The following is a 137,806-nucleotide window of genomic DNA, read 5'->3' as shown; positions in this document are numbered from 1 at the left end:
CTCTGCTCTTAGGGTGTTCCTTCTTGCTCCCCAACCTCACATGGGGTTTTTGAGGACGCCGTGAGCCACAGGGAGGACAGGTTCCGACAGAAGGAAGGCCCCCTTTGGCCACCCTGTTACTGAGAGCACCAGCTCCCCCTTCGTCGCTGCCCACGTGTGAGCCTGTCCATGGCCGGGACCCTGCACTTCGCCGCCTTGGTTGACAGCCCAGGGGTCTTCCTCTCACCCCTGTGCCCCGCGCCCCCAGTGGTGTTGGGTGCTGCTGATTGTTCTCCTTGCCGCCTGCCTCTCTCCTGGACAGTTTCATAAACAGCTAGCTGAGGGGCCTCCTTCTCTGGGGCTGCCTTCTCCATTTCTCGGCCCCTTCGGAGAGCCTGACACCCCCCACCCCCGGCCCCAGGTGAACCCCATTCAGCAGGCTTCCGGCAGCGGTAACTAAGCCGGGCGCCCAGCCCACCACCTGCTCAGTACTTTATAAAAGTTTAACCTTAATGGTGTAATGAACTCCCATCATAAAGCAGCTGGAGCAGTGCATCCTGGGATGTATAAATTATAGGAGCCCTCTGAAGTTGTAATTGGCAATGGCAGCGACTGCAAGGTTGAAAGGGGCCGGCCTCGCTGGGCTGAGCACAGCTATTCTCTGCTCCCTTTCAAAAGGCACACAGAGCTGAGTCTGGCTGCGAAGAAAGAATGTCCTCAGACCAAACCGAGCTCCTGGTCCCTCCGCCCCAGTTCCCACTTCCTGCCCCCGACTGTGTCTGCAGAGCCTGCAGGCTTAGGAGGCGGGACCCCCACCCAGGCTGGAGGGGAGGGACGCAGCAGACTGGAGAGGGGGCCGATCCGCCGTTTCCGGGGAGCGCTTCAGAGCGCTCTCCTGGTCTGACTCCCCCGGTCTGAAAGCACAGCGCTGGAGGCTTCCTCTGGCGGTGCTTGTGGGGCTTGAACTGCAAACGGCAGGGGCTGTTGTGATTTGGGGTGAGGAGCTCAGGCTCTGAAGCTGGACCGTCCGGCCTCTTGTCACAGCTCGTGTTGGTGGCATTTGCGAGACCTTAACCACGTCATTTAACCTCGCAGCTGCAGAATCTCAGCTGTCAGATCAGGGGAATAGATAAGCAGCCTCTGAGGAGCGTTAGGAGGACCCAGGGTTAGGGACTCAGCTAAATGCTGCTTTGAGGGACGCGCGGATCCCCTGGGGAGCTCGCCAACGCAGTTCCCCGTTGAGGCCCGCTGGGGCCCCAGGTCTGCTCCTTGGGATGTGGCTCACAGGCCACACCTCGAGCAGCCAGGGCACAGATTTGGACTCATGGGAAGTACTCAGTGGGTGGCAGCTGTGATTGCCCCTCCAGGCACAGCGCCCCTCGCTTGCACCTGCCCAGCGCTTGCACGTGGTGCCCACGTGGGTTTAGCTGAGCGCTCCTGAGGGGGGCCCACGAGCCAGCAGCGGCACCTGGAAACAGGTTAGAGAGGCGGGATCTCTGGAGTGGGGCCCAGGACTCTGCCGTGTAACCAGCTCTGAGGTGCTGCCTCTGCTCGCTCGCTCAGCGAGAAGCACCGGTGGGGCTCATTCTCCAGAGCAGGGCTTCGCTGAGTGCACGGAGGTTTGCCCTGGCCTCAGGACCTCCTGGGTTGGCCACGGTGGGGCTTGCTCACTACAGGCTCCTGGGCCCTGCTTCGGACCAGCTGCTTCAGAACGTCTGGCTGGGGCCTGGGAGTCTGCATTTACCCATCTCCTCCCTGCCCGGTCACGTGTCAAGTCACTGGAAAACACTCACTGTCTGAGAGCTGGTGCACAAGGCTTTGTCTCTGCTGGGGAAGAAGAATGAACCCCAGACAGGAGCCAGGAGCCCCAGGCCCCAGCCCCGTCCTGCCTGGGGGCCCGGAGCTGCTCTGACTAGGGCCCAAACGTGGGGTTCTCTCTTCACGGCGAGAATAGGGAAAAAGCCTAACGGCCACCAGTAGAAAACCGGTTGAATAAACTCCCACACCCCGTGTACATAGACTGCTCTGCAGTAACGAGGGAAGATTGGGCTGGAAAAAAAATTTTTTTTTTTGGTCTTTTTTTTTTTTATTTCTTGGGCCACTCCTGCGGCATATGGAGGTTCCCAGGCTAGGGGTTGAATCGGAGCTGTAGCCACCGGCCTACGCCAGAGCCACAGCAACGCTGGATCCGAGCTGCGTCTGCAACCCACACCACAGCTCACGGCAACGCCGGATCGTTAACCCACTGAGCAAGGGTAGGGACCAAACCCGCAACCTCATGGTTCCTAGTCGGATTCATTAACCACTGTGCCACGACGGGAACTCCTGGAAAAATGTTTAATGAAGATACATGTTCACCTTCTCTAGCTCAGTGCAAACGAAAGTGGTAGGTACGGAACGAGCTCATATTTGGACAGAGGAAAAAAAGACTAGACAGATGCTAATAGTTCATCATTTTCCTAGAGGGAGCATGGATGGTTTCTACTTTCTCTTTCTCTCTCTCTTTTCTATGGAGAACATGTGCTTTGTGCTAAGGAAAAAGTAGGCATAGATAAGGACGTCTGGCCCAGGGGCTTCGGGTCGCAGGTGCCAGTGGCAGCCCCAGACTCCCAGGACAGTGCTCGTACTCCAGCAACCTGCTGGGGTGACCTGCACCTTGGTCCTCCTCCCCTCCAGGCTGTGCCCAGGGTTCCCCAGTCCTCCCCACTGTTTCTCCCACTTTTTCACTTCCTCTCTGCTTTGAGCCTTCTCTGGGGCACCTCCTCCGCTTTACACAAGAGGAAAGAGTGAGGAAGGGAGAGCTGAGGGACCCCGGCTTGTAAGCCTCTGGGGCGGAGTTCAGTTTTCATCAGGGCGTCACCTAGGAGCCTGCCCATAAGTTCCAGAGTCTAGGATGTGCTTGGGAAGGAAAGGTTGAATGAATGACGCTTGGAATGCAGCCAATGACAGGACAAGGCACCTAGCTGTGTGACCTCGGATATATCATTGTACCTCTCTGGGCTTAGTCTTCATCTCTCGGATTCAGGGAGCGAGGGAGTCTTGAACTCTGATTCCGTGGGCCCTTTTAGCTCTCATCCCCGGTGAATCACGCACCTTCCCATTCCTGCTCCTGTGCCCAGCTTTCTAAGCAATTTGTGCTGTTCGGGAAGACCCCACCTGTCCATTCTGCTTGCCCCGTGGGAATGTGTGCAGAAGCAGCTGCTCAGGGCAGAGCCCTGCTCAGGCAAGGGCGGAGGGAGGAAGGGAGACCCATGGTGCTGAGAAAGCCACCGACAGCGGAGGGCTCGAGGGCATCCGAGCATTCCTGGGTCTGATGCTGGCCTCCCACCAGCCCTGGGTAGCCTTCACCCTGCCTGTGGTCAGGTGTCACTTTTCATCTTCTCCTGGCCAGAGCTGCCTTTATCCCAGTGCCTCTCGCCTGGCTTTGTGGCTGAGACCTCCTTTCCATCAGGCCCTGGCAGCCCTGAGTCTCTAGCCCTTTGAGCTGCTGTTTTCCGCTGAGTGGCTCAGTGGGGAGAGGGGGTGGGAGCAATCCATTCAGGCCATTTGTTTTAAAGACATTTCAGTAAACCCATGGGATTTGTGGTCACATCGCTTCAGTCTTCTTTCAAAGAAATGGACGGGTTTCTGGGTCTCTCCTACCACCAGCTTCCCCGCCTGGCAGCGACCCAGAGGCAAGAGCTGGGAGCTGACGGTGGTGCTCCGTGCAGAGCCCTTCCAGGGCGGGGTTTGGGAGGCAGCCTCTGTGCCGGCTGGGGTCCAGCCCCTGCTCGAGGTGCCTCGGCCTCAGGGGTTCTGGAGGCTTCTGTGTGCAGGGGGCGGGAGTCCAGGAGTGGAGGCCAGAACGAGGGAGCCTTGCACCCCCCATCTTTCTGCCTGGTGGTGAACTCCTGCTCCGCCGTCAGCACCCGCCAGGAAGCCTTCTCTGTCTGCCTCGGGCTAAGCAGCTGTCCTCGCTGTGGGGTCCCTGGCATCGTAGCTCTGTACTCACTGACCTCTGGGTTTCCTTGTGGTTCTGCACTGTGAGCACCTCGAGGTTCAGGCGTGTCACCTTCACGTTCATGGCCCCAGAGGTTCCGGTTGCTGAGCACATCAGAAGCCTTGGCTGGGTCGCTGGGCGGGTGACTTTCGCGCCTGGTCTTAGAGCCCATCCGAGGCAGTGGATGGGGAGTGCTCAGAACAGCACCCTCCCCTCACCTCTGCCCAGAAGGTGGCCCTACCAGAAGGTGGCCCCCGGTAGGCTGGAAGGGAATGGAGGAAGGGAACAGGTGGCTTCCTGAGGCACCAGCCAGGCAGGGTCTTGCCCACCAGGGGGGCCCCCTGCACCCTCAGGCACCAGTGAAGTGGCTGCTAACACCAACCGCCAACCGGTCGGGCGGGTTTGTGGGGAACCTGGCCGGGTTTCTTGAGGGACACGATGTCCCGCTGGGGGCAGGCTTTGTGCCTGACCTTTCTGTCTTTCCCCTTTCAGGCGTCCAGGCTGCTCCTCTCCTGACCTCGCTCTCCTCTTTACCCTGCCTCCCTCCTCTGGAGCAGAGCCTTGACCCTGCCCCCCCTGGGGTCCAGGGCAGCCTGGGCGAGGAGAGGGTGCAGGCAGGAAACAGGCCAGGGCCCTGCAGGAAGGAGGTAGGCCCCTGAGACCCAGGGAAGAAGGATACCCACTGGCTGGGGTGACAGGCACCAGGCAGGAGCTGGCAGTGGCCGTGGGACGATGCTGCCACCTTTTTCTCCACTGAGGCATCAAGGATAAGGGCCCGGAGCCCTCCGTTGTTGGGCTTCTCCTGCCTGTGTGACTTCTCCCTGCCCCCTGCCGTGCTCCCCTCTCGGGGGAGTAGGAAATGGGGGTGAGGGAGCCCGGGTGTTCCTCTCACCCTCTGGGCGGGAGGGGGCTGGGTGCCCTGCTCTGTAGGTGTCAGCGGAACTGTCACCCAGCAGCGGTGCGAGTGCAGGGATTTCCCTGGCTGACTCACCCGGCCTGGCTGCGCCTCAGCCCAGGCAGGAGCTGTTTGTGAAGGTGTCTGGGTGGCAACAGCGACTCACAGGGAGGGAGTCCCGGGAACTGGGGAGCGGGGGGCCGAGGGGTGCAGCTCCCCCCACAGAGCCCTCAGGCCTGCCTCCTGCCCTCCCCGCCCCCCACCAGCTGCCACCTGCCACGTCTCCATCAAGCATCGCGCCCCCACTTCCCAACACAGGAGGAACTGTGCTGCATCGAGGGTCCCGAGCACAGGCCTGACGGCCCCCTGCCTCCTAAAAGATTCCCCCAAGGGTGATGAAATGCCTTCCCTCCAGGGAACAGAGAAGCCATTGATTCCCTTGGTCTTCAGGCATTTCACGGGCAGGGTGGCCCGGTAGGGGGCCGAGAGGCAGGAAGTGGGGCCAGCACAGTGACCTGGCCAGGGGTCAGGGACCCCCCAGAGAAAGGGTGAAATCTCAAGGCTCCCCGCAAAAGAATTCACACAAGCCTGTGCGCAATTTCCGGGCCCACAGATGCCCCGAGTTCATCTCTGGGCCCTCCCGGCTGCCGGCTGCGGCGGAGGTGTCGCAGTTATGGTGGGCAGGGCACTGGGGGAGGACCGAGCAGACAGAAATGTGGAGCGGGCGCCGGCCTGTGGGGGCGGCAGCAGCAGCAGGGCTGCGTGGGGCGCGCTGGGCTGGGGGCGGGATGGGCCACACAGTGCTGGGTGATTGCCCCAGAAATCCAGCTTGCTGGTTGCCGGAGGAAGGGAGGTCGCCCCCTGACCTCTCCAGGCTGCCCCCATCCACCCGCCCACCCCCGGGGCCCTGGGCTGCCAGGGCTGTGGTCCATAGATGACATTCGGGACCCTGGCATGGTTCCCAGCCCCGTACCCACCCTCCTGGTCTGCTGAGAGATGAAGCGGTTTCTGTTGGCTGAGCGCCTTGGGGCGACTCCAGTGTGTCTATGGGCCCCCCCCACCCCCAAGCGTGTCCAGCCTTGTTGGCCATGTTAATCTTTCTGTGAGCAAGCGCAGGGCAGGGCGGCCTGGGGCAGGAATGTGGCCCATGGGCCCAGCCTCCTGAACAGTGGGGCTGGGGGCACAGCCACGAGGGCAGAGGTCCCCCTCCCCGGCTCTCAGCCCAGCGGACAGCTGTGGTCGGGGGCATGGAGGTTGACTGGCAGCAGCCTGAGCAGGCAGCAGGAGCAGTCAGGGCGCGAGGGAGGCCTGGCCCAACTGGGAATGGGCCCTCCCAGCAGGGCCAGAGCACCTCAGCCCTCCAAGGGCGGCGCCCTTTGGAGGTCAGCGGGCAGCCAGGCGCAGGAGCCTGCCAAGGCCCCCTGGAGGGAGCGGAGTTGCAGGCCTGGCTTCTGTGTTGGCTCCTGACCCGCTCCTGACCTCGCTGTGGCCTGGGGGCAGGTCTCTGCATCCCCCTTTTCTGCCTGAAACAAGTGTGTGTGACTCAGGGCCCAGAAGGTTCCTTCCCACCCAGCTGTTCTCCTGTGGTTCACTGAGCCCCTGGCTTAGAGAATAAGGGAGGCCCTGGGACTTCTGCCGATGGACCTGGTGGCCACGGGCACCTGCGCCGCAGAGCAGGGTGGACATCCCCACTTGGACTCTCCGTTTCTCCTCCCTCCTCCCCGGGGTGATGGCGTGAAGTGAGATAAGGGCCCCCAGCTCCCAGTATAAGGCCTTCTGGCAAGCCGTTGGGCTCTCACTAAACTGTAGTCGGTGTTGCTTCCCTAACTCTCCTTATGTTTGAGGGGTTACCATTCCGGTGCAGTCAGCCCCCCAGAGCCTGCGGGGGGGCTCGGTGGAAGAGGTGTGGTGGCCCGAGTCCTGGGTTGGCATCTGGGTCCCCGGTCTGCTTGAGAAGCAGGAGGTCAGATGGGGGTAGCCAGAGGGTCCAGGCCGGTGGGTGGGGGCCTGGCCGAACCACCGGCTCCCATCTGTAGAGGGGCGGCCCGCCCCCCGTGAGTTGGCTGGAAGACCTCAGAGCTGAGGAGTGCATGTTCTCCAAACATCTTGTTCACGGCAGATGGCAGCCACAACTCCCTTTCCCCCTGCAGTTCCGGATGCACTTCCCTTCCCTGCGCTCACCCTCCTGATAACTTTGCTTTCTGCTTTTGGAGCTGGGGAGATAGCCCGCAGCCCCCGAAGCCACCTCTGACTGTGGAGAAGCTTGGTGCTCAGAGCATGGACAGTGCCCAGGGGAGAGGAGATCTCGAGCCCCTCTCTGCTCCATCAGGGAAGCTGTCTTGCCCAGGTTCCTGCACTCTGTCCAAGTCTCTTTGGCCAAACAGGCCAGCAGCGCGATTGAACAAGGGCCTGGGCCTGGTTTGACATTTCTTGAGCAGCTGTTCGGCAGCAGGCACTGTCTGGGTGCCAAGGACACGGGCAGAAGGTGCAGCCCTGCCCTCTAGCAGCTCCCAGCCTATGGGGAACCCGGTGCCTGGGGCAGGAATGGAAGGGTGTCCATCAGGTCTGCCTCGGGGTTGGCAGGCTTCTGTGGGCTTCTCAGAGGAGGCGGTGTTTAGGCTAAGCCCTGGCAGGCTGAGGAGTGCCCAGGAGAACAGGATTAGAGAAGACATCCTGTGCAACAAGAACAGCCAGTGCAAAGGCGCTGAGGCATGGAGAGCTCTGACCCTGCAGAGCGCTTGACCATGGCGAGTAGTAGAGCCGAAAAAGGCCAAGCTGCCTCATCAGCATGTTCTGTTTAACACTAGGGTGGGGTCTTTGAGGAGGGGTAGATAGCACTCTTCTGGTTGCTTGTGGGGTGGGGCCAGCCTGAAGCAGAAGCCCTGCATGGGGGCCGCATGGGGAGGAAATTCTGGGATCTAACTAATGGCTGCGCTGAGTGTGGAGCCAGCAGGAGCAGCCCCTGCTGATGGAGCATCCCCTGCTGGTGCAGCCATAGGCTAGAAGTCTCCCCTAGAGGATGAGGTGAGGGGACCACAAACGAGCATGCCCTTGAAGGCTGTGGTGCCTCTACTTTCACAGTGCTGCCCCTCGTTCTGTGACCTGCCTCAGCTCCACTCCATATCCATGCGGCGCTGGACAGAGCACCCACGAATCAAGACCCTCGTCTGTGCCAAACTCTGTGCTAAGGGCTCCCACACGGGCCTCCTCCCATTTAAGCTTCACAAGAGCCCTGCACGTGGGCCTCACCCCAAGGTCCTGAGACGTGTTCAGAGTCACCCAGCTAGGATGGGTGGCCAAGCAGAGGCTCCAGGGCCAGGTCAGCCTGACCCTCCCCTGCACACCTCCTGCTGGGTCTCGTACTCTGTTCCCTGGAGAAGGCTCCGTGTGCAGTGGGGGTGGGGGTGGAAAAGTGTTTGCTTTTCCCAGCCCTGCATTTGCTGTGCCGCTAGCACCTGGCTGACTGTTTGCCCAAGGCTTTGCCTTCCAGGAAGATGGGTGGGGCAGGGCAGTGTGGCGGGTAAGTCGTCCGCTGCTTCTGGACTTCCAGCTTCTCTGCCTAACAGGGAAGGGCTGCACCGCCCACAAGCACGCAAGCACCACGCCCTGCAGTCCACAGTGCCCACCCCAGGGGGGCCGGGCCTCGCCAGCGCAGGGCCTGTGACTGCACTGCTGGGCCTGGCATGCCTGGCATGCCAGGGCAGCAGTGGCAGTGGCAGCTGGATGGTCAGCAAGGAGCAAGAGTCATCCCCAGGGCCCTTGTGTCAGGGCCCCAGCCCAGGGTGTGGAGGCGAGGGGTGGCATCAATGGGACTTTTGTGTGGCCAGGGGCAGAGGAGCACATGGCCCAAGCCAGGAGCATCCTGCCAGACACCTCTGCCGCCTCCTGTCCTGGGGCTGCCACGCCTTCCATGCTGCCAACCCCCCCCCACCCCCGGGGGTTCCTCCCAGTGAGGAGAGAGCCTACTTTGGTTCAACCAATCCCTGCCCTGTCCTCATCCCCTTTCAGATAAATCAGGCCCAGTAAGTTGATGACTCCGGCTCGGCCTCCACCCGCCCTCCTGAGAGTGGCCCCGCCCCTCCGCCCGCCCACTTGAGAGCGGCCCCGCCCCTCTCCCCGCCCTCCTGAGAGCGGCCCCGCCCCTCCACCCACCCTCCTGAGTGTGGCCTTCAGCATCCTCTCCCCAGTCTGCCAGAGCTCACCCCTGTGTGGGCAGAAACTGACTGGGGAATGTGCTGGCCGCTTCTTGAGGCCACGGGTCTGGTCCTCGGGGCCAAGGGGGACAGATTAGGTAAACAGGGGCTGGGTGGGCTGGGCGGGGCTGGCGTCCCAGGGAAGAGGAAGCCCTTTCTCCCCTGAGGTGGGACCCCAGGACCAAGCCCACAGAGCTGGGCGGGGAGCCAGCACCTCCCACCCTGCAGTCCTGCCTGTGGCCAGCCTTACCGAGTGGCTCCGCTCCCAGGAGGAGGAGGAATCTCACCCTGCAGCCAGGTGCCCCCCTTGCTTTGCACTGTGGCCTTTAGCAAGTCCGCAGCACCAGCCTGTGCTCGCTCCATCACTTGGTACCTGTCTGACAAGTTTTGAGGACAAGCAGGCTGCCACCAAGAGGCTGTGCCTGACCCACCATGGGCAAAGAACTCGGTACACAGAGGGCAGCTGGAAGAGTGTCCTGGCTCAGGCTTGGGGACAGCCTTTGCAGGAGGTTGTCCAGTCACACCCACACTAGTGCTTGGGGAGCCAGTATATGCTGGGGCCGGGGGTGGGGAGCAGCCTGGTTCCCCCCCTTTTCAGCTGCAGACCAGAACTGACGTGGAAGAGGGGACTGCTAGCCTCCTGAGGTTGCTCAGCCCTCTTTCCCGCTGCTGGTCAGGCCTGAGGACAGACAGAGTTCGCAAGCTTGGTGGCCCTGCAAACAGCCCATTCTCAGGCCTTTCATTCACACCCCTCTTCCCCCAGCAGAAGGATTTTCCCTAATGCATATCGTGTGCACACAGCCCCACACCAAGCACCTGACTGTCACCTTCCCGTAACGCTGTGAGGCTGGTACCCCTGCAGTTCCCACTGGAAGGTTGTACTTTAACCAGAGTCCCTCAGATCTTATTTCCCTCCCCTTTTATAGGCATCTGGGCTCTGAGAGGTTGCAGCTCGCCCCAGTTATTGCGGCTGAGCCCAGTACCAAGCCTGAATTTTCTGCCAGGGAACCCGTGCATCTCCCACTCTGCCCGGGACCTAAACCGAAATGCCACTAAGTGAGCGTATTGATGCATAATTGATCCCACCCGGATCCCTCTGGCCTTTCTTCTAGGAAGCTCTGAGCACTTCCCAGACGGGATCGCCTGTTCTCCCAAGGCCCAGGGGAGCTGAGAGGAGGCCGGGCGCAGAGGGTGGTGGAAGGGCCGCACAGAGCCAGCAACGGGATCTAGAAAGCAGCCGGCACGCTGCCAGGCCCCCTTCGGCCTTCTGCCTCTGCAGAGGAGATGCTGGGGTGGGGGCATGTCTCCTCGGGGCCCTGCCCTCTGCCTCGGTCGCGACCGTGCAGGTTTGAGCTGCAAAGCGGCCGGGGCGGGGGGGGGGGGGGGGGGAGCTGGAAGAATCCTGATGAGGCCCCCGGCGGGGGCGTGGATGTCGAAGCCCTGGGCTCTGTCTAAAAGGGAAGTAATCACATTGTGAGGCTTTTTATAGTGCTTTCCTTCTAAGAAGCCGCCGCTGTGTCTTGTTTGTTCTCCTCACATTCCTAGGAGGTTGGCAGAGATCTGATCAGGGTCACGGGGAGGAGGCCCAGTGGGCAGGCCCTTGACCGAGTCATCTCCGGTCCCCCGGCAGCCAGCGAGGCAGGCACTGTCCTGTCCCCATTGTCTGGAGAGGAATGAGGCATAGAGGCGCTGAGGTCACGGGCAAGTGACTGATGGCTTTGGTTTTGACCTTGGTTCTGACAGACTTAAAGCACTGGGCCTAGACTGGTCAGTCCTGGCCCATCTGCCTCCCAGGGCAGCTGTGAGGTGGTATCACCAGTATTTCTGTGTCCTGGGTGGGATTGTGTTCCTGAGCCTGAGGCTGGAGCCTCCGGTGGTTGAGCATTTGGAGGCATTAAAAAGGCGAGTCCTGGGGAAACGGGAGGTCATCTGGCCAAGCCCTGTGTTCTCAGGTGAAGACACTGAGGCTCTAAGAAGCCATCCCCAGGCGCTCTCCTGCTTGGTGACAGTGGCCCCAGGATCCTGGCGAGCCCCTCTGGCCACCCGGGCTGCAGGCATGTGGGTCCCTCAGCAACCCTGTTGCTGGGAGGGGCTTGTGCATCCGCAAAGCACCACCCTCTCTGTTCCCCCTCCAGGGGCGAGCTTTGCGGACCTGGGTACCACAGGCCACCCTCCCACAGGCAGACGGGACGGGGGGCTGGGGCACTGCTGGGAGGCACAGGGGAGCAGGCTCTTCAATGCAGTGGAGCCCTTCCTGTGGCAGGACCTCCTGGATCCCTGGCCACATCCTGGCTCTGATGCTCCCTGTGTCACCTCAGGCAAATCACTGCCACCCCCTGCCATCAGCTTCTACATCAGCAACACAATGGAGGTGCTGCGTTTCTCCGCCTCACCCACAGCGTGGTTACCACTGGAGCCCATCTATGGTCGCGCTGCAGGAGAGCAGTCCAGGCCCGAGCTGGGATCCCAGGCACTCAGCCAGCAGGTGGTGTGGAAAGAGCCGGGGCTGGGAGTAGGGAGCCTGGCTTCTGGGCTCAGCTCTGCCCAGGCTCCCTCCCTCCCTGCTCAGACGTGGCTCCTGCTACCTGCCAGGCCCTTTGCAGGTGCTGGGGACACAGCAGAGAAGGAGACAGAGGAGGCCCCCTACCTGGGAGCCACATGCTGGTGGGGTGCGTGGGGGTGTGTGTGCAGAGTAAACACATGAACAGGTGAATAAACTGGAGAGGGGTAGATGGAGGAACGTGCTGAGAAGAAAATAAAATAGTCACGTGAAGGATGAGGCCTGGGGTCTACCTGAGGTTGGGCAGGAAGGCCGCAGGAAGGATGTTTGAGCTTGGAAATAAGTGATGGGGGTGGGGGGACCATCCACGCAGAGCTGGGGAGCAGGGAGACAGGCCATACTTGGCTGTTTGAGGGACAGAGAGGGGCCTGAGTCCCGGGGGTGATAAGCACAGGCCACGGGGGAGGTGAGGGCCGGCCGGCCGGCTGCCAGAGGGGCATGTGTTCTAAGTGTGATGAGCTTTGTGGAGTGACTGGCAGTGGTGGCGGGGTGGGTGCTTCACCAGCAGACAGAGACACCCTCTCTCCCAGCCCCCGTCTCCCCTCCTGTTCGTGGTTTGCAGCAGGTCTAAGATCTCCTCCACCAGGTTAAGGCCCCCTCGTCGTGGCCGTGTTCGTGGTCAGAGCCAGTGGCGGGAAGAGTAAGGAGTGGAACGTTCAAGGGGAAAGGCCTCCAACCTCAGGCTCATTGTGGGAGCAGAGCCCGGGGGCCACCCTTGAGTGGGCACCTGCTAGATGGATGCCCAGGTCCGCCACAGTCCTCGGGGGCAGGGCGGGGCCGAGCTGAAACGCTGGGGGTGGGTGTCGCTGCTGAGGGGGGCAGGCTGCCCTGGGCCTTCGTTCTCACATGTTCCTCTGGGCTCAGGAGACCCAGGGCCGAGTCCCCTGTCCCTCCCTGCAGGCAGCGCCCCCGAGCATTGCAGCCCCCTGGAGCTCGACCACTGATGCAGTGCCGGCCCCTCTGCCTGTCCAGTTGCACGGCCGCAGGGCTGGGGCGTCCTCAACAGCGCCCTGTCCCGTCGGTCACCACGGTCTACTGAGTCTCAGTCTGGCCCCTACTTGTCTCCTCCCTCGTGTCTTGGCCCAGAATTTCTCACTGCTTCCGGCAGGAAGCTCAGACCCCGGGGCCTGGCTCGCAAGGCCCCAGCAGCCTCCCCACCCTGGGCCTCCCTCCTGGCTGGTCTGGTCTTGGCCCCGTCCTCCACCGTCCCCACACGGGCCTCTGCCATGGTGTTCCCCGGCTGCCTTCTCTTTGTGGCCTCATTACTCAGATCTCAGCTCCAGCTCCCAGTTCTTAAGGCAGCTGCCCCTCACCTCCCTGCTCAGGCTCTGACTCGTAGAAATTTTCACGGTTGGACGTGACCATCAGCTTGAAGCCTCTCTCTTTCCTTGGGCTGTAGACTCCATGAGTGCTGGCCCCACACAGAGCCTTTATTTACTGCTGTGGCCCCTGGCACGTAGTAGGCACTCTGCTTGTGTGCTGGGCGGGTGGAGAATGGCTGCACGCGTGCATTTAATTTTACTGGGTTTCCCCACCCCTGGAGCTGTCCCCAGCCTTCTCTCCCCTCCAGTCCTGGTGCTGCCTTAAGCCGGGGAGTCTGGAACCAAACTCTGGCCAGATGTGAGGGTGGGTGTCCTCACAGTTGCCAGGGCCAGGGCCACCTTGTGTCCTTGCTTCTTGGTCAGCCAGGCCTGGGATTTTGGGACCCAGGCCTGCCTGGGGTCCCCTGAGGAGGGAAGGGCTCCCTCGCTCACCTGCTTCAGCCTGGAGGACGAGACAGCCACAGTCAGTATGTCTGGGGCCCTGGCAAGACTGGAAGCCAGCTGCGTTCCCGAGGTACCACGAATTGAGGAGCCGGGAGGGGGCCAGGGATCAAATGGCCTTGGAGCCTTTGCCCCTGAGCTGGAGGCTATGGAGGGTGCTCTCAGGCCCAAGTGTCACATCTCCTCTGCAAGCCAGCCAGGCCTTTGTCCTCCAGGGACCTGGCGTCCTGGCCCCTCGCTGCTAAGGGGCTGGAAAGGACGGGCATGGGAGACTCAGGATTGGGCGGCTGCACCGCTTCCCTCAGGGTCAGGGTCTTCCCAGCGCCGGCCGGGGCCCCCCTCGCAGTGGGGGTGGGCTCTCAGGCCGCAAGGACATTCTGGTCAGGCAGCTCCATCTGACACTGGCAGGGAGGGGCCACCCAGGAGGCCCAGAGCCCACAGTTCTAGGTCACCTCCTGCACCATCCAGAGGCAGGAGTGGTATTTATAGCAGCCAGTGGCCACCGAGGGTGGGGCAGTCAGCAGGAGCCGTGACGCAGGCCGCCCCCCTCGGGTCCCCTGGCTTTCTCTGACTCCTTCACTACTGCCCCCCACCCCGCCCCAGCAGTGAAGGGCTGGGCCTGCTGAGGGGAGAGACATTGCTCCCTTCCTCCCCAAGCCCCAGAGGAGACCAGGTGCCACTTTCTGCCTAGCAGGAGCCTTGTCCTCAGCCAGTCTAGCCAGGACCCTGTCTGTCTCCAGGCTCCAGGTGGGCATCCCTTTAGCACTCAGCGCCAGGCCCTGCTGGTCTCTCTCAGTGGCGCCATCAGCTCTTAGCAAAAGGTCCATCCCCTGGAGTCACGGGCAGCTTTGCTGACCTCCCTGGGGCTGGCAGGGGTCGGCGAAAGGCCTGCCTCAGCCCTCCTGGCAGCAGGCAGTGAATGGGGCCGCAGGCACCTGCCCCACATTGCCTGGGAGGAGGCCCCGCCAAATGCCAATTACCTCCCTGCTGTGACCTTGTTAAGTGGTCCTGGAATGCCACTCAGGCTGGAAGGGCAGGCAGCAGTCCAGCCCATGGTCACCAGGGCTGCGCCGGGCATGCGGTCCCAGCTCCACCTCCTGCCACACCCAGGGAGCAGCCCAGGGAGCAGAGGCCACAAAAGTGACAGTGTGATGTGACTGGGGCCGCTGGCCCTCCGGATGAGTCCTCTGGGAAGGAAAGCGACTCCAGAGTCCAAGGTCGGGCTCTGCTCTCCCTGAGCCTTCCCCTACCCAGATACAAAGCTGGCCCTTCCGCCCCGTCCAGGCACCAGGAGGCAGAAGGCTGATATTGACCTGGTAGCTGAGGGGGCTGCCCCCATGATGGAGGCCAGGGCTCCCCCCGTTGCCAGTCTTTGTTGCCCTGAGCCTCCGGACCCATCCCCCAGGCTGGGAGAGGAGCAGAGGGAGGTCAATGTCCCCTCCTCAGGGCTTCCAGTAACAGAAAGTGAGGCCGGACTCTGCAGGAAGCGGGGGCCGTGACTTTGCTGACCAACCCTGGCTGGGGCTTAAGGCCAACTGCGAGGACCGAGCTTCCCCAGGGAGGAACCCCCGAGTGGGCAGTGGCGTCTGAAGAGGAGGAAGCACCAGGCAGGGGGCCGCTCCACTGACCAACAGGAGACGGAGATGGGAGCAGGAAACGGGCTTGTCCACCGGTGGCGGGGGCGGGGGGGGGGCATTGGTGGAGAGCTTTGTAGCTAATGGTTGGGAGTTTTAATCTTACTTAAAGGGCATTTAGAAGCCGTAATGCACTTTTGAGGAGGGGGTTGATTTAATTAAAGCCACAGAAGGGCCTGCATGTAGCCAGTGCACCCAGCTCTCAGCACTTCACAACTTTGAACTCACTTTGTCCTCATAGTAGCCCCTCGAGGGAGGGGCTGTCATCAGCCCCCCACCCCCATTTTACCGAGGAGGAGGAAGCGCTGGTTGATTCATCCTGGGCAGTGGCTCCTGCTCTGTGCTTTAAAGGTCACAGTTCAGTGCACGTCTGAATGGACAGAGGCACTGGGACAAAAACGGGATCCAGCCCTGTCCTCTGTCCAAAGGCAGAGGGCCTTTAGAGCCCCACCCTTCCTGGGGGCCTGTGGTCACGGGGTCCGGTTCAGCTTCGTCATGGCCACAGAGGTGCGAGGGAATGAGGGGCGTGTAGGAGCCTCTCAGCCCCTGGGTCAGTGTTTCTGTGGCCGCTTGTGGCTCAGGCCAGGCAGACACGCATCATGGTTGAATTAGCTTGGGCTCCTGGATGGGACCACCTCCCCCCCCCGCCGCCCCCGCCCCAGGCTCTCTCAGCTGTCCTGCCCCAGCACAGCAAGGAGGACTATAAAAGTCAAGGCCAGGCGTTTGCATTGTGGCTCAGTGGGTTAAGAACCCAACTAATATCCATGAGGATGTGGGTTTGATCCCTGGCCTTGCTCAGTGGGTTAAGGGTTTGGTGCTGCCACAAGCTACAGCATAGGTTGCAGAAGTGGCTTGGATCTGGTATTGTTGTGGCTGTGGCATAGGCTGGCGGCTGTGGCATAGGCTGGCGGCTGTAGCTCCGATTGGACCCCTAGCCCAGGAACTTCCATGTGCCTCAAGTGCAGCCCTAAAAAAGCAAAAAAGTCAAGGCCAGAATGGACCTGCGAGCTCATCCTGTCCAGGGCCTCTCAGACATTTTTAATCACTGAGACCGTGTAGCGCACCCCAAGTTACAAGGAGCCCCAACATGTAAAAGGGCTAAGAGCTGCTCTGACCTGTGCAGCCTGGGGAGGGGGGTTGCCTGGCGAGACCCACGTGGGAGAGCACTGCCATCCGCTCCCTCGGCACAGGGGGAGAGGGGCAGGGCCTGGGCCAAGGCCCGTGTGCCGTGGAAGCAGAACCGGCCACCTCCCTGGTGCTCCGCAGGGCTGGGCGCTGCAGACCGCCTCCCCTGGGAAGGAGTTTGTGTTACGCAGTCACTCGATCCCTGCCTGCCTCTGCGATGCCCAGGGAATGGCTGAAGTGAAACTCAATAGCCCAGGTGCGGGCCTGTGCCCTAGATGGCCGTGCTGCCCGGGGAGGTGGCCCCTCGTGGATCTTCCGTGGCCGCTTGGCCTCCTAGAGTCTGGGGAGCGTGTCCCTGGTGTGGACCCAAGGAGACAGGCGCGGTAGGACCATGGGGGCACAGGGTGTGCTGGGCATGGGGGGCGGAGGTTCCCAGAGGGGGGGTGTCAGGCCTGGTGTGTCACTTAGCATCCTCATTAGCCTCCTCACTAGGGCCCCTCATACATGGGAAGGTGCTAATCTCTCTCAGAGGTGTCGCCAGCACCCTCCTGCCCGCCCGCCTGGGACTGGGAGCCTCTGCTCGAAAGCTCTGGGAAGCCCAGGAGGCGGGTGCCTGGGGGTTCCCAGCCACTGACTCTAGGGAGAGCAGAGGCCCTGGGGAAGGTGAGGGGCTCTGGGGGGGGACTGAAGATGAGCTGGAGCAGTGAGCCTCTGCCCCTCCGGGCCTCCAGCGTCTGAGCAGAAAGGGGGGCACAGTGGGATGCCCGGAAACTCAGAGACGCAGATGGGGCCTCATGGGAGCACAGGTGTGGCCCTGGGCCAGCGCTCCCTGGTCCCAGCTGACCCGCGGGATGTGGGTCCCATCTCCCTGGCTCACTGGGGATTAAGGAGGCAGGGCCAGTGAAGTCTTATCCAGGGCAGATGGGGCTCCTGGGAGGTAGGTTGGTAAGGGTGGGGGCAGGTGTGGGGCAGTGGCCAGGGGCAGAAGGGAAGGCTGTGGTGTGCTCATTGGGTGGGCCACACCCTCTGCATCCTGCATTTCGGGGGGGGGGGTGCGGCAGGGGAGGGGTGAAGATGTTTTATTTTTATTATTTTTTTTGTCTTTTGTCTTTTTGTTGTTGTTGTTGCTATTTCTTTGGGTCGCTCCCGCGGCATATGGAGGTTCCCAGGCTAGGGGTTGAATCGGAGCTGTAGCCACCGGCCTACGCCAGAGCCACAGCAACGCGGGATCTGAGCCGCGTCTGCAACCTACACCACAGCTCACGGCAACGCCGGATCGTTAACCCACTGAGCAAGGGCAGGGACCGAACCCGCAACCTCATGGTTCCTAGTCGGATTCGTTAACCACTGCGCCACGACGGGAACTCCCGGGGTGAAGATGTTTTAGAGCCTGTGGGGATGTGGGAAGACCAGGGCAGGACCGAAAGGAGTTGGCCTGAGTGGATGCAACCCCGGGATGGGTGTCTGCATCCATCCACAGACAGGCAGGAGGAAACGGCCAGGGGCTCTGAGACGCGGGCCCTGGGCAGTGCCCACCAGGAGGCCAGCAGAGCCCCCCTCTCTCTGGGCTGGGCACCAGGGAGAGTGCAGGGAAAAGGTCATTCCTAGTTTCAGGAAAATAAACAGTCTCCAAGGAAGAATTCAGAACAAAGCGTGGCCTGGCCAGAAGGGAACCTCTTCCACCAGCAGAAACAGGTCCATTCTGGCCCAGGAAGTAAAAGCCCTGGCATCAAGCCCCAGGAGGAGAGGACCGGGGAGGGCTGTGGGGTGGGAGGGGGGTCTGGCCCGCCGGCCCGCCTGCCCGGAGCGTCCTGCTGCCTCCCCGCTCCTTCCCCAGTGGCCACCCTCCCAGAACAACTAGCAGGAAACCAAAGGCCTCAATTGATTCCCGGGGAGTTGGCTGGTGTCAGTGACAGGGCCAGTGGCAGATGGCAACTTCGGCTTGTTGTAGACGAGTGGAAAATAATTAGCGTGAGAACGAGGAGCTGGAGCCTCCAATGATAAATGGAGCCCTGATGAGGGCTCATCGGGAGGGGCTGAGAGCACAGACTGGGGCCTCGTGGCCTGGCTCGGCTGCTCACTAGCTGAGTGACCTTGGGCAAGTTACTTAACTTCTCTGGGCCGGTTTTCTCATCCATCAAATAGGGCTAACAAGAGTACTTACCTCGTAGGGTTGCTAAAAGGTTGAAATTAAAGTTAAGTAGGTAATAGCTGTGAACCGCTTGCCACTGTGCCTGGTGTGTAGTAAATGCTGCATAAGGATTTTTTTAAAGTAACAAGTGATGCAACGATTGTCGGAGCTACTTCCAGGTCCAGCCCCGCGTGGTCACAGGCACGGCCCCCACTCCTTTTCATCCTCTTCCCTGAACTCTGTGTCTGGTCTGGATCACTCTTTTGTGGGGAGGGCCTCTGGCCAGCAGGCACGTGGGTGTGGAGAGAACACGGTGGAGACCCCGCTTCCCTCGCTCGCGGGTTCCTTAACCTCGGAGCCTCAGTTTCCCCATCTGGCGCATGAGAACAGCCATACCCACCCACGGGCTTGTCGTGAGGGGCATAGGAGGCGCCTCCCCTGGTCCCTCGGCACCTGGGCAGGGGTGCCTATGAGGCGGAGACTTGGGGGGGGGGAGCAGAGGCAGCGGGGGCCCCCATCAGCCCCAGCCGCACCAGGCACATGGCTTCAGCCCCAGGCCTGGGCGTCTGAGGACCCATCCCTTGCCGAAATCCGGCCTCAGCCCTGGGCAGGCTCGGCGCTGCCTTCTGCTCCGGCACAGCTGACGTGTGAAAAGCAACAGCTTTCAGGCCCCTAACTTGGGTTGTGCGCACCCGGGCACAGGCTGGCGGTGCACGCGGCCCCCAGCCCACGCGCGCGCTCTCTCTCTCTGTCGCCTCCCTCGCCCCACTCCCCCTTGTGCACCTCAGAGACCAGGGGGGGAAGGGGCCTTGGGGCGGGAGGAAGGAACGTGTGGGTCCTGGTGTCTGCGTATGAGAACAAGGAGTCAGATTGATGGGCAGAGAGATTTTTTTCATTTCAAGGAAGTTGCTCCTCAACCCCAGCCCTGCCGTGTCCTTGTCAGGGCACCTTCGGGCAGGCCGATGCTCCTCCATGACCTCCGTTTCCCCATCTGAGCGGAGGTGGTACCCTGACCGCCTCATGAGGCTGGAGTAAGAGGACACACAGAGGAGTTCCCGTTGTGGCTCAGTGGGTTAAGAACCCGACTCGTATCCACGGGGATGCAGATTCAATCCTTGGCCTCGCTCAGCAGGTTAAGAATCCTGTGTTGCTGCAAGCTGCAGCGTAGGTCGCAGATGCGGCTCGGATCCCTTGTTGCTGTGGCTGTGGCGTAGGCTGGCAGCTGTAGCTCCCAGTGGACCCTGGGAACTTCCGTATGCCGCGGGTGCAGCCCTAAAAAGAAAAGAGAACACAAAGGGTTTCTAGCTCTGGGCCCACAGCCCACTCACCTTCAGGCAGCAGGCAGAACTCCCCCAGGCTCAGTTTTCCTCATCTGCAGAGTGGGGCCGATGCCCGCAGTGTCCCCATGGTGGTGTGACCGTGCATCTGGAGCCGGAGGAAGACCCAGAGCGCTCTTTGTGGCCTTGGCGCCTCACTCCGTGGTGGATGTGGGAGGCCTGCTTCTGGGTTCAGAGGTAGGCATTTAGCTGAATGCTGCTCCTCAGAAGCAGCAGTTAAGACGCGGGCTCTGGAACTAGGCTGTGTGACCTGCAGCAAGTCACGACAGCTCATCCGTAAAATATGGTAATAGCAGTGCCTGCTGGACAGAGTTACCATGAGGACTGAGTTACGTTTGCAAAATGCGTAGATAAAGCCCAAGACGTGGTGGGCAACTGACCGACGCCAGAGGGAGCAGAACAACGGGGTCCCCAGCTTAAGGAGGCCTGAGCTCTCCTCCCTCACCCTGGAAGCGCCCCGCAGCTTCGTGAAATGATTCTAGTTCCCCATGCTCATCACCTCCCCCTGCCGGGGCGCCCTCATTTAAGCCTCCCAAGTGACAACAAAAAACAAAACAAAACAGAACCATTTGGAGTTCCCGTCGTGGCCCAGGGGTTAACGAACCCGACTAGCATCCATGAGGCCTCACCCAGTGGGTTAAGGATCCGGTGTTGCCGTGAGCTGGGGTGTAGGTCGCAGATGCGGCTTAGATTCTTCATGGCTGTGGCTGTGGTGTAGGCTGGTTGCTGCAGCTCCAATTGGACCCCTAGCCTGGGAACCTCCATATACCTCAGGTGCGGCCCTAAAAAGACAAAAAAAAAAAAAAAAAAAATTCCTCCTTGGCAAGCAGAAAAGTTACCTAGCTCTCTAGCCACACAGCTCAGGAGTGGAGGAGCCGGGATTTGCTGCCACTGGAGCCCGTGCCCTGGACATGGCTAAAGATGGCAGGAGCCACCTGCCAGCCCACTTAGGCCAGAGGACAGCCCGTTGGTGAGCTGGGACAGAGCCCTGAAGGCTGCCCAGGGCCCTGCATCCCTGCAGTCAGTCCCCCTAGACTAGATAAACTGCAGCAGCAACATAGAAACACTTGGTATCAGACGGACCTACCAGGCAGCAGGTGCCAGTCTCCCTCACTGTTTTTGGAGCATCGTTTCATTTCAAAGCTGTTTCTCATGGGGCATCCCATCCATTATGGGAATGGGGGTCATGGGCCCTCTTCTCACAGCCCCAGGGATCACAACACCTCGCAGAGCTAAGGGGTCCTCATTAACGTCCTGATTTCCCTCTTTACTCTGGCCACCAGGAATCGTGGAGTCAAATGATAGTCTAGCCCTCCTGTGAGGGCCTTTGTCTCTTGCATGTGTGCGGCAATTTCCCTAACCTTCTGATTTAATTTACTTTGTTTTTGTTCTGAGGTTTGTTTTTAAGGTTATATTCTAACTCATTATTTGTGCTTCCTACATGGGCACATGCAGCCTTGGTTGTGGACACCAGTACCTATTAACCAGGACAAAAATACCAGCCTGCCCTAAGTCCAGGCTCCTCATTTTTCAGAAGAGGTAGCTGAGGTCTGGAAGGGAAGGGACTTTCTGCCTGGGGACGCTGCCCTTGGTCTGGCAGCTCTAGCCGTGGCTGGCCATGGCCCGGTCACCAGCCTCGGCAGGCAGGGCTGGACAGGGTCCCGGCAAGGTGGGCTTGGGGCTGAGGTCTCCTCTGTCCACGAGCCAAACCGCAGAGCACTGGGGACCCCACCCGCCGGGAGGTGGCGAGCTAGTCACCCACACCTCTGCTGGAGACTGCACCAGTGATGGATGCCTTCTGGAGGGTTGATCTCCTGCGAGGGGGCTCACGTGGATGTTGCCGGCTTCCAGAAGGGTTATGTATCCAGAGCGTGAAAGGGAGGATCGTGGCCCAGGCTCCCTGGGGTCACACACCGCTCATGGGAGTGTCTCTTGGGCAGTTGGAGCAGGGCGGGCTGAGAGGCAGGAGAAGGGGCGGGCCGGCTCAGGGGACGCTGGGGCTGTGTGTCCAGCACCGGGTGGAATGGATGTACTGGGAAAGCTAGGAGCCTCTGGGGCCTTTCTGAATCTCAGTTTCCTCATCCATGAAAGGAGGCCTGAAGACCTTTTTCCGAGGCCCCTTCTAGCCCTGCCCTTCCTGCATGAGCTGTGGGCTTTGGCTGGCAGCAGGAAGGGCCTGGGTCTCTGCCTGCTCAGCCTCTTGCTCCTCAGAAGGTGTGGGCCAGCGTCTCTGAGCCTCGGCCTCCTGGTTCTTCAGCAGTAATGGTCGTGGAAGAGCCACCACGTTCACTGAGCACCTGCTCTGGACAGGTGCTGGCTTAAGCATATGACTCATTTAATCTTGGTGATAATTCTGAGGTAGCTACTGTTCTTAGCCCCATTTTAGAAATAAGGAACTGAGGCACAGAGAGGTTAAGTAACTTGTCCAAGGTCACGCAGCCAGGAAGTGCACAGCCAGGAGCCAGACACAGCCTGATTTTGGAGTGTGTGGAGTGAGAGGGACGCTGTCGCCCTGCATCACTGCTGAGGGGATGGCAGGTGATTCGTCCAGGACGTGGAACACGGGAGGGGCTCAGCTGATGTCCAGTGTATCCCCATGGCCGGGACCTGGCTGTCACCCCCCCTCTCAGGCTCAACTTTTAGCCCATCCTTGGGCACAGATGCCCAAGGCCACCTCTGCCTGGTGGGAAGTCTCATGGGCTGACCTAGAGGCTGGAGGTGACGCTGGATGGGCCTCCTACAGCACGTCATCCTGTCCCCTGTGGTTCAGCCTGTCTCCAGTGCCCTGGCCCCACTGTGGGCACCAAGGTGACCCTCATCTCCCACCAGCCCGAAGCTGGGATCCTCTGTGCCCACGGCAGCCCATGCCATCCTCCATCCCGGGAGCTCTCAGCACCCCACCAGCTGGACCCACTGCCCAGGGCCAAGCTCAAGGGGACCTTAGGATCAAGGAATGAAGCCCAGCCTGGGGTGCTTTAAATAGTAGCCCCCCCCACCCCAGGCCTGGGGCGGAGTGGATTACCCTGTCAGGGCTTCTGATCAGGGCCAGTCACGGGCAACAGCAACACCTGCCCAAACCGCAGCACCTGTCACGGATCACCCTGCCACAGAGTCCCCAGGAGCCCCTCCGGAGCCCTGCTGAAATGATGGTCCCTGCATACAGAGCCCTGGGCTCTGCCAGGACCCACGCAGACCTCTGACCTCATCCCAGCCATCGCAGCCTTCTTGGGGGTGGGGCGGCAGCGGGATGTCCCTGGCTGCAGCTCAGGAACTGAAGCCAACAGAGTTCAGACAGCCAGGGGAGAGGACGGTCCTCCAGGAGCAGGCAGGGAGGTGCTGGGGAGGGACAGGTCCCCAAAGCAAAGGGTTTGCGCGAAGAGGGGAAGGGGTCGTGTGTCTGGACCTAATGGCAGCTGCTTTGGGGGATGGCGCAGTGGTTTGGAGGGGCCAGGGCTGCTGGGGGAGAGGGGCTGGCTCACACTCCAAGGCGTGGGGGGCATGTGTGGAGGAGGCCAGCGCGGCAAGTCCCCGCCCCCGGGATGGGCAGCAAGGAGTCAGCAAGTCAACTCTAAGACAGTGTGCTGAGGGCCACACTGAGACCATGGGTCCCACGAGGAGGCAGCCTGTTCTGCCTGAGGATGGGTGGGGGGCGCTGTCGGGGAGGGGTTTCGAAGAGAGGGTGGCTTTTGGTCGGCCTGGAAAGATGAGCAGGATTTTGCCTGGCAGAAGAACTGGGGTGAACAAAGCTCAGATTCCAGTGTGGTGTCTTTAGGGAGCAGCAAATTTGGAGGGTTGGGAAGGGAAGGTGCGCAGTGTGAGAAGGGGCTGGACTGCCTCCCCAGCCAGAAAGGGGCCCTGCGCCTGTCCATGCCTGGGATTCCTGGGGCTCGGGAATGTCTTCCTGCTTCAGGACCCAGAGAGGGCAAGGCACCTGCCCACGGCTGCACAGCCCACCTGCCAGTTGCCGAGGCCCCTTCCTGCTGCCTGAGGCTTGGACTTTATCCTGCAGACCCCAGGAGCCTTGGAAGGTTTTTAAAGTCCAGGTCAGCATGTGCCTTTTAGAAAACAGTTTTGCGTTTTTGGAAAGAGGAACTCGGAGAATGGGTTAATACTTAACTCAGGGGCATGAATCCGCATCAAGGAAATGGGGCTTCGAGGGTGGAGGAAGAAAGGGGCCTCGTGGTGCCACCCAAGTCATTCCGTCCACATGTGGGGCCGTGTCCTGGCACCCCACTCACACCTGCCTGGACCCAGCAGGGCCCCTATTCTCTCCAGCCAAAGGGGGGGGGTGCCACACCTCCCCTGGCAGTGTCCCTGGACTGGCTAAGGAGGGGAGGCCGTGTGCCCCTCCACTGAGGTTACTGAAGGGCACGGACGCTGTGCCCTGGGGGAGGAGAGCCAGAGGAGGTGCTTTGTGGCAGCCCCAGACCAGGAAGTGGCCTGTGCCCTCCCCCAGCCTGAGCCATTTCCGCCAGATGAAATCACATCCCCAGCAGGGGAACAGGCCCCCATTGTAAAGGGCTGGGGTCTCAAGAGAAAGGACGCCTTTCAGGCCCTTAAAAACAGCAGCCCTGAGATTTATGAACCCGCATGGGATAGAGCGGCCCATCCTCCCCCAGCAGCAGCACAGACCCTGTCCCCCCCGACCCCACACCATGACCTGGTGGTGACCAGCTGGAGAAGCCACTAGTCCAGGCGGGGGAGGGGCAGCTGGTCCACTGGGTACACAGGCTCTCCGTCGGCCTCACCCGCCTGTGCTGAGGCCATCACTGGCTCTGTCCAGCACCGCTGGGGCTGCTCATATGGTCCACACCAGACCCTCCCAGGTGGGAATAATGGACATTTTACAGATGAGGAAGCTGAGGCACAACCAGTAAGTCACACCATCACACGTCACAGTGGAGCCGGCACTGGAACCCAGGCAGCGCTGGGCCTGGGATTCTGCAGTGATGGACCAGGCCCGGGTGCAGCCCAGAGGGCACAGGGCATGGTTCCCAGGCCTGCGAGGGGGCACCCGGTGGGGTCAGCCCACAGGAGCCCCACCACGTGACCTACTAGGTGGGACTGGCACTGACCACAGCTGTCGGCTGGGGGCTCCCAGAGGCTGCCACTGGCCGTACCACTCCAGGGTCTTGACAGATCTTCGGCCGCCTCTGAAGGGGTGCCAGGCTCGCCCCACTTCTCCCACCAGAGAGCAGGGAGGGTGGGGCCGTGAGTGAGGTGGTTAGGTGTACGTGTGAGCAAGGGTGATTTCGCCATTCTAGACTCCTAGAGGTGCAGGGTGGGGGTGAGGGAGGCGTTTGGGAAGGGCTCGCCATGGTGCATCCCTGCGAACCAGGTATTCCAGCTCCTGGCAGGGCAGCCCTCACCCGCCAGCCCCTCGGGGACGGCCCTCCCCTCCCCCGCGGGGCCTGGCCTGATCGGAGCAGCCGGGGAGCCACGGCACCTGCCAGGACCTCTCAGCCATTTCCTTTGTGTGAGGGCCCCGGGTCCAGCCCCACACTCCCCCTCACCCTCCGCGGGCCACCTGGAGTCCGGGAGGGGCTGCAGAGAGCTGGCGGCTGAAATGCCAGCTGTTGGCAGCTCTGTCCTTCTGCAGCCCCGCTACCACCCACGGAGTCCCAGCCCCTCCCATCCCGTCCGTCCATCCTTTCAAACCGAAGCCGATGCTGTCAGCCACTTGTCACAGGCACACCACTGGAGCCCCAGCCTCCTGCAGTCCCAGACCCCCCCCCCACCCCCGGCCACCCCACCACGCAGCTCCGTGCTCTCCATCCTTCTCCCGCTTCCCAGAATCCGTGCTCCGACTCCTCCTTGGAGAGAGTGGGATGATGTCACTTCCTGAGGGTGGGGGGAGGAGTAGGCACGACCCCGGCAGGCTAGCCCGCCAGCCCGCCCGCCAGGCCACCACCTCGCTGCGAGCAGCCTGGCAGCTGGATGAAGTGGCCGCGCCAGGGAGAGGGCGAAGGAGACGGCCGGGCTGGACGTGCTGGCCGGTCCCCCGGCCCCACACCCCCTCGCCCACCCTGAGGGCCGTGCCCACCAGCTGGGGGAGACTTGGCCACTTCGTGAGTGATGCCGTTCTCCGCAGATACTCTTCTTCCCTGGAGCCGTCACCGGGGAGAGGAGGACTTGCTGCCCACCCCTGGACCAGGTGCTATGTAAGCCTCTGCCAGCCTGGGGGCAGCTGCCCCCAGCGCCCAGCCTCCCGCAGCAGGGGTTCCTCCATACAGTTCGGCGCCGGGCTACCCTGGAGCTCCTTGCCAGTATTCCCCTTGCCAGTATCCCCTGTGGGGAGCCAGTCGGCTCTTGCCACCCCTTCCTTGCTCCTGGGGCTCCGGGGAGTGGGGACTCGGATTCCTGGGCCCTCCTCCCTGAGCTTGCCTGCAGCTGATTTGAATTCAGCTACTTCAGAGAGTTGGGATCTGGGCCGCCAAGGCTGTATGGCCCAGGGTGGGCGAGGAAGCCAAGAGGGTGGGACACCCACAGGGCTCGCCCACTGCCCTGGCAGCAGCGGGGCCGGGCACCCCCGCCAGGCTCCCGATCCCCAGTCTCAACCGTGTCCTTCCCCACCGAGAGGCATGGCTGTGGTTGGGAATTCTGTCTGACGGGGGCAAAATCAAGTCATAGAGCCTGCGCTCAGCCTTCCAGCAAAGCAAGAAATGGAAGGCCTCATTTACCAAGTATTTACTGCGCACCTACTATGCACTGGGCTCCCATCCTCCATATGTGCCAAACCCACGCATGCCCTCTCCCTCACCTGCCCCGAGGCCTTTGACTCTCCCTGGCCAGCTCAGCTCATGCGAGGGCACAGGCTCGGGCTTGGTCCAGGAAGCCCCCCACCCCAAGAACAGCATGCCCTGGGCAGGGGTCTCCCCTGATCCCTTGGAGGGGGAGGCAGGGGTGCACCCAGGTCCTGAATGGAGCTGAGCTCTTCCTGTTGGGGTGACCACAGGCAGAGCTGATCATCCCAAGGGCTCTGTGCCAGCCTTGGGGACAGGAAAGTCCTCTGGGCTAAGGCTGAAGCCACTGTCTTGCTGCTGCACTTTTAAATGCTGGCTCTGGTGGGGGGGGGGGGCTACAACCGGAAGTGGTCCTGCCCAGGGGTGGGCCTGGAAGCCCCTGGGCCTCAGGGCATGCTGCTGGGCATACCTCGCCAGGACTGTGGTGGCCCTGGGTGCCACAGCGGCCTGGGCAGCCTCAGGGTCCTCTGCTGTGTTTCAGGAGGTGAGCGCCAGGCCCGCTGAGCCTCCGCAGAGCTGCCAGCCATGCCCGGGATCGTGGTGTTCCGGCGGCGCTGGTCTGTGGGCAGCGATGACCTCGTCCTGCCGGCCATCTTCCTCTTCCTCCTGCACACCACCTGGTGAGTCTCGGCCTGGAAGGAGGGCCCTGGCCACTTGTCCTGACCCTGTTGTGTTCCCAGCTCCCAGGAGCTGGTGTCGAGAGACATCCGCCCCTTAGGGCGATACCCGGGTAGGACCCAGAGACCCGCCTGGCCATCGGGGGACCTGACCCCAGCACTGGGCTGAACTGCCGTCTGCCCACCCACAGCTGGTGGCTGAGCACCCTGCCCCCGCGTCTCTGCCCCTGGCTGCCCCTGGCTGCCCGTGGCCTAGAGGGACTCCCTGCTGGAGGACCGCAGTTCTGCACCCAGAGCCGAAACGTCATCCATCCGGCCGGAGTCCAGGCTGGGGGGCTACCTGCCAGGGGGCGGCCGCGCGGCGGGGGAGGGGGGCACGCAGGCTGCCCGGCCCCCCTGACATGTGCGTCCCCCCAGGTTTGTGATCCTGTCCGTGGTGCTCTTCGGCCTGGTCTACAACCCGAACGAGGCCTGCTCCCTGAACCTGGTGGACCACGGCCGCGGCTACCTGGGCATTTTGCTGAGCTGCATGATCGCCGAGATGGCCATCATCTGGCTGAGCATGCGCGGCGGCATCCTCTACACTGAGCCCCGCGAATCCATGCAGTACGTGCTCTACGTGCGCCTGGGTAAGGGCCACCCGCCGTGGGTGGGGGCTGCTCCGGCCCACTCCCACCCCACCCCCGTCCTGGGGCCCAGCATTCATTCAGCCACATGCCAAGGGCCCGGCCCTGTGCCAGCACCAGGGTCCAGCGGCGAACAGGCAGACTTACTGGGCTCACCTCTGGCCCGGGGCGGGGGGTGGGCAGGCTGAGGCCTGAGGGCCAAGTCCAGCCCACCATCTGTTTTTGAAAATAAAGTTTTATTGGAACCCAGGCATTCACTTACGTACTTGCTGTCTCCGGCGGCTTTTGCACGGCCCCGGCCGAGCTGCATGGTTGTGACAGAGAGTGTGACCCACGACGTCTCATCTGTTTACTCTCCGGCCCTTTGCAGAGAGACCTGGCCAAGCCCTGCTCTGGGCTGTGCACGTCCCATCAGCTGCTTTGCAGTCCTTTCCCAAGCGGTCCCCTACCGTCCTGGGGAAGCCCCCCAGGGTCTGCTTGGGTGCTCTTCCTGGGTTCCAGCCCCTCCTCCCAGTCACCGCTGGTGAATTCTCTCCCGCGCTAAGCTCCTTTCCCGTGTTAACTCAGGGAGGAGCCAGTGCTGGTCTTGTTCTGCAGATGAGGTGTCTGGGCTCAGGGAGGTTAATTAGCTCCTTTCCGGTCACACAGCAGTAAGTGCACCAGTGTCTGGGCTGAGAGTTGAACCCAGGTTGTCTGGCTCCAAAGCCTGGACTCTTAGCTGCCACCCTGGGCTGCCTGTGGATCCAGATGTCTCATGCTGCCCCCCCCGGGGGGGGGGGGCTGTTGATTCTCCCCCCCTGCCTCCCCCATCCCCGTCTCAGCCCTGGGCCCAGTGCTCTGGGCTGAGCAGGGGGCCTTCCTCCTCCTGGAAATAGCAGTTTCCACGAAATGAAGACTGTCACCCGGTTCTCACGGCCCTGCACTCCGGCCCTTGCACCCCCATTTTGCAGATGAGGAAACAGAGGCTCGGAGCGATTAGTAGCTTGCCTCAGAAACATCTTATCCCCGAACTCGTGGATCTAATTCTGATGCTGAAGGGACAGAGAAATGCCTCTTCGTCACCCGCCTTCGCAGTCACCTTCTGGGGTGGGGGTGGGGGCGGGAGGGGCGGGCATCGGGGCCTGAGGACCATGAGCTAGAGCAGGTGGTAGAATGGCCGTATGCTCCCTGGGGCTCCCAGTGCCACGAGGCTTGTGTGGAGGGGCGGCGGGAGGGCCGGCGCCCCTGCTCCCAGCTGGCTGGGTGCCCTATGGCAGGAGGAGCTGGGCCCAGGTTCCAGGGCCTCCCTGTCCTTCAGTCGGGCCCTGCTGTCCCCGCAGCCATCCTGGTGATCGAGTTCATCTACGCCATAGTGGGCATCGTCTGGCTCACTCAGTACTACACCTCCTGCAACGACCTCACTGCCAAGAACGTCACTCTCGGTACGTGGGCAGCCCCGGTGCAGGGTCGGGGTCCGGGTACAGAGGGCAGCCCCGGTGCAGGGTTGGGGTCAGGGTACAGAGGGCAGCCCCGGTGGAGGGTCGGGGTCAAGGTATAGAGGGCAGCCCCGATGCAGGGTTGGGGTATATAGAGGGCAGCCCCGGTGCAGGGTTGGGGTCAGGGTACAGAGGGCAGCCCCGGTGCAGGGTTGGGGTCTGAGTACAGAGGGCAGCCCCGGTGCAGGGTTGGGGTCAGGGTACAGAGGGCAGCCCCGGTGCAGGGTTGGGGTCAGGGTACAGAGGGCAGCCCCGGTGCAGGGTTGGGGTCAGGGTACAGAGGGCAGCCCCGGTGCAGGGTTGGGGTCAGGGTACAGAGGGCAGCCCCGGTGCAGGGTTGGGGTCAGGGTATAGAGGGCAGCCCCGGTGCAGGGTTGGGGTCAGGGTACAGAGGGCAGCCCTGGTACAGGGTTCAGGGGCACAGAGGGCAGCCCCGGTGCAGGGTTGGGGTCAGGGTACAGAGGGCAGCCCCGGTGCAGGGTTGGGGTCAGGGTACAGAGGGCAGCCCTGGTGCAGGGTTGGGGTCAGGGTACAGAGGGCAGCCCTGGTACAGGGTTCGGGGGTACAGAGGGCAGCCCTGGTTCAGGGTTGGGGTCAGGGTACAGAGGACAGCCCTGGTACAGGGTTCGGGGGTACAGAGGGCAGCCCTGCTGCAGGGTTGGGGTGAGGGTAGAGGAGAGCAAGCTCAGGCACCACGAGCGGCCGCTGGCAGGCTGCTGGGGAGGCTGCAGCCTTCAGCCCGCACCCGCCGTCTTCCCTCAGGGACCCTGGTCTCGGGGCCACAGGAGGCACAGAGGCGCCTGGGGCTCTGGAAACCCACAGAGCATGTGCCCTGTGTAAGGATGGGCCTTGGGGTCCCTGCTCAGTCGGGGGACGGCCGCGTGGCCAGAGGCTGGGGCCGTGTCATCGGGCCCCAGAAGCAGCTGGGGGTAGGGAGGCCCCGGCGCCCCTTCTGAAGAGCCAGCGAGGCGTCCCCAGCACCGTGACCCTCTGGCTCCCGCCGCCGCCGCCTCCCCAGGGATGGTCGTCTGCAACTGGGTGGTCATCCTGAGCGTCTGCATCACCGTCCTCTGCGTCTTCGACCCCACGGGCCGCACCTTCGTCAAGCTGAGGGCCACCAAGCGGAGGCAGCGCAACCTGCGCACCTACAACCTGCGGTCAGTCGGCCGGGCGGGTGGCGGGCCGTCCCCGAGCGCCACAACTCAGCGTGAGCCACGGGCTCCCCTCGGCTCCCTGGTCTGTACAGCGGGAACCACGACCGTTCCTGGGATTTCACAGCGTGCCTGACACAGGAAGGTCGTGCTTAGTCAGTGGCAGCCATTTGTCCCTGTCATCAACCAGTAACCATAGGAAGGAAGCACGTGTACAGCCAGCCAAGAATGGCATGTATTAACTCACGGTAGCTCCCCGAGGGAGCTGTTAGCATCCGTGCTATAATACAGATGAAGAAACTAGGGCACCGAGAGGTTATGTGACTTGCCTGAGGTGACACAGCTGGCAAGAGCTGTGGCAGGGATCAAGCCTGGGCACTCTGGCTTTAGAGCCCCTGCTCTTAGCCGCCAGGAGAGTCCACCTCTAGGATTAAGGAGGCTGGGGGAGGTTAATCAAGGAAGGCTTCCTGGAGGAGGGGAGGTTTTGCCCAGAGTTTTGGTAAAGGGGGAAGGCTGTGCCATGGCAGAGAGAATGAGGGAGGGAGTCCAGGCGTGATCAGAGGGTCCCTGTTTATTGAAAGAAAAGGGGGGTGGGTGCTGCTTCCAGGCTGGGTCTCAGTGACTCCTTTTAATTGAGCATCTGAGCCCTTCCCACCATCCGCCTGTGTAATCCTCTTGTCAACCCTGGTGCAGCTGGGAGACCCATTCCCAAGGGGAGCAGTCTGGGTCTCAGGGAGGGCAGGTCACTTGGCCCAGGTCAGGTTGTTGGGGAGGGGACCTGGCAGCAGGGTTGGGAGCCCTCAACCAGGGGACTAGGTCGCCCAGGCCCCATCCCACCCTCCCATTCCTCCACATCTGGCTCCCCTGGGCGCTCCACGTCAGCTGCGGCCAGAGCCACACCTGCACCCGGGCCGGCCACCTCCCAGCCCCAAATGCCAGGTTTTGGAGCCAAGGCCCCAGAGCCCGTCATTTCTCCCGGTGCAGCTGCTGGCCACCACCCGTCCCATTTTGCTCACTCTGAGCACATGCCCCTGCCTGACCTGGTTTCTGGGCTCCTGGGGCCCCAGGAAAAAAAAAATCTACCCACCGCCTCGACTCTGCGTAATTGCCTTTGGGGCCCAGGGCAGAAGCTCCTTTGCAGCTGAAAGTTGGCGGTGGCTGTCATCTGAATTAGAAAGTTTTCCAGCACTTCTGGGCCCCGTGTGGGAGGCGAGGGGCCTCAGAGTGCACAGATCCCCACCCGCTGTGGTTTGTCCAGTTCTTGGTGGGCTTGGGAGGGCAGCACAGGCCATGGCTGGGCTGCCGTGACCACCTGTCAGGCCGCTCCCCTCTCACCTGCCCTCTGCTCTGAAACCAGCAGTGGGTCTAACAGCGACGTCTTCAAGCCTGCCGACCCTTCATCCACCTGCAGGTTTGGGGATGTGCACAAACCCTCCTGAGCCACACTGATGGGTTATTTTAGATTCTGGAAGTCAGGGAGCTGTTGAAGTCCTTGGCCCCTTCTCCTTCCAGTGAAATCTGGTGGGGTTTAGAGGAGGGTTCTTCCCACCACTCCTCCCTGGGAGCCTTAACTGTGGCTCTTTGCAGAAGGAGTAACTGCCCGCCTTTTACTTTAATGAGCCTCCGGGCAGAGGGTGCTGGATCCATGAGACTCCCTATCCAGATTTAATGTGTCTCTCCCAGTCTTGGTGTCTGTAGCCTAACTGATGCATCGGGCCAGACATGTCATCAGTGCCATCTGCTCCCTGGTGGGCACAATGGGTACTGCAGTAGAGTCTACAGCTCCTCCACCTGCCAGAGGGAAGGGAGGAAATTTTCTCCAAATGTTTAAAAGCCACTTTGGTTAGAAAGGATTAAAGAACTTGATGCTCTGGTAACTCAGCCTGGCCAGCATGCTGTCCCTTTATCAAGCCTCTAGTAGGTTGGATGTTGGCTTAGGATGTCAGGCTGCCCAAGTCCCTAAGGGCCGGCACGTCCCAGAAATAGCAGTTCCCTTGCAACTTCCTACCCCCATTCTGCAGCCCTGGAAGGCCCTGTGGCTTTCCCTGCCCTTGTGGCCCACGGCCCATGGAACCAGGGTTGGGAGCAGGCAGCAGCCCTTAGCTGTAGAGAGGAGCCAAGAGGCTGGGGAGGAGGGCCTGGCCTGTCACTCCTGATGGATGCTAAGTGCCTCACGGGCATCTGGGGCCACCCGTGCCCCTCCTCCTAACCACCCAGCACCAGGCTCTGAAGGGGCAGAGAGGGCACATGTCATAGAAGCAAGCCAGCCTCTTCTCACTCAGTCTGGACACATACATTTGTAAAGCTGGATCTGTTCTCTTTATGCTCAAAACACACCAACCTCTGGGTACCCAGTGTCAGAAGGGCCTTTGTGGATAAGGGCCAGTCGCTCTCCCTTTGGTGCAGACTCCTGGCTGCCCTGACTCCTCATCAGAGCAGCCAGAGCCACTGGGGCTGTTGGGGTGCGGGGGGAAGAGAGGGCCAGCCATGGGGTTGTGAAATGTTAGGCCTCTTTCAGCCCCTTAAACTCCCCCAAGTACAGAGAACATGAGTATCTGAAATCTATTCCGAGAAGGAAAGCAGGTCTGTCCCACAGGCCTGCTCCAGGGCCTTGGTACGTGGCAGCAGAGGGGGCACGCTGCTGCCATCTTGGATTGACCCTTTGCACGCGTGGGCCACGGGGCAGCCCCCAGTTTGGGCTCTCAGCTCTGAAGCCCCCGGGGCATGACTGTGTCAGTCTGCCGGCAGCCAGGAGCACAGGTCCTGGCCTTGGCTAACGGTGCACCACCTCAGGCCAGCAGGAGCCCCCCAAGGAGAGCCCTTCTGGCTGACAACTGGTCACTGGCCACCCAGCTTTGGCCGGGCCCAGACCTATTCTCCCCTTGACCCCGCTGCCCGGGAGCCTTTGGCGAGGTCCTGGGAACAGGCTGCCCTGTTTCCATAATGTCTGGGCCCAGCTCTTCTGGTTCCGCCCTCCGTCCTTACTCATACCGACTCTCCCCCACTGCAGGCACCGCTTAGAAGAGGGTCAGGCCACCAGCTGGTCACGCCGGCTCAAAGTGTTCCTCTGCTGCACTCGGACAAAGGACTCGCAGTCAGTAAGTCCTGGCAAGTGGCTGGCCTCGGGCTCACGTGCTGCCACTCGGGAGCCTTCCCTCCTCGGCGGGGCCACAAGGGGGCCGGGCGGGGCTCTGAGCAGGCACAGGTGACAGCCTGCTCCTTGGAAGACCCACTCCCCCCAAGGGCACAGCAGCCAACCCCTTGCTCTGTCAAGCGGACAGAAACATTTGAAGACTTTTTATCAACTCCCTTGGAACTTAAAGTTTAGTTTAGAAGAGATGCTGCAAAACCAGGGGGACTTGAAAAGAAAGCAGAGCGGTGTCTCGGACGGAGTTCCCTAGGGGCTCGGCAGGTTGAGGATCCCATGGTGCTACTGCTGTGGCTCAGGTCACTGCCGTGGCGCGGGTTTGACCCTGGCCCAGGAGCTTCCTCATGCCTCAGGTGCAGCCAAAAAAAGACAAGCAGTGACTTGCCAGCTGCAAATCACTCTGGATGATCCCTTGGAGCGGGCGGTGTTTGGTGCGGCCCTGGATGGCACTGTCCACCCTCTGCCCCAGTGCCAAGTGCTCTGAGGAATAACCAGATGGGCCAGGGCACAGCGGAAGGCAGGCGGGGGCGGTGGCCGGGGTGGGAGGAGGGGAGGCCGGGCCCTCGGGGGCCCTTGGCGGAGCCCCCCAGCGCTGGCAGGGCCCTTAGGGATCATCTAGTCCCACCCCTCGTTTTGCAGATCAGGCAGCTGAGGCCCAGAGAGGTGGAGTGACTTGCTCAGCGTCCCACAGCTAGTTAGTGGCAGAGCCAGTGAGCTCAGGAGACCACTCCTCCCCGAGCCAGACAGCAAATGCCCTCCATGGAAGCCACCAGAAGCCTTGAGTGGCTTCCTCCCACCGCAGCCCCTGGTGAGCCTAGAGTGAGTAATCAAGCATAAGAAAGCCCCCCAGCCCCCCCACACCCCTGAGGTTCCCTGGTGGGCGGGGCTCTCTGAGGTCTGAAGGGTCTCAGCCTAGGGCCTGGAGAGGGCAGCTTTGGGACTGGTGCTGGAGCCTGGGGAAAAGGCAGGCCTCCCCCAGCCTGGGTCCCCTCAAGCACTGATGGCCCGGCGTCAGGTCAGGTCCAGCCCAGAGCAGATTTTGATCCGTTCGCGCTTTGTTGCTTAAGGATTCCCTTTGGAGGCCAGCGCTTAAAAATCAGGGCATTGATGTGAAGTTCAGCGTTTCCCGATTTGGCCGAGGTGGGCCCCTAGCAGCAGCCACTGGCTCCCTTTGGCCTCATTAGGCCTTTTGAGTTTGCAGCCCTTGAGTTTTCTTCTCTTACAAGTGCCAGACCCTCAAGGGTGAAACCCAGCAAGAGAGAACCGGGTGCCTAGCTGGCTTCCACCATCACCCCCCCGCCTACCGCAGCCCGTTAGGGAAGGGGTTCCAGACTTCCGCTTGTCAGGAGATGGGGGGGACCCTGCCTGGTCTGCACCCCCAGGCCCCAAGCACCACTGTCCTGAGGACAGAGCTCGTGGTGCAGCAGGGGCACTGGCCCACCATCATATGACCCGTCTCCGGCATACTGGGGATCCCTGAGCATCCAGCCGTGGGCACACGGGTCCTGAGACCCGGAGCTCCATAGAGCCCTTAGCGGGCCATTCAAGGTCACAGCTGGCGGGAGGTGGGGAGAAAGCAGGCAGGAGCTTAGCTTTGGCGTCTCTGCTAGAGAGAAAGGCCGAAGGAGAAAGACCAGGCCGGCCTTGACGCCCAGGACCGGGGGAAGAGCAGGAAATGGCTCTTGGGGGCATCTGTGTGTGGTAGGCAGTGCCAGTGAGTCCCGTAGGAGCTCCAGGGACAGAAGGGCCAGGCGGTGGGGGACAGAGAGGGTCAGTGCTGGCTTCTACCAGGTCCGCAGGGGCCCGGAGCCCCGGACGGGGGAGCTTGCACAGGGAGCCGGAGCAAAGCCCAGCCCCGGGCCATTCACGCCTGCTCTCTCTCTCTCCCCCGCTCCCCTGCCCCCGCCTCCCGCCTCCTTGGGCCGCTAGGACGCCTACTCGGAAATCGCCTACCTCTTCGCCGAGTTTTTCCGAGACCTCGACATCGTGCCATCCGACATCATCGCTGGCCTGGTGCTGCTCCGGCAGCGGCAGCGGGCCAAGCGCAACGCCGTGCTGGATGAGGTGAGCCCCTCCGAGGCCTCCCCGCGCAGCCCTCCCGGCTGGCCCTGCTGCCCCCTGGCTTCCACGTGCCCTCTCAGGCCCCGCAGGTCAGCCTTTGGAGGCTCACTCCCCTCCCTTCTGCAGCTTATCCCTTTAGCCAGACTGTCTCTTGGCTCTTGCTTGGGTGTCACCCCTGCGCTGGGCCGTGTGTGTCTCCGGGGCTGGATGTCTGATGGCAGGGCCTGAGGAGCCATCCATTCATCTCCACGCTCCAGCCTCCAGCCTCCATGCTCGGCTCCACCCCAGCCCCGCCAGCTCAGCAGTCCAAGCCGGAGTCTCCCAGCACCCCGTACAGAACACGCTATTTCCCCGGCCTGGACTAGCGACGTCCCTGGGGGCTGAGGCTTTGGATGGAAGGGGAGCAGCTGGAAACATGAGGAGACCTCAGCTTTTGGCAAACTGGCCGGGTCACGGAAGGGCTAGAAACCACACGCTCCTTTGGGCTCTCAGGCCCTTGGGCAGCAGGCAGGGGGCAGGGCGGGAGCCTGGACCCTTTCCCGGGGCGGCCACCCTCACGCACCTGTTTTCCAGGCCAACAACGACATCTTGGCCTTTCTGTCTGGGATGCCGGTGACCAGAAACACCAAGTACCTCGACCTCAAGAACTCGGTGAGTCGCAGCCCGCCGACCCCAGCCCTGTTCCTGGTCCTTCTCTCCCTCTGCCCGGATGGCCCAAGCAGACCACCTGCCCGCTGTCTCTGCTCTGCGTGCCCCCCCCCCCTTCTCCAGGCGGCCTCTCTCCTCCATTCACACCCTCTTCCTCCCGAGCACCCCCCACACTGCGCTGGTGCTGCAAACAGAACCCCTGAGTCGCCTCGCTGTGCTCAGTGGTCCTGGTCTCCTGAGATTAGAAAGAGCTTCCCAGGGGTGAGCTGCTACTGCTACTGTAGCCGCGGTTGCTATTGTTTTAAAAGGCAGCAGCAGGACACAGCCCTCTGGTTTCCAAGCTTTTTTTGAGAAGCAGAACCTCTTCTTAATTGCCTTCAGTAGAAATCCAGTGTGGGTGTCCCAGTAAAGGAGGGGTGAGGCCTCGGGGGTTGGGGGACCGGGGGTGGGGGGAGCCCCTCGCCCAGGGCCGAAGCTGCAGCCTGCCTTGGGACTTGGTGTGCAGAGCTCCGCTCCTGTGGCCGTGACCTTGAGCACGTCCCTGACCCCTCTGAGCCTGTTCTCGCAGTGCCTATGGTGCTGGGCATGCCTTCCGCTCAGAGCCCTGGAGGGGAGGAACGAGCCAGCCCCAGCCCAGTTCCCAGCACGGTGCCAGTGAGCGGTGGTGCTCGTGGGGATACCATTCGAAAGGATTCATCCTTCACATCTGAATCCCTGTCTGCGCCTACTTCCCAAAGCAGGCGCGTGCATCCCTTCTTAAAATAGCCCATCGCTGGCAGGTGCTTCTTGCTGGGGGGGAAGGGGGGAGCAGTGAGGGGCTGCCCAGGTTCATTATCATCTTCCCCGGGTGGGGCAGCCAAGCCCAAGCCCCGGGAAGCTGGGGTCCCTGCCTGCCAGCCAGCCAGGCTGCCAGGGCCCCGCCCTCTGCCCTGAGCCAGAGGGTAATTACCTTCTGGGCGGTGCGTTCCTGAAGAGCAGAGCGGCTGGGGACGGTTCCACCCCTCTGGGCCCCGATTAAGGTGCTGCTTATTTCACAGGATGACTAATCACCCTCTTTAACTTTTACAAGGCAACTAATTCCCTCTAAGTGCAGGAGGCCCCCAGAGCCCGGGGCGCAGGGGATGGACCCTGGAAGCCACTTTGCTGGGACGCCTGTGTCTCCCCCTCCCTCAGGCTGATAACAACAGCCTGGCCTCAGACACTGGCTTTCAAGCTGGCGCCTTCCCTGGAGAGATCCAATCTACCCCAGACACCCTTGAGTCGAGCCCGGGGCTCCCTGAGGGTGGGCGACTGGCCGGTCCCCCAGCGTGTCTGGGTCTCCAGGCTGGGTACCGCCCCATGCCTCTGGAGGGTCCGGGCCGCTCAGGGTTAAACAGGCCCTTCCCAGGCCTGACACCACAGGGGGGCGATCGTCACTCTCACCTCCCCCCTTTCTCTTCCCTTCTTGGACATCGATCCAGTGCTCAGTGTTTTTCTGTCCCCAAATCATTAATTCTGAGATTGGAGCGACAGGACGGGTCTCGGGAGGATCTGTGCCCTGGTTGCACGGAGATAATTAGGGAAATGCAATTATCATCGGGGGAGCATCCCCCTCCCTGCTCCAGGCAGGTGGGCGTGGCGGGGGGCAGCTCCCTCTCCCGCCCCCCATGGAGGGAGCCTGCGGGCCCTGAAGCTCGGGCAGGCGGGAGCTGACCCCTGGGCCTCCTCTCTTCCAGCAAGAGATGCTCCGCTACAAGGAGGTCTGCTACTACATGCTCTTCGCCCTGGCCGCCTACGGCTGGCCCATGTACCTGATGCGCAAGCCGGCCTGCGGCCTCTGCCAGCTGGCCCGGTCCTGCTCGTGAGTACCGGTCCCCGCCTCCCGAGGGGGGCTCTCCCTAGAGGGACTGTGCCTGCCGCCCTGCCCCCACCTCCCCTGCGGTCTGCCCCGGCTTCTCCAGCTCCACCTCTAGGCCTCCACCTTCCTGATGCTGCGTTCCTCCTGGATGAGGAAGAGCATGGGCTTTGGAATCACACCGCATTGGGTTTGAATCCACACTTGGTCACTTGCAGCCCGGGGCAGGTCAGCCTACCTCAGCGGGCCTCAGTTTCCGTATCTGTGAAATGGGCATGGAGATGCATGGCTCCTGGAGTTGCCTGAGAGGATGATGTGAGAGGCTCCTCAGCATCTGGCAGCTCAGGTCCCCCCTCCCCAGCCCCCGTCTCTCTCCCCGCCCTCTGCCACATCTTCCCTTCTCCTGGGCCCCCTCCTGTGCTCTGCCTTTCCGAAGCTTCTGGAAGGGCAGCAAGAAGCCCCTTTGTGAGAGGCTCCAACCCTCTTCTGAGGGAGTTGGCGAGGCTTCAGCCGGATGCCACCCTCAGCCCACACCTGGGGCCAGGGTGGACTCTGCTGTCCTAAGTGGCCCAGAGGAGGAACCACTCTGAGAGGGCCCCTCCCGCTCTTTGGTGTCTCACCTTCCTCTGGCGCAGGGCTGGAAGGAGGACAGCTCCCAGGCTCCCTGTTCCAGAAAGGCTGGCATGCTGGGCGGGCAGCTTCTGTCCACGACACCCCGCCCTTGCGGCCCGCAGCAGCCACCCCCTCCTGCAGCATCCTTCCCGCAGAACGCTGAAGGGCTCTCGGACTGGTTCTCGCCATCCCTGAGCCACTGACAGAGCCGACCAGGGCACCCAGGCCCCTTGCCTTCTTTGCCAGACCGCCCCCCACCTCCCCGCAGCTGGCTTCTCCCTGCCCCCCAGCATCCTCGGGAGCCCCTGCAGCAGCTGAGAGGCCTCTCAGAATGAGCACTGGACGAGGAGTCCTGAGACCTGGGCCCCACAGCCCTGCCCCGTCCCTCACTGGCAGGGCGGGGACGTTGTTTGTACAGGCAGTGTCCATCCTGCCCGCCTGTGGGATGTTTCTGAAGCCAGGGAGTCACCAGCAACCTGTGTTCTTGAGGCACCCTGCAGATGGGGCGGGGGGGGTGGGGGTGGGATCTGCAGCAGCTTCTCGTGCCACAGGGAGAGAAAGCAGAAGGACCTCAGACCCCTTGAGGGCACAGCTGGCCTCCCTGCCCACGGAGGTGGTGGCCCACCCCAGATCCAGGGCTTTGCTTGATCCTGGGTTTTCTCAGCAAGGCCTGTCCCTCTTAGGAGGTAGGTAACAGGCCCTCAGGTGCTGCTCACGTGAAGACGAACCTCTCAGCACCTAGGATTCTTAAGTAAAATCTCAGCAGTCAAGTCAGGAAAAGTGGTCAGCTCGGGTCACATGCTCTCCGGCCTCCAGGGCCCCATCTGTTGGGTGCCGGCTCCCTCTGGTGGCCTGAGGAGCAGCTGCACCCTAGCTGAGTGCCCCAGCTCAGCCGCTCGCCCATTGCCCATTCGTTTGGGGGGAGCCTGCTGTGTGCCTGCTGCTGTGCTTGGTGTTGAGGACGTGTAACTGTGAACCAAAGCACAGCAACCCCTGCCCTGTGGAGCCCACCGCCTGGCGGGAAGACACAGACGGAGAAGTGCAGCCCTTTGGAGCAGATGGGTGCTTTAGAGAAAAATTAGGCAGGCTGTTGGCAGGCTGGTGCTGGGCAGGGCCAGACCTCACTTAGCATAACATTTGAGCAGAGGCCTGATGGACTGAGGCACAGGATCTGGGAGAAGAGCGTTCTAGGCTGAGGGAGCCACGCAAAGATGCTGAGGCAGGATTAGGGCCAAGGGGAGTCTGGCAACAGGCCAGAGGTGGGGGGTCAGATGGGGTGGGGCCCTCAGCCCTTGCAGGGATGCCGGCTTTTCCGTCGGGCAGCAAGGGTGGCCCTGCAGAGTTTTGGGTGCAGGGGTGTGGCTTGACTTACATGTTAAGAGGTCCCCTTGGCTGCCGAATTGAGGACATAAGGGGGCGAGTGTAGACGAGGGTGACTGTTCAGGAGACCCCATGACGCTCCTGGGCAGGGATTAAGCGGCCTGGAGCAGGGTTGGGGTGGGGGTGAGGGAAAGTGGTCCGAGTCTGGTCCGGAATTTGAAGGCAGATGTGCTGACCGACTGGTTGTGGGGTGTGAGGTGGGCTGAGGACCCCATGGCTCCAAGTCGGGCGCCAAGCACTGAGGAGGAGGTGGGGGACTGCCCAAGCACGAGAGGCAGGTCCTTGGGGACGGAGGCTGGGAGAGGTTGCAGTCCTGTGGGACATCTGGGAGGAGGCATTGCGTAGGCTGTTGAATGGGAGCAGGTCTGGGGGGCTCATCAGTGCACAGGTGGTATTTAAAGCCCAAGGCTGGATAAGGTCCCGTGGGCGCAGGTGTCACTAGAGAGAAGCCAGGGCTGACGTCTGGGTCCTTGGCGAGAGTCCGAGGCCAAGGAGGCTGCCCACGAGGGAGAAGCAGTCCCTGAGAGAGGGCGCCTCCAGCCCACAAGGGGAGGGAGAGACCCACCAGGTCACGTGCTGTCTGGGGGGCGGGGGGGGGCGCTGGGAAGCGGCCGGTGGAGCTTTTACAAGGGATGCTTTGGAGAGGGGGTGGGGCTGCAAGAATAGGTTCCAAAGAGGAGCGGGGAAACCTTTGCTCCATGGGGGCCGCTGGCCCTGAACCCTCTGCCACCCCGCCCAGGTGCTGCCTGTGCCCCGCACGGCCCCGGTTTGCCCCTGGAGTGACCATCGAGGAAGACAACTGCTGTGGCTGCAACGCCATTGCCATCCGGCGCCACTTCCTGGACGAGAACATGACCGCGGTGGACATCGTCTACACCTCCTGCCACGACGCGGTGAGAGGCCGGGGCCGGCTGGGCCAGGCCGGCGTGCAGCCTCCCCCAGCCTTGGTCCTCTGCAGGCTCCAGGGCGCAGGTGGGGCTGGGGCCTGGGGTGTCGCAGCTGTCCCCCCGACCCCTGCCAGCAAGAGCCCTTGGTTTGGCTGGCAGACTAGAGCTGGGCCCCTCCTGTTCCCTGCAGCCCGGCCTGCACCCCACCCGGGGCTGGGAAGTGGACCCCAACCCTGCGCCCAGTAATGGGGCTTCCTGGTCCCAGCCTTTGGGGGGAAGGAATTGAGGGCAGGAGCAGTGAGGCAACCCCGCTGCCTGAGCAGGCACGAGGCTGCCGGCGGGGCCGCCCGAGGCGTGTTGAGAGGCAGGGTGGGCTGTGTGCTGGGTTGGGAGGCACCTAAAGTGACCCTCGCAGGCAGAGCGGTCACATGTAGGTCCCAGAGGCGCCAGATTCCCCAGCTCCAAAGGAGACCTGCTGAGGTCACTTCCCTGGGTCCAGCCCCTTCCAGGCTCACAAACCGCCCTTCTCCCAGGTCTACGAAACCCCCTTCTACGTGGCAGTGGACCACGACAAGAAGAAGGTAGTGATCAGTATCCGGGGAACCCTGTCCCCCAAGGTACGCCGCCCGGTGCCCCCTGCCTGCCCCATGGGCCCCCGAGGGGCACCCGCCTCCGCTTTCCTGGCCTCAGCCCGCTCCTCACCGGCCTCTCTCCTCACAAGGATGCCCTGACGGACCTGACCGGTGACGCTGAGCGCCTCCCGGTGGAGGGCCACCACGGCACCTGGCTGGGACACAAGGTACCCCTCCTGTGGGCCCCCGGGCCTTCTCCCCTGCCAGCCTGTGGGCCCGTCCCGTTGTCAGGGTGGGGGCTCCCCCGGGCTCGCTGGTCTCGCCCAAAGAGATGGGTCAGAGAGGCGAGGGGCATCTGAAAGTTCCACTGCCCCCCACCTGCCGGGCCCCCCGTGGCCCTGCCCCACAGATCCCGTCCACAAGAGCTCGAGGAGGCAACTGGGACGCGATCACACTGGCTTCTTTAAACACGCATCCCCTCCTCGAGTCTCCGTCTTCCCATCTGGGCAATGGAAGTGCTGTGGCGAAATGCCACCGGCCCCCCCGGCCAAGTGGTTATGAGGACCAGAGGGGGGACAGGCGGGACAGCGTTAGCAGGCTTTGCGTCCCTGAGATTTTGCCGGTCCCCTGAAGGCCCCCTTCCCTTCCCGTGACCCCGCCTCGGTTCCCTCCTCACCCAGGGCATGGTCCTCTCGGCGGAGTACATCAAGAAGAAGCTGGAGCAGGAGATGGTCCTGTCCCAGGCCTTCGGGCGAGACCTGGTGAGGAGTTTTCCATGCCAGGAGCCCTGGCCACTCCCGGCTTGCCTTCCCGCAGGGCAGCAGACCGGGGGCAGGATGGGTGACTGGTGGCCCTCTCCCACAGGCCAGACTCCGACACCCTCCTGTGACCCCTGGCTCCCTTCCCGCTCCTCCCTGCCCAGTCCCTCTCCCCACCTCTGGCCCTTTCTTCTTTTGTACCAGCTTCTCTGGGACACCCCTGCTCAGCCCTGCCCAGCTGTGCCCACGTGCTTTGTGCCTGTCATCAGAGGCACAAGGGCGGCTCAGGCTGGGGCCTCGTGAAATGCAGAATGCTGCTCTGGTTGGGGACCATCTGGGCCCTGCCCACTCTTCCCTGTGCAGGCAGGCAGCTCTTGGGGTACTGCCAACTGCCCTTCCCAAAGCCAGGCAGTCCCTGGCCTCAGGAGACCCCGTCTAGCTGTTGGGGCACAGAGATGGGAGCAGGTAACCACGTGATGATGACAGAGTCTCCTCACTGTATATCAAGATCCATCCCAGCTACGGGTGCATTTATCTAGGAGGGAGAGAGCCTCTCCAGGAAAAATCAAGAAGGGCTTCTCCAAGGACGTAACCTCCAAGCAAGGTTTTGAAGGATGACTAGGAGTTTGTTGGGTAGGCTCCCCAAGAAGTTGCTCTGTGGGGGCCTAGCTCCGCCCCGGCAGCCACATGGCACCGACATGCTCTCAGGACTCTGGGAAGACCCCTCAGCCTCCCTGATAGCAGCTAAGACGGTCAGCTTAAAGGCCCGTGGGCAGGGCTTTCAGGGCTGCTCTTGGTCCCCCAGGGCCGCGGAACCAAACACTACGGCCTGATCGTGGTGGGCCACTCCCTGGGGGCAGGCACCGCTGCCATCCTCTCCTTCCTCCTGCGTCCCCAGTACCCGACCCTCAAGTGCTTTGCGTACTCCCCGCCAGGGGGCCTGCTGAGGTGAGCAGGGGCCCGGGCCTCCGAGGGGGCTGGAGCTGGTGGGAGGCCAAGGGCGGGGCAGGGCTAAGGGCGGGGGCTGGCCTGGGCAGTCTGGTTTCCAGTCACAAGGGAACTGGGAATGGCCTGGCAAGGGGGAGAGGCGGGAGAAAGTTGGGGGGAGCCTCTGTTAAAGGCCAGGCACACCCTGGGGTCTGGCCCCAGCAGAGCCTCCCAGACCCGGCTGGGCGGGGCAGGGAGCAGGCACCCCGCTCCCCAGAGGGCCTCCAGTCACTAGGAAACTGCCCGCAGGCGTGCCCAGCAGAGCCCCCGGGGAGCCCCGTGCCCTCCCCCGCCTTAGCACCCCCTCGGCTTCCCTTGCAGTGAGGACGCCATGGAGTACTCTAAGGAGTTTGTGACGGCTGTGGTTCTGGGCAAAGACCTTGTCCCCAGGCAAGTCGCTTCCTCTCTCCACTGGCCTGGCCTGGGCTCTTCTCCCCGCTCAGGGCCTCACCCAGGCAGCTTCCCACATCCTGGAGGGACCCCCGGGGCTGCAGGCTCTCCACCACCCTCCCCCTGACCCTGATGGAAGGTCTCCTTGCCCCCACACCCCCCTCCCAGTCCCCGGCCACCCAGTCTGATACGCTGTCCTGCTCCCTCCCCAGGATCGGCCTGTCCCAGCTGGAAGGCTTCCGCAGGCAGCTCCTGGACGTCCTGCAGCGAAGCACCAAGCCCAAAGTGAGCTTGCTCCCCTCCCTCCTGCCTGGGCCCCCCAGGCTCTGGGCCCCCTATCTGCCCTGCGCCCTGCCTGTCCCTTGGCACAGAGCACAAGAAGCCCCTGCCATGTGAGGCCAGGTTGGGGTGTGGCTGGTGTCATGGGACCTCAGGCCGTCAGACCCTTCGCATCTCTGAGCTCACCCCATCTCCCCCTGCCTGTCCCCGTCTCCCCCTGCCTGTCCCTGCACAAATGGGGAAATGCCCAGGGTGGGCCAGAGACTCGCTTTTGCTCACACAGCAAGTTGTAACCCAGTCAGGACTGGAACCAGGGCCCTCGGGCCCAGGTCCCAGGGCAGAGAGCTGCCCGCAGTCAGGACACAGCTGTTCGGAGGCTCAGTGCCTCGAGTGTGACAGAAAGGCCTCCTCCAAAGGCCACTGCTTCTCCCCGGGCCCCAGAGGCTAGAGGTCACCTGCAGCGGGGATCTGGGGGCTGTTCTGGCTTCCCTGGCAGAGAGGAGGGACCAGCCCTTCCAAACCCCTCATCAGGCCTCTGGGGACACTGGGGGGCTCTTCCTGTAGCAAGCAGGCCCTCAGCAGGCCAGGCCAGAGGTGGGCATGCTGCAGCCAGGCTCCCAGAGGTAGGAGGTGGCCAAGCTGGACCAGTGGGGCCTCTGTCCCCCAGGCCAGCCCTCCCCCATTCACCGTCTCAGCTTGGTTGGGACTGTTCCCAGCCTTGGTGCCAGTGACCCTCTGGCAGGCAGGAGCCTAGGCCCAGTCCCCGAGGGTGGACAGGCAGAGAAGCCTAAGGAGCCCCTGTCTGCCTGGAGGAGCCCGCTTCCAGGACATAGAATGGCTCCTCTCAGACCCAGCCCTGGGTGCTTATCAGGCCCAACAGGCCGGCGGCGGGGAACCACCCCAGACGTGGCCGGGTCTGGCAGGTGCACCTGCACCGAGCTACGGGCTCTGTCCTGCCTCTGACGTGAAATGACCTAGACAAAGTTCCTCCCTGCGCTGCACCTGTTTCCCCTGCACTAGGTGAGGGGTTGACTGGTCCTCAGCCCTGAATTCAGCCAGCCCACGTCATCTGTCCTGGCACCTTTTTGGCCATCATGGCCACTGGACACCTCAGCCCCCTGGATGCTGTCCTTCCCTCTGCCCCCTGGCCATGTCACCTATGAGCCCTCCTTCGGGGCACCTCCCTGCCCCTGCCAGCGCTGCTCAGCTCCGCCCCCTCTTCCCCCATCCTCGCAGTGGCGAATCATCGTGGGGGCCACCAAATGCATCCCCAAGTCAGAGCTGCCCGAGGAGGTGGAGGTGACCACCCTGGCCAGCACGCGGCTCTGGACCCACCCCAGCGACCTGACCATCGCCTTGTCGGCCAGCACCCCTCTCTACCCGCCTGGCCGCATCATCCACGTGGTCCACAACCACCCAGCGGAGCAGTGCTGGTAGGTGCTGCCCGCGACCCCAGACCGCGGCTCAGGGCCCCCATGGCGAGGTTACCCGGAAGCGGAAGAGGCCAGCCCAGAGCAGGACTTGCAGCTCCCACCTCGACGGTCCCCATCTTTGTCCCCACTGTCAGCCCTTCCCTGGCATCCTCCAGGGCAGCTGTCCCCACTTGCGATCCATTTAAAAGCAGATGCTCTGGAGTTCCCATCGCAGCTCAGTGGTAATGAACCCAACCAGCATCCATGAGGATGCAGGTTTGATCCCTGGCTCTGCTCAGCAGGTTAAGGATCCCGCGTTGCTGTGGCTGTGGTGTTGGTCACAGACTCATCTGGGATCTGGTGCTGCTGTGGCTCTGGCTGTGGTGTAGACCGCAGCCGCAGCTCTGATTCAACCCCTAGCCTGGAAACCTACATATGCCGCAGGTGCAGCTGTAAAAAGGAAAAGAAAATAAGTACGTGTGTACATACAAACATATGTACATACGTGTGTGTACATGCATATGTGCACACTACAGAGTACACACACACACGTACGGACGTACACACACCTACATGCATACATAGTGCATACATACGTACATACACACATATCTACATACAAGCAGAGGCCCAGGAGGGTCACCCTAATATTAGCCCCAGCCAGCTCACCCCTCAGTTGTCACTTGGCCTCGGCACTGGGATTAGCAGCAGACAGCTGGCAGGGGCAAGAGAGGGAAAAGGAGAGGCTGAGCACAGCTCTCAGAGGGGCTGGGCTGCCTCCCCCGACAGAGGCTTGTGAGCGGGCATGGCCCAGACCACGAGCAGGTAGGAGGAGGCTCTGTGGGGCTCAGGGCTGAGGCCCTAGGTCGGCCTTTCTGGCTCCGTTTGGCACAAACGTTCCTGGCTGGGTGAGGCAGGGGCAAGGAGCCCGGGGACACAGCCCTGTGGGCCAGGCCGGGCACGGGGTCTCCAACTCCGCCCCACCCGCACTCAGCCAGGGCAAAGAGCAGAGCTGGGGCCCGGGGTCCAAGGCCAGGCTGCCCCCTGCCCCCCACTTCCCTCCGGCCCCTGTGCCCCGCAGCTGCTGCGAGCAGGAGGAGCCCACCTACTTTGCCATCTGGGGCGACAACAAGGCCTTCAACGAGGTGATCATCTCGCCGGCCATGCTGCACGAGCACCTGCCCTATGTGGTCATGGAAGGGCTCCACAAGGTGAGCTGGGGCGGCGCTGGGCCGGGCCCCCTCGTTGGGGCCCCATGATGCCTTGCTGGCCAGGTCTCCATCCCCGTGTTAGAGACAAGGGCGCCAGGCCCAGAGAAGTTAGCCAGGGTTCCCCACTGGGCTGCGGTGGGGCCAGGGGGCCTGCTCACTTCCTGGGCTCCAGAGCTGCATTCTGTCCACACCGCTCTGTGGTCCCGCGGTGGGAGGGCGTTGGGGGGCACCTGTGGACCTGTCCCTGAGGCAGGCTGGGCTCAGAAATCCTGACAGCCAGCTGGCACGTGACAGATGCACAGCCAAGCAGGTACAGCCTCAGCCATCACCTGGCCGTGGCAAGGCTGACACAGGGCAGGAGAACACCAACCTGGCCCATCTGTGGGTCGAGGCAGGGTCACAGGGCCCATCCCCGGCCTTCCTGAGGGAGTGGGGACCTTTAGTGGGGAAGCCAGGTGACCCCATGAAGCTCTCTTGGGCCTGAGAGGCCTGGCCTGCCGCCCTGCCCCCACAGTGCTTGTCACCCCTCCACCACCGCCAGCTTCCCCACCCTGTCCCCAGGTGCTGGAGAACTACAACAAAGGGAAGACAGCCCTCCTCTCTGCTGCGAAGGTCATGGTGAGCCCCACCGAGGTGGACCTGACTCCTGAGCTCATCTTCCAGCAGCAGCCGCTGCCCACGGGGCCCCCCGTACCCGCCGGCCTGGCCCTGGACCTGCCCCCCGCAGACCACCGAAACAGCAGCGTCAGGTCAGTGCTGCCCGCCCCAGCAGGTGTGACCAGGGGCCACGAGCATGCTCTCAGATGGCGAATGCTCGTGTGCATTCTGCGTACACACCGGGTGTGTTCATGCAGCTCTACACACATGCACGGGAGGGGACTTGCCCCCCTCCCACCGCGGGGTCTCTCCCGCTCTGCCGCCACTGCCCCTCAGCCTGCCACCACTGGAGCCCACGTGGACTAGAGGGGTCTAGGGATGCTGGACCGCTGGCCACGGAAAGAGATTCACTCAGCCGTTTAGACCCAGCATGCGTGCGCACTTGCGCGCGCGCACGTACTGAAGCTTACATGTGTCTGTACCTGTGTTTACAAATAGTATCTCTAAGTGCCCAGAGCTCCGTACAGACTGACTCACATGTGGGAAACACACCAAGACAGACACCAAGTCACTCGTACCCGAGGACATGCTTGGACGGGTAGCCCTGCCTGAAAATGATGGGTGCACCTGTGCCAGACCCAGCCACTCAGCTGCGTGGGCCGGCTGACGTACAGACGCCTCGTGTGCAGGCTGCACACACAGACACAGGCGTGCACACGCTCCCAGACACCCCCACTCACATTCGCTCTGAGGCTGTGGGTCCTGGCTTGGTATGGATCCTCCTGCCTCTCCGGCACCTTTCTCTCCCAGGTCCTGAGTCCAGGTTACAGATCTGGTCAAGAGGCTGCATGGTCACTGCCTCCTGCCTGCCCTTGGTTGGGGACACCTGACTTCTCTCTTGTGTGCATTTTGTGTGATGGCTGCATGACCAGGTGGGGGCGCCAGTGTTCCGCACAGCTGCAGTAACTGCCGCGTCGCCCTCCCGGTCCTTCATTCAGTCTTTGCAGGCTGGTGGGCGGAGCCAAGGGGCTGCAGGGCGCCTTCCAGCAGGGGGCTTGCCCCCCTTGGGAGAGGCAGGAGGAAGCCCAGGGAGAGGAAGGAAGTGACAGGAGCTGGGGAAAGGGCACAGAGGGGCCCTGGCCCGGAGGGTGGGGACGGCCCCGTGGGGGCGCTCTCTCCCTCCCGCCTCCAGTGACCTGGGCCAGCCAGTCTCCCTGGGCCTGTCTCTCGTCGGTGCAATGAGGGGCACCAGCGCAGGGCCCCGCACCCTGCCCGTGCCCAGCATTGACCTTCTCGTCTTCTATCTCGGGTTCTCATGAGCTGCTTTCTAAGAATAAGGACTCCCTGTCCCCAAACGACTCAACGACTGTTCCCCCCCTCCCCTCCCCAAGTTCTCTCGGGCTGGGGAGCTGGGGGTGCGTGGCCTCTCCCCTCTGAGTCCCACCCTGCCCTGCCCCCACAGGAGCAAGTCCCAGTCTGAGATGAGCCTGGAGGGCTTCTCGGAGGGGCGGCTGCTGTCCCCGGTGGCCGCGGCCTCGGCGGCCCGCCAGGACCCAGTGGAGCTGCTGCTGCTGTCCACCCAGGAGCGGCTGGCGGCGGAGCTGCAGGCGCGGCGGGCGCCGCTGGCCACCATGGAGAGCCTCTCGGACACCGAGTCGCTGTACAGCTTCGACTCGCGCCGCTCCTCGGGCTTCCGCAGCATCCGCGGCTCGCCCAGCCTCCATGCGGTGCTGGAGCGCGACGAGGGCCACCTCTTCTACATCGACCCCGCCATCCCCGAGGAGAACCCGTCCCTGAGCTCGCGCACCGAGCTGCTGGCGGCCGACAGCCTGTCCAAGCACTCGCAGGACACGCAGCCCCTGGAGGCCGCCCTGGGCAGCGGGGGCGTCACCCCCGAGCGGCCCCCCAGCGCAGCGGCCCACGAAGAGCCGGAAGAAGAGGGGGGCGGGCCGGCCCCCCGCAGCGCAGAGCTGGCGCTGCACGACGGGCGTCTGGGGGACTCGCCCAGCCCTCAGGTGCTGGAGTTCGCCGAGTTCATCGACAGCCTCTTCAACCTGGACAGCAAGAGCAGCTCCTTCCAGGACCTCTACTGCATGGTGGTGCCCGAGAGCCCCACCAGCGACTACGCCGAGGGCCCCAAGTCCCCCAGCCAGCAAGAGATCCTGCTCCGCGCCCAGTTCGAGCCCAACCTGGTGCCCAAGCCCCCGAGGCTCTTTGCCGGCTCGGCCGACCCCTCCTCGGGCATCTCGCTGTCACCCTCCTTCCCGCTCAGCTCCTCAGGCGAGCTCATGGACCTGACGCCGACGGGCCTCAGCAGCCAGGAGTGCCTGGCGGTGGACAAGATCCGGACTTCTACCCCCACCGGCCACGGGGCCAGCCCCCCAAGCAGGATGACTTGGTCATCTCGGCACGCTAGCACCCCAGGAGCGGCTGCCAGCTGAGGCCCAGGCCAAAGCCGGTGGCTCCTGCGTCTCCTGGTGACTGCCCCTCACCCCCGCCCCGGGGCTGGGCGGCTTTGAGGAGAGGGCCACCTGTCCCCGCCCCGCACCGGGGTTGAGGGGGGGGCAGGGTAGCCTCAGGCATTGGGTACTGCTGCTGAGCTGGGGGTCCGCATCCCTACCTCAGCTTAGGACCCCCAGAGCCAAGGCAGCTGGGATCTAGGCCTCCCAGAGTGGGAATGAGGGGGAGGCGTGTGGAGCAAGGAGGAGCCCGGGGCAGCCCGCCAGAGGGGTCCCCTCAGCCTGACTGCCCCCCACAGGGACATCCTGGCACTCCCTGTTCCAGGACAGGCCATGGGTATGCCGACTCCCCATCACTGCCCTCTGGCTGTGCTGCCAGGGCCGGGATGGAGAGCAGCAGCCCCCTCCCCACGTACTCTCATCTGTGGTCCAGGTCTGGCATCTGCCCTGGCCACCCCCAGATCTGGTGCCTGCTGGCCAGCCCCCTGGGGGGACCCTCCCTCCGCCCCCCACCGAGGTGGCCCGCAGTGCTGTGTATGTTTACAGAAGCTGCTGGGCTGGGCTCAGGATCTGTCCTGGGCTCACAAGCCCCCCACCCTGCAATCATGTGTTCAGTAGCCCCTCTCTGAGCAGGTAGGGGCCAGAGTCCACGGGGCCCAAGGCAGGACCACCCCTTCTCTGCTTGCTCTCCCTCATGCTGATCTCTCTGTCCATGGGTCCTGGGTACCCAGGCCTGCCCCACTGCCCATTAGTTACTTCCGGGCCTGCCTTCTACTCCCAGGGACCCTGGCCACTCAAAGGGTGGAGGGCACAGGTGTGACCACCCCTGGCTGCAGAGTCAGTGCCCTGGGAGGAAAGAGGGTCCCACCAAACCCCTTTTTAATCACCTTCCCCCAGGCCAAGGCACCCTGGGCCCTGGGATCTGAAACCAAACACGCCTCCACTCCCTTCGGCTCCCGCTTCTCGCTGGCCTGGGCTCTCTCCTGGGAACGGGGCCCTCTGCCCTCCCACCCCTGCTGGCAGGAAGCAGGGCCAAGGGTGGGGTATTGTGGGACCCGGCTAGAGACCCTGGAGGGGCCAGGGGCCCCGAGGCCTCCACAGCCCCTGCTTGAGGGGTTCCTTTGCTGCTGGGTTGGGGGAGCAGTGGCAGGGGAGGCCCTGCCTGTCCCCAGAGGCAGAGCGAGGAGGCCGTGCATGTGGCGCGGGCGTGTGTGTGCATGTGCATGAGCGTGCGCCATCCCGAGGACGCGGCTGCGGGGCGCCCTCCCCGCCCTGCCTGCCTGCCGCCCCCCAGCCTGCCGAGAAAACAGGCGGCCAGCATGCGGCGGGGACCAGGGGACAAGCCCGTCCCTTTCCCCTCGTCTCGCCTGCTGCTCCGGCCCCCGGTTTGGAAAACTGGTGTGTGCCCAGGCGTTGACCGCCCGCTTGTGCCTTCGTCTCCTCGGAGGCATGGTCCCCCCCACTCCGGGCCTGCCCAGGCTCCCCTGACCAAGACCCCCATCTCATGATCACTGGTGTCTGGGAGCCCTGCCCACCCTGACAGACAGGGACAGAGACCTGGGAGCTGGGCCTCCCTCACCCTCTGACTCCCACCCCCTCATCAGGTTCCATCAGGCACCTGCCCCTGCCGGGGGCCCTACACAGAAACGGGATGGAATCAGTGGCTCTTAGAGTTAAAAAAAAAAAAAAAGACAAATCATAAATCAGAATAAAGTTCCAATAAGCACCCCAGCCAATAGCAGGGAGATTTAGGGTCCGGCCTTTTAATTCCTCCTCCACCAGGGTGGGCCTGGGACTTCTGAGGGGGCGTGGTGCCCGCCCATCCCAGGACTGAGCCATCAGGGACAGACCCCCCCACCCCCAAGGCTGCAGCCACACAGGGTCACAGGCTTGGGGCTGGGGCAGGCTCGGACTCAGCCCTGGTCGCCCCCGGGTCAGCCCACCCCTCACCCGCACCCCCCCTCGCCCCCGCCCCCGCCCCTGGAGGATGGGCCTGCTGCGTGTCTCCCCCTTCCTCCGCACACCACACGTGGGGGGGTCTGAGCCACCCCCCTCAGCCCAGCTCGGCTCAGACCGACCCCCACTCTGTCCCCCAGACCCGCAGCACAAGGTCTCCTGGCCATGCACTGGCCTGTCCCCCCAGAGGCCTGGATGACCTCCATATGCAATCGGCAGTGAGCAGCTGGGCCCCACAGACACTCACGCACTGTACGTGCCATGCTCCCCTGACTTTTTTTGTACTTAATGTATGAAAGATCCAAACTAATATTGCTGTAAAAAGGAGAGACAAATTAATATAGCTTATTCTATAAATATATCTGTATATACGGGTTTCTGTATATTGTATAGAGCTGTGTATAAACTGGATGTAGAAGCATGCTGGCCGCCTCGAGTCACCTCTCTTCCCAGCGGGTGGGGTGGGGGCTGGGTCCGCGGGCAGGGGCCGTGTGGTGGGAGGGGACCTCCGAGATTGCCTCTCACCGCTGTTGATGACCTGGCTGGGGACCACGCTTTGAGTGGCGGTGAGAGACCAGAAGGCCCTCGAAGCCCCACTTGAAAAGGGGCAGCTCCTTGTTGCCCCCTGCCTGTGTGACATGTGCCAGGGGGCCCGTCTGACCTCAATTGGGGCCTTCTTAGCTCCTTCTCCCAAAGGGGCCTGGGGCTACCACAGAGCTAGCGGTGGGGCACCGGCTGGGTCCCACAGCGCCTGCCCCCTCCTCCCCCCCAGTGCTGAGAGCCAGGGCCGGGTGAGGACACTAAAACTCCCCAGCTGTGTGGCTCTGGCATGCGGGGCCCACTGGACGTCTTTGCGGAGGGTTTCCCTAGGAGGGTGCAAAAGGGCACGCCAGGGACCCCCTCCCATCCTGGCCCCAGGATGGTGAGGCCTGGGGAGTGGCTGCCAGGCCAGGGCAGGCAGGCAGGCAGCTGGGCTCCCGCTGGCCCCTTGCTCCTGCCTGCTCCCTCCACACAGCAGGTGGCGCTGTTCCCCATCCAGTCCCAAGGGGACCTGCAGCATGCAGCCCAGCTCCGACCCAGCCAGCTTTTGAACAGACCTTGACCTTCCCCTCCCCACACTGCCCACCCTCCCAGCCCTAAGTCCAGAGTGACTGTGTTTGGTGAAGGCTTGGGGAAGATGATGGAACAGTGCTGCCTTCCCTGAAGAAACTGAGGCTTAAGGGTGGAAGCCTACTCAAGGTTACTCAGGCCTGGGGACAGATGGGGGACCAAAATCCAGGCCTCCTGCCCAGGACTCTGGCCTCCACCCTCACCTAATGGTTTTCAGAGGCTCTTCGCACCCTATGGTCTCTGGGTTTGCAAATGATCCCATCTAATTAGTGGAGAAAAGCAGAAGAAACCGAGGGCCAGAGAGGTTCGGTGACTTGCCTAAAGTCACACAGCCAGAGGGTGGAATGGGGAGAGGCTCTCAGAGGGAGTGATTCTGGGATGGGCTGGAGCAGCGCTCTGCCTTCCCGCCCCCACTCGGACCCTCGGATGGGAGGGAGGTGGGGGAGAGAGTACCCGGCAGGGCCCCCAGCCTCATGGGCTCGCTGGCTTCACACTCACCAGCTTTTGGGCCTTCCTCTCTTCCTTGGAAAAATGGGCAGCTTCCAGGGTTGTGCAGGCCCACGGGAGGCCGGCAGTCCTACGGTGGTAGGGAGGCTTCTGTCCACAGAACCACCTTCTCCCGGGCTGGCCTCCAGCCCGTTACTCATTAACCTGCAAGGCCCTGCCTCCCTTTCCCCAGGGCTGCCTGCTGAGCTGCCGGCTCCTCCTGGCCCTACTGCCACTCAGGGGCCAGCACGGGGCACTGGGAACTGACCTGGACTCTGAGAAAGCACCATGTAGCCATCACTTCCCTGGCATTTACCTACACCATGTGGCAGGAACAGTGGGCTGATCTAGAGATGAGGGCCCCATGGACTAATGGACCGGCCCTGGAGAACGGCCGAGCCAACCACAGGGAGCCCTGTGTGCCCAGCCAGGATCCCTCACTCCTGTGGCTTGGTGGGAAGGTGGTATCGATGGGGACTCCCCTCCATGGGCGGGCCCCTCGAGGTCCTGGTTAGGCAAGGCTCCCTGGGGCCCCGTCACCAACCTTAACCGCCTTCACTATGGAGTTGGGGGTGGCCGCCTCAACTCTTTGCTGAGCCTTGGGGTCTGGGACCTTTCAGCCACCCAGCCCAGAGGTGAAAACCCTGGGGACAGTTGCCCCTTTGCTCAGCGGTCTAGTGGAAAGTCAGGGAGATAGACGGCAGGGCCAGAAGGCCCTGAGCGAGGCCAGCTCCCACGGGATTAACAGGTGGCTCCATCCCACCCTGTCCAACTTCGAGGCTAACCCAGAGACATAATCCTGCCTGAGGAATTGGGTGTTGGGGACAAAATATGCCTGGCCCACCTACCTATGGACCTGTGACCCAGGCAAGACTTAGCTCATCGGAGTGGCCTTTTCGGCCGCTGGGGTATAGGGCAGAAAGACCTGCCACTGGGGGAAGCTTATAGAGACGCTGCTTTTCCAGCTGGTTCCAGGCAACTCCTAAAATTAATCCGTTTTCAAAAAATCACACATGGCGTAGGCGGGTGTCTACTTTGTCCGCAGGCAGGCCTGGCCCGTGTGGGGGAGGAGCAGGGCAGAGAATAACAATTGTCTTAAGGGGGGGCTGCCGAGGAAGAAAAACCTCTGGGGTGGATGGGCTGGAAAAGAATAGGCATCTCACTGTGGCCCTCTCCCCCCCTCCGCTGGCCCCTGCGGGGGGAGCACCGGTCAGCACCCACAGCTGGGGCCTCCAGCAAAATCCTGTTCTATATATCTAAGAGCAACAGCTCGGAGAGCGGCCCCCGGGGGACAAAACCTCATTGTGAGGCGCCGGCCAGCCTGGGCGCCCCCTCCCCCAGCCCCAGAACTGTCGTGGCTTTGACCCTCCTCGGCGGCGGCCACTGCAGGCCTGCTGACGGGGCCACATCTGGGGCTCAGGCACTGGCCATCCCTCCCCCATAGCTGGCCGCTGGAGAAGGGGAGGGTGGCCTGGGTGGGTGCAGCTTTGCAGACTCTCTCCCACAACCCCACCAGGCGGCCTGGCTCCTTCCCCACCAACTTTGAGGGGGGCCCAGGTGGGCAGAGTTGAGAACTCCAGGCTGGTACCTTTTTTTTTTTTTTCCTTTCAGTTTTTTAGGGTTGCACCTGCGGCATAGAGAAGTTTCTGGGCTAGGGGTTAAGTTGGAGCTACAGCTGCCGGCCTACACCACAGCTCATGGCAACGCTGGATCCTTAAGCCACTGAGCAAGGCCAGGGATTGAACCCTTATGGGTCCTAGTCGGGTTTGTAACACCCTGAGCCACAAAGGGAACTCCCTAGGCTGGCATCTTGATCTGCCAGCAAATCCTTCCTGCTCCTCTGCGCCTCAGATTCATTTTTGTCATCTGTCAAACGGTGGGGGGTAGGGGTGGGGTGGAATAAGTTTTTCCAGCTCTGACTTCCTCTGTCTGAGGACCCAGAGAGGCTGTGAACTGAGCCACTCCATACGAGTGGTTCACTGGGCCCGTGATCCTAGAATTCTCTTGCCTCCAAGATCTCAGAGGTCTAGGATTCTGCAATTTGAAGATGCCATCATCCGTTCGTTCAGTACATATTTATGAGCACCTATTTTGTGCCAAGGTGCCAAGTAGCATTTTTGGTATTAACGCTGTAGTGGTGACCAAGCCAGAAAGATCCCTTACCCTCATAGAGCTTCCATTCTTTTTTTTTTTTTTTTTTTTGGTCTTTTTGCCTTTTCTAGGGCTGCACCCACGGCATATGGAGGTTCCCAAGCTACGGGTCGAATCGGAGCTGTAGCTGCCAGCCTACACCACAGCCACAGCAACACGGGATCTGAGCCACGTCTGCACCTACACCACAGCTCACAGCAATGCCGGATCCTTAACCCACTGAGCAAGGCCAGGGATCGAACCTGCCACCCCATGGTTCCTAATCGTATTCGTTAACCACTGCGCCACGACGGGAACTCCGAGCTTCCATTCTTGATCCAGGAGAAAGAGAACAAAAAGTAGATACAGCTCTTCCACGTGGTGAGAAAGAAAGGCCGAGGTTGGGGAGTTGCTTTCAATAGGATGGTCAGGGAGGTGAGGAGGGAGCCAGACCTGACTCCTTCAAAGGAACCAGCCCGTTGAGGACCAACACTGTAGACAGATGGACGAGCACGTGCTAAGGCCCTGTGGCAGCTGTGGGCCTGGCATTTGGAGTGATGGCCTTAGTGAGCAATGGAGAGAAAAGTAGGAGCTGAGGTCAGCGGTACAGGCAGGGGCAGAACATACAAAGCCTTGGAAACCGGAGCAGGAGTTTAGATATTGTTTTTTCGTCTTTTTTGTTTTTTGTCTTTTTTAGGGCCACGCCTGTGGCACATGGAGGTTCCCAGGCTAGGGGTTGAAGCAGAGCCGTACCCGCCGGCCTACCCCACAGCCACAGCAATGCGGGATCCGAGCCATGCCTGTGACCTACCGGATCCATAACCCACTGAGCGAGGCCAGGGATTGAACCTGCGTCCTAATGGATGCTAGTCGGGTTCCTTAACCATTGAGCCATGACTGAAACCCCTAGATATTATTTTGAGTGCAAAGGGAAACCACAGGTTTCAGCAAAGGAGTGGCATGATCTGACTTTTTTTTTTTTCTTGGCTGCACCCACGGCACATAGAAGTTCTGGGGCCAGGGATAAAGCTGCAGTTGCAACCTATGCCACAGCTGTGGCAATGCCAGATCCTTAACCCACTGTGCCAGGCTGGGGATCGAGCCCTGCACCACAGCAGAGACAACACCAGACCCTTAACCTGCTGTGCTACAGTGGGAACTCCTGATTTACATTTTAAAAAGAGTGATTTGGGGAGTTCCTGTTGTAGCTCAACAGTAACAATCCAATTAGTATCCATGTGGACGTGGGTTTGATCCCGGCCTCGGTCAGTGGGTTAAGGATCTGGCATTGCTCTGAGCTGTGGTATAGGATGGCAGCTACAACTCCAATTCAAACCCTAGCCTGGGAACCTCCATATGCCACGGATGTGGCCCTAAAAAAAAGGAAAATGTGACTCAGATCTTGAGTTGCTGTGGCTGTGGCATAGGCCAGCAGCTGCAGCTCCAACTGGACCCCTAGGCTGGGAACTTCCATATGCCGTGGGTTCAGCCCTAAATAAAAGGCGGGGGAGGTAGAGTTCCAGCTGCGGTGCAATGGGATTGGAGGCCTTGCCAGAGTGCTGGGACACAGGTTCAATCCCCGCCTAGCTGCAGTGCAGGTCAAAACTGTGGGCTGGATCTAATACCTGGCCGGGGAATTCCATATGCTGCGGTGTAACCAAAAAAGAAAAAAAAAAGTGATTTGGGGGGACTGTAGAGATCAGTGAAGAGTGTCTGGGCAGTTGGGCAGAAAAGGGAGGCTCTCCCAGCAGAGGGGGCAGAGGGACAAGACTGGTAGATTCACTCAGGACACTCCTGGATGATTCAGGGCAGTTTACCAGGTCAGCTAGGATCCGGCTCTGACTGCTACCTCTGACCCTAATAACTTTGAAACCCTCAGACCTGTCCTGGCCAATATCGCAGACACACGTGGCTATTCGAATTTGAACTAATTCAGATTTTTTTTTTTTTTTTTGGTCTTTTTATCTTTCTAGGGCCACACCTGTGGCATATGGAGGTTCCCAGGCTAGGGGTCAAATCGGAGCTACAGCTGCCAGCCTGCACCACAGCCACAGCAATGCGTGGGGTCTGAACCGCATCTGGGGCCTGCACCACAGCTTACAGCAACAGGGGATCCTTGACCCGCTGAGTGAAGCCAGGGATTGAACCCTCAACCTCATGGTTCCTAGTCGGCTTCGTTTCCACTGTGCCACGATGGGAACGCCCTGAATTTGAACTAATTAAGATTAACTAAAATTGAGAAGTCAGTTCCCCAGTCTCACCAGCCACATGTCAAGTGTTCAGCAGCCACGTGTGACTGGAGGTGAGCTTGCTGGTCAACACAGCATCTCCGTCAACATGGATGGTTAAACAGGACAGACTAACTCAGACTCAGTACAGAAGCTCAGTGCTAAAGTTCACTGAGCCGGTCTCCTCATTTGCAAAATGCACATAGGAAGTTCCCCTTGTGGCTCAGCGGTAACAAGCCCACCAGTATCTATGAGGATGCGGGCTCCATCCCTGGCCTTGCTCAGGGGGTTAAGGATCCGGCGTTGCCGTGAGCTGTGGTGTAGGTTGCAGAGGGGGATGTGATGTCCCGGAAGACCTGAGATTCAGAAGCCCAACGGGCTGCCAAGGACTGCAGGGCCCTGCCTCCCCGCACAGAAGCCAGGCGGAGTCTCGACCCTCAACTCGGTTAGGACCCCGCGCCGAGCGCCCCCTGGAGGAGCCGCGCGCGTCCCGGCCGTCGCGGGGGCTGCGGCGCGGGGTGGGGGTGCCGGCAGGGGGCGCTGCGCGCGGCGGGCGGGCGGGGCGCGTGGGGCGGGCAGGGGCCGGGCCAGGGCCGTGCGGGGGGCGAGCGCGGCGGCGGGCCGGCGGGACCGCAGCCGGAGCCGAGCCGGGACTGTCGCGCGGGCCGCGCCGGCGATGCCGCGCCCCCGGGCCGGGCTGTAGCGGGGCCGGGGCGGAGTGCGCGCCGGGCAGGCCGGACATGGAGGTGGTGGACGAGACGGAGGCGCTGCAGCGCTTCTTCGAAGGTAAGGGACCCGCGGACCGGGACCCTCTTGCGCTGGGAACCCCCAGCCGACCTCCCGGGGGACTGGGATTCCCCGACTGTGCTTTCACCTCGGTGGGACACCCGTCTCCCCGCGGAACGCGTCCTCAGGGTTGGGGCCCTCCTTCTGCTGGAGCTTCCTATCCACCTCCGCTGAAGTTGCGCTCTCCCCTCCCTGTCCCCCAACACACAACTTCCTTGGAGCTGTGTCCCCTTTCCTTCCAGGACCTGCAGTCCCTCCTAAATTCTGACACTTCCCACCCCCAGCGCACTTCCCAATGCTGGGGACTCTATATACTGTGCTTCCCTGGGACCCCATCCAGATGGGGGGGCAGCACGCCTTCTCGGATCTTCCATGCCTCTTAGCCTGGCACCCCAGCATGCCTCCCAGAGACTGGGACCCCCGCCTAGACACCCAGGCACCCTGTGTGCCTTTCACGTTGGCACCCTCCCTGGGGCTTGACTCCCAGGAGCTGCGACCTCCGGGGACCCCCTTCCAGAGTGTCACCCACCTTCCGCAAGGCTGCTCCCTCCCCCAAGGCTGAACTTCCCCTGAAGCAGCTACCCCTCCCCAGCATTCCTCTGTAGGCTGGATTTCCCTACACCCCCCCCCCCCCACCGTCCAATGTTCTCCTTGGGCTGGAACTTTCTTGAAGTTAGCATCCCCCCCGCCACCCCGTTAGCCACCTCCACACTCTGAGACCCTCGGAAAGTTGTGAACCGCGTCCTGGCAACTCTCTGAGGCTCCTTGGGGCTGTGTCCCCGACACCTGTCCCTGGAACTCTGCCTCCTCTGGCTATGCCCCCATCCCAGGAGTGACCTCATCCTCTCACCTTGACCATGATAGGACCACCCCCACCCCCGGGACTGGGATCTACACACACTTTACAATATTTTCTTCTACCCTCTCCTCTCTCATGGCCAGTGGTTTTGGAGGTTTGCTCCTACATCTCACTAACTCCCCTCCCCTTTTCCTGAATGGCCTCTGCCCCTCCTCCAGGCTGTCCCCCTGCTGGATTCAGGAGGGATGATGGGACAGAGTGTGGGAGGGGGAGGCAGAGGTGCAAGCTGACATCTCCCAGCTTCTCAGACCCTCACCGGAACATCTGGCCAGGTCCTCTGGGTCCTTGGGTGCCCCTCTCCACCAACCTGGGTAGCCCGGCCTCTGCTCCCACCCTCTCTCCAGCCCCTAAGCCCACATCCTGCCCCTCGTGCCTTCAGAACCCAGAACTCAGTGACTCAGAATCTTCCTAGCGTGGACTTGCCCCGGGGGAGGCACGGGTGGCCCATGGGGCGAACTGTGCTGGGGCTGCTGGGCCACAGGGCCGGGAGTTGGGGCCCAGCTTTCAAGCTCCGTGCCCAGATCACTTTGGAGTTCCTTGAAGGAACAAGAAAGGCCTTTCTTTGCCTCCGTTTCTATTTTGGACTTTGGCGGGGAGTGGGGAGCCTTTGTGCACCTCCACTTGCTGAGCAGCCCAGGTAGGGGCATCCCCAAGCCTCAGGCTTCCCCACTGCAGGACTCCGGACACCCCAGCAGACTCAGATCCAAGAAATCGGGTTTGGACTAGATCAAGTGGGCCATCCTGAGATTGTTGGGCCATTTGAGAGTCCTGGGCACTTCACCACCCATCCCCGGGGGCTCTTGTTCTCCCCAGTTCCCGTAGATCCTTTAGGAGCCTTGAGAAGTCTCAGGGGGGCTGGGGGCCCTGGGGAGGTAGGAAGGGGACACTCGTTCTTGCTTTGGGGGGCCCTCTTTGGGGGGTGCTCTGAGCCTGCCAGACACCCCAGCTGACTCATGGGCCAGGCCCCCTTGCTTCCTGTAGATATCCCCGCCCCTCCTCCCCCAGGACCCTGGGCCCTGGGCAGAGGGGTGGGCCTGACTGGCCCAGGCTCCCTGTCTCCTGAGCCAAACTCTCCCTCCTGGCCGTGGATGGGGGGTGGGGGCTGACGCCACGGCTCAGCCATGCGGCTGGCCTGGCCGGCCTGGCAGGGAGGCTGTGCTGCTCCCTCCAGAGAGATAAGAGGAGACTCAAGAATGTCTGCGGAGGGAGCCAGGGGCTGAGAAGTGTTCCCGGAGCCCGAGATGGGGGGAAGGGGGGCAGGCGCTGTGGGCTGGGGTCTCCGGGCCCACTTGGGAGGGGAAGGCCTGGCCGGAAATCAGGTGGGCCGTGGCTTGCGGGGGATGCAGTGCGGGTGTTAGGGAGTGCCTGGGATGGGGAGCAGCATGCTGGGTGTGCTCATGGGTGTGTTACGGTGCAAGGGGGCAGGCAGCAGTGCTTTTGTGCTGTGGATGTGTTGATGGGGGAGTGGGGAGCGTCGCGTGGGGCTGGGCACATCTGGGTGCTCGTCCTGGGTCCCACCTGGCCTTGGTCACTGCCCTGGGCAGCAGGTACAGCGCCAAGGTCTGTGCTTTCAGCTCTGGGCTTGGAGATGAGAAAGGGCTTGGCCCAAGGGGGCAGGGTGTTCCCAGGCCCCTCCTGTGACACAGCCCACCCACCCGGCGTACCAGGCGTCTGTCCTGGGTCCTGCCTGGTCCCGTGCGGGTGGGCCAGGCTGTACTCCGCCCCAGGGTGGTGGGCTGGAGGCTAAGGCGCTTTGGGCCTCAGGTGGGAGCCTGGGACAGGGCGGCCCCCTCGAGGCTGGTACAGCCGGGGGCCCCCGTGACTGCCTGCTAATCCCCTAGAGGGAGGCTAAGGCCGCCCAGATCGGCGGGCACAGGGCCTGCAGAGCGGGGACCCTCCAGGCAGGATGCACTGGCTCCCAGCAGGTAACTTGGGTGCCGTGGCAGGTGTGCTCCCATCACCTTGACCGGCTGGGGCCTTGGACTCCCAGTGCCAGTCAGGGACAGGGCAGGGCAGCATCAGAGGAGCCCTGTGGGATCTTAGAGGAACCGGTGCGGGCTCAGCCACTGAGAGAGCTGTGTGACCCTGTGCAGAGCTCTCGCCCTCTCTGGGCCCCTTTTCCTCACCTGCAAGACAGGAGTGGGCAGCAGAGAAGGTCTTGATGATGCCCTCGGCTCTCCTGAGCCTCCTCCTCCAGCCCTGGGGAGGAGGGATGTTTTAGAAGGGGCAGGGTCCTGGCCCCCTGGCCCCAGGGGTGCACGGGCGTGAGTGATCACCCCTCAGAAAGCAGGTGGGTGTGGAGGAAGTAACTGAGGGGAGCTGACCTGCCAGCACATGCTGGAACGGCCACTGAAGTTGGGGGACCTCTCCGGGGCCACGCCAGGGCTGGAGGTGGGAGGCTGGGCTTTCGCTCCTTCCAGACCCGATGGGTGGTTGGGCTGGTGACTCACTTCTCCTCTGGCCTCATGTTCCCCGTGGGGGTGGGCAGGTGGGCTGGACCCAGAGCCGGGGCGTCTAATATGATTCCTTTTTAGCCACCAAACAAAGACAAACTCAGGGCCTCCCAATAGGACCTACATACTGGACACGGGAGGGCTGGGCGCCTCACAGACCCTAGAGCTCCAGATCCCGGTTTGAAAGCCACCCTGCCCCAGGGGAGGGGTGGCATTGGCCCCTTTCCCAGGGCCCAAGACTATGGCCCCTGGAGAAGGGAGTTAGCCAGCGTCAGCCAGAGCGAACACGCAGGCCTCCGCTCGCCCCTCTGCCACCACCGGGGCCTTGGGGGAGGGAAGGTGGCCTCCCCTTTCCTATGGGGACCAGAAGCTCTGCCTCCAGAGGGCAGGAGGAGGCCCCGGGGGACCACCTGTGCACTTGTGGGAGAGGACGCCCACCCTGGACGGGAGTCTGGGGTCGAGCTGCGGTCCGTGATGGGTGGCACTGTGCCACCGTCCACCTGTCTGTCCTGCACCCAGGGAATAACAGGTGGATAGGGCAGATGGCCAGACCCCTGGCTCTCAAGGAGATGAGACGGGGTGCTTCCTGGGTCCACCCACAGCGCCCCTGGAGGACTCCTGTCCAAGCCCCTCACCCCTAGGTGCTGAGTCCGGCTGGAGGGGCGGGATCTGACCCATCCCTGGCCCCCAACACCCAGCGCAGGGTCACCCGGGGTGGGAGGGGGGCAGGAACTGTTTGCAGGGAAGGGAAGCAACAGTGGCTGTGTGACCAGAGGTGGGTGGGTGTGGGGGTGCGCATCCCAGGCACCTCGCTGGGAAGGCCTGGCTCGGTACAGGGGAGCCTGCTGGCCTCAGGGCCACCCCTGAGTCGGGGGGGGGGCGGGCCCGGGCAGAGCGCCCTTGGGGGGCTTAGGCAGAGCCAAGTGGCACGTTTGGGGGAAAGACAGGATGCTCCTGGGGACCTGGGACCCACTCCCTGACTCCCAAGGGCCTATGGGACTGGGGGGCCCTGACAGCAGAGGCCTCTGGGTAACTGCCCCGTGGGGCTGCCCATTGGCTGCCGCCCTTGGACTTTGCCCGGCATCCGATAAGGACGGGAAGAAGAAATCATTAACTGAATTATTAACTGGGGGTGGCTCCGCCCCACCCGGGCTGCCTGGCCTTTTTTTTTCCACCTTCTTCCTCCTCATGGCCCGCTCCTCTGGGCCTCAGTTTCCCTCACAGCCTGAGTGTTGTGTATGGGGGGACGGGGGCTCCCCTCCTCCCCGCAGAGTCTCCGGCCCCTGATGCCCTGTGTTGGGCAGCCCCCCAGCTGGGGGCAGGGGTGGATGATGTAATGGTGGGGTGGGCTGCAGGTCTGTCCCTAGCTCTGCTCTTACCCACGGTCCTTCTCCCCGGCCTATCATGGCGCCTCATTGTGCCTTCATTTGCCCGTCTGTAGAATGGGGGTACCATTATAGTAGTGCCTGCCTCCAGGTTTCCGTGGGGATCAGGTGAAGGGGGCCTGTGCTGTGCCGGGCGTGGTACCACTTGGTAAATGTCAGCCCGGATCACAGCAGGTGTTATGCTCCCCACTTGGAAGATTTATGGGTCCACAGGTAGGTCGGTGCCCCCAAGCTTGGGTGGAGACCTGTGGTTGGCGCTGTGTGTCTTAGGAAAGCCCCTCACCCTCTCTGGGCTACTTATTCCCAGAGATGAGGGGATGAGGGAAACCCGCCCACCTTGTTCAGCTCGCTCTATACCCAGGGGCCCTGCTGCATCACAGGTCGGGCCCTGCCTGGTCCAGATCCCTGCTTCTGGTTCCTGGTGCCTCCAGCTGGGCCTGCCCCACCCTCTACCCAGAGATGCGGAACTTGGGCCTTAGCAGGTGGCAGGGGGAAGGGGTTTGACCGCCCTTTATCTGCCTGCCCCACCCAGGCGGGAGGTTTTTCCATCTGTTGGGAGTCCTGGGGCTTTGCGGAACTGCAAGTGGGGTCACCTCACTTCCGAGAGGGCAATGCTGAGGCAGGAGAGGAAGGTGATGGGTCAGGCTCACCCAGGGCAGAGTTGGGCCAGGACCCTGAGTCTCCTGACCTACAGCCCATGACAGTGGGGTGACAGCTGGAGTGAGCCGCTGAGGGGGGCCTCTCCTCCCTAGGTGCTAAGGGTCCTGACCCACCACTGATGGCTGTGCTGGGTGACTGCCGCTCAGCCACTGCACCTCTCTGGGCCTCAGAACCATCACTCAGATGGTCAAGATTGTGTGATGTGTGCAGTGAGACCCCAAGAGTGCCAAGGCTGGAGTGGGAGGGAAGGAAGGGCAAACCATGGGTTGAGGTTGGGTCCAGGGTCCCCTGGCCTGGACTGTGGACAAGAGACTCAGGGCTTCCTGTCCTCCCCCTGCCTCCAGGCTGTGTCAGTGGGAAAGTTTTCCCTCCATCTGACCTAGGTCCCTTTAGCCCCCCTAAGGCGCAACCACAGCCTCTGTCTCCCTGAGGAGCCTGGGGACCCTCCCTCACGCCCCTCCTCATCTTCTTAGCCCCGTGTGTTCTCTCCCTCCTTGGTTCTTCCTCCTGGGGGCTATGGCCTTGCGGGGGTCAGGACTCCTCATCCCCTGCTTCGCTAACTTGGAAGGGGCTGCCCGTCGGTGGCAGCGGACTTGGGGGTCTGGGATCCTGAGTTCGCTCCGCTGGATCTGGCTACAGCTAGAGCCGATGGGGAGGGGTGTTGGCCCGGGTCCTGCCATTGGGTTGGAGAGCATTTGTAGGCATGCACGTGCAGATCTGTGAGGTGTGCTGAGATGTGAGCATGCCTCAGGGCCTTTGCACGGGCTCCCCACTTCCTGGATGCTCTTCCCTCAGAGCCCCGTGGCTCTGCTTCCTATCTTTGCTCAGGGAAGCCCTCCCTGCTGTTTTGTTTAATGACAACTCTTAGTCCCACCCCCCACCCCCCTCCTGCTTTATTATCTCCAGGGCATTGGTCCCTTTCTAAAATGCTGTGGATTTTACCCGTCTCTCTTGTCATCTGACTCTGCCTCCAGGATGTCAACTCCATGTAGGCAGGAGGTTTTGCTCGCTTACTGCTTTATCTTCAGAGTCTAGCACTGTGCCTGATACGTAGTAGACACTCAGTAAATAATTGTGTGACTCAAGGAATGAATGAGCCCTCGTGGAGCATGCTGGTGTGCATCTGTGTGTGTGTCATTGTGGGGGGTGTGTGTCTGTATGTATGTTTGCATGTACACAATCACATGTGTGTCAGTGGATACATGCCTGTGAGTGTGCCCTTGTGCACACAGATGTGTGCAGGCCATGCTGGTGTGTGAACACAGATGGGCCTGCATAACCCTGGTAGAGACCTGCCCCTACCCCAAGCTGCAGGGTCTCTATTCCGCCTTCATGGGGGGCAGTCCCCCCAAGCCTGCCTGGCCTGGTCCCTGTGGGAGAGGGCTGGGGGTCCCCAGAGCAGAGTGGAGAGGCCTAGGGACCAATGTGGATGTCCTAAGAACCTGCCGCAGCCTCTGGGGCCAGCTCTGTTGGACCAGGCATGGGAGCATCTTGGGGCTGTGAGTTCAGCCTTATGCCAACCTGAGGACAGGGTGGCTGCCATGTGGGCACTAGGGGAGGACATCGCAGAGGTGGCTAAAGATTTCAGGTCTCCTGGAGGAGATGGGTCTCTGCAGACAGGATGTGGGGTTCTTCTGCATTTTTGGCAAGAAGTTGAGAGGAAGCAAAACCAACTGTGGATCCGGTTTGAGGACCTGATGGCAGTTGTCTAAAGAGCCACATCCAGGAGTTCCCGTCGTGGTTCAGTGGAAACGAATCTGACTAGCATCCATGAGGATGCAGGTTTGATCCCTGGCCTCTCTCAGTAGGTTAAGGATCCGGTGTTGCCTTGAGCTGTGGTGTAAATTGCAGATGTGGCTCAGATCCCACGTTGCTGTGGCTGTGGCGTAGGCCGGCAGCTATAGATCCGATTCAGCCCCTAGCCTGGGAACCGCCATATATCTTGGGCTCGGCCCTAAAAAAGGAAAGAAAAAGAAAGAGCCACATCCTTGTCATTCCGCCCCAAGCAACTAGGAATCTGATGCAGAGAGCAAAGTGTAGCTTGCTGAGTCCAGCATTTGACCTGAAGGCATTTTGAGTGAGAAGCCTCCAGTTACAAATTGAAGCCGGAAGTAGTTATCATATTCATCATAGATCATATTAATAAAGATAGAAAGTCCAAACCAAGGAAGGTGAAAGCCTCCTGTGCCCTATCCTGGTGTGAACTAGTTTGGAGCACATTGATCAGCTCAGTCAATTTTTTTTTTTCTTTTTGTCTTTTTAGGGCCACACCCGTGGCATATGGAGGTTCCCAGGCTAGGGGTCTAACCAGAGCTACAGCTGCCAACCTACGCCAGAGCCACAGCACGTGGGATCAGAGTCGCGTCTGTGACCTACACCACAGCTCACGGCAACGCCGGGTCCTTAACCCACTGAGCAAGGACAGGGATTGAACCTGCGTCCTCATGGATGCTAGTTGGGTTCATTAACCACTGAGCCACGATGGGAACTGCTCAGTTCATTCAATATTGGGAGATGAGTTCCTTGGTGGCTCGGCAGGTTAAGGATCTGGTGGTGTTTTTGCCGTGGCTCTGGTTACATCTGTGGCGCAGGTAGGATCCCTGGCCTGGGAGCTTCCACATGCCTAGTGCATGGCCAAAAAATAAAAAATAAAAAATATATATGTTGGGAGATGAACCACAGTATTGAGGCCCCTCTGTGACTGGAGCAATGATGGAGAGGGGCAGGCAGGCAGTCATAGAAGGCTTATCGACGGGAGGGGAGCTGACTTGAGCCAAGTCCTAAAGGCTGGACTGTGCCATGCATGGGCCAGAGTGACAGCATGGCTCTGGTCATGCCTGGGCAGGAAAGAGATGGGAGGCCCAAGAGAGATGGAGACGAGGCAGTTAACGCTGACTGAGGAATGGCCTTCTAGGGGTGAGGAGTTTTTCCACCGTCTCACAGGGGACTCATGCCCACCCCGTGATGCAGGGATCTCTCTCCACTTGAGAGAAGGAAGCTGAGGCACAGAGAGGTCAGGTCACTTGCCGGGGGACACACAGCAATGAAGGGGGAGGCCCATATTAGCAACCAGGCCTCTTTGACCCCAGGGGTTCCCAGGGGCATTATGGGGGTGCCAACATTGGCAGTCCCCTGACCATGGCCACCCTGGCCCAGCCATTGCCTGGAGGCAGGATGCTCCTCAGATTCAGATGCCCGGGGCGCACACTCGACAGCGGGGAGACAGACCCTGTTAGCCCTAGGTTCAGATCAACTAGGCCCGGCCAGCATCCTTAGGCCCCGGCCTGCCCTGCCCGCAGCCACGTGGCCGACGGGATTTCCGCCATGTTTGGGGCATGAATTGACAAGCGCCCCATTGACGGGTGGGGGGGAGGGTGTGGGCAGGGCACAAGCCTCCCACTGTGCCGGGTCCCCACCCTCCCCCGTTCTCCGGGACAATGGCCGAGACTCAGCCAGCGGCCACAGCTGGTGGGGGGGGGGGATGAGCCCGAATGGGGAGGCAGGGAAGGGTCCGGGATGGAAGACCACCTGGGCCCCCACCCGCCCTCATCCCGCACCTGGCTTGTGTCCCCTCGGGTCCTCTTCTGCCCAGCTGGGTGGCCTTCCAGGGAGGAGAGAGGAGGGGAGGGGGCTTCCTTGCCACAGCCCTGATCCCAGCCTGCCTGGGAAGGAGCAGTGTCTGGCTCCTGTTAAAAGCAGGTAATAAACAGCCTAATTAATGAGGAGCAGCTGGGGTGCGCAGCTCACAGGGCAGGGGCGGGGCTCGGAGGGGCCCTGTCTAGCGCTGGACCCTGACCACAGCACGGCGGGGTGGGGGTCTCTACACCCAGGCAGGCCAGGTTCCAGTGCCCCCGTTGCCCCCTTGCTCATTCGTCCCATGAACATCTATGGCTGGCCCATGGTCTCTTTTGATGCTTATACCGCAGGAAGGCAATGCAGGACAGGACTCATAGCCCAGCTCCCCTACCTCTAAGCGTACGGTCAAGGTGTCTGTGTCTCCTTTCTGAGCCTCAGTTTCCTCATCTGTGAAACAGGGAACAAGAAAACCATCTACTCCGGTTATAAGAATCAAATATGAGGAGTTCCCGCTGTGGCACAGTGGGTTAAGGACCCAGTGTTGCCCTGGCTGTGGGTAGGTCACAGCTGCAGCTTGGATTCAATCCCTGGCCCGCCAACTTTCACCTGCCACAGGTCTAGCTGAAATAGAAGAAAAAAGAATTAAGTCTGAGGCATATAAAGAGTGTGGCATGGGGCTGGTGGAGTGTGAGCGGGGCCAGTGGGTGGCGGAGGATCCACTCTCCCCTGGAGGTGTGTGCTGGGCAAGTGATTAAAGAGGCTGGTGAGAAAGCTAGGAGGCTGTTGCTCAAGAGAAGGGGAGAGTCAGACATGGCCTCTCGGAGGAACTTAGATTTCAGCCAAAACCTAGGGTTGAGAGGATGGGAACAGCATGAGGGAACAGCATGTGCGAAGGCCCTGATGTGCAAGGGTCCCAGGATGGAACGAGGCAGGGGCTGGGACCTGGAGGGTTGCAGGGAGGGGCAGAAGCTAGGGCAACCAAGCTAGGGCTTGGACGAGGGTCCCTGTTTTCCCGAGCAATGGGAAGTGGAAGGGTTTGGGGAGAGGGAGGGCAGGGATGCTGGTTTGTGACTTGGTGGTGCCACCTCCAGGCTGTGGGACCTTGGCAGCCCCCCCACCTCCCAGGGTCTTAAGAGTCAGCATGAGACACTCTTAGCTTCTTGCCAGACAGGTGTGTGTTGCTGGCTCCACATGGTGTTCCAGGAGTTCTTTTGGGGACAGTGGGGGAGGGGGAACCTCCAAGAGCATGCCCAGGGGGCTCCACCTTTCTCCTGGGTTCTTGGGGGCTCTGCCCCAGCCTCGGGAGTCCCTAGGCTCCTGCAAGTCCCCCACGCCACTCTGTCCTGCTGGAATGTTAGGTCCTGATCTCCAGGGTGGTTCATGGGACAGGCTGGGGGCGCCTGCTTGGTGGCTGGACCCTTTAGGACGGGTGGTGTGGGGAGAAGACCAGGCTGGCCCCGAGGGCTCCCAGGGAAAGAAGATGTGGAGTCACAGTGTTCCTCAGGAGGCCCACCAACCCCCCAAACCTCCTACTTCTCTCCCACCCATTGGCCCACCCCCCACCCTGCCCCAGTGCCTCCCTCCTCCCTCCTCCCGTCCGACCGGCCCCTGGCACCGGAGGGTCTCTCCTCCCCCCAGCCACATCTGGTTCTCGTTAGGGTCTCCCAAGATGCCTCTGTCTGAGGCCCCCCCCACCCCCGTCCCGGGGGAGGTGGGCAGGAGGATTAGGGGTGATTAGGAGTGCTCCTGGCCAGGGGGGAGGCAGAGGGGAGGAGGGGGCTGGCCTGTTATAAATAGCAACACCATGACTCCATCACCCCATCCTTCACTGTGGATTTCAAGTTCAGTCTCAAAAACCTGCCGCTTCAGCGGCCAAGGTGGGAGTGACGCTCCAGTCCGCCCTCCCTCCCCCTCTGCCCCCTTCTCTGTGCTTGGCCCTCCCTCAGGACCACCCGCCACCCCAGCAAGTGGGACAGCCCAGGAAGGCTGGGAAGTCTCAGCAACCACCAGCCAAACCTTCTTCCCCCGTGGAATCAGGCCCCGGCTCCTGGGTTTGGCGTCTTGCTGTGTTGCCTTGGGCAAGACACTTGACTTCTCTGAACCAAGGGGAGGATGTTAATAACAAACACCAAGTCTACAGGGCGGTTGGGAAGCAAACCCATAAAGTCCTCAGTAGAGTGCTGGGGCCTGACGGGCACTCAGGATGAGCCGCTGTCACCCTCTTTGTCATGTCGTCATTGTCACCATTACAGGTCGGGAGGATGAGGTGTCACCCTGCACAGGGAGAGCCTGCAGGATGCCTCGCATATGATAAACTCCTATGATTATTATGTACTTGGCTCGAAAAGTGCCTGGCACACAGCAGGCATTCAATAAATGGCACCTTGTGTTCACGAGGAAGGGCAAAGTGGGGGCCAGGGTGTAGACGGGAGTCCTAGAACCTCGGCGAGCAGGCTGGTCATTCTCGGCTCGAGAAGCTTCCCTTGCCCTGGCCACGCAGGGCCCTGGACGGCCATTGGCGGTGCTTGGTGGGTGTCGCGTGGTCCTGGCCGGGTGAGCCCGGTGTGGGGGCCAGCGGCAGGGCCTGTCCCAGGCAGCGCGTGACTCCTAGGAGGGCTTAGCCACTCATTAATCACCTAAGCGGGGCTCAGCATTCTTGAAATGCCGGCTGAGGCCAGGGAGGGGCCTGGGCTGGGGGTTCCTGGGGACCCCAGCGCTCTGGGGACAGAGGAGTGAGGACAGCCATTCTGCTGAGCATCCGCTGGGTGCTGGGCACCTCATACACCTTAACTTGTCTCATCCTCAAAACAACCCTGTAAAGTGGTGCTGTTCCATGTGCCCATTTTACTGAGGAGACTGAGGCTCAGAGAGGGTATGTGACCTGCCCGAGGTCACACAGCAGGGAGCAGGTGAGCTGGGATTTATTCCTGGACCTGAGCTCTGTTCCCAGGGTTCGGCAGGGGAGGGGGCATGAGGTGCAGACCCCAGATTGGAGGCCCAGGGGCTGTGGGAGGGGTGCCTGCTGCCTCAGTGGGGCCGGCCAGCCCAGGTCAGCGGTGTGGGTGGGGCAGGCCTCCAGTATCAGAGTTGACGCATCTCCCACGTCAGCCCCCTTATCTCCCCACCCTCCAGCTCCCCCTGCAAGGTGACCCCGGGAGGGGAAAGGCCAGTGCCTCCCCCTCTCCTCCCCTGCTGATGCCCAAGAGCGCTGGGCGGTCTTTTCTGAGTCCCTCCCCTTTGTGGGGCCGAGGCCAGCAGGGAGGGCCGGGGAGATGGCAGGTGTGTGGCGGGGGTGCAGCCCTCAGGCCACCATCCTTCCCCACGGAATCTCTCTGGGGCTGTTCCCTCCTCTGGGAAACCCGGGCTCAGCACCCCAGCCCGCTTTAAGGGGGTGACGGGCATAGGCAGTGAGGGTGAGCTGGGCACTCCTGACTCTGTCCCCACTCCCTCTTCATTTGCAGCTGGGGCCTGGGGTGCAGGAGTGTCCCCAGCCCAATGCCCCCCGCCCCCTGACCAGATGTGCTCCCCGCTGCCCCACTGCCAGGCCATCTGGAACTGCCTCCTGAAGGACAGCGCAGGACAGAGTCCGCGAGTCTGGGTCCGAGTCGGCAAGGGTGGCAGCATATCTGCTGAGCACCTGGCTTAATAAAGCACCTCGCTTGCCCCTTGCCGCACGCCCCCCCCCCCCCGTAATGGGAGCCTGGCTCCCCCATTTTACAGACAGGACTGAGCTTCTTGCTCATGTCAGGAAGCTGGAAAGGGGAGTCGGGGGCAGGAGGCGGCTGGTCTGTCCCGTCTGCACCCTGGGTCTCTCCCCTCTTGGAGACCCCAGGTGGCCTTATGGGCTGGGGGGCATCATCAGTGCCTCCTGGAGGGTGTCAGGGAGTGGATGGCGCCAGGTCGGGGGGAGGCGTAGGTTTTGGAGAGCCCGGCCTTGGTGGTGGGGGGGGGGCGGTTGGGGGGCTGGGCCCAGGGGCTTCGGAGTCTGGGGAGCTGGATCTCCCCCACCCGCAGCCCCCGGCTCACGTGCACCCCTCCCCCGCAGGCCACGACATCAACGGCGCCCTGGAGCCCTCCAACATAGACACCAGCATCCTGGAGGAGTACATCAGCAAGGAGGACGCCTCCGACCTGTGAGTGGCCCCGCCCCCAGCCCCTCCGGCCTCCACCTGGGAGGTGGGACGCGGCCCCACCTCTGAAAGCCGCTCCTCTTCCTTCCCAGCCACTGTCCCCTCGCAGTCTCCAAGCTCGCTGCCCTGCGGGTGGGGGCCCGGGGAGGGGCCGGGGGCGCCCCACCGGCTCCACGCAGGCAGGCAGGCAGGCAGGCGCTGAGCTTCCTCCTCCCTTCTCCGCAGCTGCTTCCCTGACATCTCTGCTCCAGCCAGTGCGGCCTCCTACCCCCACGGGCAGCCCGCGATCCCCGGCTCCAGCGGGGTCCATCACCTGAGCCCCCCTGGGGGCGGACCCTCCCCGGGGCGCCATGGCCCCCTCCCACCCCCGAGCTACAGCGCCCCACTCAACTGCAACAACAACAACGGCATGGGGGCCGCTCCCAAGCCCTTCCTGGGGGGCTCTGGGCCCCCCATCAAGGCGGAGCCCAAGGCTCCCTATGCCCCAGGGTGAGTGAGGGCAGGGAGTGTGGGGGCGGGGTAGGACGCAGGGGCCCGGGGCAGACAAGGTGTGGGGCCAGTGACTGTGGGTCTGGGAGGTGCTGGCCAAGGCCTGGCAGTGGGGATCGGGCTGCCCTGGGGGTAGGCGAGGTGCGGGGAGGGCCAGGGCCAGGCTGAGGAGGGACGGCCAGCTTTGGGCTGAGGCAGTGCGCGGCCACGGAGGGTTCTGAGCAGGGGAGGGATGAGGGCTGATGTAAGTGCTAGAAAAATCTCCAAGAGAGCCGTGTGGAGAGCGGGGCAGGGAGGGGGTGAGTCTGGAACCGCCACTGTTTACATTCAGGGGAACAGCTGCACACCTGCGCGGGCACCTAGGACGCCCAAGCCCCTCCCCGCGCCAGGCCCACCCACCCACGCGAGCTTTCAGCCGTGATTTCTCAAGGCCCCAGGGAGTTGGCCACCAGCTGCTGGGCTTTGGCACCTGAAGTTGGTGCAGATGTCAGGACCCTACCTGAGCCAGCCCCCGGGGTCCTGCCCTCCTCTCCGGGGAGTCCACATCTGCGCCTGACCCATGGGCTCAGCCTGGTTCCAGAGCCGCCAGCCCAGCCAGACTGCAGGGCAGCTGGGGCACAGGGAGCTGGGGTCTGCTGGGCTCTGCAGAGGGGCTCAGCGAAAGTTCTGGGTTCCCCAGCCTGGGGGCAGAGGGCAGGGGACCCTGTCTCTGGGTAGAAGGATAATAGAGCGCTGGCAGCACGACACGGGGCAGGCAGCCTGGCTCCATCCTTGGCTCCACTGAACCAACCTTCTGGGTGCGGACCCACTGCCTTGGTTAGGGCCTTGGTACCCCGGCCTGTAAAGTCAGCGCAGAAGCTTCTGCCCCCGAGCTATGGTGACAAGCAGGAGGGAGCACAGAGGAAGCAATGGGGGGACAGGCACTGTTCCCTCTGCGACCCCTCAGAGCAGAATTTGGGCAAAACACCGAGGCCACTTCCCAGAGAAACACCCAGGGCCACCCATGACCCCCACCCCCTCCAGGCCTTGTTCTAGATGGTACACAGCGGCACCTCCCTCGCGCAGTGGACTCTTCAGTCTAGCTCTGGAGGGAGTTACTCATCAATAAATGACCAAGCGGGAGTTCCCGTCGTGGCGCAGTGGAAACAAACCCGACTAGTATCCATGAGGTTGCCAGTTCGATCCCTGGCCTTGCTCAGTGGGTTAAGGTTCCTGCATCGCTGTGAGCTGTGGTGTAGGTCGCAGATGAGGCTTGGATCCTGCGTTGCTGTGACTGTGGTGTAGGCCAGAGGCTACAGCTTTGACTTGACCCCTAGCCTGGGAACCTCCATATGCCACAGGGGTGGCCCTAAAAAGACCAAAAAAAAAAAAAAATCGCCCAATGAAGGGCTCGTGAGCACTATGGGGAGGGAGAACCCGAGGTCCTATGGACGTGGAACATTTGATTATAGGGACCAGAGGGTGTGAAAGATCTTTGCACAAGGCCGCTGTCAGGGCAGCTCAGGGAGCAGGCGGGAGATGGTGGACAAGAAGCTGGAGAGGCCCTCGTCAGCCCGCCAGGCCTCTGGGGCCTCGGCAGGGCCCCAGTCCCCGTTGCTTTTTCCTGCCATCCTCACACAGCATGTGGGTCTGGAGTGGGAGCTCATCCCAGGGAGCTGGGGGATCCTGGAATCAGTCCCGGGCTGTGTCCATGATGGCTTGGCTGCCTGGAGACGCTGCCCAGGCATGGTGGTGGGCGGCCTCTCCCCACGTGGGGTCGGGGATGGCCAAAGGACCAGATCCCCGCGTGGCCGCAGCCTCCCCCTCTGGGCCATGCAGGACGTGTTGACCTCTCCGAGTTGGGTTTGTTCTTTTGCCTGAACCACTGATAAAAACAAAACCTGCAAGGAAAAAAAATAAGCCCAAGCCTGGCGAGCTGGCTCCCTGCCCAGCCACACCTGCCTGAGGCAGGGCAGCCCCTCTGGCCACCCACCCCAGTCTCCAAGGCCCGGCCCCTGAGGGCCTCCTGGAGTTTCCAAGAAGTGGGGTTTCCGTGGGTGCAAGAAAGGAGGAGCTGGCCTGGCCCTTTGGTCTGGGGGGGGCGGTTCTCGGATCCTCGTGCCGTCGTCAGGGACACTGGTGACAGCCAACCCCCCTCCCAAGTGCCCTGTAGGTCTGAGGGGACACTGGGCAGGAGCCCAAGGCCCCCCACCCACAAGTCAGCCCTAGACCCTGCCAGGCACCCCAAGGTGGTCGATATAGAGAAATGCCCATAAGGGGGTGGCGGTGTGAGGGCACCTCGATGGCTCCAGCCTCTGGCGTCTCTGGGACCTTGCCCCGCAGAGGAGTGGCCCGGCTGGAAGGCAGGGGCTCAGGTGCCCATGCAACTGCCCCTTCCTCTCGCTCCACAGCACCCTGCCAGACTCTCCCCCAGACTCGGGCTCCGAGGCCTACTCCCCCCAGCAGGTGAATGGTGAGTCCAGCGGGCAGCGCCCTCCCCCTCTGGGATTTGGGCAAGTGGTTGGGGCGGCCTTATCGGGAGGGAGGGAGCGAGGGAGGGAGGGGGCCAGCGGCCGCCCAACAGGCCCAGATTATCGCTGGTCAAATACTCCCCGGCGCTAGCTATTGTTTCCCCGTGGGCGGGTGGGGAGCCTGGCTCTGCCTCTGAGCAAGTGTCCCTGCTGGTGATGCCACCCGCCTGCCCGCCTGCGCCATCATGGACGCGCCCTTCGGCGGTAAGTGGGGACGGCTGGGGAAGGCTGGGTGCAGCCTGAGCACAGGCCTCGCCGCCCAGCCAGGCCCACCTCAACTTGGGGGGCACTCCGGGGTGCAGTGGCCCCCCGGTGGCCAAGAGCAGAAGGCTCGCGGGCAGCCAGTCTCCCCACAGCCCAGAGAGGGTCAAGAGTTCTGTTTATCTTACCAAAAACATCTCTGGAATGCCTCCTGGGGAACAAAGGGAGCTGGGGCCTCCCCCCTCAGGCTGGGGGGCTGGCCCCTGGGAGCCCAGTAGAGGGGCTGCCGGAGGGAGGAGGGCTCCCCACAGGGCTGCGCTGGGGGTCCTGGGACCTTCTTGTGGTCCAGAGGCTGGAGAGGAGAGCCTTGGGATGTGGGACCTTCCCTGGGAAGCTGGGCTGGGCCTGGCCTCGGGGAAGGAGCTGGCTCGGATGGGGCCAAAGGCCGCCCACCCCCTGGACAGGGTCTGGCCTCCCCGCCCAGGCCTGTAGTGACCAGCCTCCAGGCTGCCCAGCCTCCTCCCACGTGGAATCAGTGGGAGGGCAGCCCCCCAGGCCAGGCTCAGAAGGGGGTGGGAATCAGGAGACCCCGCCCAGGGGAGAGCGCGTGCCCCAGAACCTGGGCGAAGTCGGTCTCTGATGTCTGCCCACCCTCTCTCCCGCAGACCCCCATCTCCTGCGTACCATCACCCCTGAGACCCTCTGCCATGTGGGGGTGTCCTCCCGCCTGGAGCACCCGCCCCCACCTCCAGCCCATCTACCAGGCCCCCACCACCGCCGCCGCCACCGCCGCCACCCCCGCCGCCCCCCCGCCTCACTACCCCGTCCTGCAGCGAGACCTGTACATGAAGGCCGAGCCCCCGATGCCCCCCTACACCGCCCTGGGGCAGGGGCTGGTGCCCACCGATCTCCACCACACCCAGCAGTCCCAGATGCTGCACCAGCTGTTGCAGCAACACGGAGCCGAGTAAGGGTTGGCCGGCTTTCCCTGGGGGCGGAAGATGGGCTGGGGGTAAGGTGGGGGAGTGCGCAGGGCAGTCGCGGGCAGGATCGAGACGGAGGTTGGGATGGGGACGAACCCAGGAAGGGCAGAGGCTCTGAGCCCAGGAGGTGGGGGTCAGCATGTGTATATGTGTGTGCCCAGCAACATATCAGGGATTTACAGCCACGGCCAAGTGCTGGCAACCATGTTATTTGATGGGCATGGCCGTCCTCATTGCCCAGATGGGTAAACCGAGGCTCTCGGTGGGGCAGGCAGGGGGGAATGCTTGCCAGGTCATGGAGATAGGAAGGGGCAGAGCCAGGACGTGAACCTGGTGTCTTACCCAGACACCGGTGACTTTCCAACCACCATGGAGTCCTCAGGCTCCTGAGAAGGTTCTAGGCAGAGACCCAAGCTTCAGATCTCGACCCACGTAGTCGTCTTTTTTTCTTTTTTTTTTTAATGGCTGCACCTGCAGCATATGCAAGTTCCCAGGTTACCATCGAATTGGAGCTTCAGCTGCCAGTCTACACCACAGCCACAGCAACACCGGATCCGAGCCACATCTGCAACCTACGTCGCATCCTGCGGCAACACTGGATCTGGCACTGTGTTGGGTTCTTAACCCGCTGAGCCACAATGGGAATGCCCACAGCATTGGCTTTTTATCTGTTTTGCACATTGAGATTTTAGGAAAGATTTCATTCAAGGAAAGAGCAGACAGAAGGGGAGGGGGTGCTGTGTGGCCCTCAGACCTTCAGCTCCCTTCCCGGGAAACTCTTTCCCAGCCTTCGTGGCCCAGGCCCTTGGTGGCTTGTTTCTAAGTATGGAGGCTCTTCTCCCACTATAAAGGGTGACACTAAGAATGACACCTTGGGGAAGGGACAGATTCATTCATTCCATGAACGATTCTGAGCCCTCTGTGTGCCAGGCCAGTTGCTGGTTGTGTTGGGGACAACACAGACAAGTGTGGGTCCTGTCCTCCTGGGTTCCACGGTCTGGGGGCTAGGGAGGAGGGATAGAAACGGAGAAGGAGGAGTTGCCATTGTGGCTCAGTGGGTTAAGAACCCGACTAGTATCCATGGGGATGAGGGTTCGATCCCTGGCCTCGATTAGTGGGTTAAGGATCTGGTGTTGCCTTGAGCTGCGGCAGACGCGGCTCAGATCTGGCGTTGCTCTGGCTGTGGTGTAGACCAGCAGCTGCAGCTCCGAATCAACCTCTAGCCTGGAAACTTCCATATGCCACAGGCGTGGGCCTAACAAGGAAAAAAAAGACAGAAAGAAAAGAAACAGAGTGATAATAAGAGTGATGGGGGAGCACTGTGGAGGTAGGTGCAGCCATGGGCTTCCTGTAGGAGGTGTCTGCTGGGCTAGGCGTATCCTGCTGAAACAGGGTGGAGAGGGGATCGGAGGTATTGTCCAGCGGGAGGGGTCTTGGGGAGAGCCAGCCCACCATGGTGCACCCCTGTGTTCCCCCAGGCTCCCCACACACCCCTCCAAGAAGAGGAAGCACTCCGAATCACCCCCCAACACCCTCAATGCCCAGATGCTGAACGGAATGATCAAACAGGAGCCCGGGACCGTGACGGCCCTGCCCCCGCACCCAGCTCGAGCCCCATCCCCACCCTGGCCTCCCCAGGGCCCGCTCTCACCCGGGCCTGGCTCCTTGCCCCTCAGCATCGCCAGGGTCCAGACGCCACCTTGGCACCCACCAGGTGCACCCTCACCAGGTACGCACCCAGCAGGTGCACCCTCACCTCAGGTACATGGCTGGCCTGCTCAGCCTTTCAAGTTGGGGAGGGGGGCCCATGGCCGTTCCCTCTCGCCAGGTCTCCTGCAGGACAATGATAGCCTCAGTGGCTCCTACCTGGACCCCAACTACCAGTCCATCAAGTGGCAACCACATCAGCAGAACAAGTGGGCGACGCTGTACGATGCAAACTACAAGGAGCTGTGAGTGATCTGTGCCACCCCCCAGCCCCTCCCGGTCACCCATCTGGGGAGCCCCAGCCCATGCCCTAGCCCATCACGATCCCAGAGCAGAGCTGAGAGCACACTGGGTGCACAGAAGAGCAGACAGGCTCAGGGCAGCGTTAGGACTGACCCTCAGGGTTCCTGACTCCCGAGCCTGCCCGAGGCTGCCTTAAGAAGGAGGTGCCCTCCAGGGAGGGGAGTGGTGGGTGGAGGGGTGTTTCTGGCTCCTCCTCCCACTCCACCTCCTCCACTCGCCTCCTGCTTTCCAGGAAGGTGGCCGGAAGCTGAGTGTCAGCAAGGCCCTTCCAGCAGCCCCCTCCCTGGAGGGGAGGGGTGAGTGGAGGGGAGGGAGGACCAGGTCAGAGGCTGCCCGGGCAGGGCTAGCTCCCCGTCAGCACCCACCCGTGTGGATTCAGCTCCCTGGATCCTGGCCAGGAGCGCTCTGGGACCACTCCCCTGACTCCCACAGGCCAGAGAGGGGTGAGAGCATGGCTCACCATCAACTCACTTTGGACACTGCCAGGCCTGGGTCACAGATGAGACCAGCCTCCTAGAGTCAGGCCTCCCAGGCTATATGGGATTGTTAGCCAGAGGCCTGAAGGGCTGGGTGGCAGGGAGGGTGGGGGTGGGGGTAAGGAGGGTGGTGTCTGGCTGATTTAGTTAGTGGCTCTAGGGTCCCTCGAGGGTCTTTGGATGTCCAGCCCCATGGCCCCTGGTCAGGATCCCCATTCTTACTTCTTGGGCCAGCCCTGTCACCACGGGTCCCAAGGCCAGGAAGTTGGCAGCTGAGGCCCCCCGTGTGGCTCAGGCACTTCCTGGGTGTTCCCTGGGATCAGGCTGGTGGGTGGAGCCCAGGGAGGGAGCAGTAATGAGCCCCGGGCCTTCCTATAGATGCCAGCCACACCCAAGGGCCTCTCCCCACAAGTTCGGAAACTTTCCCCCTGCCCAGCCTCCTTCGGACAGGCCCTGGGCATCAGGGGGCCAGGGTTGGGATGGGCCAGCAACCACCTCCTTTCTTGTCACCTGAAGAGTCCCACAAGGGTCCAGACTTGAAACACCTTCCCAGTGGTAGAGGGGTAAACTGGGGCCGAATCCAGCCTGCCCAGTGTGCCCCCTGCCCACCCGGGGGAGACGGAGGAGGCAGAATGAGGATGTCTGGGGGCTTGAGCAAGCCGGTGGGCAGGGGCCGGCCAGTGCCGAGCCGGCGCCTGGTTCCACCGTTTCCATGGCAACCAGCTGTCAGGCACAGTGAGGCTCCGCAGACGCATCCCCTCTCACCCCATCTCCCCTGAGGGAGGGGGCTCCGGGCAGCCTTCTGGGAAGGAGCCAAGTGTGGTGAGGGGCCGTCAGGCCCCCTCCTCAGGAGTTCCGTCCTGTCTGGCCGGCCTCAAGGGTCTCGCCCAGCCTCCCCATCACCAGGGCGGGGTGGTCCCAGGCACGCAGAGGGACGGCCATCGGCCGAGGCGATGGCAGACCTGCGCTCACATCCTCCTGGGGACTCAGTGTCCATTTCTGAGAAGTGGGGCAGCCCCGAGAGCGGGTGGAGGATGGGGGTCCCAGACAGGGCACTGCTTTGGGACGCAGGCCCATGGGAGGGCCCGGTCGACGCGGGCCCGGCGTCGGGGACCTCGGCTGAGCGCCCTCACCTGCCCCCAGGCCCATGCTCACATACCGCGTGGACGCCGACAAGGGCTTCAACTTTTCGGTGGGCGACGACGCCTTCGTGTGCCAGAAGAAGAACCACTTCCAGGTGACCGTGTACATTGGCATGCTGGGCGAGCCCAAGTACGTCAAGACGCCCGAAGGCCTCAAACCCCTGGACTGCTTCTATCTGAAGCTGCACGGAGTGAAGGCAGGTCTGGGGGCGCGGGGAGGTGGTGGGGGCCGGAGGGCAGGGGGAGGGGACAGACCCCAAGGCCAGGTGAGTGTGCCCTGGGCGGTCTCCTCAGGGCTAAGACCAGCCCCTCCCCCACGCCCACCTTTCCTCCCGGGCCTGGCCTTGAACTGGCAGGCTCCTCAGCTCTGTCTTTGTTCCACTTCCTGTTTTTTTCTCCATTCTGCGACCCCCCAAGTCTGCGCCCCCAGCGGCTGACCCCCTTTGGTCAGCAGCTGCGGTGCCACATCCCAGAATGAACTCCCTGCAGACTTGCTCCTCCTGGGCGCCCTGGGACTGGGGGTCCAGGGCCCTGCTTACATCCGGGGCCCGCTTGCCCACCCCTCGCGGTGCACCCGGCCCTGCTGGCCCCCTAGGACGTCCCTCGATCTGGTCCCCTCCTCGCCTCCCTGCCTCTGCCTGGACCAGGCCGTCCCCGCTCCTTGTCTGAAGTTCCGGAAGCTTCCACCGGGGCTCTGATGCTGTCTCCTCTTGGGACACGGGTGGGCCCGACACTCCTCACTCTTCCAAGGCCCCCAGGACCCCATGTCCCCCACCCCAGCAAAGCCCTGACGTCTAAGCCGAGCCTGAACAGGCCTTTGGGACCCCACCCTCACCCCATCCTCGCCACCGGCTGTGCCCAGTCACCGCCCTTGCCTCCCCTCAGGCAGCCCCTTTCTCTGGGAGGCCCTCCTCTCCTGGCTGACCACTCCTTGACCTTGGCCGTGCACTCTGCCACGTCCCCGAGGGCACCTGCCCCGAGGCCCCTCTTGACTTGAGGCCCCCCCTCCCCTGCCGTCCCCCAGCACCACCATGGTGGCGGTCCATGTGCATCCCATGAGCTCCCTGGGGGCTGGCCCGGGGTGGCCCCTTCAGCGTTGTGAGTGGGGCCTGGTGTTGGTGTGGCTCAGCCAGGGCCCGTGGAGGAGTGGACGGGGTGGGGGTGTGGGACGGGATCTGGGGAGTCAGTGAGTCTGGGTGTGAGGGGGTGTTTGCGGAGGTCGGTTTGGGGCGTGTGCCCAGAGGTGGCGTGGGTGTGGGGCTGTGGGGTGTGCCGCCACGGAGGAGAAGGCGTTTGTGGGCCGAGGGGAAGGCGGGGCCTCCGTTTCCAGCCAGGCCCCGGGCCGAGAGGCTGAAGGCGGGCAGGGCCAGGTGGAGAGCTGGGGCCGCGAGGTGCCATGTCCTCTGTCCCTCCCTCAGCTGGAGGCACTGAACCAGTCCATCAACATCGAGCAGTCACAGTCAGACCGAAGCAAGCGGCCCTTCAACCCTGTCACGTGAGTGTCTGACCCATGGGGAGTGGTACCCAGCAAGGTTCACCCTGGCACTGGCCCAGGAGCTCAGGGCCGTGTACCTCCCCTACACTGCTGGCCCCAGTGCCCCACTGCGGCCTGGCTCTCAGCGGCCCCTGTCCCTGCCCCCTGAGCACCTGCCCCTCCCTCTGCAGGGTCAATCTGCCCCCTGAGCAGGTCACGAAGGTGACCGTGGGGAGGCTGCACTTCAGCGAGACCACGGCCAACAACATGCGCAAGAAGGGCAAACCCAACCCCGACCAGAGGTGAGCAGGCTGGGCCCTGGCCCCGGAGCCCCTCCGTTTCTGAGGACGAGGGGCAGGAGGGTGACACCCCAGGTAGCGTGCCAGGCACAGAGTCCCACAGACTGACCCATTTTCCAGAGGAGGGACCTGAGATGCAGAGCCTTTAAGGACTTAAGGATGGGAGCGCAGAAGCCTGGCTTCCTAGCTGTGGGCTCTAAGGAGCTTCCGCCCCCTAGTGGAGACTCGTGTTCCTTCTCTCTAGGATGGAGGGTTAAGGTGTCTTCCTGAGGTGTTGGGAGCCTAGGGGAGGTGACGGAGGGGGCAGTTTGGTGCACTATACACCTGACCTAGAAAGGGGAGCAGTGTGCACGTGGGACAGTGAGTGTCTCTAAGACCCCTGTGTGCCTCAGGTACTTCATGCTGGTGGTGGCCCTCCAGGCCCACGCACAGAACCAGAACTACACGCTGGCCGCCCAGATCTCGGAACGCATCATTGTGCGGGTGAGGGCCACCTCCCCCCAGGGGGCTGAGAGTCTTCCCCAGACCTGGGAGAAACAGCACCCGTGAGAAATAAGGGAATCGGGAGCTGCCGTGCTGATCCTGCGGGGCACTTGCGGTGTGGCCTTGGGCAAGGTTCTCACCCTTTCTGGGCCACAGTGTCTCCTTCATAGTAAAGTGCGGAGGTGGCTAGGACCTAGTGGCTTCCTGAGATCCCACAAATGACTGAAAGTTGCCACAGTGGGAGGGATAGTTTAAGATGGGTGTGCTGGGGTGAGGAGCTCTGGCCAGAGCTGGAGGGGCAGCTGCGGAGTTTCCACCTTAAGCAGGGCACTGCAGGCCCCCCATCCCCCAGGACTGACCGACCCCCAACTCGTGCTAGGCCTCCAATCCAGGCCAGTTTGAGAGTGACAGCGACGTGCTCTGGCAGCGGGCGCAGGTGCCCGATACCGTCTTCCACCACGGCCGTGTGGGCATCAACACGGACAGGCCAGACGAGGCGCTGGTGGTGCATGGCAACGTCAAGGTCATGGGCTCGCTCATGCACCCCTCGGACTTGAGGGCCAAGGAGCACGTGCAGGAGGTGGGGGCGGGGCTGGGGCGGGGACAACGGAGCGACGAGGGGGTGGGGCCTCGGGGGCGGGGTTGCTCGTGTGGGCGGGGCTATGTAGGGGCGGGGCTGCCTGGGAAGGCTTTAGGGGTGGCTGGCCCTGTATCTGGATCCCGCGACCCTGGTAGCAGGGTCTCCCCTCCACACTGCTGCCTCCGGACAGGCCCAGGACGGGGCGAGGTGGGGGACGTTCAGTTCGGCCCTGGCTCTCGCGCAGGTGGACACCACCGAACAGCTGAAGAGGATTTCGCGCATGCGGTTGGTGCACTACAGATATAAACCGGAGTTTGCCGCCACTGCCGGCATCGAGGCCATGGCGCCAGAAACGGGTAAGGACCTACCTGTGGGATCTGGGATCTGGGAACCCAGTAACTTCAGCCCTCAGTGAGCCCGCCCCTGTCCCTGTCCTCTTGAAACCCTACTGCCAGGAAGCCCTTCCCCTGACTCCTGGGACCCCGCTCCCCCTCTCCCCCGGAATCCCAGCCCTCTTGTAGACCTGCCCTGCAGTCCCTGGTCCCTCGCCCTTTAACACTGGAAGTCTGGGAATTGCAGCCCTGGGATCCTTGTTCCTTTGGTCCCTAGATGAATCCTGCCTTTATGCTCCTGGATCTCTGCTCCCTTCCCCCTGGATCCTTACGCGTAGGAGTGGGTTCCTCCTCCCAGACCAGGGAACCCCACGCCTTGATCCCTGGAACTCCGACCCTGTTCCTGGGAGCCCCTTGGAGCCCCTTGCTTTAGGTTATGCTCTGGATTATGGTGCTGGGGGCAGTGCTCCCCTCCCCCACCCCCCCTGCACACCTGGCTTATTCCTCCGCAGGTGTCATCGCCCAGGAGGTGAAGGAGATCCTGCCCGAGGCCGTGAAGGACACTGGCGACATGGTCTTTGCCAATGGGAAAACCATAGAGAACTTTCTGGTGGTGAACAAGGTCTGTGGCGCCGGCCAGCTGGAGGGCGTTGGCTCCCTCCATAGAGCCTGGGGGCGCTGAAGCGCAGAGGGCAGGAGCAGCCCCTTGGTCTCACAGGCTGCTTCCAGGGAGAGGTGGAGGTGGGAGGTGTGTGAATGGCTGTGTGATCCAAGGCCAGGGGAACCTCACTGAGGGTCAGCTTCCTCCCCTGCAAAAGGAGGGTAACTATGGTTACCATTAAGAGGTGCTCACAAGGTTATCGCAAAGCTTAAACGTGTGGCTTATCGTGAGGTTGAGGTTTGTAACCTACCTGGCATGAGGCTGGGCACCAGTGAGCATGTACTATATTTTGGCCTCTGCTGAAGTCTGAGGTGCGGAGCTCATGGCGGGAGCTCTGAGGGACAGTGGGTTCTGACCACGGGTGGGGAGAGGTGCAGGGGTGGGATGCTGTTGGGAGGCAGGCACAGGGATCCTGGGGAGCTGAGGCTGGACGGGAAGGAGGAGAGGCTGGCCTGGGGAGGGAGCCGCCAAGCCTCCCCTCCTGCTCCACATGGGCTGGTAGCCTGGGGCTCCCAGGGGCCGACTGTGCCCTTGACCCTGGCCCATTGCCCACGCAGGAGCGCATCTTCATGGAGAACGTGGGTGCCGTGAAGGAGCTGTGCAAGCTGACAGACAACCTGGAGACTCGCATCGATGAGCTGGAGCGCTGGAGCCACAAGCTGGCCAAGCTGCGGCGCCTCGACAGCCTCAAGTCCACGGGCAGCTCGGGCGCCTTCAGGTGGGAGCTCGGGGTGGGGGAGGGCAAGACCCCCTTCCTTCCCAGAGGCCCCTCTGACCCTGGCCCTCTTTGCTGCAGCCATGCAGGGAGCCAGTTCAGCCGGGCAGGCAGCGTCCCCCACAAGAAAAGGCCCCCCAAGGTGGCCAGCAAGGTGAGGGGAGGTGGGCATGCGGGGCAGGGTGGACCGACTGGGGCCTCCTCATCCACGTGGCCTCCCTTTGCCCCTTGCTCTCCAGGCTCACTGACTCCAAGCGCTCCCCCCACTCCCGTCCTGACCCTCCAGCTCTCCTGGCCCCCAGTTTCTCCTTCCTCTCCCTCTGCGCCCCTGAGGGGAGGAGCAGGCGCCCCCGTACCCCACCTCCAGCAGAGCCCACAGTGGGCAAGCCCATGGGATCCCTAAGTCTGGGCCTTTTCTGCTTCTCCCCTTTGCTCTCCGTCCTTAGTCATCGTCTGTGGTCCCAGACCAGGCCTGCATCAGCCAGCGCTTCCTGCAGGGAACCATCATTGCCCTGGTGGTGGTCATGGCCTTCAGGTGACCTGTCCCCCAGACGTCGGGGGCGGTGGGCTGGGGGAGTCGGGCTGCCCACGGGCCCAGGCCTGAGGGAAGAGTAACACGTGGCCCGGGAGATGAAGTGGCTGAGGTCTCGGGGAAGGAGGGAGGCTGCCTTGTTCTGTCGCGTTCCCCTGGGGCTGGGGAGACCCGCTCACAGGCGTCCCTTGGGAGCCCAGCCCCGGGGACCAAGAACCACGGGCCCTGCCCTGGAGAGAGGGCGCCCATGGCGGGGGTTCCAGCACTGACAGTGGCTCTTTTCTGTGGTTCCCAGCGTGGTGTCCATGTCCACACTGTACGTGCTGAGCCTGCGCACCGAGGAGGACCTGGTAGAGACCGATGGGTATGTCCCTGGAGGCCTGGCTGCCGCCCCTGGCCCGGCCAGGTGGGGCTTCGGTGGGCAGCCCAGGGTCAGAGGGGCCGTGGAGCCGGTCTCTTCTAAAGGGGGTTCCGCCTCAGGCTCTCAGCCTGCGGGGAGTAGGTGGGGCGGGGGTGGGAAGCGCTGCCTGGAGCAGGAGCAGCTGTTGGCCAGGCCTTGCTGAAGCAGGTGCTTCTCCTGGCCTAGCCAGTGCTCCTCCAGGCAGCTGGGCCCCTGAGGGGCAGGGACATCTGAGGGGCCTGGGTTAGAAAGGCAGGAGGGAGGATCGGGAAGCGGGGGAGGGGGGCGGGGGCTGGGCTCTTCTGCCCACTCTCGGCCTCAGCCTTGGGCCACCTCTGACCGTGTCTCTCTCTCCCCTCCCCTGTGCCTGTCTCCCCGCCCCTTTTCCTCTCTGCTGCCCCTTAGCTCTTTTGCCGTGTCCACTTCCTGTCTCCTGGCCCTGCTCCGGCCCCAGCACCCTGGGGGGAGTGAGGCCATGTGCCCATGGTACGTGTCTGGCCCGAGCCCTCTCCCTCCCGCCTCTGCCTCCTGCCTCCTTTCTGCCTTCCTCGTCCGACTCCTCGCGTCCCTCCTGCCTCCCCGGGACCCCCAGCCCCCTCTGAGCTCAGCCCACCCTTCCCCAGCAGGTCCAGCCAGAGCTTTGGGACCACTCAGCTCCGACAGTCCCCTGTGACCACTGGGTTGCCAAGCACACAGCCCTCCGTGCTGCTGGGTGCGTGCCTGGGGTGGGTTTGGAGGGATGGGAAGGGGCGTGGCGGCTGGGTTCTGGGTGCGGGGCCCTGCTGCCCCCACTCTGGCTCACGCTGTCTCTGGTTTCCTCAGTGACCACCGGCCTGCCCGGCTTGGCCCCAGCTCCAGCCCTCCGCACCTTGGACCTGTGCTCCAGACACCCTTGTCCCGTCGTCTGCTGCTCCTCCCCCAGCCCCAGCCCCATCACGGACCCCAGTCTTGGCCCCAGCTTTCATCCTGGCCACGGTCTCAGCCCCAGCCCCAGCCCCTCCACCAACCGCTCAGGTATGGCTGCGTTGGAGCCGGGGTTTGGGTGGAGGGTTTTTTATGTGAGTCCTGAGAAAGGGCCCGCAGTCTCACTGGTTGCGGGGTGTGGGGTCTGGTCTCCTGGAGCCCAGAACGAGGCTCTGGAGAAAGCTTGGGGGTTTCCCTTGAGGAGACCAAGAGATAGATGGAGGTCCCCCAGAGTCTGGGGCGGGGGTGGGCCTAGAGACAGCTGGGCAGGAGGCAGCCGTGCCTCTTCTCAGCCTGTGCCTGGTTCTCTCCACAGGCTCCAGCCAGATGGCCCTGCTGCCCGTCACCAACATCAGAGCCAAGTCCTGGGGCCTGTCAGCCAATGGCATTGGCTACTTCAAGCGTCCAAAGAGCTCGGACCCTATGGCCAGCCCCGTGGTCCCCTTTCCTGGGGGCCAGGGCAAAGGCAAGAACAGCCTCGGCCTTGGTCTCCATGGCCGAGGCCGCCGAGGGGCCCCCCAGCCTGGCCTGAGCCCTGCTCAGCCCACTCAGGCCCGGGACCAGCCAGGTACCTGCCCTCCCCTCTCCCCCGCTCAGTCCAGCCGAGCAAGGCTCACTTCAGCCCATCGCCAGAATACCTGGGCACAGACATGTCTCTCCACAGACCTTCGCTGAGCCTCGCCAAGTCCCAGGCGTCAGGCAGGCCAGGAGCCTTACGTAGGTCACCTCACTTAGTCCTCGCAGCACTCCTGTGAGAAGGGAACTGTCACCATTGTTCAGATGAGGAGACGGAGAGCCGTGAAGTGACTTGCCCAGGGTCATAGGCCTGTGAGCGGCAGCGCGGGAACCTGATCCCAGATCTGCCTGGCTCCAGGGGCTGGCTCCTTCAGATTCACCAGGCCAGGGCAAGGAGGCGATGCACAGACCACCCCCCCCACCAGTTTTCTAAATCCCAGACCTTTGGGTTTTTTTGTTGTTGTTGTTGTTGTTTTTTGTCATTGTCTTTTTAGAGCCATACTTGCAGCATATGGGAGGTTCCCAGGCTAAGGGTCCAATCGGAGCTGCAGCTGCCGGCCTGCGCCAGAGCCACAGCAACGTGGGATCTGAGCCATGTCTGCGACCTACACCATAGCTCACAGCAACCCTGGATCCTTAACCTACTGAGCGAGGCCAGGGATTGAACCCGTGTCCTCATGGATAGTCATCAGATTCATTACCACTGAGCCATGATGGGAACTCCTCAAACCTTTGGTTTTAGCAAAGCTAGAGAACCCTTATTGTAGAGGTTTTCAAACTGGGTTCCTCTCAGGTGTCCCAGGGGCGGCCTCGGGGGTTGAAGGGGAGGCCAAGCACCTTGCTGGCTTTAACCGAGCAGCACCTCTGCTCTCAGTATCTCTTGCCTCCTTATCACCTTTCATCTGATGGGTTTTCTGGCTTAAAGAAAAAAAAAAACCAAAAAACCCCAAAACGCTTAGAAACTGTGGCTTGCTGAGATTGAAGTTCAAAGTGATGGGGAAACCCCATGGGGCAGGTGCTTACCAGGCAGCCGTTTCCTGGGCCCCTGCTCTATGGCTTGTTCTGTATAGGGCACCAGGGTGATGAAGACAGATGTGCCCTGTCCCCAAGGGCTCACAGACACGAAAACAGCAGTGGCGTGAGGCTCTGAGGGGGACACGTGGGCAGCTTGCCGACTGGGGAGGGCACAGAATCTGGGCTGAGGTCGGGAGGTGAGCAGGGGAACCTTCCCTGGAGGAGGGGACATTGAAGCTGGGAGGCAGACCTCAGGCTCATGGGAACTCGGTAGTCCTAGGGCTTCTGGGGCAGATGGCGGTGTGACCCCAGCCACCGTGGGAGTCTGGCAAGACAACCTGAAACTTATTCATACTAAAGTGTGAATGACTGATCCAAGTCAAGCAAGGAAAGTATTGGCTGCTTCTCACTTGTACCCTTGTCACCCTCTTTCCTGCCCCAACCCAACGGCCTCTCTCCTTGCAGACCCAGTGCCATCCCTGACCTCCATCCAGGTGCTGGAGAATTCGATGCCTATCACCTCCCAGTACTGTGCTTCAGAGGATGCCTGCAGGTGGGCTTGGCTCTCTCCCTCACCCCCGGACAGATTCCCTCGGGGGTTGTGAGCCCAGGCAGTACAGGTGTTCAGATCTTGCTCTCTTCGGGGAGAGACTTCCTCTACAAGGGGCGGGGGGGAGGCGCCCCTTTCCCTTTCCTGTCTCTAGGGCTCCGCTATAGATGGGGCTGAGGAGTTGATGGGCGTGGGGGCGGGGTGGCCTTGGGTTGAGCCAGATTTGCCCTTTCAGGCCTGGAAACTTCACCTACCACATCCCTGTCAGCAGCAGCACCCCACTGCACCTCCGCCTGACCCTGCAGATGAAGTGAGTGCCGGCACAGGGCCTGGAGACGGCGGTCCCAGGCCAGCGGGGGTGGGGGCCAAGGAGGGATGCTTGCCCTACTGCCTGCTCTGGGCTTAACTGGCTGTGTGACCTGGCGATCTCTGGGCTTCAGCTCATCTGTGAAATGGGCTGCTGGCTCCCGGGGGCTGTGAAGACCATGTGGGACAGGAGACGGGAAAGGCTTTCTGGCCGTCTAGGACCTTGACTGTTAGGCATCACTTGCGGGCTGTGAGGACCCCGTGCCCTGTTTGTGTGGGGCAAGGGAGGCGGGTGGGGGGTGGGGGGGTAAGGAGGTGCTCGGAACCCCCCTCCCTGCTAACTGGGCCTTTCCCAGCTCCTCGTCCCCCGTGTCGGTGGTGCTGTGCAGCCTGATGTCCAAGGAGCAGCCGTGTGAGGAGGGGGGCTTCCCACAGAGCCTCCACGCCCACCAGGACACCCAGGTAGGAGGCGGTTGGGAAGCTGTGGGCCAGCCAGGCCTTTCCCGGGCACAGCTGGGCCCCCCAGTGGGCGAGGAGAGGGAGCCCGAGTCAGAGTGAAGGCATCTCCCCAAGGGCCACTTTGGGGCCTGGCCCTCTGCACCGTGGGAAGGGGGCGGGGGGCGCGTGCCTTGTCCAGGGCCTGGGAGGTGAACAGCTCCAGAGGCCTAACCTGCGATGAGTGGAGTGGGGTAGACAGACAGCCCCAGAGCCTGTGTCTGGTCTCAGGATCACGACAGCCACCCCTGAGAGTCACGTTTGATTAAGATGAGACCTGAGGGACGATGTGGGATCAACTGGGGAAAGGAGAGGGGACAGTGTCCTAGGAGCAGGGGAGCAGCTCATGTGGAGACCTGGCGGCCAGGGAGCTGGAAACTGGCGAGGGCTGTGTGCTGGGGGTGGGGGTGGAGGGAGGGGGTCTTCAAGCTTGGGTCGGGGGTGCAGCATGGTTCCACCGTGACTCTGGGAGGTCTCTTGGGCTGTACGGAGAGGCTGCCTCCTGCTCTGGGAACCAAATGGCTGTGACCCTCTTGTTGCCCAGCTCCTTACTGGCCATGTGACCCAAAGTGGTGACTCCCAGAGCAAGTTAAGGGAATTTCCTCTCACCCACTCATGTGTTTCTTAAACAAATACTTATTGGGCCTCCTCCATCCCAGGCCCTGTGCTGAGCCCAGCTGAGGGGAGACAGAGGCAGAAAAGATGTGCAGAAAGTAGCTTGAGTAGCAGTTCCCGTCATGGCTCAGTGGAAACGAATCTGACTAGCATCCGTGAGGATGCAGGATCGATCCCTGGCCTCGCTCAGTGGGTTAAGGATCTGGCGTTGCTATAAGCTGTGGTGTAGGTTGCAGACATGGCTTGGATCCTGCGTCGCTATGGCTGTGGGGTAGGCCAGTGGCTTCGGCTCCGATTTGACTCCTAGCCTGGGAACCTCCATATATATGCCATGGGTATGGCCCTAAAAAGACAAAAAAAAAAAAAAAAAAAAAAAAAAAAAGTGACTTGAGTAGAGAATGGAGTGGATGAGAACCTTCAAGGGGCCCAGGCCCTGGGGCCCCTCGGAGATGGGAGGGCACCCAAAAATGGAGAGAGAGCCCGGCCAGATGCTCATTAGACGTGGAGCTCGGGCTTCAGCCTGCAGAGGGCGATGCCAAAGCCGGAGCCAAAGTGGGAGATGACTAGGGGCTGGCAGCAGGCCCCTGAAGAGAGCAGGGCAGGTCTGGGCTCGAATCCCAGCTCTGCCACAGGTTGCATGTGAGTTCAGGCAGAGAACTCCGCAGTGTCCTCGCCTGTAAGCAGCACCACCTCCTTGGTAAGTGAATCAGTGCATCGTGCCCAGATCGCAGGGGTGAGGGAAGGTGGTGAGACAAACAGCCACGGACCCCTCAGGGCCTGGCACAGAGTATACCCAGAGGGTGGCTGCAGAGGCTCCCCAAAGCAGGACGTGTGCCCTCTGATCTCTCTTCAAACTTCTGCTTCTCCCCTTTGTAAAACTTGCAGAGGCAGGAACTGTGATGGCCGTGGCGAGGGCTGCTGGTTGGGATGGGTTTGGGGCTGTCTTGACCCCTCTCCCCTCTCTCCCCAGGGCACCTCCCACCAGTGGCCAGTAACCATCCTGTCCTTCCGCAGATTCACCTACCACTTCCGGGTGGCCCTGCTGGTGAGCACGGCACCCTGTCCACCCGGAGGTTCCTTGTGGGGCTTGGGAGAGAAGGGGTGGGGGCGCGGGGAGCACACGGTGGGACCTGGGGCAGCAGCAGGCTGGGTCAGCAGCGGGGGGCGCTCCTGCCCTGTGGCCCCACAGCCACGTCACCGGTTCCCACCGCCCTTCCGCCCAGGGTCAGGCCAACTGCAGCGCGGAGGCCCTGGTCCAGCCGGCCACGGACTACTACTTCCACTTCTACCGCCTTTGTGACTGAGCTGCCCTCCACCGGGCAGTGCCACACCAGGGCCCGGGGGTCCCCGGGTGCCCTTTCCACACTGGATGCAGTGATGTTACACTGGAGCCCGCCGCCTGCTCGCTCTCGCCGCTCACTGGCACGCCCTCAGAGACTGAGCTGGCATAGCCCTCCCCGCACCTGTGAAACTGGAAGTCCTCACACTGGAGCTGCTGTTCCTGCTGGCGGCCCCCCAACACCATGGAGGGGGCTGGTGAGACCTGCTGGGCCGGCCCCATCCCCGCCTGTCCAGATAAGGCTGATGGAGGGCTGGCTGCAGGTGCCCTGGAGGCAGGGCAAGCTTGTGACTCTGTTCAGAGCTCACCCTCCTTGCCTCCCCTTTGGTGACCGGGAGTCACCCCTTTGGAGAGAGGACCTGGCTTGAGCCCTCAGACTTGGCTGGACCCTGAGTCGGTGGGGGGCAGCGGCCCTCACCCTCGAAGCTGCTCCCTGGGGCGGGCTAGCTTGTGGACTTTTTAGGTTCGTCTGTTACTGGACTTGGACTTCTAAGCTTTAAGCGTGGCCTAGGAGGTCTCTTCTCCCTGGAGGGCTTGTCTCCAGGAGCTCCCGGGGCAGCTAAGCCAGCCCTGGGTGGGCTCGCGACCGACCACGTGCCTTGTATACACTTAGTGCCTGGCTGAACTGGGCGGGGGGGAGGTCAGTGGGCCAGCTAAGCCTTGGACCCTCGAACCTGGAGTACCCTGAAGGGAGCCCTCAGATGGTGCTGTGGCCCCATGGCCTGGGCTCCTGGGAACCTCCTGAGCTCACAGTGGTCTCTGAGCAGAGGAGCAGGAATCCCTGCAAGGTGGCAGGCTGGTTGGTCTTGGCTGGTGGGTGGATGCAAACAGCTCTGCTGTTATTAACGAAGCAATGACTAAAATGCACTTAAACCGGGGCAGGAGTGGAAGGCTGGAGACAGCTGAGAGCAGGCCAGAGCCTGGGGGAGACACTTGCAAAGGCAGGGTCCTGGCTCTGATCTGTCCCCAAGAGCCCGAGACAACCACCCCACTGCTGACCACCAGGCTGGCCTCTCCCTTCACTTGACTGCTGGGGGCCTCACCTCCCAGACTGAGGGCTCCCGTGCTGGGCTCAGCCAGCCAGGCAGTGCGCCCCAGTCCTGCCCATTCCTCCTGGGCAGAGTGGTGGCTGGGGGTTACGGACGTTGTTTCAAGTGCCAACATTAGCCTTTCTTAGTGGGTATGTGGAGCATTCTGAGGCCACCTCCAGGCTCATGGAAGGAGAGTGAAAATTTTTGCCAGGTCAGCCATGGGTCCAGAAATTGCCGTCCTTGCCCCATGATGTTGTGTGGCCTCTCTGGGAGCCAGGCCTTGGGCCTTCTACCTCTCATTCTCAGCTTTGAGTGGGAGGCCTTTCTGTGGGAGAGCCGAATCGTGACGAAGCCTGGGAACTGGGGGCCCCCTTCTGCGGTGGATGTCAAAGCACCTGTCCTCAGGAGAGGGAAACCCAAGGATACCTGGTCCCCTCCCCTCCTCCTGCCATAGGAATGACACGGCTCCTGACACCAGGCGGGGGGTGGGGGGCCTAGCTTAGGACTTAGTGCCCTCCTTCCTCCCTCGAGGGAGCTCTCCCTCAATGCCTTAAAACTGCTGGGCTTTGCCCGTCTAATAGGATTCCAGGGCTTCCTCAGTGGGGGCCCAAGTTCTTGGACCGTAGCCCCTCTATGCTTAACTGGAAAGTGACCCTCCACTGCCACCTGGAGCCGTCTGGACACAGAATCGCCCCAGTCTGGTTAGCAGCTGGCTGTTTCCATGCCTGGGGAGGCGGTCCTCAGTGCAGAGGTTGGGGCCAAGCTGAGGTTCCAAGCTGCTCAATGAAGCGGGGGGCGGGGGGGGTCCAACCTTGGACCAAAGTTGCCTTGAGCCCAGTAAGGTGAAAGCGGGAAGGCCATCGGGCCACCTGTGAGAGGCTGACAGTGGCTGGCAGGCACTGTGAGTGGGTGTCTTGGCTCCATCCCCTACCTGGGGTCCAGCAGCCTACCCTCCCTCCCTCTCTCCCCTTTGACATAGACTCCTGTAGCCCCTGGGCTAATTCCCCCAAGCTTCAAGCTGTACATACGGCCTCTCAATGCACAAGTGCCCCGCCCACGTTACATACCCCTCCAGGCCTGCGTGTGCATACAGCGCCCCCCCCACCCTTAACTCCCTGTTCCTGCCCCTGCGCTTTGACTCGTATTTATCTCGTACCAGTTCTGACTCTGGAGTGGGCAGAGGGAAGCAGCCTCAGGCCTGCTTGCTTCCTGACCGCTGAACTGTTCTTTTCCAAAGTAAATATACGTATATAAATAAATGTATAAATACTGCTTTGTATCTAGCTTGCCTCCCTGTCTTTTCTAGAGATTGTTCTAGTGGGAGATGGGGTTGCCTGTGGGGCTGGGACCAACTGGGGTCCCTGCGTCTGATGGATGCTTTGTACCCCATTATCCTTCGTAGCTTCATGCCTGCTTGGGAATAGGATGCAACAGCCCTCTCCCCCGGCCTCAGCCCACAGACCTACTGCAGCCTTGCCTGGCTTAAAGGAAGCCACCTGATGGGAGTTCTCTTATCCACAGTGGGTTAGGATTCAGCATTGTCATTGCGGTGTTTTGGGTTCAATCCCTGGCTTCCACGTCTGCGGGCGCAGCCAAAATAAAAAGTAGCCACCTTAGGCAAAAGCTGAGCCTTTCAAGGGTCCCTGATTACATTTAGAAGAGGGGACTGGCCCAGGGCAGACTTGGCTGGTGCGGATTCGTACAGAAGCGGGTGCTAGAAGCGACAGAAGAGCGTAGACCCAGCCCCTTCCTGCCCCCTCCCAGGCAGAGAGCAGGGCTTCCCAGCAGCAGGGACCGTGTGAAGGGCAGAAGAGAAACGGGAAGGGGTGGGGCTGGGGAAGGTGTGAGTCTATCACCAGCTCCACTCCTACCCTGCACGACAGGCACCAGGCAGGGCTGCCACACGTCTGCCTTTATTGTGAGCAGCAGGTGGGACAATTCCAGCAATAGTAAAAAAAACAAGTAATTTACAAAAGCAGGGATTCAGTGAAGCCGCCTGGTTGGAACCTGAAAGAGAGGATATCAGAGTGAGACCAGTGAGCCTTCTTTCCATTGTCTTTTCTCACCGAGCCCCTATGTGATTCTCAGGAACTTGTTTGGTGGATTATCTGCAGCAAGATTTTTTTTTTTTTCCCTTTTTTGGTCACTTAGTCCAGGTTCATTTCACTGACTGAAAATGTCGAAACTAACTAAAATGGTAATCCTGGTGGCAAGGCCCGGATCCTGGCCCCTGCCAGGCCCCTCCCCAGTGGCTCTCCTAGTCACTGTGCCTGACGGCTAAGAAGGCCGATATGGAACCACGTGAAGCCTGCACCCACAGCCCTGCACAGGACATGCCAGAGCCAGAGCAAGGCCTTGGACAGTGTGGAGAATACAGAGCAGACCAAGGCGGCCCCACTTGGCTCAAATCCCCATCAGGGACCGGGAGAGAGGCAGCTTCTCCAGGATCCCACCCTGTCAGTGCTCTTACCCTTGGGAGCTCATACGTAGATGCCGACCCACAGCAGCAGGAACAGGACTCCAAAGCCCATGAAGAGTGAGGCCACCAAAGAGATGAGAAGCTCTTTGTAGATATCCCGAGTGTACTTGGTGGAGGTGACTTCATAACTGGCAAGGCGATTAAGGAAGAACAAAGGGATGGACTGGGCAGGGCAGGGAACTGGGCCAGGTCACCTCCAGGAGAAAGGTGTGTGCTAAAGGCTGTCTGGGAGGCTGATCTGGCTCCGTGCAGCTGGGCAGACAGGCTCAGGAGATGACCCAGACTCTGGTTCTTCTACCACCCCTCCATACCCATGAAGAAAATGAAGCCCAGAGAGGTTAGGTTACTTTCCTCAGGTCACACAGCTAATGAACAGCAAAGCTGGGACCAGCCCTCAGATCACGTAACACCTGCGCACATCACTCTTTATACCGCTTTTTCTTTTTTCTTTGGTCTTTTCGCCTTTTCTAGGGCCGCTCCCGTGGCATATGGAGGTTCCCAGGCTAGAGGTCTAATCGGAGCTGTAGCCACTGGCCTACACCACAGCCACAGCAATGTGGGATCCGAGCTGCGTCTGCTACATCACAGCTCACAGCAACGCCGGATCCTTAACCCACTGAGCAAGGCCAGGGATCGAACCTCCAACCTCATGGTTCCTCATCGGATTCGTTAACCACTGCGCCACGACGGGAACGCCTATACCACGTTTTCAACTTCATGTCCCCATCCTCAGCCTCCCGTCCAGCCAGGCCCTCTGCTTCACTGTCCCGAAAATCTGAAGAGCAAATTGAGCTCGCCCGGGCTTGGAAAATAAGGTCACAATCGGGCTTTGGACATCCAACAGCCTTCCCTCAACTCCTTACCTCCCCCCATCTCCGCGCTAGAACAGAACTGGCAGGGGGCTTGTATCCAGCATGGTTTCTCCCACAGTTTCCCAATCGCTACTTCTGGCCACTGGCTACTCAGTGAAAGGATACACGAAGAACCAGGCGGTAAAGAACATGCCAATGGCCAACAGCACCACCGTCAGGTGGGGGAAGACGGCTGGGTTCACCGGGCTGGTGTATCTGCTCATGGCCTCAAGCTCCTAGGGGAGGGCATGAAATCAGAGCCATCAAAGAATCCCATGACGTCAACCTGGGGGTCCTCTGGGGTTATCAGGGAGCCTCGTGCTGCTGTGACTACTAGAAGCTCATTTCAGCCCGGGACATGTGGAAATCCTTCAGAATCACCATCAAAGGATAATGATTGGGAATGATAACAATTACAACGATATCTCAAACTAAGGTCGCGTTTTGTCTTTTCAATGAGACAAGAAGGGCCGCTGAGAGGCAGAGACTGAGACACAGAAAGTGCCTGATCAATGGTCCTTGACATGAGGCCACTGACCACTGTGAAAAAAAAAAACGTGATGAAAGGTATGGACTCTGCCTGGAAAAACCACACACAAGAAAAAGCTCTTTTTCTTTTCTTTTTTTGTCTTTTTGCCATTTCTTGGGCCACTACTGTGGCATATTGACGTTCCCAGGCTAGGAGACAAATCAGAGCTGTAGCTGTAGACCTACACCAGAGCCACAGCAACGCGGGATCTGAGCCATGTCTGCGACCTACAGAGCTCACGCCAACACCGGATCCTTAACCCACTGATCGAGGCTAGGGATCGAACCTGCAACCTCATGGTTCCTAGTCAGATTTGTTAACCACTGAGCCACGACAGGAACTCCAAAGCTCTTTTTCTTTTTAGCCACACCAGCAGCATGTGGAAGTTCCCGGGCCAGGGGCTGAACTCTCTCTGCAGTGGCAGCAACTCCAGCTTCGCAGCCCGCTCCACTACGGGGGAATTTGTAATTTTGCTTATGGTTTGAGAAGTTTTATGGACCCATGTCTGTAGGTATCAAGCTAAGAATCCTTGCTGGAAGACAGAACTGGACTGGTACCCTGATCTCAACTCCTGCACTAGTAAGGAATCTTGAGATCTACAGGCAAAAGACCTAAGTTATAATTCTGGCTCTAGTGAGTAAACATGAGTCTCAGTAAAGGGATTATAATAATCTCTCTCTCACAAGGTTGATGTATGATTTAAGGCAGATGACAAACGTCACAGCCTCTAACTCACTGCCTGGCATGGAGTAGTTGCTTAATGGCTTTTTGTTTCCTTCCCAAGGTTAGAGAGCAAATTATGAGATAATGCCTGTGAAAGAGGGCTGTAAAACGTAAAGTTCTGCACAAATGTTAACTCCCATTGTCACCCACCGCCCAACGCTTCTAAAATCCAGAACATAACAACTCTAGAGAAGTAAATTGACCCCATTGTTCTAAGAGACACTGGAATTCAATTCAGTAAACATGTATGTCCCCCCACCCCCCCAAATGATAAAGACAATCGCTGCCATTGACTGACCCTCCAATTGCAGGCCCCGTGTTTGGCACTGGGAATACAAAGATGAATAGACATCATCCCAGGGCTAGAGGCACGTCAGCTGGTGGTCACTAGTAGGCGTGGCAGATAACAAAGAAGTACATGACACGTGGCAAAAGGCTGGTACATAGGTTGTGGGAGCTCCCAGGAGAGAGGGGACAAGTGCCCGAGACAGCTGGAAGTGCTTCATCAAGAAGGTGACATTTGCCCAGGGCCGTGTAGGATAAGCACGAGTTCCACAGGGGGGAAAAACTTTCCAGATACACGTCACAGAAATCAAAACTCCAAGGTTTTTAAAATGCACCCCACGCTTCTAAATCGGGAGATCTGAAACCTAGTGAGATCAAAACCACAGCCTACGGAGTCTACGGCAAGGGGCTTCCCTTCCCCGCCCCTCAGCCCAAGCCGAAGGATCCAGGAGCCTCCCGCCCTCTGGACCTCGGGCGCCTGAGGCCTCTGCGAGAGAAACCGGCTGTGGGGCGAGCCCCGAGGGGTCCCCAGAGCCCTGTGGGAAACACCTCTCAATCCTCTCACCATTTTGCCGGGCACAGGGTAAACCGCCGTTCCGCCACCGGAAGAACACGTCGGCAGGAGCAGGCGCGCAGTTCAGCCGGAAGAGGAAGCGCAGCTGCGCGAGTGGCATTGTGGGATTTGTAGTCCTGTGGTGGGGGGCGGCAACGGGATCTGGGGCCGGCGGGGTCCCGGGGTGGAGTGGGAACAAGTGGTGGAGAAGGGTAGGGTCGGGTCGCTGAGCGAGCCTGTTCACCCTGGCTGGAGTCTTTGTCTTGAGAGAAGCAGGCCGAGGGCTCCGGGGCCTGTACTACACTTCCCAGGAGGCTGTGCGCCGCGGTAGGTCATGTGACGGGAGCGCGGGCTTTGGAAGGCGGCGGAGCGAGAGGCTACCCGCGGCTGAGGAGCGAGTTGGGCTGAGGTCGGCCCTGGGCCACACAGGAGCAATCGCCAGCTGCCGAGGCTTCACGTCCCAGAGGCCAGGTGAGACCCGCGGGAAGCGCCTCGAGAGCGGCGGGCCCGCTTTGCGCCGGGTGCTGGAGAAGGCCGGCCGCTGCCGTGCGCCGGACGGAGGGAGCGCGGGATTCGCCATCTGGCGGGCCCGCCACTTTCCGTTGTGAGCCTGGGGCCAGTCGCTGAACCCCCGAGCCTCTTTCTTCATTTGTAGAAGAAGGATAATAACTCCCACCTCCTGGAGTCGTTTTGTATGGTGACTTAGGTGCTGGAGGAGAGACAGTTTTGGAACTGCACTTGTCCAGATTCCTTTCCTTCCTGCCTTTGTCGGCCTCGGTGGTGGGATACTCGGCTAACGAGGCACTGGCTCCTGGGTACACATTCTAGCAAAGCAGATAGGTTGGGGCCTGAACCGAAGGATCGAGTGGGTTCTGGAGGGGGAATTTTTATAGAGCACCTAGCGTTTGTTGGAGGGGTTTTTGTCTGGTACCTCAGTTAACTCTGACAGTAATTCTGCAAGGCAGGCATGGTTCCCATACTTGATAGATGAGAAAACCAAACCTAAATGGCTTAGTAACGTCACAGACTAAGTGACATAATGGTATTACCGAGGTGGTGAGTGCTGGTGCCTGGGTTCAAGGCCACCGCCATTCGCAGGTGAGAACTAGGTGAGACGGACATTGAAGAAAAGGGCTTCAGGATGGTGGGAGGAAGGCACCGCCGAGCAAAAGTGAGACAGGGCGGTCCTTAGACCAGCCTTTCTCTTCGATTCTAAGAGTGTAAAGTTAAGTTGGGAATCAGCATGAAAGATCTTGATGCTGTAAGTCCCTTATGTTTTAGAAAGAACCCTGTGAAGGACGAGTGGGAACAATTAGAAGGCCTAGTGTACTATTTCTTTGAGTGTTGGACACAGTGCCAGTGGTGCCTTCAGCATCCTTTTTATTTTATTTTTTATTTTATTTTATTATTTCTAGGACCACACCCGCAGCACATGGAGGTTCCCAGGCAAGGGGTCAAATCAGAGCTGCAATTGCTGGCCTACACCACAGCCACAGCAATGCCAGATCCGAGCTGTGTCTGCGAACTGCACCACAGCTCACGGCAATGCTGGATCCTTAACCCACTGAGCGAGGCCAGGGATCGAACCCACAACCTCATGGTTCCTAGTCGGATTTGTTTCCTCTGCGCCACCACAGGAACTCCTCAACATCCTTTTTAAAAGTATTGAGTTATAACTGATATAACACAGGTATTATTACTTAAGATGAGTTCTTTTTTTTCAATTTAGTTTTTAGAAGATGGTGTCCACATGAAAAATATTAAGTGAATGAAAGTACAGGTTTTAGTGGGAAGTGGCAGAAAATTGTGAGGGTGGATTAGGCCCGACTGAAGTTTGGGAAATACTTCCGTAGGAAATCTTTTGTTGAGGGGCCTGGACCACAGAAATTCAGTTCTGGGCTGAGGGACTCCAGCATGCAGGCCCCTGCACCGGGACCTGGGGTGGAGTAGGAGCTGTGGAGCTCACAATTCAGACTTAGCAGTGGAGAGAAAATGTGGAAGTGGCAGACTTAAAACAGCATCACGTTAGAGGTGGAAGTGCTGAAGGGTTACTGCAGAGAGATCCAGGTGGTGTTGCAGAAGCCACAGCACTCCCATTCGGATGCTACTTTTGCCAGCTGCTCTGTCCTCCAGAGTAACAGAATAAAGAGGAAACAGAATGTGGATATATGTAAAGAGACCCAGTTTAAGGAACTGGAGTGAAAAGTTGAAAATCACAGGGCAGGTAGGAGTGGCAGCTGCAGTCTTTTCTGGGGAGGCTGCACCCTTGACATGCAAATGTTCCCGGGCCAGGGATTGAACCTGCACCACAGCAGTGACAATGTCGGGTCCTTAACCACGAGGCCACCAGGGAACTCCGATGCTGCAGTCTTGAGGCAGGATTTCTTCATGAAACCTGTTTTTGCTCTTACAGCCTTTCAGCTGATTTTGATGAGGCCTACTCACGTTATGGAGGGCAGGCTCCTGAAAGTCAGCTGACAGAGATGGTGACCACACCCACAAAATACCTTCACGACAAGACCTGCATTAGTGTTTAGTTAAATAACTAGATACTGTGGCCTTGACAGGTTGACACGTCACACTAACAGCACTGTGAGTTGGAGGTGTTTGGTCCCTGGTACAAAGGAGGAACAGATGTGTGGTTCGCTAATGGGCAGGAAGACAGATACTCCCGAGTTTATTTCACCACTTGACATGTTCAGCTGCGTATTTGGGTTGCTTTTTTATCTGTCTCATGTCGATTTTGTCTGACCAGGCTTTGCCTGTCCTTCAGGGCTCAGTTCTGCCGTTGTGATCCCTGGACTCCTCGGGGCCGGGCCAGGCCCTCTGCTCTGGCCTCACTCTAGCCCGATCTGCACTCTGGCCCTGTTGCCGCCTCAGCCACTTGCACTTAACGTCCCTCAGGCACAGCACCAGCATCTTGGTCCTCTCAGCATCCAGTCGAGTGCCCGATATGCAGGAAGCCTTGGTGTTAATGCAGTGGATTTCCTGGGAAGTTTCTTGAGGATGGGAGCCCTGTCTTGTTCTTTTCTTCTGCAGTGCCCACCTGGGTCCTTTTGTTGTGCTAAATTTGTTTAGCGGAAGGCGTGCAGTTGGTGGGATTGCACCCCTGGTAAGCACCCCTTCCTCCTCTTCCTTCCTTTGAGTGCCTCCTGTCTTACTTGCCTTTCTTTTGTAGCCGGCCCTCCTCCGCACTGCTATGGGGATTCAAGGACTGGCCAAACTGATCGCCGACGTGGCCCCTGGGGCCATCCGGGAGAATGACATCAAGAGCTACTTTGGCCGCAAGGTGGCCATCGATGCCTCCATGAGCATCTATCAGTTCCTGATCGCCGTTCGCCAGGGCGGGGATGTGCTGCAGAACGAGGAGGGCGAGACCACCAGCCACCTGATGGGCATGTTCTACCGCACCATCCGCATGATGGAGAACGGCATCAAGCCCGTGTACGTCTTCGACGGCAAGCCGCCGCAGCTCAAGTCGGGGGAGCTGGCCAAACGCAGCGAGCGGCGGGCCGAGGCGGAGAAGCAGCTGCAGCAGGCGCAGGCTGCCGGCGCCGGGGAGGAGGTGGAGAAGTTTACCAAGCGCCTGGTCAAGGTCACCAAGCAGCACAACGATGAGTGCAAGCATCTCCTGAGCCTCATGGGCGTCCCGTACCTCGACGCGCCCAGCGAGGCGGAGGCCAGCTGCGCAGCCCTGGTGAAGGCTGGCAAAGTCTACGCCGCGGCCACAGAGGACATGGATTGCCTGACCTTCGGCAGCCCCGTGCTCATGCGGCACCTGACTGCCAGTGAGGCCAAGAAGCTGCCCATCCAGGAGTTCCACCTGAGCCGGGTCCTGCAGGAGCTGGGCCTGAACCAGGAGCAGTTTGTGGATCTCTGCATCCTGCTGGGCAGCGACTACTGTGAGAGCATTCGGGGCATTGGGCCCAAGCGGGCCGTGGACCTCATCCAGAAGCACAAGAGCATCGAGGAGATCGTGCGTCGGCTCGACCCCAACAAGTACCCTGTGCCGGAAAACTGGCTCCACAAGGAGGCCCAGCAGCTCTTCCTGGAGCCGGAGGTGCTGGACCCGGAGGCTGTGGAGCTGAAGTGGAGCGAGCCAAATGAAGAAGAGCTCGTCAAGTTCATGTGCGGCGAGAAGCAGTTCTCCGAGGAGCGAATCCGCAGCGGGGTCAGGCGGCTGAGCAAGAGCCGCCAGGGCAGCACCCAGGGCCGCCTGGATGATTTCTTCAAGGTGACCGGCTCCCTCTCGTCCGCTAAGCGCAAGGAGCCAGAGCCCAAGGGATCCGCTAAGAAGAAGGCAAAGACCGGGGCAGCAGGGAAGCTCAAAAGGGCAAAATAGACGGGTTTCCCTTCATCGTACCTCCTTGGCCCCAATATCCCTGCCGCCTTGTACCCGCAAGAGCTCGTGCGGGAGGATCCTCCGTGGGGTGGGGAGGGGAGGGGCCTGCGACGCTTCCCCAGCACCGCCCTTTCTCAGTAGCGCTTTTCCCGTCGTTACCTGATCTCGTGGCAGGACAGCCACAGAGGTATGTTTTCCTTTTTTAGCTCAGGAAGGTATGTCAGGCTCAAACCGCCTCTCAGGCAATGTAATGGACACTGACTCCTTTGCTACACAAAAGTGAGGGCAGCCAGTTTTGAAGGAGGGAGAGGGGGGTAAATGATGGGGACAGAAAACTGGAAATGATTTCCTCCCTGGTCAGCCGGGGGCGGCTGGGAGGTGGCCATCGACCCAGACCGCGCTCAGCCTTGACCCACCCTGAAGGATAGCCCCCAGGAAGACCCAGCCTTAAACAGACAGGAAGATGTACCGAAAACAAGATAGGCATAGAGCTGGAGTCCCTGCAGTTGGCAACGAGGATTTGATTTCCAGCTGTGTGTCCTGGGGTGGGCAGAACCTTGAACTTGCTACTTAAACCCCTGTCTTTGCCATTGTTTGTCAGAGGTGTAAAGTGGTAGAATGCTTCTCAGGGCCTCACGGAGGCAGTGAATTGAGTTGAAACTTTTGGATAAGATGCTGTTTTCATGTGCTGTTTGTTGTTTTCAAGAGAGGAGAAGAGAGTCAATAAAATTATAAAAGTAACCAGGATGTCATGCTCTTTGAGAATGTTTGCCCATTTTAGGTGCCCTAGGCCCGTCAGGCTATAGAAAATTGTTCTCTTTTTCACGCAGGATGGCATGCTGGGGTTGTGCCTTATTAGCCGCTGGTTTGACAGTGGCCACAAGATGGCGCCATGCTCCATCGAATGACCAAAGCAGCTGGGGTGGTACATGAGCCATCCAGAGGATGTTGCCTAGTTTATCTTGCTGGGAAAGGAGTTTTAATAAATGGTATGGACTTTGAGTTTCCCACGTCCTGTGTGAGATAAAGGAGCTCCCTTGAGAAATCCTCACAATTTAGATCAACTACTTCATAGCATCCAGGCTTTTACCCGTTTATAAATTGGTAAAGCTGCCAGTCAGCAATCACTTTCTTGTCCCTTTTGTGACATAAACTTCAGGTTGCCATTTCTCATAGAGATGGAATGTTTTTGTACTTCGAAAGTTTTATAATCATGATGAAACTTGGTAGGGGCTGTCCTGTTTTGAGTTGCTAATTTTTTAGCATTCCTATCCCTTACTGCCATTTAAAGCTATCCAGGACACTTAAGCGATCTGAAATTTAAGTTGACATTGTTTTGACAGGTTAAGCAGGTAAAAGACTAAAGACTAGTAGTTTTCAAATTTTTGGATGGAGCAACCTGTCTTTCAAGTGACGTCTTGAAAAGATGTGGAGTCTCGGCGTGTAAGAGCTCCTCTGGTTGAAGCAGGAATGGGATATGGTCTCCCCAGCAATACCTCCTGACTAGGGGACTCTGAAAATCACTGATGTAGACAGAAAGTTCTGTCCTCAAGGCAAGGATCTTAGCGTCTGTTCACTGTTCTGTCCAGCAGTCGACAAATGTTCCCAGAATGAAGCAAGCCACACAACTTACTCAAAGTCCATTTTCTGATTCAAGTAATTTGCTTCTAAGCCCGCAGTAATGGTGATGGGGCCCAGAGATAGTTAAGACAGGGTTATCATTCCCAATGCAGTAGCTCTAGTTAAGGTCCGGTTCCCTGTGGTAGCAGGTAGAGTGGTTGGTTTTCCTTTTGTTTTTTGAAGTTGAGTTGCGTGGTCTTTTCTAGAAACTTAGGAACTACTGCAGGGAAAACCAACCCTGTAAATTTTATTTAGCGTATTTTAATATTCTTGCTTGGAGAGGAAAGCTGTTCTGATGGGTGGTGGTTAAAAAGACATTGCTTTGCAATCACAAAGGAAGATTTAGCAGTGCACTAAACATTGCCAGTGTGTGTAGGCAGCTTAGTTTTTGAACACGTGGGTGTCCCGGGAAGGGGTTGGCTTTTCTTCCTTCCTCAGTCCATCTGTGCCTTGGTGTTCCAGGGGGGCTTGATGACCCTCCCTCTGCCCAAAGGGCTTGGGTAAAGGGGAGTCTGTATGGGAGCTCATAGAAAGAAGTTAGAGCCACAGAAGTAGAGTAGCTTGTAGCAGAGGTTCAGAGAGTCCTGTCAACAGGCGAAGAAGAGCATCGTGGACTCTTAGGTAGCCTTCGTTTGGTCAAAATTAACTTTATTTTTGCTTTTTGGGCCTATGCCCGAGGCATATGCAAGTTCCCAGGCTAGGGGTCGAATCAGAACTACAGCTGGCCTATGCCACAGCCACGTGGGATCTGAGCTGCATCTGTGACCTGCACCACAGCTTATGGAAACACTGGTTCCCCAACCCAGAGTGAGGCAGGGATTGAACCCACAACCGTATGAATACTAGTTGGATTCATTTCCACTGCACAACAACGGGAACTCCCTGGTCAAAACAACTTTTTCAGTTTCCCTTCCCTGGGATGTGCTAACAGAATCGGCACACGTGAGGGTACTGATGTTGGGTCTAGTCAGAATGCCTCTGGCAAAGTGGTAAGATGATGATAGAAACAAAAATAAACCATAGATATTGGAGATTTTTTTAAAGGAGGTCAAATGTTAGTTCTGCCACAGTCTATAACCAGAGGCATCTTAACCCACCTAGTCTTGTTTTCTTAGGTCTTTGTTTGAATTCAAGATCACTCATGTTACCTTGTAATGGTCTGAGGTTTTTGTCACTGGTCTGTCCCCCTGTGGCAAGGGGATACTACACTGGTCTAGGCTAGGGAGAGAAGGCCACAGTGATTGAGGAGCTTTGAGGACTGGGACTCTTTCAGGAAGCCACTAGGGGCAGGTGGGGCAGCTTGGGCCCGAAGCCAGATGGCCTGATAGGCTGGGTTCAGCACCTCTTTTGGAGTGAAGAACTCTTCAATTCTGCCTCCAGTTGTTCTCCCCAAGACTGTTTTAAACCAGGGTCCCCCCAAATGGGAAGGGGGGTTCCCCCCTTCTGTTGTGTATGTCTGTTTTTTTTTTTTTTTTTTTTTCCCTCTTTGCCATTTCTAGGGCCACACCTGTGGCATATGGAGGTTCCCAGGCTAGGGGTCGAATCGGAGCTTTAGCCGCTGGCCAGAGCCACAGCCAACACAGGATCCAAGCCGCGTCTGCAACCTACACCACAGCTCACGGCAACGCCGGATCCTTAACCCACTGAGCAAGGCCAGGGATCGAACTCGCAACCTCATGGGTCCTAGTCAGATTGTACAACCACTGGGCCACAATGGGAACTCTGTGTGTGTCTGTTTTGACAAACCTCTGAGTCACCAGGACAGCCTTTTCCGTAGGTGGCGCCTCCAGCCCCACCAGCAGCCTTTAGGACCCTCAGCTCCCTCAGCACCGTTTTCATCTCCTCATTCTTTTCCTCAAAGAAATGTGACTTCTCCCAGGACTCTGCTTTTTCCTTCTTGCTTGAGATTTTCTCCTTCCAGTGTCCACAGTGCTCCATATGCTTTGAGAAGATGCTGTTGAGCAGGCAAAGGGCTGTGGTCGTGGAATGGAGGGTACTGAATGTTGATAAACCCTGGGAGTTAAGGCCAGATGCCTGGGCACAGTCCTGTGTTCTGTCTCTAGAGATGGGTTAAACTGTTTCTATCTTTTAAAAACCAGGAGATTGAAAAAACCATGTCAGCATTAGACTGATACACTTTAAAGAGATTCTCCTGTGTTATCCTACCTGGTCTTGAACAGACAAAGACACGAGGACACAGCTGCCAGAATATGCTGAAGGGTAACAAGGATGATCACAAAACTGCTGGTTTTTTGGTTTTGGGTCCTTTGAGGGCTGCACCTGCTGCATATGGAGGTGCCCAGGCTAGGGGTCGAATCAGAGCTGTAGCCGCAGCAATGCAGGATCCAAGCTGCATCTGTGACCGACACCACAGCTCAGGGCAGTGCCAGATCCTTAACCCACTAAGCGAGGCCAGAGGTTGAACCTGCGTCCTCATGGATCCTAGTCAGATTCTGCTGAGCCACCACGGGAACTCCACACACTGCTGTTTTTTATCTTCCTATTTCTGGTCAGAACTATGAAGTCATTTTCAACCCACGGCTCCTATGTAAACGCAATGCTATAACGTAGTTTAGGTTATAGAAAATTCCTTAGGGCCCTCATGTTCTGTAATGACTGAACCCTGTGACCGGCAATTCACTGCCTCCCAGCTTGGGCACTTGGGCTCACTGCTATTTTAGGAAACTTGGACTTAGAGGTAGAGGAGCAAAGGGAAACTGCTGGGAGCCCCCATTTGTTTGTATGGAGATGAAGTGCCCCATTTGCCCGCTTGCCCACGGAGCAGGAAGTAGCCTCCCCAGCCTAGGAGTGTTCTGTCCCTTTGGTGGTGGTTACAAGAGGTGAATCCAAATCAAAAGCGGAAAGGATTTTTAATGGCCAGGACTCTGCTGGCTGTTGTGGCGAGACCTGGGACCTCCTGCTCCCGTGGTACATGGGGTGGAGCCTGAGACCAGATCCAGTGGCACGGGGATCCTTCAGGGCCAGATGCCTCCACCACTGCAGCCCTAGCCTTTGCCTTTCTTGCTTCTGAAAGTGGAAAAACTGCTTCTCCAGGACCCTGAGGCAGGCAGGAGTCGCACCTAGCCCGACTGAGCCAGGCCTTGAATTCTAAGCCCTAATGCTTCCTTTGTAAATCTTGCTCAGAAGGTTCAGCTGCTGTCTTCGTCCAGCCTGCAAACCTCCGAGGTTTGTGACTGAGGGCGGAGAAGGCATTGAGAGGTGGACAAAAGGGATGAGCCCCCCTTTCCTGAGTGGGATTTTAGTGCTAAATCGCTTCCTGGGAGTTCCCGCTGTGGCACAGTGGGTTCAGAAGTCAGTGTTACTGTGGCTCAGATTCGATCCCTGGCCCAGGACCAGGAGAGTGCAGCCAAAAGGAAGACAACCATCACCTTGCTGATTTCTGGGCTCAGTGGACCCTCCCTATTCTAACACCCTCCTGACTCCCTCTTTGCTCACAGACCAGACCATCTGCATCTGCCCAGCGGAAAAGGAGACCACTCATACCTCTGCCCGGCAGCTCCATCCCTCCTTCCGGGGGGCGCCTGCCTGTTTTCCCCACCCCTGTTTGGGTCTTAGATCCCTGCCTGGAAGATAAAGGGGAGGGGTTTGAGTCACAGCCTTCATCTCAAACCCATCCCCTCTGAATACTAGGATGGTAGTGGCATTGTCCCCAAGCCCCACTCTGTTTTGGCTCCAAGGCTCTTCTTCCAGATGGGAGGCTGCTGTTACTGGTGAAGATAGGCATCCAGCCAGAGTTGCCCGGACTCCTTCAGTGAGCTGTGGGGGCAAGGTGGGAGCAGGTGGTGAGGGAGGCAGGGCAGAGTGGAGCCTCAAAACCAAGCCAGCCCCCAGACGTGTAGCCGCAAGGCTCTTCCGGGGCATGGAGGCCGTTCTCCACGGTGGGAGGCCCCATCCACTTGAGCACTTCCCTCCCTTCACTGCTGAGAAAGAGCCTGGGCTGTGGCACCAAGAGCAAAGGCCTGAACTGGCCAAAGACCAGTAGCGCGCCCTGCCTCTGCCTGGGTGACCTCCGTCCCAGACGACCCAGGGGAAACCTTCCTGTTGCTCCCACCCCACCTCCCTGTCCCCTTCCCGGGCTCAGATACTCACTGGACAATGTCGGCGAAGGCCGAGAGCAGGGGCTTGGACTGGTACTCTATACCATGCTTGGCACACAGGGACTGCACCAGGGGAGCCACTTTGTGGTAGTTGTGTCGCGGCATCCTGGGGAAAAGACTGCAGGGGGACCAGGGGGCAGTCAGTGGCTCCAGCTTCTCTGCCCGCTCCCCCTCCCCCTCCTGTGTGGACCCTCCCCAGGTCCCTGCCTCCCAGGTCTCCCTACTCACTGGTGCTCAATCTGGAAGTTGAGGTGGCCACTGAACCAATCATTGAAGGCCGACTTGTGGACGTTGCACGTTGCCCGGACCTGGAGGAAAAGGTCGGGGGGAGCATGGCTCTGGGTACCGGATGGACGGCCAGGCCAGCCCTCTCCAGGCAAAGCTGGCCTGTCCCTGGCGCCTCCCTTCTCCACATGGTGCCAGGAGAGAAGCTTCACGCGAACGAGGCAAGATTTAGGACCCTCTGTTGTTACTGGCGCCTGCCCCTTTTATTCGTTGTGTTATGCCCAGGCCTTCCAAGTGACTCCCTCACCTGCATGGAGAACCAGTCCACGTTCCGGTCGTGATCGATGTGCATGGGGATGTGGTTCATCTGTGTCACCCACACGAACCAGTTGCTTTCTAGGAACCTGGTGAATATGGCACCCGGACAAAATCAGTGCAAGCAGGGCCCTGCGTTCTTACTCTCCCCGCCTCAGATAACTGCTCCAGCCCGGCCACCTTCCCAAGCTGATGCCAGGAGCGCCTCCCGCTCGCTGCAGCCCAGCCCCAGCCCCAGCCGAAACTGGTCGCTCCCCAACCTCTGCTGCTCTGCGCCGGTCCCTGCTCCCCCATCAGATCCTACCTGACCAGGAAGAGGAGGCCCAGGGAGCCCTTCAGCCCCAACAGTGGCACATAAGTGAGGAAGATGCGCACATAGAAGGACGTCATCCAGGCCAAGTCCTGCGGGGACAGGCAGAGCACTGAGACGGCACAGAGCGCCTCTCCTCTCACGGCACCCGTTTCTTTGTGTGGAGCAGCCATGCCCTCCACCCCTCTTGCACCCCCCACCCCCCCAGCCCTCCTTGCCTGTTTCCTTCGCAGGTCAGGTCTCTCTGCCTCCAGTTCCTCCCAGCCCATCTCCATCCAGCATCCTGTCCCCATGCTGCTAAATGACTCTGTCCCTGCCAGTGCCCTGATCAAACTGCCAATCGGTTTTCTGCATCACACCCTCCCGAAACCCGAGGCCTCCACCACACGTCCAGTGGCCAAATTCACCCCTTAATCCCCCGCTTCTCTGCTGAGAGTTCATCCCCACTCCCCCACCTCTGCCTGTCCTCCAAGGCCAGCTGGAAAAGTGACTTTACAAAGTCTTTTCTGATGCCTCCCATCCAGCCAAATGCAGTCAGGCCCCTTCTGGAATCCTTTCTGCCTGCACCTGTTCTCTAGTGTGAACCACAGCCTGCCTCATCAGAAGTTCCCTGAGGGCAGGTGCCGTCCCGTTCATCTTCTCCATCCCCTGCCTGGCACCTGGCTTTATCCCTGGCACTGTAACCTCAGGAGGTACTCGCTGAATGGATCAGGGTGCCAGGAGACAGGTTGCCCACTGAGCCCTAATCATCCCACCTAAAGTACATGGGGTTTGGGGGCCATGGATACTTACCACCCACTTCTTCCTCTTGATAACAAAATAGAAAATATACCACTGGAAGTAGGCAGGCAGCAAGGCTGGGGGCCCAACTGGGGAGGAAACGGAGACAGGGGAGGAGGTGTGAGCAGCATGAAGGTCACTGAAGGGCCAGCTGGTGCTGGATAGATGGCCTCCAGCACAAGGCTGCCCCTTGGCCCCCTCCTGCTGCCCTTCCAGCTGCCTCGGCACACCTCAGACCACTGGAACCAAGTGGCACCGGGGACGGGCATGAATGCAAGCCCGAAGAAAGCAAAATCTCCCGGGAGGCTGAAGGAGGAACGTGGCACCCTTCTCCAGGGGAAGGGGACAGCAGGGGAAACAAGCTCCATGCATGGAACCTGCTGTGCTCCCAGAACTGCCCCGTCTGCAGCCCAGCCCCTGCCAGGGGCCTCCCTCCTGGCTCTCTGCCTGTTCTTGAGGTTCTCTGCCCTGTGTTTCAGCTGCTTCGCCTGTGGGTGAAGGGACAGGAACAGGAAAGTGTCTGTGTGGAGCAGGGGGAACCCTGCTGACCGATCCTTCACGGGCTGAGAGCTCACTTCCCTCGACGAGGGGTGGAGCTTATGCACCTGAACTGAAGCAGCCCAAAGGCAGGAGTTCGCTGTGGCAAAGGGAGGAGAAGCCTCTCTTAGAATTGGGAATTGGAGTGGCTCCCGCCTGCGTGCCGCCCGCTTTCTTTCCGCATTCCTTCTCTGCAGGGCTGATGTTACCTCTAAGGCCCTGCATTACAGTGCCCACCCACGCTGCTTCTACCTTGTGTGCCAAGGATTCTAACGCCCACTTCTTCCCATCATTTCTGTTCTGCCCTTCAGTCCCCCCCCCTTCTCCAGTAGGGATGGTTGGTAATAGGCAGTTAAGATAAATTCCTTTGAACTAAAATGGGATCAACGGAATCATTCCCTCCTTTCCCTTAAAATTTTGAATTTAAATAAAACGAAAAAATGAAAATTTAACAGTTTCCGTTGTGGCTTAGCAGGTTACGAACCCAACTAGTATCCACAAGGACGCAGGTTCGATCCCTGCCCTTGCTCAGTGGGTTAAGGATCTGGCGTTGCCGTGAGCTGTGGTGTAGGTTGAAGACACAGCTTGGATCCCGAGTTGCTATGGCTCTGGTGTAGGCCCGGCAGCTGTAGCTCCGATTGGACCCCTAGCCTGGGAACCTCCATGTGCCTCGGGTGCGGCCCTAGAAAAGACCAAAAAAAATAAAGTAAAAATTAAGAAAAAAATTGAACTTTTAAAGGAGTTTTAAAGAATTTAGGCATTGTGGAGACTTTTAAAGCTGGGAATATACAGACTTCTTCAGAAGGAGCTTAGGACAACCACAGAAATGTTTTCTCCTCTTCAGTTCCTTTTGGGTCCAGTCTGCCCACAGCTAGTCTACCTTTGTCCCCCTGGGGACTGGACCGTGTCCTACTGGGTCACTTTGGCCCTGGTCTCTGTTTGAGAGGTTTAAAGTGAGGTTTCAGGCTTAATCGGGATGGCCCCCCACCACTCGGCTCCTTTGAGGAAGACAGGGTGGGGCTAGAGGACCTGGTTTGCCCCCAGCACAAGTGACCCAACGTTAGCCTAATAAGGCTTGCCTTTGCCCCTCGGGAAGGAAGACTGCCCCCTGGTTCCAGACGCAGCCTTAGCTTGGAACCCCAGAACCCCTGGAGGGTCATGACCTCCTCACATCCCTTCAGCAGCCCCTGTGGAGGCAGCCCCCAGCGTGGGAGGAGGACACTCACTCAAGAAGAAGTATTTGTGCTGGTGGTTGTATGGCATGTACTTTTTCTTCTGTTTCCCAAGCTGTGAAGCAAAGCAAGTTCAGGTCAGCGCGCACAGGCCAGTCACCCCCTCCCCTCCCCTGTGACCCTGGCTCTTCTCCACCCGGGAGCGGAGGCCTGCTTGCTGCAGGGGCTGGCAGCTTGTTGGCACTATCAGCGGGCCCAGCCTGCCCTCCAGCCCCTGGGACACGAAGCCGGGGCTGCAATGAGCCCAGTGTGGCGCCACACCGTGGATGCTGCTCGGCGGCCCGCACCCGCACGGAGCATGCGCACCACAGAGCCTGCAGGGACTCCCGCATCCGTCCGGAGACACCCCTGCCAGCCTTCCAGGTCCCTCCCCCTCCCCTCCTTTTTTCTCCACCTGGTACTTTTTTGACATCAAGGGCTCCGTGGACACCCATTTTTGCCCCTATACAGGCCAGCATCCTCTCTACATCCGGCCCTTATTTGTCTAGAAAAATCCTTTGGTCTCTTCAGACTTCCACATGAACTTTATAAAATCCCTTGAAAGCCAAGTTTGGCAAATATTTGTGGAAAGAATACCAAGAACAACTTGGCAACCTGAAGGTTCTGGCAAGGTTTTTCCCCCATGGGTGGTGGTGATTTTGCAAACCTCCCTGCTGCAGAGACCAGATGGGGCTGCCAGGCCAGCCGGTCAGCCTGGGGCTGCCAGCGTGTGCGCATGGAAATGTGACAGCAAAGCTCTATGCCCTTGTCTGATGGCTCCTGCTGCTGCTCACGCTCCTGTCAGTTCTGGTGGCCAGATGACCTCGGCACAGGAGGAACTCTACCCCAGGGCAGAATGCCAGCTCCTTCTTTCATGATTCTTCCCACTGTTTCGACAGGTCACTTACTGAGACCTTATCCGGGGCAAGGCACTTCTGCTACATGAAGCAGTCTTTCTATGTTAATTGATTCATTCAACAAGTATTTACTGAGCCTCTGCCATGTGCCGGGCACTGCACACACGGGTATGAGAACACAGAGGAGAATAACCCCAAATGCCCCACCCCCCCCACCCTGTGGAGTTTATAATCTGAGGAGAGGAAGCTGGTGATAAATTTGTAGAGCTCAAGGTAAGCTCAGATTACAAGCAGGAAAACATGACAAAGTGAAGGAAAATATGCCCGTTTTGGCTGGGCAGTCAGATACAGCCGCCCTGGGCCCTGAGACCTGAGGAGCCAACAATGACACTTAAAGCAGAGGGAACACCAGTCTGGGATGTTTGAGGGACAGGAAGAAGGCCAGTGCAGCTGGGAACATAAGCAACAGAGGAGAGTGGTTGATAAGGCCAAAAAGCTAGGGGATGGCTGAATCATGTAGGGCCTTAGAAAGCCCTCAGAAGGCTCAGTAGGAGTGCCTGGATTTTATTCCAATGGTGATGGGAGGCCCTGAACACCTTCCACAGGTGTGGGATTATCTGCTTGGCGCTTTAAAGCCTCACTCTGGGAGTTCCCGCCGTGGCTCGGTGGTAACAAACTCGACTAGAATCCATGAGGATGCGGGTTTGAGCCCTGGCCTCGCTCAGTGGCTAGGGACCCGGTGTTGCCATGAGCTGTGCTGCGGGAAGGCCCAGGAGATGAAGCTGACGAATGGTGAACTGGGTGTGCTTTGGAGGCAGTAAGGCTTGTGATGAACCAGAGGTTTCGGTGAATTTGTCCCATCCCCAGCAGCATTACCTGAGAGGAGGAAGCTGGAGGAGCAGCACCTGTCTTGTCTGGTGGGGTGGGTGGGCAGAACTCTGGCCTCCTTATTTGGGGGCGGTTAGGGAAGGGAGCCCTTCCACTGGCTGCCTCCTTGAATGACAGTCAGATGCCATTACGATCTCAACTCTCAGAGGCCAGAAAAGTTGTACTTAGGGTGAGACGCCCCCCGCACTTCCTTGTTCTCCTGGAGAGCAGGAGGCACTGAGGTGGATCGGCCCAGAGACTGATGTTCCATCAAACTGGACCCAGTGAGACTGAACTGAAACTGAAGCGTCAAGCAGCCTGTAGCCCACACATTTACTAACAGCCTATCCTCAGCCTCATAACTAGGCCCCCCCCAAAGAAGTTATTTTGGTCCCAGATCATTCTCTATTTTTAGTGTCAGCAGATAGGAATTTCCTAAAAACCCTAGTACCAAGAAGCAACAGAGGCTTCTTTGAGACAGTGGTATGAGAAGATTCTCTTCCACCTAAGATAGCCATCTTTTTTTTTTTTTTTAATCCTCTATACTGACAACAGAAGCGCCACCAAGAGCCTCATGCTCTGCTCAATAAAAAACCCACACTGCCCTCTAAGGAGCCACCTCTAATAGGGAGGCCAGGGCTGGCTCATCATTTGCAGTGTTGGGCATGTAGCAAAACCCACAGAAGTCCCTTTTTAGGAAGTGGGAAAATGAGGACCTTGAGACCAGGTGAGACACAGGCCTCCAGGTAGGGGCTCCCGGTGCTCGGACAGTCAGCGCTGCCAGAGCCTTCCACAGGGTTCTCATGGTCAGAGGAGAGGAGAGCCGGGCTCTCTCGAACTCATGACTGGAACCGAAATGTATTTAACGACAGTTTAATTCCTGGCATGCTGAAATGTTATCACGTATCAAAGTGGGAGAAGGGACCTGGCAGAAGTGACTACAGCCCAGAGCCTTGGGACAAGGGGTTTTAAGTTAACTTTTCAGACTTCCACTGGCCATTCACACCCTTCTGTTGCCTTATGCTCACTAAAGGCTCACAGATCTCCATTCACCTCCAGGCATTCATCTTTTAGCAGCTGCAATTATTTTATATATATATATAATTATTTTTTATATATAATAATTATTATTTATATATATTATTATATATAAATAATTATTATTATTTATATAATTATTATTTTTATATACTATATATAATTATTATATATATAATTATTATTATTATTATTTTTTTGCTTTTTAGGGCCATACCTGCAGCCTTTGGAAGTTCTTGGACTAGGGGTTGAAATGGAGCTACAGCTGCCAGCCTACGCCACAACCACCACAACACCAGATCCGAGCTGCTGAGCAAGGCCAGGGATTGAACCCACATCCTCATGGATACCAGTCAGGTTCATAACCCGCTGAGCCACAGCGGGAACTCTTTAGCAGCTGCATTATAATTGCTCACAGCCTCAGATAACAAACCCAATGCTGACCACCCTGGATCAGGGTGTGGGGGTGGGATGAATTACTCAGGGAATCTTCTAGGCAATGGGCAGCAGAGGAGAGTGAGCCAGTTTAGGTGTTGGGAGGGGGAAGACTGTGACACAGTCGGATGCCAGTGTAAGAGGAAGGTGTACCGAGTGCAGGGGGCTGACTTTTTAAAAAGCACCTGCAAGGAGGGCTGTCCCTCGCCTTCAAGGCTAAGCAGGCTCAGCACAGCAATCTGGTCATTCTTTGGATCCTCAGCAGCATGTTGTACTTTTCTGCAGTAGCTAATTGCTGACCTGAACTCGCTAGGAAGGACAAGTGACTGTCCTGGGAAGCCTTGTTCACTGCCTGTGGCCTCCCATGACTTCCACACAGCCAGCCAGCCCAGCCCCCCTAGACTTGTGCAGGGCTCACACCCGAGGCCATCCTCCTGATCCAGCAGGGAGGCTGCATCCAAGCTCAGACAGACATCACCACCCTCCAGGCAGCTGCCCTTTGAGGGTGCTCAGACCTGCCCCTGATGTCCACAGCTCAGGATCACCGGGCCTCTGTGTTCCAGTAAGAAGGGTACCACACCAAGGAATAGGAAGCCTGGCTAAGGGGACCTCACAAAGACCTGCCTGATACCTCCACCGATCCCCTGCTCACCTCCACAGAGAGGATCTTCCCCAAGGCAAAGAAGAAGGGGTGCATGTTGATGTCTGGGTCTTTGCAGAAGCAGTTGGGCTTGGCATGGTGCTGGAAGTGCAGGTGGTTCCACCAACTGGCAGGGGCCCCCTACAGAAAATCGGGGTGTGAGTGTGGAAGCCCTTTGATCCCTTCCCCCAGGCAGCCCATCAACTGGAGTTTCCGGGAGCCCCTCCCTGTCCCACTGACCTTCAGGTGGCCAATCACAAAATGATGTACCAGGTGGTTCCACGTAGAGGTGCTGAAGACGGACAGGTGTCCCAAGTCATGCTGCAGCCAGCCAGCCTGGGCCTGGGCGACAAAGGTGAGTGTTGAGAGAGGCCCACCAGCCCAGCATCCCTCTCACTGAACACAGGCACTCAGCCTCCCCGTCTTCCTTCATCCGCCTAGGCCTGTGCACATCAGGAAAGGAGTCAGGAGGTCTCGGTCCCGACTGTGGCTCCGCCACCAACTCCCTGGAGAGCTGAGGTAGATCGCTGTCCTTTGCCTGCTCTTCAGTGTCCCCAACTCTGGAGTTCTGTGACTTCCACTGGACTGAACATCCAGACTACAGAACGAGACAGCGCATGACCAACTCAGGAAAGAAGACTTAGCAAATGAGTTCTGGCAGCCAAGTATTACACTCCAGTGTTGCACTGGGGAGGAAGCTCTTGTGCTTTGCCAAGAAGCCAGGATCTTGGCTCTCGGCACACCTGCACTGTGGCAGAATCTGAACATGAAGTTTCTGAGAAGAAATTCCACAGGAAGAAGGGGACCCTGGGAGGAGGGGCTGGAGAGGCAGTGAGAGAAACGAAGGTACACATGTGGTGATGAGCAGAGAAAAGCCACAGGCAGGGAGTTCCCTGGTGGCTCAGTGGGTTAGGGATCTGGTGTCACTGCTGTGGCTTGGGCTACTGCTGTGGCGAAGGTTGGATCCCTGGCCCTGGAACTTCTGTACGCTGCAGGTGCGGCCAAAAAAATTAAAAAGCCACAGACATATGTTCTCTTTCTGCACCAAAGCTCCTGTGTTGTCCTCAGCTCTGCCCTGCTCAGAGGGCTTCTTGGCCTCCTGAGGGATACAAAGAACTGTCTTCCATGGATGCTGAGCCCAGTGGTGCTCTCGACAAGCCCAGGGCTCTCACCTGAACTGTGCTGAGCAGCACCGCACAGAGGACGAAGGGCACGAAGGAGGTCCCGAAGAGCCAAAGAATGAGCCAGGCAGTAACGTCCAGCAGCAGGATGTGCAGCAGGTGCATTAAGAAGAAGACATGGTTGGGCTTCATGAGCCCCATCCGCTCCACCGTGGCCTGAAGCTCCCGGAACTCATCAGTCAGCTCTTTCTGTAGAAGGGTGGAGAGGGCGAGGGTGTTATCTGCCCCAGATGTAACTCAACACAGCTGGAAACAAGGACCCTCTTAAGCTCAAGGACCTCCCACCGAAGAGCTGAGAAAAGTCCAGAGTCCTAGGTAAAGACACAGCAAGGCTGAGGAAGGATGATGGGAGGAGATGCTGTGGGATCAAGTCTAAGGGCATGTGGTCTTTGGAGTCAAACAAAATTCATTCCTTCAAGACCCTGCTCTGCCGCTTACTAAAGGGGGATTCCTTGGCCATGTTGCTTAACCTCTCGGAGCCTCAGATTTCTTGTCTGTAAATGTGTGAGTATTATATCACGCTTGGCACCGAGTTAAGTGCTCAATAGATAGATAGATAGGTTTCCTATTGAGGATGGCAATGGAAGTGGTGGTGGCCTTGTGAGAACCCCGGCTTCGAAAGCCCTTCAGCCCAGTGACTATGCAGAAGCAGGGCTCTCAAGACTCTCAAGAACTACTAATTAGTTGCCTGTTAACATATCTAGGCCTTCCTTCTACCCTCTGCCCCTCAGCAACCACAGGGTCTCCAAACAGCAAAACAGGGACTCACATTCTTAGTCGGTTCAAAGCTGGGCTGCTCCGGAGACAGTTCTCCAATCAGGAGAGAGCTCATATACTTCCTCACAAGGCCCTGGTTGATGTGGAACGCCACAAAGGGATCCTGCAAGGATGGGGAGAAGGCAGAACAGTGAGGCAGTCCGCCCCTGCCCCCCAGGCCTTCAACTTGTGGAGCGCTCACACCCAAGGCCGTCCTCCTGATCCAGCAGGGACGCTGTACCCAAGTTCAAAAAGACACCGCCCTCCCTTCCCGGCAGCTGCCCTTAGAGGGTATTCAGACCTGCCCCTGCCGTCCACAGCTTAGGATCACCCAGCATCTGTGTTCTCGTAAGAAGGGTACCCCACCAAGGCATAGGCAGCACGGCTAGGGGACCACACAAAGACCTGCCTGAGTTGGTCTTTCCTCTGGATGTCTCATAAAGTGTGATGAAGGCGACTCCCTGTGTCAAACTGCGTTGCTCCCCCTTCCTTCTGCGCTGCTTCCGGTGGGGCTCCATTTTTCCCCTCCCACTCTGAACACCCGCCCGCCCCAGGGTGCTAATTTTGGTTACGCAAGAAGGGGGTCCTCAAAGACTAAAGAAATGGACATCCTGAAAGTCAGACAGCCTCAGGCCCTAAAGGGGAAGCCAGCAGCGAGGAGGGAGCTAGGGCGGAGCCGGCGGCCAGTGGCACCACACATCCGGACCAATCGCGGTCCCGCCACGGCCGGCCCCGGCCCCAAATCACACTGCAGGAAGCCCCGGCGTTGGCTCTATCTACGCATGCGCTAGTCCACACCTTCGCCGCTGCCTGCATTCCCCAGTGGTCACTAGGGAGACAAGCACAAGCTCCGGCCTGCTGCGTCGGAAGGAGGGGCGGGCCCTCACCCGGTTAGGCTCCAACGCGACCTAACGGGAGCCTTAGCGGCCCGAGGCGCGCTCCGGGATGGCAGGGCGAAAGCTGGGGACAGTGTAAGGGGTCACGCCGCTAGGCAAAGGATGGGAAGAAGGATATCGGGAGAGGGGTCTCAGTGAAGCGAACGCTCCAACCTTTGGGTCCCAAGTTCTCCAACCCAGAAGGGAGATGCTAGGCGCTTTAGTTCTGAGAACAGGTTGTCTAGAGAGGGAAGTAGAATGCCGTCTGGGGTGTGCGCTGGCCCAGTGAGGCAGGATGCGGACCCCGCACTGAGCCTCCGGCCCAGGAATGCATTCAGCTGTCCGCTGCCACGAATAGCTGGAGACCCTGGTGGCCTGAAACTGAGTGACCTCCCCACAGAATTCCAGGACCAATCCGGGGCTCCTCGCTCAAGTGTACACTAATGCAGGCCCCCATTTTCAGCCCGCTGCTCTCATTCCTTCCTGTGCACGAGCAGGCACTAGCCCTTTCCGGCCAGTGGCCCCCTCCCCACCCACCCTCTCGTCTTCACCCAGTGAGTGCCAGGTGGCTTCCCATCTCAGCTGTGTCTCTCAGAGCGGTTCCCTTGTTCTTTGTCCTGCTCGCTAGTGTTGTCGGGCACACTCGTTCCAGACGCGGCTGCGGCCCCCTCCCAGCCACCAAGCCAGGTCAGGAATCCCTCTCTTCAGAGTTCCCATCCTGGCTCAGCGGAAACGAATCTGACTGGCATCCATGAGGACGCAGGTTCGATCCCTGCCTGACCTTGCTCAGTGGGTTAAGGATCCAGCGTTGCCCTGAGCTGTGGTGTAGGTCACAGACGGCTAGGATCTGGTGTTGCTATGGCCAGCGGCTACAGCTCCGATTCGACCCCTAGCCTGGGAATCTCCATCTGCTACCAGTGCGGCCTTAAAAAGACTTAAAAAAAAATCCCTCCCTTTGCCGTTGACCCCTCCTCCTTCGGTCTCGGCGGTACAGGAGGCCCCGGGGTCCCGCCTCCCCGCCCCATCCCACCCCAGCCCAGCTCCGGGGCCTGCCCACGCCTCAAAACCGCAGACTCGGGGGCCACATAGTGAGCGTACCGACCCGAGGCTCAGCCCTTTGTTTGGTATGCACGTTGCCGGCCTCCATTCCCACTCCCCAGACTCCATACTCCACTTTTCGCAGGCTCACTCCTGCCCTTGCATCCCATGCCCGCAGCACACCCCATCAATTAGCAACAGGTACGCTCCAGCGCCTCCCGGCTTTTCCTGGAATTAGTGAGTGTTCGGCCTTGACTGCCAAACTTCTTGTCTCGCGCACCGAGTGTCCGGCCCCGGGCGCCGGACCCTGCCTCCTCCCATGCCCAGGTCTGGCAGCGCTCACCGTAGCATCCTGCCCCGCGTAGTGGCTGATGACCCGGGAGCCCCCGGGGTGCCGGCGGGTGAACTTGGTGACGTTGTACACCTTCCGGTCAATCACGAGCCACTGTTCTTTGCCTCTTCCCGTGCGCTGCGCCACCTCCTCCCAGGTGAAGAAGCGCGGGGTCGACCCCTGGACCGGGTTCTCAGGGGCCATTGGGGCCAGGAGATGCCGCGCGCCAGCCGGGCTGGGGCGGTCAGGAGCGCGCACGGGACACGCGGGGCAGCGCGCGCCGGCCTCGCGTGCTCGGGGAGCCGGTCCGCTGGCGCGCACCCTGAGCCCGCGGTCCGCGCGCCGGCTTTTCAGCAACCAAGGCGGTGGGAGCTGAGCCCCGCTGCGCGCGTTCCTATTGGTCCAGCCGCGTGGCGCGGGGAGCGAGTCCCCGCCCTCCGCCGGCCCCGCGCCGGCGGCCGCGGCCGGAGGGTCGGGTTAGGCTGGCGTTGAACGGGGGCGCGCGCCACCTCGCGGGCCCGCAGCCGGGGGCGCAGAGGGATCCTGTTTCCCGACTTGGCGACTTTTGCTCCCAGGGGGCGTCGCGGGCGGAATAACGGTTCCTGTGGAGGCTCTTGGGAGCGGGCCAGGCGGCACCCAGTGCGGGGGCGCCCTGGGCTTCCAGGGTAGGCGTGGGCTCCGCCTGCGGCGAGGGGCAGAGGCCGAGCCGAGTGGGTGGGCGCAGGGCCCGCCTGGCGGCCGGGGAAGCCTGCCAGCCTCGCGAGGTTCGAGGTTGGAGGCTTCAGTGACGGCGTGGTGGACAGGAGGCTGTCCTAGGGGCCTGGTCTTTGGGCTGCTCCCCACCCCCCCGCCAGTCTCCAGACGCCCACCTGCCTGAGAGCCACCTGATGAACTCCCGCTTCCTCGCCATGCCACTCTACCAATTGTGCGGCTGGAATTAACAGTCAGAGAACCCTTGGCAGTTATCTTGTAAAGCAGAATTATGGTTTATTGGGGGTGGGGCGGGGGTGGTTAATGCTTTACTTTGCTCAGTGTAACATTTAAAATGCCCCGCAATTTTCCTATTTGCCTTTTATTGCTTGTTGGTGTTTTATTTCTGTTCTTTTTTCAATTAACTGAGATTCTTAAATAAAAGAAAGTGGCCCCGCATCTCCAGACCTCTGGGAAGCCCTGTGTGAAGAACCTGGGTCTTCTAGCTGAGGCATCGCCACTCCATCCTGGAGGCACCTGGGAGCCATAGGAGACCTTGAAGTAGAGAGATCAGGGCTCAGAGCTCTGAATTTTAGGAAGGGATGAGGAAGCACACAGAGGCTGGGGGACAGTCAAGAAACTGTTGCCTTTGCAAAGAGACTCAGTTTACATGCAAAATTTTATTTATTCAGCAAACCCTTTACAAAGCACTTACTATGTGCCTGGCCTTGTTTTTAGTGTTTTGCAAACATGTAATTTTCATAACAATCCTATGAGGTAAGGACCTCACTTACAGATGGAGAAATTGAACTGCTGAGAGGTTAAGTATTTTTGTCACACAGCCAGTAAGTGGCAGGACGGAGATTAGAACTGATCTGTGCTCTGATTGCTTAGCTCTGCTGTCTCTCCTCTGATTGTACTAGTGGAATTGCGCAGCCAAGGGAAAGGAGGCCAAACTTTATCCTGTGCACTGAGCTAGTCTTTGCCCCTTGGGGTCAGGAAACTAGAAGTATGGCTAGATATCTGGTAGAAAAGGACCTTCCTCCAACCCAAATCCCTCATTTTTTGAGTTAAGAAAATTGAGGTTCAGAATGGGGAAGGGACTTTCCAAGTTCCCACGGGGAAACCCAGATGGCCTGGCTTCCAGTTAAGATGCCAGGCCACTGCACCTTGCTCGGAAGTGATGGTCCATGCAGCTGCCCCTGTGCAGGCCAAATTTCCATTTAAAAAAAGACTTTGGGAGTTCTCTTGTAGTGCACTGGTTAAGGACCTGGCATTGTCACTGCAGCAGCTTGGGTGGCTGCTGTGGTGCAGGTTCAGTCCCTGGTCCCAGAACTTTCATATGCCCTGGGTGCAGCCAAAAAAAAAAAAAGACTTTTCCCAACAATTTAGCAGTGTATAACACAGGAGGTGGGGAGCAAGGGGCTCATGGAGGATGGACTTATGGGATTTCCTTAATGCAGCTGTCTACTTACTGTGGTATAGACTCATTACAGACCAGTGTATTAAACCTGCTGTTTTACAGATAGGGTGACTGAGATCCAAAGAGAGAGAGAGCCATACATCTAAAAATAGGACATCTCTGGGACCGGCCCTAGAAGAAGACAAAAAATAAAAAATAAATAAAAAGTAAAAATAGGACATCTGGGGCTGGAATTTACCCTTGTGACTCAAAAGGAGTCTTTGTACATATAAGTAAAATATTATACGTTTTAAGAGTCTCATGCTCTACCGACTGTGCTAGCCGGGCAACCTCTAAAAACTTTATTTATTTAGTCTTTTTAGGGCTGCACCCGCGGCATATGGAAGTTCCTAGGCTAGGGGTCAAGTTGGAGCTGTAGCCACCACAGCCACAGTGACTTGGAGTCCAAGCCTCGTCTGTGACCTACATTGCACCGCTGGATCCTTTAACCCAGGATGATGAACCTGACTAGCATCCATGAGGACACAGGTTTGATCCCCCGCCTCACTCAGTGGGTTAAGGATCCCAAGTTGCTGCAAGCTTCAGTGTAGATTGCAGATGCGGCTCGGATCCAACTGGAGCTGTTGCTGCCAGCCTACATGCCACTTACGCAGACCCACAGCTGAATTTGTGACCTAGGCCTAGCCAAGCGGAGCATCTCATTCCTCTGACAGCAGTCATTGGCCTAAGGGTCAGACCTGTGACCTCCAGCGCATTAGAGCATTCCTGGGGATTAGTGCAGGAAGCAGGGGCTGGGGAAGAATTCTTTCCTGGGGGGTTTCTCAGTAGCTGCAGCCATTTTTTTCTGTCACAAGGAGATGACCTTTCTACAGTAAGAGACAAGCAGACCAACAAGGAAAGGAAAGCAGAGGCAGATACCGAGGGTTGAATTGCTGCTTCCAGAGGCCCTGGTTTCTGAAGCTGTTTAATTCTGTGACTTATCTGGCTAGTTCTTCAGGCTAGGTGAGCCAGTAAATTTCTTTTCTTTTCTTTTTTTCCTTACAGTAATTACATTTTTTCCCCCTTCCATCCTTCCTTTCATTTTTGTCTTTTTAGGGCCCCACCTGCGGCATATGGAAGTCCCCAGGCTAGGGGGTGAATCAGAGCCACAGCTACTGGCCTTTACCACGGCCACAGCAACACCAGATCCAAGTCGAGTCTGCGACCTACATCACAGCTCATGGCCACACCGGATCTTTGACCCCCTGAGCAGAGACAGGGATTGAACCTGTGTCCTCATGGATACCAGTAGGATTTGTTACCACTGAGCCATGAGGGGAACTCCTAGAATTTCTTTTTGTTATTTGTAGCCAGGAAACAAACCCAGAACCTCTGGCTCTCAGGCCCCAGGGTCTGTTCTTCTAAAGTTAATTACAGCAGGGTGTCAGTGAGTCAGTGAGCGAGTCCATTGTGCCAGCAGCTTGCTAAATGCATCATTTCTTTCTTTCTTTTTTTTCTTTTTTTTTTTTTTTTTGTCTTTTTGCCATTTCTTGGGCCACTCCCATGGCATATGGAGATTCCCAGGCTAGCAGTCTAATCAGAGCTGTAGCCGCCGGCCTATTCCAGAGCCACAGCAACGCGGGATCCAAGCCGAGTCTGCAACCTACACCACAGCTCAAGGCAACGCTGGATCCTTAACCCACTGAGCAAGGTCAGGGATCGAACCCGCAACCTCCTGGTTCCTAGTCAGATTCGTTAACCACTGAGCCGTGACAGGAACGCCTATTTCTTTTATTTTTTATTTTTTTATTTCTTCTTTTTTTCTTTTTAGGGTCGCACCTGTGGCATATGGAGGTTCCCAGGCTAGGGGTCAAATCGGAGCTGCAGCCCTGGCCTATGCCACAGCCACAGCCACACCAGATCTGAGCCAAGCCTGTGACCTGTGCCACAGCTCATGGCAACACCAGATCCTTAACCCACTGAGTGAGGCCAGGGATCGAACCCGCATCCTCGTGGATACTAGTCAGATTCTTAACCTGCTGAACCACAGTGGGAACTCCTAAATGTGTCATTTATTTAGTGGACCAAAACTAAAGCCTGAAGGCTAACTATGGGACCTTGGGAAAAAGAACCCCCTTCCCCAGGTCCTGTGGCTCCTGAACTATCTTTTTTAAGGACTGAAAAGATCAGAGTTTTTGTAGAAGTGTGGCCAAGGGCTTCTGAACCTGAATCCCCCCATAAAACTGAGTTCCCTCACTGAGTTTAGGATTAATCTACCTAAAACGCAGTCCCTTTCTTGTCCCCTCTGACCTCAATCTTGTGCTAACTGAACACTTATCAACCACAGTCAGATGACTGAAGTTGCTGTTGTCGATAACATCATTAAGGGACCCAAATTGCTGTTGCAGATATCATCATTAAACATGCAGACGCCGGTTGTTTCTCCAGGGCGGGATGAACTCACAGATTCCCTGGGCCACGGACCACCTGGCTAGAGACATCCTGACTCCTGAAACCGTGTTGAGGAGATGCCAGGGGGGTGGTGATGAATCCCAGCCTCTTCATTCTTCCCCTTCAAAAAAAAAAAAACCCTAACGCAAAACCCAAGCTGGAGCAGTGCTGAGGCTTCTCTTCCCCCTCCCTGGCTTGGCATCCTGAAATCAATCCTTACTTGGCTGTGGACTCCCGTTGTCCAAGTTGGGCTTTCTGTGCCATGGGCACCTGAGCCCTTGCTTGGCTTCGATTCTGCCCTGGTCGAGAAGGACACTTCACGATGGGGAGATGACACCAGACTGTGATGCCCTCTTCTGCAGTGAAGGACTACTCCTTCCCCTGCCTCCCTCCTGCCGCATGCTTCCTCTTTTTTATTTTTATTTTTTGGCCACATCCATGGCATGTAGAAGTTCCTGAGCCCGAGATCAAACCCTTTCCATAGCAGTGACCCCAGCTGCTACAGTGACACCAGATCCTTAACCCTCTGCACCACAAGGGAACTCCAATGCTTCTTCATTCTTATCAGCAATTCTTTCCTTCTCTCTTTGTTTTTTGTTTTTGTTTTTTTGTTTTTTGCTTTTTGGGGCCACACTCGTGGCACATGGAGGTTCCCAGGCTAGGGGTCCAATCGGAGCTGTAGCCACCGGCCTACACCAGAGCCACAGCAACGCAGGATCCGAGCCGCCTCTGCGACCTACACCACAGCTCATGGCAACGCCGGATCCTTAACCCACTGAGCAAGGGCAGGAACCGAACCCGCAACCTCAGGGTTCCTAGTCGGATTCGTTAACCATGACGGGAACTCCGCATTTTTTATTTTTTATTATTTTTTAAGTTATAGTTGATTTACAATGTTCTGTCAGTTTCTGCTATATGGCAGTGACGCAGTCATACATATGTATGTATATATCCATTCTTTTTCACACGTTATCCTCCATCATGTTTCATCACAAGTATCTAGATACAGTTGCCTGTGCTATACAGCAGGATCTCATTGCTTAGCCACTCCAATTGCAATAGTTTGCTTCTACTAACCCCAAACTCCCAGTCTCTCCCACTCCCTACCTCCACCCCTTGGGCACAGAACCACAAGTCTGTTCTCCATGTCCATGACTGTGTTTCTTTTCTGTAGATAGGTTCATTTGTGCCATGTATTAGATTCCAAATGTAAGTAATATCACGTGGTATTTGTCTTTCTTTTTCTGACTTAGTTCATTTACTATGAGAGTCTCTAGTTTCATCCATGTTGCTTCAAATGGCATTATTCTGTTCTTTTTTATGGCTGAGTAGTATTCCATTGTGTATGTATATCACATCTTCTTAAGCCATTCACCTGCCCTTGGACATTTAGGTTGTTTCCATGTCTTGGATAACGTGGATAGTGTGGCAGTGAACATAGGGGTACACGTATCTTTTTGAATGAAAGTTTTGTCTGGATATATGCCCGGGAATGGGATTTCTGAATTATATGGCAGTTCTATATTTGGTTTTCTGAAGTACCTCCATACTGTTTTCCATAGTGGGTTGTACCAATTTACATTCCCATCAACAGTGCAGGAGGGTTCCCTTTTCTCCACACCCTCTCCAGCATTTGTTATTTGTTGATTTATTTATAATGGCCATTCTGATTGGTGTGAGGTGGTACCTCATTGTAGTTTTGATTTGCATTTCTCTAATAATTAGTGATGTTGAGCATTTTTTCAGGTGCCTGTTGGCCATCTGTATATCTTCTTTGGAGAAACGTCTTTTCAGGTCTTCTGCCTGTTTCGCAATTGGGTTTTTGTTTTTTGTGTTTGTTTTTGTTTTTGTCTTTTTAGGTTCCCAGGCTGGGGGTGGAATCAGAACTGTAGCTGCTGGCCTCTACCACAGCCGTAGCAACTCGGGATCTGAGCTGAGTCTGTGACCTACACCATAGTTTGGGCAATACTGGATCCTTAACCCATTGAGCAAGGCCAGGGATTGAACCTTCGTCCTCATGGATACTAATTGGGGTTGTTAACCACTGAGCCACCACAGGAACTCTGGTTTTGGGTTTTTTGTTGTTGTTGTTGTTGTTGTTGCTATTGCATTCTTATCAGCCATTCTGACCTGATAATATGCATTGCATTTTTGAGAGAGAGGCCTTATGTAAGTGCAAGGTACTTTCATTGCTAAGTCTTTTTAGAAAATAATTGAAGTATAATGGCATAATTTTTATTAGTTTCAGGCATCCAACATAATGACTTGAAATTTGTGCCTCTTGTGAAAGATCACTACAAGAATGTAGTTCATAGCTAAATCATTTTAGATTGCAAAACCCTAATTAGTCACATCGTTAAATTTAATTGCCCCCAGGCTTCATGGCGAAAACAGGAAGAGCCTCTCCCATTAACTGTATATGCTTAGTATGCCTCACTCTTTTGAGCTTCCAGCTCACAGAGCCAGTGCCTTGTTGCCACTTCCATTGGGATGTCTTACCATCCCTTCCCGATTGGCCTGCCCAAGCCCGAACCTTCCATCTCCCACTTCAGCTCCCAGATCGCCCCTTCTGTTGTCTCCCTCTCATTGTACATGCTCTGTTCACTCAGTGGGACAAGCTAAAGACCTGGGAGTCATTTTTGAGACTTCACTCTCTACGAGCCACCATGGTTGATTCATGACCAAGTCCTGCCAGTCATAGCTCCAGAAACATCATCCTCATTGTCCAGTGTCCCCACTCTATCCAAGCTATTGTCCCTTGCTCAGATTTCTGCATTCGTCTCCTCACCAGCCTTCCTGTCTCTATCCACGTTTGGTTCCCTCCTACCCATTCCCAGAACAGCTAGACTGGTCTTTGAGACTTTCAATCCTGTCAATTTCCTGGTTTCTTATAGCACTGGAAATAAAATTTGGACTCCTGGGGCATCTGCCTACCTCTCCAATCTCGTCTGGTGGCTGTCGTCCCCTCCCAAGGACACCACAGCCACAACAGCCTTCCTATTCCTGAACTGTGCTAAGCTCATTCCTGAATTAGAGCTTTTGGGTTTTGTATATATTCTTTTTTCTCACTTTATCATGCTCCATCGTAAGTGACCAGACCTAGTTCCCGGTGCTACACAGCAGGATCTCATTGCTTATCCACTCTAAAAGCAAGAGTTTGCATCCATTAACCTCAAGCTCCCAATCCATTCCACTCCCTCTACCCCCCGCCTTGGCAACCACAAGTCTATTCTCCAAGTCCATGAGTTTCTTTTCTGTGGAAAGATTCCTTTGTGCCGTATATTTGATTCCAGATATAAGTGATATCATATGGTATTTGTCTTTCTCTTTCTGGCTTACTTCGCTCAGGATGAGAGTCTCTAGTTCCATCCTTGTTGCTGCAAAGGACATTATTTTGTTCTTTTTTATGGCTGAGTAGTATTCCATGGTGTATACATACCACATCTTCCTGATCCGGTCATCTGTCGATGGACATTTGGGTGGTTTCCATGCCTCAGCTCTGAATGAGAGCTGTTGTCTATGGCTCTTCCTTCTGCTCCTCCCTTGAATCTCACTTTCTCAACCATGTTCCCAACTCAAGGTTCATCTCTTCAAATGCTCTTTCCATGACTGCCCCTCTTTCTAAGGAAGATTCTCCCTACTGCTGCTTACTCAGTGTTTTAACATCTTTGTTTTGTTCTCACAGGAATTGTAATTAATTTTTTTCTTTGCTCATTTTCTGTCTCCTTACAGGATGATAAGCTTCATGAGGGAGAGGCCTTGTCTTGTACACTGTGGTATCCCTAGTATGTACTCAGTGCAATTAGCTGGATGAATGAATAAAATCAGTAAGAAGAAAATAAACCCAAATACGTGACACCAACAGGAAGTCATAGGAGAGAGTGTACAGAGAGCCAAGACTGGGTACACCAGAGGGTGCCCAGACTCTGCCCCACAATTTCAAAGGAGAGAGATCACACTTTTTAAAATCACTTAGTGGATTTTATTTCATTTACAGGTGTACAGCAATCATCACAACCAAAATTTATAGCATTTCCATCCCAGACCCTCAGTGCATCCCCCAACCTGTATCATTTGAGAGAGACCACACAGTTTCTAAAGGAGCCAGTTGGAGTTCCCGTCGTGGTGCAGTGGTTAACGAATCCGACTAGGAACCATGAGGTTTCGGGTTCGGTCCCTGCCCTTGCTCAGTGGGTTAAGGATCCGGCGTTGGCGTGAGCTGTGGTGTAGGTTGCAGACGCGGCTCGGATCCCGCGTTGCTGTGGCTCTGGCGTAGGCCGGTGGCTACAGCTCCGATTCGATCCCTAGCCTGGGAACCTCCATATGCCGTGGGAACAGCCCAAGAAATAGCAAAAAGACCCAATAAATAAATAAAGGAGCCAGTTCGAGGGAGTGGGATGGGCTGGGGGTTTGGGATGGAAATGCAAAACTGGGTTGTGGTGATCATTGTACAATGACGAATGTAACAAAATTCACTGAGTTAAAAAGAAAAGAAGAAAAAGTTCAAAAAAATCATCCAGCATTGTCTCTGCTGTGAGCAGGGTCACTGCTGTGGCACGGATTTGATCCCTGGCCCAGGAACTTCCACATGCCGAGGGCACCATCCAAAGATATGAAAACAAAACAAAGCAAAGACAGAAAGAGTGACTTGTCCAGGGGGACAGAGCTGGCAATTGAGGGGTCGCCCTAGGATGTCTTCTGGCTGAGGGTGTGGTGTTTTCCTCTCTGCCACACTTCTCTCTGGAGGGAGCCTGGCTGCCCAGCCCAGCCTGGTTTGGCCGTATCACTTAGACTTGGAAAGAGTTTGGAAAAACAGACTGTGGGGTGGTAAATTAATGTAGTGCTTTTAGAAAGCATTTGGCAGGATTTATCACATTATAAAAGGAATTTATTATGATGATTATTATTTTGCTTTTCAGGGCTGTACCTATGGCATAAGGGGGTTCTCAGGCTAGGGGCTGAATTGGAGCTGCAGCCACAGCAACGCCAGATCCCAGCCGAGTCTGCAACCTACACCACAGCTCATGGCAACGCCATTGAACGAGGCCAGGGATCAAACCCTAGTGTTGCCATGGATACGAGTTGGTTTCGTAACCTGCTGAGCACAACGGGCACTCCAAGAAGCATGTATTCATGGACACAAGAATTCCCCGAGATAGACTTGCCCAAGAATGCAAATGAATGTGTTCCAGACGGTTCACTGTAACATTTTTTTGTAATGGTAAGAATATGGAATAATAACACCCAAGGCTTTTGGGTACTCACTGTGTTCCAGGACAGCATCTCATATACTTCACAGAGTAATTCTATGAGGTGGTTGTTAATATATTTCACTTTGCAAGTGGATAATGAGCTGGTAACTTCCCCCAAGGACCTACAGCCAGTGACAGCTGGGAATTTAACCCAGAGCTGCACACTTAACCATTATGCTATACTATCATCTTCCTTCCTTCCTTCCTTCCTTTCTTTCTTTCCTTCTTTCTTTCTTTCAGCATGTAGAAGTTCCTGGGCCAGGGATCAAACCCGTGCCACAGTAGCCACTTGAGGAGCCACTCCAGTGACAATGCCAGATCCTTAACCCACTGTGCCACAAGAGAACTCCCTACACCACCCATTTAGAACCACCCAAATATCTATCCCAGGTGGGAACACATTACATAAATATGGCATTTGAAAATTTCATGCTATATGTCCCTTCCACCATAAACGATTATAAAACTGAACCAAATACATGAAGAAACTGTTTTTGGACTTTGTTTCGTTAGCAGTGTGACTCCCAAGTGAAGGGGAGTCACGTGCAGAGTGAACCCCACTGTCTCCCTGGCTTTCTGCCTGATGGCACTTTCCAATGCACTATGAGGTGAAATTTAAGCAGGACACAGCAGAAACTTAACATTTGAAGCTGTCCGGGCATCTGGGAATTGTGGGCCAGCATGTTAGGCGATGTATAGAAAAGGACTTCTAGACGTTTACATATGGATTTTCTTAAGTCTTCAGCCAAATATTAAAGACTTAAGTATGTGTAGGGGAGACCTCACAGGCCTGGCAGGGAGCAGCCACAGGGCCCACAGCGCTGGGAGACACAGGAGTTCCTATCAACCAGAATCAAGGACCTCATTAAACACTCTGAGCAACCAATTGAGACCCCATGGAGGCCATGCATTAGGAGTAGGAACACTCCAGCCCTCACACTGTATCATTCTAGACCATTCCAATAAAGCTTAAAAATAAGCCTCAGAAAGCTCAATCTGTCTACCAATAAATTTATTTTTGGCCAGAACAAGAGACAATAGCCTTTGAAGGAAGTCAACAAAATCCTGACGGCCAAAAAAGACATTCATAATGTCCAGCAAAAAATATAGAATTGCTAGATGTGAGAAAAAAGGGGGGTGTGTGTCAAGAAAATGTGACCCATTTTTTAAAAAGGCAATAGAAATTGACCCATAGATGACACATGCTGAAAGAGCAGAGTTTATTTTATTTTATTTTATTTTTTGCTTTTTCAGGGCTGCACCTGGGGCATATAGAAGTTCCCAAGCTAGGGGTCGAATCAGAACTATAGCTGCTGGCTTACACCACAGCAACAGCAACAGCAACCCAGGATCCAAGCCACATCTGAGATCTACACCACAGCTCATGGCAACATGGGATTCCCCAACCCACTGAGCAAGGCCAGGGCTGGAAGCCACATCCGCATGGTCACTAGTCAGTTTCATTTCTGCTGGGCCACAAGGGGAAATCCTATTTTTTTTTTTTTTTTTTTTTGTCTTTTTGCAATTTCTTGGGCTGCTCCCACGGCATATGGAGATTCCCAGGCTAGCGGTCTAATCAGAGCTGTAGCCACCGGCCTACGCCAGAGCCACAGCAACGCGGGATTGGAGCTGTGTCTGCAACCTACACCACAGCTCACGGCAACGCCGGATCCTGAACCTACTGAGCAAGGGCAGGGACCGAACCCGCAACCTCATGGTTCCTAGTCGGATTCGCTAACCACTGCGCCACGACAGGAACTCCAGGGAAGTCCTATTTTAAACAGCCATTATAAACATACTTACAGATTAAAAGGGAGAGTTCCCTTGTGGCTCAGCAGGTTAAGGATTCAGTATTGTGGCTCTGGTTACAGCCATGGTACAGGTTCAATACCTGGCCCAGGAACTTCCCTATGCCTCAAGTGTGGCCAAAAAAAAAAAAAAGAATCAAAAGGAGAAGATTAACATATAGGGTAGACAGATGGAAAAGCTCACTAATGAAATGGAAACTGTAAGAAAAAAAATTCTAGAAATGAAAAATATAGCCTCTGAAATATAAATTCACTGGGTAGAATTAATAGCACACTGGAACTACAGAATGAAAGATTAGTGAAGTTGAAGACAGGAACATAGGAGTTATACAGAAATGCTCACAGAGGGAAAGAAAGGCTGGAAAAAGAAAAAAGGACAATGACTACTGGACACTATCAAATGATCTAACATGTGTATAATTGCAGTCCTAAAATAAGAGGAAAGAAAGATTGGTAGGAAAAAATATTTAAATAAATGGCGGCCTTGACACAACATTGTAAATCAACCATATTTTAATTAAAAACATTTTTTTTAAAGAAATGTGGCTAAACTGTTTCAGAACTTGAAGAAAAATATCAATTCACAGATCCCAGAATCTCAATGAACCTCAAGCAGGAAAAAACAACAAAACAAAACAAAGTAAATCGAAACTTATAGAGTTTTATTAGAAAAAATAAATTTAAAAAATTAAAATGCCCTTAAAAAAGAGAGAGAGAGAGAGAGAAAAAATCACACCTTGGCACAGCAGTCAAATTGCTACAAATAAAAAATAAAGAGTAAATCTTGAAAATACCTGGAGGAGAAATACACATTTCAAGGAGAACAAAACTAGGAATGATCACTGATTTTTCACCAGAAATAATGATATCCAGAAGACAATGAAAAAGTACAATTAACCTGGGAATCTACGACCAGAAACAATCTGCCAAAGACCAGTGATGGTGTGGTTGGGTGGGAGGGGTGGTTCAAAGGGCGTATGGGAACTCTCTGTACTTTTCACTCAATTTTGCTGTGAACCTAAAACTGCTCTGTGTTTTAAAAATGTAGACAAGTTATATTTTTGGACAAAAAAAGCTGAAAGCATCACCAAGAGATGTGCGCTACAAGAAATTAAATGTTAAAGACGTTCTTCAGGTCAAAGAAAAACGGTACAAGATAGATACTGGGATTTTTCTACGAAGGAATGAAAATCATCAGAAATGGTGCATTTGTAGATAAATAAAAAACGCTTTTGCAGTTCTCATTGTGGCGCAGCAGATAGAGAATCTGGTGTTGCTCCAGCTAAGGCATAGGTTGAAGTGGTGGCTTGGAGTCCATCCCTGGCCTGGGAACTTCCATAAATGCTGGAAGTGCAGGTTTGATCTCTGACCTGACTCAGTGGGTTAAGGATCTGGTGTTGCCATGAGCTGTGGTGTGGGTGGAAGACTCGGATCAGATGCCACGTTGCTGTGGCTGTGGAGTAGGCTGGCAGCTGCAGCTCCAGTTCGACCCCCTAGCTCCAATTCCATAGGCCGCTTCCACGGGCCCTAAAAAGCAAAACAAACAAAATAATTAACTATTTAAAGAAAAAGTAATAACACTGTACTGTGAGGTTTCTAACAATGTACGTTTCCTTGATTATATGTGAAGTGGTATGTTAACCAGTGGTAGACTGTGATGAGTTATGGATGTGTTTTGAATTCCCTAAAGCAACTGTTAATACAAAGGGGTTTAATCTAAAAATCTAGTGGAGAAGATAAAATGAAAAAAAAAAACCCAAAAAAGAAATAAGGAACAAACAAACAAAATATAGATGAGACAGAGAAAACAAATAGCAAAATGATAGACTTAATCAACCATATCAATGATTACACTAAATGTAAGGAGCCTATATTCCAAATTGTCAAACTGAAATAAAAGAACAGGACTCTATTATATGCAAGAATTGTACTTGATTGATTGAGTGATGGATTGAATGACTGTCCTTTTTTTTTAGGGCAGCATCTGTGTGTGGCATATGAATTTCCCAGACCAGGGATCAAATCAGAGCTGCAACATGGGATCTGAGCCATGTCTGTGACCTACACCACAGCTCACGGCCATGCTGGATCCTTAACCCACTGAGTGAGGCCAGGGATGGAACCCAAGTCCTCATGGATACTAGTTGGGTTCACTACCGCTGAGCCACAATGGGAATTCCAAGAATTGCACTTGAAATATACTGACACAAATATGAAAAGAATGGAAATACATACAATGCAAATGCTCGTCATAAGAAAGCTGGCGAATTAATGAATATTGGATAAAACAGACTTTGAAATAGAGGATTATCAGAGGGAATTTCATAATAAGGAAATTATTAATTCATTAAGAAGATGTAAATATCCAAAATTTGCACGCATCTAATAACAGAGCTTTGAAATATTTGAAGCAAAAATGACAGAACTAAAAAGAGTCATAGACAAAACATAATCATAGCTGGAGGTTTTAACACCCTCTTTTAGTCATTTATAAAACAGACCCAAAAAAAAATCAGTAAATACATAGAGTATTTGGACAATACCATCAACCAACTTGACCTATTGGTAAGGGTTGAACACTGCATCCAACTACTAAATACACATTCTTTTTTTTCTTGGCTGCATCCATGGCATATGGAAATGCCCAGGCAAGGGACCAAACCTACCTGAGCTACTGCAGTGACAACACTGGGTCCTTAACCTGCTGCTCCACAAGGGAACTCTGCACATCACAGCTTTTTAAACTCAGGCTTAAGTCACCAAGTGACTTATGCCAACAACCAGCATGCTTCCATTTAGGGAGCAACATTTTTTTGGCTCTTTAGGGCCGAACCTGCAGCATATGGAAGTTCCCAGACGAGGGGTCAAATTGGAGCTGCAGCAGCCAGCCTACACCACAGCCACACGACACCAGCCACATCTTCAACCTATGCTGCAGCTTGTGACAACACCAGATCCTTAACCTACTGAGCAAGGCCAGGGATCGTACCTGCGTTCTCATGGCTATTGGTCAGGTTCTTAACCCGCTCAGCCACAATGGGAACTCCTGTGTAGGGGCAGCTTTATACACACTGGGCTCTGCTGGTTCTTAGCCACACTCAGCACCAGCAAGGCTGCATTCTCACCTTAGAGAGATGAACCACATCTGGGCTCCCAGCTTTCTAATCGTCCGTATAATCTGTCTCTCTGGGTACCCCCTATCTCATCCTGCCCATTGTCTGTTAGACCCTATTTGGTTTCTTCATAGCACTTGCTCTCTGAAGTTTTGTTTATTTCTTATCTGCATCCTCACTAAAATATAAAGACTAGGAAAGCATGACCTTTGTTTTCTTTTTTCTTTCTCTCTTTCTCTCTCCCTTCCTTCCTTCCTCTCATTCTTTCTTTTTCTTTCTCTCTTTCCTGCTCTATTTCTCTCTGGTTTTTTTTTTTTTTTTCTCTCTCTCTCTCTTTTTTTCTAACTGCAGTTCCTGGGTCAGGGATCAAACCTGGGCCACAGCAGTGACCCAAACCACGGCAGTGACAGCCAGATCCTTAACCAGCTTCATGTGTAAGATGTAAGATAACTCCTTACCTTTATCTAAGTGTGGATCCAGTTCACCTCCCAGGGTCAGGGTGAGAAGCTCGTGAGGAGAGTGTGCCCGAATTCAGGCACCTGGCAATCACCCCACTGAAATATGAAGTCAGCCTTTTTGTCTTTTGTCGTTTTCTTTTGTGGGTGCCCCTCAGCATATGGCGTTCCCTGGCCAGGGGTCAGGTCCGAGCTATAGCAACCTGGAATCCTTAACCCACTGTGCCGGGCCACGGATCGAACCTGCATCCCAGCACCCCCAAGACACCGCTCATTCCACTGTGCCACAGCAGGAACTCCAATCCTCTGCAATATGAAGGCCCCTTATTCGCTCAGTTCCCAGCCTTCCTCCCCGACCTGCCTTTCTTCATTCTTCGCACTCTAGGGGAGCAGAGCTTGCCACCCCAAACTGTGTCTCTTTGGAAGAAGGATTCTTTTAGACTGATTATTTTTAAGAAACTGCAGGAGGGGTTCCCACTTGGGTGAAACGGCAGCTTCTCTGCAGCACCAGGACACAGGTTCAATCCCTGGTCAGGTACAGTGGGTAAAGGATCCAGTGTTGCCCCATCTGTGGGGTAGGTTACAACATTGCCTTGGATCTGATTCCTGGCCCAGGAACTCCATATGCCTCAGAAGGCAAAGACAGAAAGACAGAGAGGCAGGAGGGGAGGGAGGGCCCACTTTTTACTCTGTCATCTCTGCTCTGAGAGCCTGCCTTTATGACCAAGAGAAGAGTCTCCCAGGTCCCTGCCAACAGGAGGGTGTATCTGGTGGGCACCATGGAGCCTGTGGACCCACCAAGCCAGTTGGTCAGAAGCTCAGGTACTAACCTGGGCTTGCACCTGACCCCTCAATGAAACCGCACAACTCAGATGAGGCCTTGAACCCACTGTCTTGATTTCTTTAATTTCTGGCTGTACCCGAGGCAGGCAGAGGTTCCCGGGCCAGGGGCTGAACCCGTGCCATTGCACCGACAATGCGGGATCTTTGACCTGCTAGGCCACCAGGGAGCTTCTGTGGATTCATTTCTATTGTGTTTTATGCACACACCAATCTGTGATGGATTGAAAAGTTCCTAAAACGCTGGCCCTTCCCCACAGACAGTTTGAGAAGCACAGGGTAGAGGCGGTGGGCCTCCCTCCTCCACCCACAGCGAGGAAGGTCTTTGACCTCAGGATTAAAGAAAGACACAAGAGTGGTGGATGGGCTGAGCTAACAGCTGGATGCAGCCCAAAGGTCTCTTTCAGGCCCGGGCAGGCCCACCCTGGGCCTCGTGAAGCCTGACTCCTGGGGTGATTCTCACCCCCACCAAGCCCTGGGCCAGGGTGACGGCTCCCCGAGCCTGGGGGTGTGCAGTGAGTAACCCCCAGTTCCTTTCCCTGGGGCTCCTCTGATCAGACGTTTGGCAGAGCAGCCGGGACCTCAAAGACCATCTCATCCCCCTCCTCCCATTGTGCAGATGGGGAGCCTGAGACCCAGAAGGGAGCTGAGACTGTTTACCGTCTGGCCTCTGGGGCCTGGGAGGGGGCCTGTCACAGAGGACCTGGCGGGGAGGCAGCACCCCAGGAGCCGCAGAGAATCGGGGTTTGACCTCGGCGTCACAGCTGCCACGCCGTTGGGGGCCAGTTCTGCCAGGTGCCGGGTTGTCCCTGTGGGCTGTCGAGCTGGGAGGGAAGATGCACCTGGAGGCCAGGGATCCAAGCTGCATCCTCGTGGCTAGTAGTCAGGTTCCTAACCCGCTGAGGCACATCAGGAACTCCCTAGCCTTTTTTTTTTTTTTTTTTTTCCAATGTCAAAAGTCCACAATATTAGTGAAAATTTTAGAAGTCCCAAAGCAAGTTAGGGCATCCTTTTCCAAATAAAGGACAAAAGCAAAGACAAATTTCACCCCTCACCACTAAGAAGGAAACAAAATGCCTGGTAGGACGCTTCCGGTTCTGGAAGTTGCATGGTCTGTACCACTGTGGCCCATTTCCTGTTTACCGTGGAAGGGTAACTAGTTTTTGGTTTTGTTTTTGTTTTTTGTTTTTTTTTAACCTCTGCAAGTCGTTGTTTTATTTATTTATTTATTTCGGCTTTTGATGGAATGAATTTAATTGCATGTAGAGCTGTACAATACCCATCATGACCTGAGATTACAGCATTTCCATCCCAGACCCTTGCCCATCCCTCCCCCCACAAACTGTCTCCTTTGGAAACCCCGAGTTTTTCAAAATCTGTGAGTCAGTATCTGTTCCGCAATGCAGTTCGTTGCTTCCTTTTTTAATTTTTTAAATTTAATTCATTTATTTTATTTTATTTTTGCTTTTGAGGGACACACCTGTGGCATATGGGAGTTCCCAGGCTGGAGGTCGAATCAGAGAGGTAGCTGCCGGCCTACACCACAACCACAGCCATGGGGGATCTGAGCCAGGCCTTTGACCTACACCACAGCTCACGGCAACTCTGGATCCTTAAACCCCCTGAGCGAGGCCAGGGATTGAACCTGGGTCTTCATGGATAATAGTCGGATTTGTTTCCACTGAGCCACAACGGGAACTCCTTGTTTATAGACTTTTTGAAGATGGCCATTGTGCCTGGTGTAAGGTGGTATCTCATAGTTTGGATTTGCATTTCTCTAACAATTAGTGATATTGAACGTATTTTCATGTGTTGTTTTTTTTTTTTTTTTTTTTGTCATTTGTATGTCTTTTGGAGAATTGTCTCTTTACATCTTCTGCACATTTTTTGATGCGGTTGTTTGTTTTTTTGGTATGGAGCTGCACGAGGTGTTTATATATTCTGGAGATTGAGCCTTTGTCAGTCACTCTATTTGCAAATATTAGCTCCCATTCTGTGGGTTGTCTTTTTGTTTCATTTAGTGTTTCCTTTGCTGTGCAAAAACTTTTCAGTTTAATTAGGTCCCATTTTTTAATTTTTGTTTTGATTGTCATTTTCTAGGAGATGGATCTGAGAAGATATTGCTGTGGTTTATGTCAGAGAATGTTCAGCCTATGTCTTCCTCTAAGTGTTTCATAGTATCTGGTCTTATGTTTAGGTCTCTAATCCATTTTGAGTTTATTTTTGTAAATGGTGTTAGGAAGTGTCCTAATTTCATTCTTCTACATGTAGCTGTCCAGTTTTCCCAGCCACCACTTACTGAAGGGACTGTCTTTTCTCCACTGTATGTTCTTGTCTCCTTTGTCATAGATGAGTTGGCTGTGGTGGTGTGGGTTTAATTCTGGGCTTGCCATCCTGTTCCACTGATCTCAATTTCTGGTTTTGTGCCAATACCATATGCTTTTGATGACTGTAGCTTTGCAGTATAGTCTCAAGTCAGGGGGCCTGATTTGTGGAGCTCCATCTTTCTTTCTCAGGGTGGCTTTGGCTATTCTGGGTCTTTTGTGCTTCCAAACAAACTTTAGAATATTTGTTCTAGTTCTGTGAGAAATGTCCTTGGTAATACAATATGGATTGCACGGAATCTGTAGATTGCCTTGGGTGGGATAGTCATTTTGACAATATTGATTCTTCCAATCCAAGGGCATGGTATGCCTTTCCATGTGTTTGTATCATCTTTGATTTCTTTCATCAGTGTCTTACAGTTTTCAGAGTACAGGTCTTTTGTCTCTTTAGGTAGGTTTATTCCTAGGTGTTTTATTCTTTTTGATGCAATGGGGAGTGGGATTGCTTCCTTTATTTCTCCTTCTGATCTTTCATTGTTAGCATATGCAAATGCAGTCCATTTCTGTGTATTAATTTTGCATCTGGCAAGTCTACCAAATTCATTGATGAGCTCTAACAGTTTTCTGGTAGTGTCTTTAGGATTTTCTAGGTATAGTATCATGTCATCTGAAAATTGTGATAGTTTTACTTCTTCATGTCCCATTTGGACTCCTTTTATCTAGTTGTGACCTTTTCTTTTCCACCTGGAGGAGTTCCTTTAGTATTTGCTGTAAAGCTGGTTTAGTAGTGCTGAATTCTCTTAGCTTTTGCTTGTCTGTAAAGCTTTTGATTTCTCCTTGAAATCTGAATGAGAGCCTTGCTGGGCAGAGTAATCCAGGTTGGAGGTTTTTTCCTTTCATCACTTTAAGTATATCATGCCACTCCCTTCTGGAATGCAGAATTTCTGCTGAAAAATCTCCTGATAGCCTTTTCGGGGTTCCCTTGTACTTTATTTGGTTCTTTTCCCTAGCTGCTTTCAATATTTTCTCTTTGTCTTTAATTTTGGTCAGGTCGATTAATATGTGCCTTGGGGTGTTCCTCCTTGTGTTTATTTTATATGGTACTCAGGCTTCCTGGATTTGAGTGAGTGATTCCTTTTCCATGTTAGGGAAGTTTTTGGCTAGTCTCCCTTCAAATTTTTTTTTCTGACCCTTTCTCTCTGTCTTCTCCTTCTGGCACCCCTATAATATGAATGTTGGTACATTTAATATTGTCCC

General features: G+C 58.3%; 5 protein-coding genes across 5 annotated transcripts in view; 3 read left to right on the top strand and 2 right to left on the bottom strand.

Moving 5' to 3' along the window:
- DAGLA (diacylglycerol lipase alpha) overlaps positions 1–51,820 on the top strand; it is a 61,798-nt gene extending 9,978 nt beyond the window's left edge. The window contains 20 exon segments of the mRNA XM_021082924.1: positions 26,821–26,959; positions 27,374–27,585; positions 28,902–29,003; positions 30,076–30,214; positions 33,219–33,306; positions 35,286–35,420; positions 35,991–36,068; positions 37,781–37,905; positions 40,631–40,784; positions 41,312–41,395; positions 41,500–41,577; positions 42,031–42,111; positions 42,914–43,056; positions 43,417–43,485; positions 43,698–43,770; positions 45,001–45,197; positions 46,258–46,387; positions 46,949–47,136; positions 48,447–49,363; positions 49,366–51,820. Of these exon segments, the coding sequence (XP_020938583.1) occupies positions 26,865–26,959; positions 27,374–27,585; positions 28,902–29,003; positions 30,076–30,214; positions 33,219–33,306; positions 35,286–35,420; positions 35,991–36,068; positions 37,781–37,905; positions 40,631–40,784; positions 41,312–41,395; positions 41,500–41,577; positions 42,031–42,111; positions 42,914–43,056; positions 43,417–43,485; positions 43,698–43,770; positions 45,001–45,197; positions 46,258–46,387; positions 46,949–47,136; positions 48,447–49,363; positions 49,366–49,400 (3,123 nt within the window). The 5' untranslated portion in view covers positions 26,821–26,864 and the 3' untranslated portion in view covers positions 49,401–51,820.
- On the top strand, positions 57,958–92,601 carry MYRF (myelin regulatory factor). Its single transcript, XM_005660812.3, is given in 29 exon segments — positions 57,958–58,139; positions 71,118–71,205; positions 71,428–71,691; positions 74,082–74,143; positions 75,068–75,186; positions 75,189–75,206; positions 75,209–75,369; positions 76,864–77,114; positions 77,214–77,337; positions 79,015–79,210; positions 80,432–80,508; positions 80,679–80,789; positions 81,179–81,269; positions 81,649–81,849; positions 82,094–82,205; positions 82,694–82,803; positions 83,400–83,560; positions 83,639–83,711; positions 84,004–84,092; positions 84,385–84,453; positions 84,895–84,975; positions 85,116–85,201; positions 85,312–85,503; positions 85,769–86,020; positions 87,448–87,535; positions 87,768–87,842; positions 88,195–88,300; positions 89,919–89,993; positions 90,172–92,601. Coding segments are annotated over 29 exon segments (3,459 nt in total). The 5' UTR covers positions 57,958–58,093; the 3' UTR covers positions 90,253–92,601.
- On the bottom strand, positions 93,216–96,861 carry TMEM258 (transmembrane protein 258). Its single transcript, XM_003122626.6, has 4 exons — positions 96,751–96,861; positions 94,775–94,884; positions 93,789–93,925; positions 93,216–93,325 (listed from the first exon to the last, which is right to left on the bottom strand). Exons 1-3 carry the CDS (start codon positions 96,751–96,753, stop codon positions 93,799–93,801), a joined length of 240 nt encoding a protein of 79 aa, XP_003122674.1. The 5' UTR covers positions 96,754–96,861; the 3' UTR covers positions 93,216–93,325; positions 93,789–93,798.
- FEN1 (flap structure-specific endonuclease 1) lies at positions 96,968–101,827 on the top strand. The gene is made up of 2 exons (XM_003122627.5): positions 96,968–97,209; positions 99,917–101,827. The coding sequence occupies exon 2, from the start codon at positions 99,938–99,940 to the stop codon at positions 101,078–101,080; it is 1,143 nt and encodes a 380-aa protein (XP_003122675.1). The 5' UTR covers positions 96,968–97,209; positions 99,917–99,937; the 3' UTR covers positions 101,081–101,827.
- On the bottom strand, positions 106,426–118,406 carry FADS1 (fatty acid desaturase 1; the record flags this gene model as incomplete). Its single annotated transcript, NM_001113041.1, is given in 12 exon segments — positions 106,426–106,477; positions 106,811–106,936; positions 107,047–107,126; positions 107,351–107,447; positions 107,663–107,760; positions 108,461–108,537; positions 110,212–110,272; positions 114,046–114,174; positions 114,274–114,375; positions 115,206–115,403; positions 115,984–116,094; positions 118,227–118,406. Coding segments are annotated over 12 exon segments (1,311 nt in total), but the record flags the coding sequence as incomplete, so codon positions are not given.

This window comes from Sus scrofa, chromosome 2 (genome assembly GCF_000003025.6).
Source record: "Sus scrofa isolate TJ Tabasco breed Duroc chromosome 2, Sscrofa11.1, whole genome shotgun sequence".
Lineage (NCBI taxonomy): Eukaryota > Metazoa > Chordata > Mammalia > Artiodactyla > Suidae > Sus > Sus scrofa.
The sequence above is the reverse complement of the archived record's forward strand: the minus strand, read 5'-3'. Positions and strand labels throughout refer to the sequence as shown.

Bases quoted from the DNA above. Each gene is read 5' to 3' on its own strand.
- TMEM258 (XM_003122626.6), bottom strand. The intron at 93,926-94,774 runs GTATCCTTTCAC...TCGCCTTGCCAG, and splicing joins TTTACCGCCTGGTTCTTCGT to TTATGAAGTCACCTCCACCA.
- FEN1 (XM_003122627.5), top strand. From the start codon at position 99,938: ATGGGGATTCAAGGACTGGCCAAACTGATCGCCGACGTGGCCCCTGGG.